At 41.8% G+C, this 144,179-nt stretch overlaps 1 protein-coding gene across 1 annotated transcript; it reads right to left on the reverse strand.

Annotated features, from left to right (window-relative positions):
- Positions 1 to 1,298: 1,298 nt before the first annotated feature.
- SPRED2 (sprouty related EVH1 domain containing 2) lies at positions 1,299 to 101,588 on the reverse strand. The gene is made up of 6 exons (XM_090050903.1): positions 101,233 to 101,588; positions 44,735 to 44,912; positions 43,598 to 43,766; positions 39,388 to 39,452; positions 5,807 to 5,956; positions 1,299 to 4,949 (listed from the first exon to the last, which is right to left on the reverse strand). Exons 1-6 carry the CDS (start codon positions 101,256 to 101,258, stop codon positions 4,299 to 4,301), a joined length of 1,239 nt encoding a protein of 412 aa, XP_089907029.1. The 5' UTR covers positions 101,259 to 101,588; the 3' UTR covers positions 1,299 to 4,298.
- Positions 101,589 to 144,179: the final 42,591 nt, after the last annotated feature.

The following is a 144,179-nucleotide window of genomic DNA, read 5'->3' on the forward strand; positions in this document are numbered from 1 at the left end:
AACTGGTACAACAAGACATTTGCCAATACTGCTTTGAAGGTGGTCAGGGACCATTAAATAGCATGATGGGCTAATATGAAGGCTCACTGGACAGAGGGGCTTAAATCATACCTTTCCTCCAGCTGTTTTGGTAGGTATATTTTGGCACATGCAACCTGGCCTAACAGGCAAAGCTGCTCCTTTACAGTGGTCAGAAAAACAGTTAGCAGGTGTGGAAAAAGTTCATCCCATTTAAACCACAATGACCAAAGGCCAAGAAGAAAAAAAAAAAAAGATGGCTAACATTTCTGAATGAGGTCACTCTGCTGCATCCTCGGGGAAGGAGGGGGGAGAAAAAGAAGAAACAAAAAGCAGGCAACTGAACTCAGCCATATTTGAGGCAGCTAGGTGAACTGAGGCTGAACTGACGTCACCGCAGGCTGACAGTAGGGGCCAGACTGCTCTGCCAGTTTATAGAGGAGGGAGAAATGAGAGGAGTGAGAAAAGGGCAGGAGAAACGGCAGGCTGGGCCATGCTGCGCACACCCACATCCAAGAACACAGCCCATACATGCAGGATCCTCAGGCTACCCTGTTGTCATGGTTACTACCATATATGGGTAAGCTGAGCCATTTGACTGTGAGCGCATTTGGGCTTCTTTTGGTTTAAAAAACTGTGGCTGCAGCCTGAGAGAGGAGGGGCCGAGGGAACGACTGCCTTGAGGTTCCAGATACCGGCCATTGCTAAGAACACTTGAAAGTCACTCCCTTTAACTATTCGGACAAAAATATCTAGCTACTGTTGCAGTATGGAAAGGAAGGGGGAGTTTCCATAACCCTCTGGATGATCTGTCTCCAAATGACATGCCAGGACACCATTCTTCACTCAGAACAGGAATAAGACACCCAAATTCTTGTTGTTTCTAAAACGCTTGGTCTTGCTGTTGCATTTCTACCACAAGCAGTGCAAGGCTTTCTTGCCAAGCTGCTCCTGTTGCATTCAGCCCTTCCAGCTAAGGGCCCTTTCACACCAGCTGCAGATTCTGTAACTCCAGTTCCCGGTCTGTATTTCTGCCTCTAACAGCTTTGGCTTTGCCTTTCCCACTTTCTCCTGCTGCTGCAGCGTGAGAGGCAGTGTGCTGTTTCATGGTTGGTAAATGGGCTGGAGCCCCATTCACTGGGTCTGCTACAAACAATCAACAAAAGCCCCACAAATGGAAAAAAGCTCCTTCCTTGGGACAGGGAGAGGAGAGGCCTGGAGGGATCACTTGTTACTCTGAGCAGAGGCAAAGCATGGGGGGTGTTAAGGGAGAGGAGGGTATCAGAGGATAGTCAATTCACTGGGCTTGCTGAGAGAGGAAAAGCACTTCTTTGCTTGAAAGAAGAGAATAACTCAGTTATACCTACCAAAGGAGGAGTGCCCAGTTACTGTACTAGGACCAGAATTAGACTGAATGGTACTCAAAATGCATACTAAATGCTGTTAAAAAATTTAAATTTAATTTCTGATCCCTCTTGTGTTCCCTCTACCTACCCACAATATTCTTACCAACTCTTTCTGGTCTTCAGATTTGCAAGCAACATAAGCAGCATCTTTCTGATATGATGTATTTATATTTACATGGTACATTTTAAAGCAATAGCTACACTGATCATACATATTAGAAACAATAAAAAAAGAAGTTAAGAACTAAAATGTACATCATACACTTGTATATATATTTTTTACACAGAGGTAAAAAGGCTTATAAAAAAATCAATACAACAGGGTTTTAACTTTTAGTATATAGATACATAATGATGGAGGCTTCAGGCACTTTAATTTGTTAATGTGAGCAATAGCTTGGAAAAAAAAAATCTTCTCACAACAGGAAGAAAAAAAATCCCCCAAAAAACTTTTGGTTAATGTTTTGTTACCACAGATATAAAAATAAAATCTGAATAATTTCTCTCAAATGATTGATGTCAGTATTGCAAAGCTGACTGGGAAAACACTACACACTGTTCAGCTGCAGTGTGGAGATAATTGAGAAATATTTACAAAAAAACCCCAACCATTTCTATCATTGTGCCCTTGCGCCACTGCCTTCACAAACCAAAGAACATGCGTGGAAGGTCTACAAGTATTACAAAAAAAACCCAAGAGGGGTGGGGAAGAAGAATTTTTAAAAGGAGGACATACATAAAGGCTTGGAGTACGTCTACTTTAGTTAAATAAATAGGGGCACTTAGAGACTTGACAAAAAACTGTAAGATCTCTTCGTAGTGTTGTGCTTTGTAGAGGCAAGACCTTACAGATGTTTGCTTACATGAAACAACTTGCAAAAAAAGGTTGTTCCATCACATCTTTTCGAGTCTGGCTTGATTAACTAGAAACCAGGGAAAGATTTGTCTTTTCCTATCAGGCACAAAGTATTTGTATTTCATTCAGTGAACCCAGACACATTACCAAGAACAAAACGCCATCTCTTTCTGTCATCATTCATGTTTTCCATCCTACAACCAGCAACTGCTACAAATTAAACTCTACTGAACTCTATAGTATATAAGCACATTGCATACTTAACTGATGGTTTACTAAAAGCTGTGATTAACTCAGAGGAACTGTAAGGCCATTCCAGCAAGAGTGGCAAGCATTTAATTCTATTTGGTAAAAGAAAAAAGAAAAAAAATCCTCTTTTAAGACTGATGTCAATGTGCAATAAGAGGGAGGGAAAGGGCATGCACTCACTGGCAATTTACTGCAGAAAGAAATTATGGCAGGAACAGCAGTGCCAGCTTTGACAAGCCAATCCCTAGCTGCCTCAAAATATTCAGATTGTACTATGCTAGTTATAGCTAACTGCTCTAAATCATTTTTTAATAAAAATTATTTGGCTATTCCTTGTAATATATTAGAAAAATACTCTTTCCAGCTAATTACAAGCCTTGTACAGAGGACATGATATTTAACCCCCCCCCCAAAATTAAAGAGTTCTTTTCCTGATGTACGCATTATATAACCACACACATTCACTTGATAAAGCTGGGTGGGATGAGATGGGCTGTGAATAGGAGACACTTTGACCCTGATCCCACAAAGACTTATTCATGTGCTTAATTTTACATGTGTGTAAGTGCTATTGAAGTCAATAGAACTACTCACGTGCATAAAGTTGGCATATGCATAAGTGACTGGAGGATCAGGGCCTTTGAAAATGTGAATGGCTGTTCCATTTAGAATTTTCATTTTTAAATACATTTTACTAAGAATTATTTTAACATGTGGATCCCTTTGTGAATATAAAGTTCTCATGCTCATGCATTATACAGAACAAATATTTACATTTTTTTTTCTGTATAATCCACAACGTGTTCAGTGTTTCCCCAAATCCCTATGGATTATACTACCACTATTGTAGCAGCAATGGCTATCTTGTCAATAGTTCCTTACATAACAACAATTAGCATAATCTTACTAAACTGGAATCTTAGTGTTTTATTCTCAAATAAAATAACCCCAACATTACATGATAATGAAGTGTTCCCTTCCACTGGATAGAATTCCAAAACTAAAGTTTTATTTTTAAAGTTATTTAGAGGGAAAAAAGCCTAATGTAAATTTAATTTCAAGTATTGGTCTGAAATGAATGCAGCTTGGAGAAGACTCAGATTCTTGATGACTAAGTATATATGGGAAATGAGCCTTCATTTCAGTTGCATTTAAATGGAACATCAGAAATAATTTAAGATGTTTGCCAAAAGAAGTGACGATGGACTCTAAAGAGAAACTGCAGCTTACATGGCTATTTTGGCTTTAAAAACAGTGACAGCAATACTGTATTGTGGTACAAGTTTGTTACTAGCACACCTTCTATACAACGATAGCCGACTTGCAGGTTAAAACATCTTCTGAATGGGATTTATTCCATTACACTAGTTCTGAAAGTGCCCAAACTTGCTAGGTATCGATGGTACTGCTCAAACAAGTAGAGGCAAGACAGATTCAACCTAGAGATGTTCTATAATCCACCACCATTTAACAGTTCAATATCTCAAAAGCCTTTTAACTGAAAAAATATAAACATGTACAAGACAGTCTGTTTGATTACAGATTAATATTACAAGAGTCTATGCTGTAGGTTAGTTTGTTAGAACACTGGAGCAATCAACGCACAGTGGCCCCTGAAGACCAAAGGTAAGCGATCCAACTGCTTTCTGGACTGTTCGGCACACTGGCTGCATCAAAAAAGCCCTCAAAAAACAAAAACAATTTGAATGCTCCAAACCAATGTGCTCCTTAACTACAGGAAAAACATAACATTTTCAACTTGTCTGTAGTCATCCAGCTGCTTTGTGTTTCCCACCACAGCAACTGCACATAACCCCACAGTGATAACAAGCCTGAAGAGGAAAGTAACAGCACATACATGGGGCAATGAAGGACAAGGCGATAAGGGCCATCCACCGGAGGCAAAACATTTCATCACTGGTGTCACATGAACAAGGGTCTGTATAGTCTCCTTCTGGATCAGACATACAGTGATAGAGCATACTGTCTGCACACCACATACAGCTGACTCGACGGATGCAGCTTCTGCCACGGTCAGGAGCATCCTGACATTGACCCCGTCTGTTTTCCTCATGATTGAACATGTCCCTGCAGTATATGCATCGTGACCTCTCCCCATCTTCCTTCCGTCGTGATTTGACTTTTACCGGTTGAGTCTTTATCACAGTACTCTTTATGTCTTCACCCAGGTCAAATTCTGAGTTGTCCACGTAAGGGTAAGTGTATTCATGTTTTGAGGCATCACTTTTGGCAAAACGTACGTACGAGTCCACATCATCTGTATCGAAGTTCTTCCCTCGTGTTGGAGCATGGCGATAGTCCTCATAACCAGTCATCCAAATCTTTTCTCGAGGATTAATGCGTACAATCTCCTCATCATCATCTGGAAAGCTGACATGTCGATAGGATCTTGATATTGACTGCTAGGAGAAACACAGCAAAACAGGTATTTTTCTATCAATAATTAGCAGCAATGTTCAACACTTTTCATCAAATGTTACCAGAACCTCTCTCACATTTTAAAAAAGGCTTAAAAAACAAACAAAAAAACAAACAACATCCCCCCCCCAAAAACAATCCAAAGTATCTCCAGCATTTTTTTCCCCCAATATCTTTTGGGGACATCACTCAGGCTGAAGATTAGGGTGAACTTTCTGACTATGGGGAGGTCAAGAATTGGAACAGGCTACCTAGAGAAACTGTGGCATCTCCATCCTTGTAATCTTTTAAAAGCAGGTCAGATACACACTTGGCTGGGATGGTTTACTTAGTCAGAGATGAACCTGTCTTGAGTAGAGGACTGAACTAGATGACCTTGGGAGGTCATTTTCAGTTTTACTTTCTTATAATCCTGTGCTGAAAATAATACATGTTTCTACTTCTTTGTGTTTCACTAAGTTTTGATGATGTAGCTTATGAAGCCAGTTTTACTTTGTAGTATACCCCCCCCTTCCTGGTAAGGGCTGACTACACCATGAAAGAAAATAGTTTCCAGACTCTATTCAATCTACCTGCAAGGAAAGACCAGGTACTCCCTACTTATCTTACCCATGTGTCCAAGAGCATGTGAGAGATTATGCACCTTACGCTGAAAGCATATTTACTAGCACAGTGCTGCAATATTCTGTTGCAGACTCTAGAGGTGAACCTTTAACTCTAAAGAGTTTAATGGAAAACTTAAAAAAAAAAAAAAAAATGCATGGGGGAACTGCCCCCCCTCTTTTTGACATCATATTATCTGACAGAATCCCTTTAGCCAGCAATTAAAGAACCTCACTTGTTCTAGGTGGTAGTGGTCAGAGCTATACGGGTCATGGATGTGACCACGAGTGCGAATTCTATGATGCTCGCATGATGTAGGGGAGGCTAATGTCCGTACAGGCTGTTCCCTCTTTTGAGAAGAATTAGAAGAGCTGTCTGTAGCATTCTAGTTTGAAGAGAGAAGGGGAAGGAGAGAAAAAAAAGACGGGAGTTAGCTCATACATCCATCTATTACTGCAAAACAAACCAGGTTATATTTAGCCACCCATTGCTTTTGCACACACCTGCACACAGCAATAGACAGCATTATAAAGTTTCCCATAAATCTTTGAACAAGGCAGGTGGATCAGTGCCCAACAAGAGTTGCTGGTGCACATGTGAAAAATATGCTATAGCCTACCAGTGCTGTATTAAATAGCCCAATTTCTACTCACTTGGTATATTGTTTGTTGAAATGTACATTACAGAAAGAGGAAGGTTCATGCTAAAACTACTTCTGAATGGCAAAATTAATAGACTGCATTGCTTTAAGGTATAATTTCCACTGATGCAGTCAGACAATGTCAGGTACAGTTCATGCAAGTGGAGCACTAGGCCAGGTTGCAGAAGATCTGGTAATGGGTCTCCTCCAGGTTAGCAAAATCAGGCAGGAATTTCACTGCATTTCTCTCTGAGATCAGGCCTATTTTAAACTGGTCACAGGCTACTTACTTGTATGGTCAACTTTTCTTTACATACAGGGTTTTTTCTCTCTATGTTGTCACCCAAATCAAAATCAAACTGGTAGCTTATTTTCTAGAGGTATGGCCAATGTCTTCCTAGCCCATATTTTGCTTCAAGTCCTGAACCTTTTTTAGGCTCAGTAACTTTGCACCATTATATATAGCACAAAGTATTCTTACAATAATGAAACACTATATAGTGATGTATTCTCAACACATGCAACTTCACAGTAAGATTATTTATCTTGCCAGCAAAATTCCTGAAGGGTACCAGTAGTTATCAACATCTAGACTACAGCTTTTTGTATAACCGTGATACAGCACATTCACAAGCCTTTCATAATTTGGTCAGCTTTTTCATTTATGCAGTAGATGTATAGATCAGAAAAGCTATGCTGTGCCTGAAGTTGTGTTGATGAAGGTACCATGAAGTATCAGAGAAAATAGATTGTCTCTGAAGGATATCAATCACAGCCAACAACAGGACAAGTGAGTCTGCTCTGCAACAGTGAAAAGTAACCTATTTGCCAAAGTAATCTGCCAGTCACCTGAGGTTATGCCTCTTCAACATGGATGCAAGGTTGCCCCGTCAATGGCACAGTTTGGATTTACTGGTTTTACCTGAAAAACCTCCTCTTTGTATCAAGTATATAGACTGTAAGAGGATTTTACGACCCTGAAAAGGAGCAGGGAGTCATAAAAGATCATTAGGATAGTGGAGAAGCACTGAAAATTTTCTAATTGTCTAAAGCAAAGGAAGTTTCCTCCACATTTTTGCCCTCCAAACTCAAATATTCTTTGTCAAACTCTCAAATGCATAAACAAGAAATAAAGGAACGAGTATAGTACACTTAAAATACTATGAAATGAAGTGTATTGCAATTTTTGTTTGTCTCAAATAAGGGACTGCTGACCTGAAATATCTGATAAGCTTAGGTCTTTAAGCAGTCAGAGACAGCTTGCATGTAGGAATGAGCCTGCTATAAGTTTCTGTAACTATCACAGTCTAGGTTACAGATGGGTTAATTAAGAGTAGTATGATTTTTCTTATTTCCCTCTTGACTCAGGAGGCAATGCTTCTTATCAAGTAGTCTTTCCTAAAAAAACATAATGGGCATTTCTCTCATTCACAGCATTATTTAATTCAAATTTTCATTAAGGCTGTTCTGTTTATTCTGAAAAAAGCTCATCCTATGCATTTCTTCAAAGATGCTGCTGAGAGAACATTCCTTAAAACATAAATGACTCACTATACACAGCTTTATACTTTATGCCACTAAGCTCCCAATTTGTTTTGTTGAAAGCAAACACATTTGTTTGCAATATAATACAAAGTTAGTCTATGTGTTATGACAAGTATGGCAGCAAGGATGAGTTTTACAAAATCCCCCCCCGAAACAAATAGCATCTCTTTGGATAGTGCTTACAAGTGGACTGTATTAAGGTATGTTAACAAGGCCAATGAAATATAGCTACTTTTGCATAATTTCATGAGATTTTTTTTTTTAAATATTACTAACCCAGACCCCATACATATAAATATTCTGAGTGCTTATTTTTAGATTCACAATGTAGTTATACATTTCCAGCGCTTTCTTAACAATTTTGTACAAGGATTTTTGTCTCCATGTTTAAATTGCATCTAATACATTTTTGGACAACATTAAAAAAATAAAAAAAAGCAAGCCACTTTAAATTCCATAGCTTAAAAATTAATGCAAACATTCATTCAGGATTATTTTTGAACAATTTTAACAAGCACAAGAATCAGGATTAGTTAGAACTAAAATCTTAAGCCACCCTTGTTTGTACATGTGTCATTTCACATTGCTGTGCATGGTGCTGACATATGTCTGTATTTATAATTTAGATTCCTACTATTTTAAAACAAGAAAAGCCGCAAACTCAGCCTCTGGGTATCCTTAATCTGCAGCATGCCCTGGAGCTTAACAATCTTAAATGCTTTATGGACCACTTGCCACCCCCTGCCAAAAAAAAAAAAAAAAAAAAAAAAGAGCTGGAGATCTAACAGTGCCCCCTCACCAGAAACATCTTTTCAGTACAAGTAGTATTCCAGCTGATTTCAGCTCTTGTGGATTTCATGGGGCGAAATGGTCTCTTTAACTAGGTAGTTCCCAAGACATATAGGGCTTTACAGGTCAAAAACCACGGTCTTGAGTTGAGGGGGAACCCCCCCCCCCCCAAGATGGAAGCCAAATCAGTTAGCAGAGACAACAAGCCCAGGTTTTAACATACTCACTAAAAGGAAAACCTTTGGATGAAAAAAGGCAACTTAACTGGAGCTACCACCTGTTCCTTTCATAGCAGCTGGGACCCTAACCAGCTCTCAAACACCTTGTCATTTGGAGGCTGGATTCATACAATCCCTCTGTAGGACAGGTATCATTCCAGCAACAGTGGACTGAAGGAAGCTATAAGAAAATGGGTCTGAACTAGACAAAGGCAGAATCATAACTGGGATTACAGAGATGTGGTGGGATAGTCCATTTGCCTGGTGTATGGTCATAGATAGATATAACTGTTTAGAAATGAGAGGCGGGGGGGAAGAAGTACTGCTGCTTTATTTTTAAAAGGGGATGAACACATGCTTTAAGGTGCGGTACAAACTAGAAGGTAGGCCTGTTGAATGCTTTTGGGTAAAGATCAGATAGAAAAGCAGGGATATCACAATAGGCGTCTGCTATAGATCAGCAAACCAGGAGCAAGAGGTAGACAAGGTCTTCTTTAAAATGACAAAAGCTTCCAAACCGTGGGACTGGGTCTTCATGGGGACTTTAGTTACCAGGACACCTGCTGGGAAGGAAACACAGCAGTGCACTAGCACTCCAGAAAATTCTTGGAGTGTGTTGGGATAACTTTTAGATATAGATGGCAGAGAGGCCAACTAGTAGGGGAGGTCCTCTTGGCTTGCTGCTTACAAATAGGGAGGAATTGGTTGAGAATGTGAAGGTGGAAGGTAACTTAGATCAGCGTCTCTCAACTGGTGGGATGGAAAGGCTGCCTAGACAGGATGTAGAGAAGAAGTGGACTTGCCACCAGCACTTCTGGGTTCACCGCTGACACTTCCGAGTTTGCTAGTTGACCAGCCACTGGGGGTCCCCCCACCCCACTTGTCGTTTATCATGGTGGGACCAGGGTTTTGGGGACCAATGGTTGGCAGGACATAAGGTGGAAAAGGTTGAGAATTGCTGACTTGGAGATGACAGTGACCATAATTTTATGAGTTCAAGATCCTAAGCGGAGAAAGGAAAGAACTGCAGAATAAGGATACCAGACTAGAGAAAAGCAGACTTCAGCCAAGTCAGGAAACTTTCAGGCAGGATCCCCTGGGAGGGAAAAAGGAGTCCAGGAGAGCCGACTGTACTTTAAGGAGGCAGGAGAAAGTTATCCTGATGCAATCACAAAAATGGGAAGTACAACAGGAGACCAGCCTGGCTGGACAGCAAGCTCTACAATTATTTGAAACTCAGAAAGGAATCTTATAAGAAGTGGCAGCTTGGTCATATTACTGTGGAAGAGTATCACACGGGTACATAGAAAAAAATAAGGAAGGCCAAGGCATGATCTGAAATGCAACTGGAAAGGGTATAAAATTAAGAGGAAGTCAAAAGTAAGAGGAAGGCCAAAGCAGCCATAAGTCCCTTACAGAATGTAGAAGGCAACCTAGTTATGTATAGTCATAGAATCATAGAGAAGTAGAACTGGAAGGGACCCCCAGAGGTCATCTTGTCCATCCCTCTGCCCAAGGTAGGATCATCCCTATCCAAACCATCCCATACAGTCCATAATCTAAACTCTACATAAGATTACTGTCAACCCTGATGCAACAGACCTAACACCCTAACCTACCAAAGGAGAAGCAGGGGAACCAGGGCAGCCAACATCCTGCTTCTATAAAACATTGTCAATGTAAGCTCAAGAGAGACTGCACCAAGCTGACCATGGGGTAAAATTCCTTCCTAACCCCAAATATGGCAATTGGTGTGACCCTGATAGGAGGGGCAAGACTTTTAGCAGGAGCACTGGTCTACCTCAGTCAGTCAAAGTTTCCACCCTTGGCTATAGTCCAGAGGTTTCCAACCCCCAGGCTGCAACCCAGTACTGGGCCATGAAGAATGGCTGCTAGTCCTCAGGAAGGTTGGCTGCTGTACCGGAAGTGACCAGTATACTGAGGACCGGCAGCCAACCTTTTTTTATACCAAGTACAAAAAAGGGTTGGCAACTGGCATGCTGTGGACTGGCAGCTTCTGAGCCGCAGTTTGCTGGTCCGTAGTCTAAAATAGTTGGGAACCACTGCTATAGTAAATACCCAATACCTGTGGGGGAAGCTTAAAAACACCCTGACACGTAAAGAGCGGGGAGGGGAAGGAAAAGAGGGGGGCTAATCTTTCTGTGGTGTACCACCTTGTGTTAGTCTGCATTGAACTTCATCCTGTTAGCTCCAGCCCAGCTTTCCAATCTGAGATCCTTGTGAATTGCGCTCACATACTCCGTGTTCACAGTCCTTCCTCATTTCGTGTCATTCTGAAACTTGCTCAAGAAGCTTTCTTTGCCAGCATCCAAATCATTAATAAACATATTGAACAGCACTGGGCCCAGGACAGACTCCTGTGGGACTCCATTCAAAATCTCCTGCCATTCTGACATGGACCTATTAATAACTACCCTTTGGTTGGGACTATTGAGCTAATTATCTATCCACCTTATACTAGTTTTTTCCAGCCCACATTTCTCTAATTTATTTGTAAGAAGGTCTTGTGAGATCTTATCATAAGCCTCGCTCAAGTCCAGATGCACTGTATCCACAGCATCAGGCACGGCTGGTGAACTCGGATGGGTGGAGTGGTAGAGTGTCCCAAGGGAGCAGGGTTTGCAGCCGGCAGGGAGCAGGGTGGGGTTTGCAGCCTCCTCACTACCAACCAGACTGCCCGGCTGGCTGCAAACCCCCACTTCCCCTCCTCTCCCCACTCCTCGTCCTCCATGGGACGCTCCACTGCTGCACCAGTCTGAGTTCACTAACTGTGCCTGCACAGCATTCCCTTCATTCACCCAAGTAAGTACTTTGTCAAAGGAGTTAGGTTTGTTTTTGACACTATTTGTTTTTCATAAATCATGCTGGCTGCTTGTGATCAGCCTTTCCTCCTCAGATGCTTGCAAATGGCCTTCCATAGGATATGTTCAAGTAACTTCCTGGTAAGGAGGTGAGACTAACTGGTCTGTAGTTCCCCGGATTCCCTTTTTGCCTTTTTTTTTTTTTCAAAAAAAAAAAAAAGGAGAGGTATAGTGGCCCTTTTCCAGTCGTCCGGTATGCTGGCCCTTTTCCAGTCCTGTGGCCCTTCTCAAGTTTTTTTTGACACAATTTGTTTTTCATAAATCCAGGCTGGCTACTTGTGATCAGCCTCTCCTCCAGATGTTTGCAAATGGTCCAGGTACTTCCCACGTTTTGGAGGGGAGGCTAACCAGTTTGTAGCTCCCTTGCCCAGCCCATTTTTTTTTTTTTTTTAAAAAGAGGGGCACTATAGTGGCCCTTTTCCAGTCCTCCAGTATCTGGCCTGTCTCTCCATCTTTGTGAAGTTCATTGCCAATGGCTCCGAGATCTCCTCTCCCAGTTCCTTCAGTACCATGGGATGAAGTTTATGTAGCCCTGCCGACTTGAATTCATTCAGTCCCATCAGAAGCTTTCTGACAGTTTCTCATCCCTCAGCTTATCCCTTTCCTCATCCAGATAATCCTCATTAGGTATCTGGCTGTATCATACCATATTTAGAATAATAGCAAATTAGGGTTGGAAGGGACCTCAGGAGGTCATCTAGTCCAGTCCCCTACTCAAAGCAGAATCATCCCCATTCCAGCCATGGCTTTGCTGAGTCAGGCCTTAAAAACTTCCCAAAGATGGAGATTCCACCACCTCTCTAGGCAAGCTGTTCGAGTGCTTCACTGTTGCTCCTTGGTTGGTCATCTGCCACGACTGAGAACAGTCTATTGCCATCTTCTCTGGAACTACGCTTCAGGTCGTTTAAGGCTACTATCAAATCCCTCTCCGTCTTCTCTTCTGCAGACTAAATAAACCCAGTTCCCTTAGAAGTCACGTGCCCCAGCTCTCTAACCATTTTCACTGACCTCCACTGGACTCTCTCCAACTTGTCCATGTTTTCTATGGGGGGGGGGCAGGGGCACAAAACTGGACAGTACTCCAGATGTGGCAGAACAGATGGGAATAATCACTTCCTTCGATCTGCTGGCAATGCTCCTACTAATGCAGCCTAGTGTGCTGTTAGCTTTCTTGGCAACAAGGGCACACTGTTGAATCATATTTAGCTTTTTGTCCACTGTAACCCCAGGATCTTTTCTGCAGAGCTACTGCTTAGCTAGTTAGTCCCAAGCCTGTAGTGACGCATGGGATTCTTCTGTCCTTGGTGTAGAACTTTGCATTTGTCCTTGTTGTTCCTCATGAGATTTCTATTTCAATCCTCCTATTTTTCTAGGTTGCTCTGAATCCTAGCCCTACTCTCCAGCATATCTACTACTCCCCCCAGCTTTGTGTCATTCACGAATTTGCTGAGGGTGTACTCCATCCCATCTTCCAGACTGTCAATGAAGATATTGAACAAAACTGGTCCCAGGACCGACTCCTGGGGCACTCCACTTGAAACCAGCTGCAAACTAGACCTTGAGCCATTGATCACTACTTGTTGAGCCTAACAATCCAGCCAGCTTTCTATCCTCCTTACAGTCTATTCATCCAACCCATACTTTCTTAGTTTGCTCAAAGTTTTACTTGACTAACAGACCCTGATTACAAGATGACTCCCAATTATTAGATTCTATATATAGAACATTTATAAAATTGACAATTTTTCAAGTATAGAATATAATTATTGGAGGCTTGTCTTGAATTTGTCAACCTTCTGTTACTACAGCAGGGAAAATAATCTGGGGGATTAGGTAGCTCCCTTTGTGTCCTCCAACTTCTTCCCCCTGCAGCCCCTTCCTCCCTCCTTACTATCAGACCCAGCTCTCCATGGCCACATGGACGTGAGAAAGAAATTTTGAAAAAAATTTACTTGAAATACACAGCTATAACAATTTGCATATAGTACCCACAGACTTTGTTCACCCAGAAATGAGACATTTTACCTTTTTTGAAACTGTTGCAAGCTTTAGCACAGGTACTCCATAAACAAAATTTTAAGTAGCATTTTAGCATCTACTTGGAGTACAAACTATGCATAATATTAGTCTGAAGCTAAAAGGCTCATGATTTTACCACACAGTTCACTGGGCTGGGCCCCATCACAGACAACAGCATTTCAAGCTTTAGGGCATTTATGCATTTGTCTGCTCCAACACGCTGGAAATCCAGCGCGTTGGAGAAGACTTGATTAATCTAGTCTGCTCTGCATGCAAGCTGACACACCTGGTGCTGCACTGCATAAATTTATATAAATGGCAAAATGCCTGTCAGCATTGAGAAAATGGTGTCAGTGTGTTGGGTTTTTTTGTTTTTTTTTTGTTTTTTTGTTTTTTTTTAAACTAAAACACCTTCAGTGTGTTCTAGTTCAAAAGCACACTGCCACCGTTTTCTCAGAGCTGATGCATATTTTGCCATTTATACAAATAGATGCGCTGCAGTGCCGGGAGCTTTTAAAAGTGCCTGGCACTGTGGCACAAGCATGTGTACAAATGCCCATGGTGACCCCACAGCTCAGTATGTGTGTGTACTCCAGATACCCTCCCCTAAAAAATGCACAAGCTAATCAGCTCCCCACTCATGACCAGAACCAGATGGTTTTCATCATGAGTCCTGGGATCCTCAAAAAATGTATATGTAGCTGAGGCATTCGGCAACTTATCTGGCTTTACCTCATGGAGGGCCTGGCCACGCTCATCATATCTGACAAGCTGAGAGAGGATGAGAAGTATTTTTGGGTAAACTGTTTGGGGCCTCATTTGGTAATGTGTGCCAGACATTTAAAAGTTGGTGAAGAAACAAGAATAATTGGAAATGTGAACGAAAGGCACAGCTCAGCTGTGGGAGTAAAGAAGTAAAAATTATGCAACATAGTGGTTCACCATGACTTTAAAAAGGATCAGTGCTGAGGTAGACTACATGCAGTGGGTACAGCCACTTCACTAATTCAGACTGGTTGCACAAACCTATCTTTATGGTAGGTTCCCATCAGCATGTTTGTCCCACATGTGCCATGTACTTTTTAGTCACGTTCAGTGTTGGCTGTGTATTTAATTAGCTTCATGGTAGTTTCCATTACTGAGCATATACTACGTTTAGCAGCAGTTCAAAGACAGACAATGTATTTTATGAGGTTTCCTTGCATGCGAATGTAAGGCAAGGGGCTTCCCTTCTGTGCCAATTGGATAGAAAAAACTCATCTTGTATTTGAGTAAATACAGTATTTTTAGGGGTGAAGACTGGGCAAAATAGCTGTTGAGTAGCTCTGCCTCCTTTGCATCTTCTGTTAGGAGTTCTCCCTGTTTTTTTGTTTTTTTTTTTAAACAATAGACCCACAGATTCCTTGGTTCCTCTTTTCTGGCCAACATACTTAGAGAACCTCTTCTTGTCTTTAACTTTTGTTACTAGCTGCAGCTCATTCTTTATCTTTGCCTTCCTGATTCTGTCCCTGTAGGTTGTTGCCATTTCCTGGTACACTTCCTTGCTGACCTGCCCATTTTTCCATTGCTTGAATGCTTTCTTTTTGTATTTAAGGCATTTTAGAAGCTCCTTGTGCAGCCATATTGGTCTCTCACCATTATTCTTGTGCTTCTATTCTGTTGGGACAGTTTCTAATCGGGCTTCCAATATTGTGCCCTTTAGAAGCTCCCAGCCCTCCTAGGTGCCATTATCCTTCAATCTATCCTCCCATGATACAATGAGTATCAACTCCTGGAGTCAGATGAAATCTGCCTTTTATGAAGTCTAGCATCCTAATTTTGCTGACCTCATGCTTTCTCCGTTTCAAGATATGGAATTCTATCATATTGTGATCACTTCCTCCCAAGTTACCCATCATCTTCCCATCCTCCGCCACTTCTTCCCCATTTGTTCAGACAAGATAGATGATCCCCTAGTTGTACCCTCTGTGTTCTACAACAGGAAGTTGTGGCCCACAGAGGTTGGGAATTGGCTTGATATTTTATGTCTGACTGCACTGTTCTTCCAGCAGATGTCTGGAAAATTAAAATCTCTCATCAGTTCCATCCCATAGCTTTTGGATAGATTTGTCACCTGCTTGAAGAGTGCCTCATTTACCTCCTTTCCTGATTTGGTGGTTTATATTAAATTCCCAGCATTATTTTGGGGCCACATCTTTCACCTCAACTCAAATGCATTCTGCTTTGCTGCCCTCTTCCTCTTGAACCAGAGAACAACTGTATGTGCTGTGACATCCATGGTGACATCTACCACCTTTTCTTCCAATGCTGTCTTTCTGAAACAGAGTGTAACCTTTAGTCTGGATATTCCAGTCATAAGAGCTGTTCTACAAGGTTTCTGTGAGGCTTATCGGATCATAATTATTTTTACAGGCTGCAGTTTTCAGCTTATCTTGTTTATTTCCCATACTTCTCACATTTGTATACATGCATCAGATGCATTTTGCATTTAGACCTACTCACTTCCTTTTTGTACCCCTTGTTGCAGTCCTGTAGCTCTGTGGCCCTCTCTTGGAGTTAAGTTGCTTCTTTGAATCCTTTATCCTCTGGACTGTGGGCTCTGTTTTTGGAGGGTTTTGGTCACCATCCTCTATGGAACCTAGTTTAAAGCCCTCCTTTAAAATAGATGATACAGAGAAGGCTGAAGTATTTAATGCCTTTTTTACTTCAGTCTTCACAAATAGGTGTGGCTACTGGATGACGAGTGCAGTTGGCAGCAAAAGACAGGAAAGAAGACAAACAGTCTAGAGTAACAGAAAAACATGTTAGAGAAGCTAGATGCTTTCAAGTCAGCAGGGCTGGATCGGATGCACCCTAGAGTACTACGGTTATCCACTCTGAGAAAACCTGTGGAGGTCAGATGAGCTCCCAGTTCTGAAGAAGGGAAATATAGCCCATCTTTAAGAAAAGGAAGAAGGAGGATCCTGGGAATTACAGACCAGTCAGCCTTACCTCAATACCTGGAAAGATCATGAAGCAGGTCCTCAAGGAATCTATTGTGAAGCACCTAGAGGAGAACAAGGTGATCAGGAACAGGCAGCATGAATTCACCATGCTTGACCAACCTGATTTCCTTCTATGAAAAGGTGATGGGGTCTGTAGATGCAGGGAGGGGAGTGGTGGGGAGGAGTGGGAAGAGTTGATGTGGTGTACCTTGACTTTAGCAAGGCTTTGGACACTATCTCCCAAGAGATTCTCATTAACAAGCTAAAGAAATACAGACTAGATGAATGTACAGTAATATGGCTATATAAACAGCTGGATCATCATGCTCAACAAATAGTCATCAAATGGCTCAACTTCTAGTTGGAAGGAGGCATCTAGTGGAGTTCACCAGGGTTCTGCTTTGGTCCAATATTTGTATCTTCATTAATTTTTTGGATGATGGGATTGAAAGCACAGTTAGCAAATCTGTAGATAACACCATGATGTTGTGAGACTAGAAAAGTGGTCTGCAAATCGACCAGATTAAATTCAACAAGGACAAAGGCAAAGTCCTGCACTTGGGATATAATAATTACATGCACAAATACAGACTGGCTAGGTTGCAGTACTGCAGAGAAGGACCTGAGGGTTACAGTGGACCATAAGCTGAATATGAGCCACTGTGTGATTTTGTTGGAAAAAAGCACAAAGCACCCTGGGTTGTATTAACAGAAGTGTTACTTGCAAACAAGGGATGTAATTCTTCCACTCTATTCAGCATTAGTAGGCCTCACCTTGAGCGGTGTGCCCAGTTTTGGGCCCCACACTTCAAGGAGGATGTAGACAGACTGGAAAGAGTCGAGAGGAGACTAACAAGGACAGGATGAAAGAAATACGGTTATTTAGTTCAGGGTGCTCAACCATGGGCCAGCAGATCAGATCTAGCCTGTGGGGTGCTCTAATGATCTGGAAATGTGGTGGCGTGGGAACAGTGGTAGGGTTAACTTCTGTTCCCCCACTGCCAAATTTCTGGACCCGTGAGGAGCCCTGTGCTAGATCACATTAGCGCATAGCTGGATCCAGGGACACCGAGTCAAGTCAGCCTGTTTCATCGCATCAATAGACAACCACATGTGTCATCACCCTCTGCCAGGATCCAGCCCAAGGACCAACCTTGCACAACTCATCCAGCCCACAGAGCCAGAAGGTTCAGTGCCACTGATTTAATCTGGGGAAAAGAAAAGTCTTCAAATACCTGAAGGGTGACTACAGAGAGAAAATAAACTCTTCTATGTTGGTAGGGGATAAGACTGGGATAAGCTGCATCAGAAAAAAAAATAGGTTGGAGATTAGGAGGAACTTTCTAACTATCAGGATGGTCAAACACTGGAACAGGTTACTCAAGGGAATCTGTGGAATCTCCATCCCTGGAAGAGTAAGGTAGACAGACTCTCAGTTGGGATACTTTTAACTAGCAGTGATTCTGCCTTGAGCAGGAGGCTGGACTAGATGACCCTGTGAGGTCCCTTCCAGCTCTACTTTGCTATGATCCTATGATTCTTATTCAGCAAGCTCCCTCCCATGTCTTGATCTCCCCCCACTCACAGTAAAGCAAACAGTTTCTCCTTTGGGTGCACTGCAACAGAGACAAAACTGCATACCAAAGACACTATTGCCTCTGTCTTTTCTCTTATGGTCTTCACTCTTCTGTTCACATGCAGAATACTCCCCCACTAGAGAAGGCAAATACCAACATAATCTTCTGAGACTGACCAACTAGGTAGGGAAAGAGGTACTGGACAATAGCTCCCCATTCTTTCTACTGTGGTTCAGAAACAACACTGAAGGCTGCTTGGAGATCTTTATAGATACTCGGTCAACTATCAATCAGCCCCCTTCTCCCAGTCATTCCTGTACTGTACTAAAAGTCAAGGGGATCTAGATCTATAGACAATACAAGATGGCTTAAGCATGCCATATACATGGCATGCCAGAGAGGCACTGTAGCTTTGCAGTGACAAATTTCACCCAACATCCTCCGGAGGCCTCATAACCTAGGAAGGACGTGTGCATCTCAAATGTGAGCTGATGGCTTAAGTGCCACCTTGCTATCTGTCCAGCATCTTGGAGAGTAAATGGCAGAAACTCTAGCAAAGATGTGAAATTTAATCCCTTAAAACATGCTCTGCTTTCATGGAATCACAATTTAGGGTTGAATTTGAACTAGTTTGCCAACAAAAGTGTAAACAATTCTCTCAAAGAGAAAGTACTATACTTAGAAATGAAGTACTAGCAATTTGGGTTAGTCAACTTGATGCCATAAACAAACTGTAACAAGATTTTACCAATGGCTAAAGTGCAGCGAAATAATTATTCCTTTATCCCACATGACCAAGGCCTGCAATTTTTAAACAGTATTTACACTGCAATAGAGTATATCTGAGTTGTAATTTCTGTTGCTAATGCACTAGCAGTCTTCCCACAGATTGTTGCAGGTTAACTGTAGGCTAACCTGGGGGTGGGAATGAATCTGGAATGCACATGTTCTGAGAGAGAGCAAGACAGCATGCATATGATGCACCACTTATGATTGTGGTAGAAAAAAAAACAAAGTTATCCAGTTTCTTGGTGCAAAATAATTTCTACTATATTACAATAGGTTTTATTTTTTTAAGTGAATGTTAACATACGTATTCTCAGAATTCAAAAAGTTTCTGCTAAAAATGACTCATTAAATTTTAAAAGCATAGTCATTAATGAGGAGTATTACGTTAATCATTTACTACAGTCTGCTTCCCACTGAAATGCATATGTTGCTCAAGAATGGCTAATCAGGTGTCTGAGTAATATCCTGAGATAAGTGTCCATCATCAAAACAGATGTAAAAAGAGACTGCTCCCCTACAGCTAATAAACTAGACTGCTAACATTGCCTCTGCTGGCTTTTGCTTTGTGTTATGCAATATATAGGATGACTATGAATACACTGCAACGATTCATCTTGAAAATATGAAGCAATGTAACACTGCAGTTTATCAGAAGATAGTTGCCCAAGGGAAATAATGGGAGGTCTATCACTTTAAAAATTAGACCGAGTAAAATATTAGGAAGTTAGCTGTCAAGAGAACTCTGTGCTGAGCCATACATTCAATTCCACCCCCGCTCTCCCAGTATTTAACAGTTACGTTTTTAAAAAAATCATCATTAGCTGTTAACCAGTAGACACAAAGACAATAGCCTAAATAGAAAATGACATCTTCATTATGTCAGCCTGCTTTTTCCTTGTTTTCTCTTCCTTTCCTTTTAAAGCACAAAATGTCTTTAGCTGACCAGTTCTCTCTTGCTTCACACTGCTTAGCTCATTTCCCTGTGCTATGCAATCCCATCCCCTGAATCACCTATATTTGACTGGGAGCACATGTACTGAGCACAGGGATGGAAGCCTTTATCTGGTGGGAGAGTTCTTCTCTCTGAAGGAAGACATCTGGAACAGTCAAACATCCAGCAGGTTACTATTTAAGCTGCTCTTCTCTTTCCACTTTGGAGTGTTGGTATGCTAAAAGGGAAGCCAACTTGCTGATCATAGTGCCAAAATACATCATACCCTAAACTTAAGTGTAATCCTTTGTAGGCATCAAAACCCAGTAAGGAAGATACTAGAAAGAGGTGGGGAGAGAAGGGCATGAGTATCATTCTTGATGCCAGAGCATCTGTGATGTTCATCAGCAGCACTTTTGCTAGGATAAGCTGTATTTCCACTGGTGCTCATAAAGAAATACTGACCAACCCTTTTAATACAAGCGTCAACAAGCCCCTATTCAGGCAAGTAAGCACTCTTTAGTACTGATTAAAGGCTTAGCTTTCAGAAATCTGCATATAAAGACTGACAGGCTAGAGGAACATATTGAGGGAAGTGCACTAGAAAATGCATGCATGTACATGAGACTGGTGAATAAAGATTTGTTCTACTATCTATCTCCATCTGTAGGCAGCAACATACACACTTTTAGGGTATTTCTGTACAGCCCAAGGCAGCACCATGTGGAGATATCCAAACTTTGTTCAGGCTAGCTCCAGAATCAGAGAACTTGCAGCTGTGTTAAAGGGAGTGCTGAGTTTGAGCTATTTTGCTATTCTGAGTTGCACGATTTATTATTAGCCTGGGCACGGTGCCTGCCAACGTGGCTATACTGTTTTTAATTCCACTGCTACCATGTTCGTATTTAGCTTTGTCTCCATAGATGATGCATAAAGGTTGACATGGTGGGCCCAACTCTATGTTGCTGCTCCTGATGCTTCTAGGTACCCTGCCCTTGGTGCAGAAATCTGGGGGGCATATGCCTCCTCCAATGCATTGCCTGTGTTTGTGCATCTGCACAGCGCTGCACCGTGCCACGTCATTGTATCTAGTTTCAAATGATCCTACAGACCAGGCTGTTAGGCAACAAATGCTTAACATGAACAGTACAGTAACACTGTTTCAAACAGCACAGAGATACAGGGAGGCACTCAGCCACATTTCTCTGTCAGTTAAAGTCAGCAAGAAGTAGCAAAACTAGTCAATAGTCTTGTTTTCACAACCAAGTTATTCCTCACCTCACTTGAGATACCCCTTCCAATACCCAGAGTGCTGGGGGAAAATACTCCAAGGCCTTTTCTTTCTGCTAGCAGCTGCATTTTGTAGAGGGGCTAGGCTCCAAGGCGCAATCCTATGCATACATTAAGGGAAGAAGGGAGGGACACACAACATATAGTCCACGGACCACATGCAGCAAGTCAATCCCAATGGCCCACCATAATACTTTATTAAACAAAAAAGGACCCGAAGAGCAAAATGCTGCATCCTGGGTACATCTACACGCATGCTTTACTGCAGAGTTGACTAACACTGCAGTGAAGTATCACTGTTCGCATGTGTGATGGTATTAGGGCGCAGTAAGTTAACTAACTCCGCTGTAAGATAGCACTATTAGAAACACTACTATGTTGTGGCGGAGTAATTTACTATGCTGAAACGCATGCATAGATGCTGACTGGGTGTAAATTGTGCCCGGTCAGCCCAGGCAGCCAGGGGCCTGCTCCACTCTTGCTAATAGTGCTGCTGTCCTCAGTTCATGTGTAGATGCTGTGCCTGGGACCAGCTTCCTCTGGCTTAAATCACACTGAAATGCATTGCACTGCAGTAACTGCACATGTAGATATACTCCCTGTGTCCTTACAGTGCTAACTCCTGTCCTGTGTTAGGAGCAATGTTAAGGACAGTGGGGGTGCTGCAGGATCACATGGGCGTCTCTCTCAAACAGGAGCAATGGTTTGCGATTTGTAATTCATTGTGCTTTGCTCTCCTAAAAAAGGTTGTTTAAACAGTAAGCCTGGCTAGGAGGGGTTACTGACCTAACAATTCAAGGGATACCCCCTAGATTCTCTTGACTGACAGCTGCTTCCAACCGTCTGGACATCTGTGAAGACCATCGACAAGGAATAAACCTGCTGAAGCCAGGTGCACTTCCTTGAAGGCAGTAGTAAAAACTCTTTTTTCCCCCCCTCACATGATCCTACTTATTCAAGTGGATCTTCTGAAATAGGAAAATTGACATGCCAACAGCATGGAAAAAATACTTCCTGGGTATGAAGTTGGTCTCACTCAGCATGTGTAAGAAATCCTGGAAACAATCTTTCTGGCTTAATGTTTTAATTGATGGGAAATGTAGGCACATCAGTGGCACAGCAAGGGTGCCATCACCTTTTCGTCATTGGATGACATGTCACTCTCCTAGAATTTCTTCATTGAAATCTTGTAAACCAAGGCCCCAAACAGGATTGCTATATTCCAGAAATGATAAAAATCTTATGCACCTTCATTTGGTAGCGCTGAGGAGAAAAAACTCCAAAACTAAAACAAATGCACACAAAAAATCCTCTTCCTTTTGTATCATAAAACCTTCATTTCCTTTTTGCCAAGATGAAAAGAAAAAAATCTACATCTTTTCCACTATTATATTTTCAACTCACTTCTAAAATTAACTTTTGACCATGTAAAAAAATAGGTTGAACATCTTTTGAAAATTTGGTCTTGAGGAGGAAGACAAGATTACACAAACCTATTTAAAATCTTAAGCATATTTATGTCTTGAACACAAACTAGTTTAAAGTGTCAATAATAAAAAGGCTAAGGAAAGGAGTTTTTTTTGGGTATTATTCTGTAACTTTGATAGCAAGGCTGCATAAGAAAGAAACTTTTGCACATTTTAAAATCACAGTTTGACTCTCATAGTTGAGTAACACAATGCAACTTGAGCAATGTACAGACACCTGAAGCAAATTTAAGATGATCTTTCAGCATAGTTCAAACAAGACTTGACTGTACATAGTTCCAGGAACCCTGGGTTAGGAATTTCTAAAGTAAAGATTGGGATTATAATTTCTTAAATGTTTTGGGCAGGTTTTTTACTCACAATTTAGACAAATACCAAAATAAAGAGTCTAATGCAAGTTAGTTTTATTGTTACCATTGTTTACATTTGTGGATCTAATATATAATGCCAGAAAGACTGCAGTGGTAGTGGTGTGTTAAGTAAACTTAAGTAACAGTAGGATTCTAGGTACAAGATCATGTATTTATTAAAACTGCTTCCAAGTCTGCATCTGGTATTATTAATCAATCAATTATGGATGCACTAAAGACAAGTCTCTTTTATATGGACCATAGCTTGATTAAGGCTCTCTCACTCTGATAAGAGTGGCCACCAAGGGACTTAAGTGAAAATCACATCCATGAAGTTCAGATTCACAGTGTTCCTTTTAATTAGAATAGCAAACAAAATAAAATGCACTGGATAAAAATCTCAGCAAGGTTTGCCTTTTCTAACAAACTTGGCTAGTTGTCAGAGATATGATATAAAGACAGCAGAGACCTCTCTGGAAAGTACAGAACAGATCAGGGAATGTTTTTACAGTAGAAAAGAATATATCAATGCTACCATCAAATAAGTTTTCTTTTTTAAAGAACAGCCACAACTTTTAATGTTACCTGTAATCTTATGCAGCACATTCACATACACTGGAAAAACTGAAAAAGATCTCAGTTTCTCATTTTAAAGAAAATGATATAAAGTGAGTATTGAAGAAATTTCAGGATGTTATTCAGAGGTACCCTGACAGCAATGACTGAAGCTCTCAGCCATTATTTTGAGGAGCAAGGTAAGACAACTAAGGTATAAAAGCACCTTCTTCCTACCTACAGACAAGTCCTGTTGTCTCACAAAGACTGGAGATTCTCTCACTATTGGGGCCTTCCTTATTTCCTTCTCCACTCCTTTACCAACCCCTTGCCCTGGTCTTAGATTCCACAAGGCCAGATTAACTGGATAGTTTCTTTGAGGGCATGGTCCTTACATATACCGAAAACTGCACCACCTCTTAAAACCAAACCAAAACTTTTGGTGATCACCTAACTTAACCCGTTATGCAAAGAAGAACAGCCTGTCATGAAGAAAGGAGAGAAACAGTAACGAGCCTCATAATGTCTTCATCAGGGTTAAAGACTTCATCAGTGGTATGTTAGTATAGGAACAAACACTTTTCTGGCCTTGAAAGTGCATTCTGGTGACAGCTTACAGCACTATCTGTAGAATCAACAACCCAGTGTGAATGATCACAAGAACAGCAAAGCTGTTTCTTTCACAGTTGATTGTTGGCAAAGCCTAGGCTGGGTTTAATTAAAAAAAGCTGTGTTGGCATAAGTATGTTGGGCTAGGAGTATGAAAAAAAAACCTGAAAAAAATTCATACCCCTAACCAAGATGGCTACACCAGCAAAAAATGAATATAGATGCAGTTATATCAGAAAAAAAAGAGTCCTTTTGCTAGTGCAGCTCATTCTGTTTGAGAAACTGGTATTCATTATGCCTGCTGGCACAAGCTGTGTCCCTACTAGGAGTGTTTGCTTCTACAATACAGCTATGCCAGCCAACTCCTAAGTGCAGACAATCCCCTATTCAGGTGAGCAAGCACTCTTAATGGTGATTAAAGGCTTACCTTTCAGAAATCTGTGTCAACACTACCAAGTCAGAAGAACAGATTAAGGAAGGTACACACAGAAAAAAGTGCTAACACAGAGAATGAGTGAACAAGTTTGTGCTGCCTCCGAATAATTATGGCAAGGTTAGATAATTCCATAGAACTGATCACTGGGTAGCAACCTGCAGTTAGCATAAAGTGTTCCAAGAAAAAGTATTAAAATTAAAAACACAACTGATTTAGCTGAAGTAAAAGAAACTGCATCTACTTTTACATTTGAGTCTGTATTTTTCAAAACGCATACATAGCCAACACCCTCTGCATTCAGAAGCACGTTCCTTATAGCATGCTTAATTACAAAAGAGAGGCAAAAATGCTTACATGTAGTTTTCCCATAGCAGCCTGAGTTGATATTTAAAGAAGTCAGTTAGGGGTCATTTATTCACAGTTATGACCATCCACATTATTTTAGTTGGAATCCATCACCAAAATAGAACTTAACAGCTGATGCAAACTTTTAAAATGCTCCCGGTGCATGCCTTGCAAATATGTCAAGCTTTGTTGAAAAATGCAGAACTGTTTATTTATTACCAGCTTTTCTTTTTGCAGATATAAGCAAGGGAGGATGAAGCAACTGCTTACTATAATCGCTTCCGATTTAATTTTCATAAAACATTTACAAGATGCAAGGAAATCAGGTCCTTGTCTAACCACACAAAACAGGTGGGTGAAGGGAAGAGGGCTATTAGAAGCAGTCACTTATAATGTATTTCCATGCTATGCAGAGTTAAATTTTCAACCCCCTACACTTAAATAACCAATGGAATGTTTTCATTTCGCTATGAGCAATGTGTCTATGGAAAGAAACTGATCATCAAGAAATACTGCAATAACTCTCTTCCACTGTCTTGGTCACTTGCATTAAAAAGCGGGTATTTTAAAAGACTTTTGTTGAAGGCCCACGAAAAGAACAAAACAAAAATCCCTACATTCACTGTGTCAGGTATCCAGGTTGCCGCCGTATTGGTCAAGCAGCAAAAGGAATCAAAACTTGTGATCTCTTTTATTCGACCAACTTGATATTTGCAAACATATATGCAAACAATGATGTAAATAAAATAAAATAAAATAAAATAAGAAGTTTGCAAATACCGAGTTGGTCGAATAAAAGAGATCACTTCTTCCCCGAGTTTTGATTTGTTTTACATTCACCATTTCATTTTACTGAAATGCTGCAGTCTCTCTCTCTTCCCTTTTAAGAACCTTCTGAAAAACATTTGAAAGGGTAAAACAAAATTATGGTTGGTTTGACAAAGCTCACATGTCCATTCCAAGCAAACTAAAATTTCTCCATGTTTTCTAGTAGTTACAAGAGACAACGGGATTCAAACCAGATTTGTCTATGTTTAAATAGCATGTGGAAATTATAGCCTCACTCCTGAAAAGTAGTGGTTAGATTGTCATTTGCCCTGTGGTTCTGATTCAACCCTCTTCCTGTCACCACTAAGACAGATGGTCCAAGTCAGCACCGGGAGGCAAATATTTTCCCCCTTTAAATTATAGAGGCCAGGACACCGTGGCCAAGCACAGCTTCATCCACTAATTCCAGATTCCACTTCCCTCCAGCATTCTCCTCAGGCCTCGCTAACATTGTTGTGTTAGACATTGAAAGGCAATTCCCTAATCCTTTTTACTGTGGTAACAGGAAGTTGTCAATCATCTCCTTGTCAGGCTGCCAAGGCTGCCTCTCTTTCAAACCATGTTTACATGCTGAGCTAGGCCTGCTCAGTGTGTCACCTTCAAGAGCAGAAGGCAGAACTGAATACAGAGCAAGGAAAAGCACTGCTTCCCCGCCCCGACTAGCTCTGTTCATTCTAAAATGTATACTCCACAGCAGAGGAAACCACTGACACGTTTTCCTTGTCGTGGTAGGTTGCAGTTTATAAAGATATCTGCTCACTAAAAACTACTTCCTTTTGTACAGAGGGAGGAGACTTTTTCAGCATTTCATGTTGAAAAATCCCGAAGAAAAAGTTGTTTGCACTTCAAATGCAGATACCATTTTGAAGGAGAGATTAAGAATCCCAACTAAAATGCTGGGTAAGATCAACCATAATATCTATGAGGTGTAACTATTAGTCCCCGGGACTGCTGCAGCAGGTAACTTATTCCGTTCTTTCCTGCCATACACCATCATTCACACTCCCTGAAATAAGCTCACTTTGAAATGCATGCCTATAACAGTCAAGGATTACTTCAGTAGGACTTAGTTTTTTTTGTTATTTTGCCTGTTCTTTAAAAGCTGACCAGTTGCTGAACCATGCATCATCTGTGAATATCTACACATTATTTTAGAAATAGGATTTTCCTGCCCCCATAGCCCACATAAGCAAAAAAAAAGTAACAAAGCAAAACTACAGGATATATGACTGTGTTTGCAAGCAGTGTGCGATTGTAGGAGCAATATACAAAATGGACCGTCTCAAATGGGAGAAAAAGGTGTATTTTAAAAATGTTGGCCAATTTTATTTTTTATGAACTAATTCATCCAACACAGTTTGTATTTAACATGTTGGTCAGTTCATACAAAACCAAATGTGTCTTGTCCTTCAGCTCCACCAGTTTATACGTTCAAATTTAAAAAAACCCTTTTTCTTATCTATAACTGCACCATGTCAAAATGTTAACAGACACATTTTAAAATAATACAACTTTTATCCTAGCCCAGACAAACGAAAAAGGATAAAACTAAACAAGTTCACTGCCATGTCAGATATAACGCAAGTCTCCAAGCTGAAAAACAATATCCATTTCTCTCTCACTTAACTACTATAAAAATAGGAAGCTTTCACACAACCTTCCCTTCACCACTATAAAAACCCTGTACTTAATCAGACAAGTAACTATTTAAACAAACCAACAAAGGCAAAGATATATGCACTTCCAATACCACATCCTTAAATACACCCCTTCAGCTTAGATAAAGCACAGGTCTCCCGAGTAATTTTAAGAGAGCAGATAGAATAGACCAACTTAAAGACGACAGAGATACAGGGCCAAATTTTCCAGTCTGCCAGATCTGCTTTGTGCTAAGTGGCTGGAGACAGCTAGTTGACTCCTGCGATTACTCTGCTGCCTAACCATGCTTCCTTCTGTGCCTGAATTCAATGGTCTCATGTAAGGGGAAGCATGGAGTGTGACAGTTGTCCATCTTCATGAAGTTTTAGCTACTGAAATTTTTAAAAGGACAAAGTCCCAATCTAAAGCAAGCATCCTTTAAGCTCAGGACTTTAAACTCGAGGAGGGAGCATGAATAAAGCCTATTTTCTGTTTTTACCCCGCTTCCAGAAAGGGTGTTTCCAGTTTGCAGGTATTTTGTTCTATTTTAGTGCAAGGAGCTGTTAACATCTGAGATGTTCATCAACAGATGAATGAAAAGGGCAAGTGCTTGCACAAACTTTCCTTCACAAGACTTAAATATGCTGATGCATAGAAACTGCTTTTTCAAAGTAGAGAAAGTTCCAAATAGCTGTTCTCTGAAAATCTGAAGCTCTGCTGCAATCCATTCAGAACAAGATTATTTTCACCCATACTAGGAGATTATGGCTTGAAAATGACTTTTCAATTCACTTTGCGCATGGCATTCACACAGCCCAAGCCAATTTGTAACTGAAAGGGAAGACTTATTTCAGTAACTTTATCAGTTCGGAAATCTTCTGTGTCAGAACAGTAGTAGCAAGTTGGTACTTTGAAGAATACTTGAATATGTCCAAAATCAAAATACTCAGCCTGTTAAATTAAGTTGCCATCATCATTTAACTTGACCTGTAAGGTTCAAAGGGCTGAGAAAGGTAGTCCTCAGAAAAAGTGCTCCCAAATTCCCCTCCTTGCTGCCAGCTAAATAATATAAAAAGAAAAGCAAAATATAAAATGATGACTAACTGGCACACAGTACCACAAGGCTTACAATTTCTGGCAAGGAACTAACTATAAGGAAGCTTACATAATTGCAAGAGATCCTCAATCTATTTCCTCTGGGACACATCAATATTATACATGCAGTCCTTTCTACAGTAGGTGTGGGATAGTAGAGAGCTAGGAAACACACCTTAAAACCGTTTTAAAGAAAGGAGTTACACGCAAGAGAATCTGCTTATCTTTAGTACAGTAAAAGTAGCTTGACACAACCTATTAGCATTCCAATTACGCATAAATTACCAGATACCAGAAGTCAAAAGTACATAAGCTACACATACCATCTACTGATTTTCTTATCAAGTTAGCAATAAAAACAGATGCTACCTGCCATTCTGCATGAGCACATCCAAAATGACACAAGCTTCAAGTAGGCAATTATGTGCAGGAAAGGGTCATTTCCCTTGTTTGGTACTATAGTGAGGAAGGTATATCATTAATTTAATTTTTTGTGAATTTTCCCAGAGCAAATACTTTTTAGTTCTCATAATAAAGTACATGTGAAGCCTCAATTACTCAAAAGACAGAAATCAGAAGAATGTGCATACATATCCAATTTCTACATAGTCATGCAAATACAACATGTAAATTAAGCGCGCACACGAGCTCATGCATTACCACATCACCACTGATCTAGCCTCATAACTGAAGTATCACCTCAGAAAACATCTCCAATGTTCACGGCGACAGCTTGAGCTGGCTCATGCTCATCCTGGCTATAGAGTCAACTCACACCTTAAAAAGAAAATCTACAGAACAATGTGGTAAAAGTTACAGGAGCAAAAGCTTAGTGTGATTTGGTGCAAAAGGAACTGTAGTTACTGTTTTAATGCCTTAAGATGAAATGACACTATAAAAGGAACACGTTGGAGCTGAGCATTACCAATCCTATACTCCTATGCTTTACAAACAAAAATGCAGCTTCATCCCACTGCCTGGTGGTTACAAATAAATTAAAGATTTTACATAATTAAAAAATAATAATAAATAAATAAAAGCAAAAAACCCCCAAACTTAAATCCCACTTAAAAGTTTATCTAACAAGTACCTTTCCTAAACTTGAAATTTTCCATAGGTATGTAAGTCAACTAGAAAAAAAATCAGTTAAAATTACAAGGAATCAAACAAGCTTACTCATTAAATATTTATGAAGATTTCAAATAAAATATTTATGATCTATTCTGTCTAACCTACAAGGTGCGATTCAATTAAGGTATTTTGTACCCTAAAATACATGAACGATTATCCCTGTACAATGATTAAAGGGTACTGCCACTCTAAATCATACCTGTCATTCATTTACCCAGTCTCTAGATGAGGACTCAGGACCATTCACAATGATGTCATCTGCTTTCAAGACAGGGCAAATGCAGAGTGAACATACAAATAACAGAACTATGCTGGAGCAAGTCACTTCACCCTAGTATAAAGTCACCTCTTCAAAAATCAGGTTTAAGTTATACCAGCAGACCAGGCAAGTGTATGAAGTGCTAATCACTTTTATCATGGATTAGTCCTTTACTCTATGTGAACAGAGTATTACTAGTTTTTTGTATCACCTACTAGTGATGTGCTATAACAGCACCTACTTTAAGCAGCTACTTTGAAGGCAGTGGACCAGTGCTAACCCTGCATGTCTATGCTCTCTGATAGTGGGCGGTATCAGATGCTTTAAAACAGCAATATTCCTGCAATCACAGAACCCTTATCATGTCACTTCTGCTGCAGAACCCCTACCCCTAGCTCCATGGACCATGTGAGCTGACATGAATCCAGGCAACCGGGCCTAGCAGCAGTGCTCTCAGCCTGTTCCACCATCACCAGTCTCTTTGCAGAACCTCAGGGTTATGTGCAATACAGTTGGAAAACAACTGCTTTAAAAGGAAAGTTTAAACTTATTTGTGCTGCCAGAAAGGTTCATTTCAACATAGTCCTTTTCAACTTTTTTTTTTTTTAAAAGAAGTTACTAGGAAGAAATTCAGAATCATCCAGCAACGTAATATACAGCCTACCTCATTGTTTTATATAAATAGCAAGGGGACTTTGTTCCTGAATGACATTATACATGTACTTTTTTTTTTCCTAACTGTTGGCCATTAGTAGTTGAATAGCAAGGACTAGCTAATCACGCTAAAATTTGCAGCGCTGGGAAGGGGGGAAGCAAGGACAAAAGTCAAGTCTGTCTTTAATATTCAACACTTATACAGCCACCCAGACACAAATGCGACTCCATGAAACTAGGTATACAAACCAGGAATTTTTCACGAGAAAAAACAAACATTCAGGTCAGAACAGTCCAATACGTTCACATCAGCAGAAGGAAAAAGAATCATTACTAAGCAGAGGATAATCCACATGTATTACATCAATCATAATGTAGGCAAGGCACTTAAGGGAGCCCACCCCTGCCCCAGGCTTGGTACAATCTGTGGGCAAGACAAGAGCCCCCCAAGGGGACACTTGCCTGCCTGTACACAAATGCCAGGAGCTTGAGGAATAAGCAGGAGGAACTCGTCTGTCTGCTTAACACAAATAATTACAACATCATAGGGATAACAGAGACCTGGTAGGACTCCACCCATGACTGGACCATGGGTATAGATGGCTATACCCTGTACAGGAGAGATCAAGTAGATAAAAGGGGCAGGGAAGTAGCTCTCTATGTTAAGGAAAGCTACGTATCCCTGCAAGCTGATAACTGGCAACCAGGGTGGACGACTGGAGACCCTCTGGATTAAAATCTGTGGGGAACACAGCACAGGGGACAATGGTGGGAGTCTACTACAGACCTCCCACCCAAAGTCAAGAGGTTAACCAGGAGTTTGCCCAGGAACTGGCTGAGGCTGCATGCTCCAGAACCTTGGTGAGGCCGCAGCTGGAGTACTGTATCCAGTTTTGGGCTCCACAATTCAAAAAGGATGTGGAGAAGCTTGAGGGAGTCCAGAGAAGAGCCACACGCATGATCAGAGGTCAGGAAAGCAGACCTTACAACGACAGGCTGAGAGCCATGGGGCTCTTTAGCCTGGAAAAGCGTAGGCTCAGGGGTGCTCTGATGGCCACCTATAAGTTTATCAGGGGTGTTCACCAGGATCTGGGGGAATGTTTGTTCACCAGAGCGCCCCAAGAGATGATGAGGTTGAAGAGTTATAAACTCCTGCAAGACCGTTTCAGGCTGGACATAAGGAAGAATTTCTTTATTGTCCGAGCCCCCAAGGTCTGGAACAGTCTGCCATCAGAGGTGGTTCAAGCACCTACATTGAACACCTTCAAGAGAAATTTGGATGCTTATCTTGCTGGGATCCTATGACTCCAGCTGACTTCCTGCCCTTCGGGCAGGGGGCTGGACTCAATCTTTCGAGATCCCTTCCAGCCCTAACATCTATGAAATCTATAAAAAACGTTAAAATTTAATATTCAGCTTATTGGAACAAATGAAGACAGAGCTGAATGTAAAAGTGACAAGGCAGGAGAGGTATCACAAAAAAAATATACACAGAAAGTTTGCTGAACTTGTTCTGAACTCTGGTGCATAGAAAACTTCATGTTTTGGGGTTAAGGTGAAACACACCAGTACAAAGCATCTTATCTCGTATTTCTTCTTTTGGCTGGTATTGCTCTACTTTGACAGTACTTTCAACCCACATGGAGCAGCGATGATTTGTAATCAAGCTCAAGAGAAGGCATCAGAGGAGGTGGGTGGGATCACCAAGCTCTTTGTCTTACATGAACAACAGTAACCCAATAGTATTGGCAGCTGAGCTGCAGGGAAGACAAAGGTAACGTATCAGTGATATCACCAAGTTCTGCTGCTGTGGTTGTTCCCTGGTCTCTGCTTAGCTCTAGAGCAGGGGTGGGCAATTATTTTGAGCAGAGGGTCGCTTACCCAGTTTTGGCAAGCTGTCAAGGGCTGCATGGGTAGCCCCACCCCTTGATAGGTGCCCCACTCCCTGGTCACCATCTTGGGGCCAATGTCCCAGTGTCTTTGGTCCTAAGACATTGGGACATTGGTTTTATGTCCCAGGGCCAGCACCAGGGGGGCCCAAAATGGGGCACAGGCTGGCAGGGGTCTGTGGAACTGAGCTGGGCTGCACCAGCAGGGATAGAGGGGAGTTGGCCCGGCTTCATAAAGCCCCTGCCGGCTGGGACCCTGTGCTCCTGCCACCCTGCTTTGGGCCCCGCTGGCACTGGCCCTGTGTTACCGCTGGCTCCCTGCCCACTCACTCCCAGTACCCCCCACCCCCGTGGTACAGGCGGGGGGCAGCACACAGCCCCAACCCCCTGCTTGCCAGCAGGGAAGAAGCCGGTGCTGAGCGCGGGGAAAAGCAGCCCCTCACCTGCCCCATGGCTGGCTCTCCCTGTTGCAGTCGCTCACAGCCCATGCAGGGTTGTCTGAGCAGGCACAGGCAGCCCCATGTGAGCTGCAAGTGGATACACCATAGGGCACCGGCCACAGGGCGAGTGAGGGGCCACTTTTCCCTGCCCTCAGCACCAGCTTGTAGCCTGCCCCCGCTGCCAGCCTGGGATCCATGCCGGCTCCAGGCTTGTCTGTTGGGGCTGTGCGCGGCGGCGCCAGCTGCACCCCCCCCGCATGCCGCAGTGTGTGCTGGGCAGCCCACAGGCAGCAGTGGCGAACACTGCCCGGCATGGCAAGCAGGGGGGGCCACAGCTGCTGTTGCCATGCGTAGCCCCGGCAGGCGAGCCTGGAGCCAGTGCGGGACCCAGGCTGGCAGTGGGGCCAGGTTACAAGGTGGTGCTGAGCATGGGGGGTGGGGAAGGGACCCCTCACCCACCCCATCGCTGATGCCCTGTGCTGGAGCTGCTCTCAGCCCACCTGGGGCTGCCTGTGCCTGTTCTGGACAGCCTTGAGTGGGCTACGAGCAGCTGCAGCAGGAAGCGCTGGCCACGGGGCGGGGAAGGGCTCCTTTCCTCCACACAGGGAAGGAGCCTAGGGTAAAGTTGAGTGGGGGGGGGGGGGGAAGGGAGCAACCCCTCCCCCACCCCATGGCCAGCACTTGCGGCTGCAGCTGCTCGCAGCCCACGCAGGGCTGTCCGGAGCAGGCACAGGGAGCCCTAGGCGGGCCGCAAGCAGCTGCAGCACGGGGTGCCGGGCACAGGGTGGGGGAGGGACCGCTTTCCCCTCCACCACCGCTCAGCTTTTCCCCGGGCTCCTCTCTTGCCCTTCTGCCCCCCCCCCTCCCCCCCACTTACCTGTGATTCTGGTGCAGGGCAGCAGCATGGTCCTCCTGCTGGGGCTTCTGGCTGGGGGGGGGCGGGGCCAGGCAAGCCCTGCTGTTGTGGAAGCCCACTGGGGCTTACCCTGGGTCCTACTGCCCTTAGTTCCTATCATTTTTTACAGGAGCCAAGGACAGAGAAATATTAATTTTCTAAATTTTTTAGGGGCCCTATGGGCCAGATAGAATAGCCTCTATCTAAAAATCTCATGATTAATAAGAACTTACTAAAGAATTTCTGTAGTTGTTTAAAAAACCAAAAAAAACCAAACTGTAGGGGTTCCTTACAGGAACCACCTGGGTGCAAGATGGCCAAAACTAGAAGAAACTCAGATTAACACTTTATCTAATATAGATAAATCTTGTGGATGTTAATAGTGGGGCTGTTATACACTTGAGACCGAAATGGGAGATGAAAGTAGGGAAAAGGTTTAATGGGAAGGCAGTGGGAAGAAATATGTTTATTTCTTAATGTAATGTGAAGGAGGAGAGATTGCATTGTTAACATCTGACCCACTATAAAAAAAAACAACACACCAACACAAAACAAACAAACAAAACCCTCCCACATCCACAAAATCCCCAAATCCTGCAGCCTGTGGATACTTGTAGATGTTCAGGATGAGGAACATGCTAGGGAGAAAAGGAATGTTCTGAACATACAGTTCATGAATATTGAAAGTTTCAATATACTAAACATGTTTTGCAGGTTATTTTGTGACAGGCTGGACCTACCATCTAGAAAAAGGATCCTATCTATGGAAATTGTATGCCTCTCCCCCTTCATAATCCTCAAAGCTCGCAACAACTAAGAAGTAAGAAAATACTGTCATTCCCATTTTACAGGTGGGGAACCGAGGCACACAGAAAATAAGTTACTTAGCTACAGGAAGTCTGTGAGGAACAATGAACGGAACCCTAGGAACAATCATCCTTCCTCTCTCAATTACAGATTCTGTGGCACTCCAGCATAGGAAACTGCACATACTGCAGCAGTTTCATTTTAATAAAAATTGTGGATTTTTGATTAACCAAAATGGACACTGTTGTGGGATGTGTTAAGAGTCTGTGAGCAAAATACCCATCATATATTGCCATGCTAAAAATGAAAAGGGTTAGGTGGGTTCACAATGATGCTTCACGTTACAACACAGAACTGTACTGCGGTAAGTTGTCAAGGGGGAACCTAGAGAGGTTTTTTTTGCCACTGGCAGCAAGACAGATGCAAAAGATGCTCTAGATTTTAGAGAAGAAACCCATTAGAGGTCAATCTTTCTGCTAAAACAGTCACAACGTCATTTTTCCCAGTGGGCTATACATGTTGCTCAGTTTTTGTTTCAGGCTCTGCATAGACTCAAGAAGAGTTCATCTGCTCAATTTAACTCTTATTTTTCACTTCCTGATCATATACAATATTAAAACAAAAAAATCCCACCACCAAGAAAAAAAAAAACTGTGAAAACTTGGATTTGATAGAATAATTCTACAGCAAGAGGTAAATTCTGCAGCAAATTCAAAGTCTGATGAGTCCAGAATATACTGAAACTTGATTAACTGGTATGTCTTAATTGATTGTTTAAGCAAGTAAATTAGTCTGGATACAGTTTATTAGTGGAGGCAAAAAGAATAATCTCAGATATTTGGAAAGACAGTGTGTTCCCCAACGGACAGAACGGATAGCCAGCCTTACTCAGATTGCATCTCTCTAGAGCACGATTTATAATATATAGGACAGGAAAAAATTGTTTGCAAACATATGGAAACATTTATGGATTCTAGCAAGCATCTGGAATAAAGTTATACCATTACATATTGTTAGGACTCCTAAATGAAGGCTTCTAGCTTTAAAACAAGCATTTTAGTTTGTTTTTTTCCCGTACAATCTTTGCCCTTTAATAATAGTTTCAAGCCAGTCACTTTTGTTGCTCATAGTTTTTTGTGGGTCATTTTTTTTGTCCTGTTAGGTATGCCTTTCAGGGAAGGAGAAGGAAAGGAAGACTTATCAAATTAACAACTACAGAGCTTATTTCCCAACGTTTACTACCCGGCCAAGTACTTACCAACTAACACTGGCCTACTGAAGTAAACAGGATTATGTAGAATATCAAAGTTCTATACCAGGTGGTAACCATTTGCAGGACCAGTATAGACAAGTACTAAAACCTGATGAGTTTCCAGTAGTTTAATTATACCAATTTGAAATGCCCCACTGTAGCAGTACAGACACTGCAAACCAAAGCAAGCCGCACCGGCACAATCCCTTTTTACACTACATTGGGTTTTTTACTAATAGAAACATCCTCAGAATATGCAAAAATAATGTGGTTTAAGGCTGTAAGTGGGTGGAGTGAAAGTGGAGGACACTTATGGTTTGGATTTCCAGAAATGCTCAAGTGCCTGGCTCCTAGGTCATTTAAGTATACCTAAGAATTCTGTATGCATTTATATATTGTAAAACAAATAATACAAAGAAAAAAAAATGAAAAAAAAAATCCGTCATCTTACAGCACAGCAGAACACAAACTCCAAGGGCAGCAACACTGCTGTTCTGAATACCATTGCAGTGACTGGGTGCGTGTGCGCATAAGAGACAGGACCATAACATGAGAATATGGATGGTGTCCTGCTGGTGGCCAAGAGCAATAAAAAAAGCACTATATACACACACAAGTCACTGTGACATGCAAAAAAAAAAAGCACAATTGGAAACAAAGATGATTTTTGCTCAACCTTTTCCAATTTGATTAAAGGGCAAAGACGGTAAGGAAAAACAAAAACCAAAAACAACACGAAGTGACCAAAAAGCAACCTTACCCCACCAAAACAATCCATCAAAAAAACAAAAACTTTACTTTAGCATGGCAGGGTTCCCAGTTAAGCCATAAATCAGCAGCCCAAAGCAGTTTAAAAATACTGAGAAACTGAGCTTGAGTCTTTTCACAAAGCTGGTTGACCAAAGAGGACACCCTGAACATCTTGTGTCCACCTCATCTGCTAATTTACTGAGGGAGCAACATAATGAATGCTGAAGTAAAGGCTTGAGCAGTGGAGGGGAGAAGACAAGTCATCATCTGATAGGGGTGTTTCCCTCCTTTGCAACTACCACATCTTATACTACATACAAATTATGGTTAACAGAGTGGCTCATGCATGCAAAGGACAAGTAAACGTGCGGCCACCTGCAGCTGGGGAAAAGTCTGACCAGGTCTTTAGCAACACAGACTTGGCAACCTTGCTTTTAGTACATAAATCAACACACTGCCTTGTTGAGAGTTCTGCCAGGCAGAAGAAAACAGAAGACCCTGTGGTGTGAACTTTCACTATTCATCCTAACTGGGTGCTAATTACAGCTAAGTTTGAACTATTTGCGTACTAACTTCATTAAGCAGCCTAACACCAAGGTGTCTCATCTCCTGGGGCATACCAGTATCCTATCGCTGTGTAAAAGGTATTTGTATAGATGCCTCCTAATATTTGTCACCTCAGTGGTGTCAAGTGGAAAAATATATTTTTCAGGTCTGGCTTTTAACTTGACTCACAGGAGCCTAAGTGCTATTAATGCAGCTGGTGCATGGTTTACCCAGCTTTCCTAATTCAAACAACAGCATTTACTACAGCCAACACTTTGTTCAGTTATAGAAATCAAAGCTCCCTAACTTTATATTCCATTAGAACCTAAACATGGCCTCAAACCCAAGTTTTATGGAGAGAGGAAAAGAAATAAGCCTAGAAAACAAAAAAACAAACAAAACCGACACATGGGCATTTTTAGACCTCAGTTATTTGATTGGGTGCATCTAGTCCCCTAAAACCCCCCCGAATCCCTGCTTTATAAGAAAACCATGTTTAAATGTTTTCTGTATTTCTCACTGAACTTATATTTCTTAAAAATTGTTTAAAATTAATGTAAATACTATAGTGTCTCTACTATAGCCAACAAGGAGGATGTATATACCACAAACACACACACCACAGGTTTTAATTAAATCTACTTTACAACAAAATCCTTTAAAGCAGCACCCAAACCTGGAAACGGGTATACATTTCAAATTCTACCAGAACATTGCTTGCACAGCTCATGTAACTTTTGGTTAAGCACTACTAAACAGCAAGCCATTCTGGCTCCAAGGAGGCTGCCTCTCTCCCATCTCGGATTCTATAAATCACTTCTGGCAGGTAGCTGGGAAGCAGCTGCTAATGATAGTTTTGCTCTGGAGCACAGGAAGTCACCTTTTAACCCTGCCTGCTGTTGTTTGTCTCTTAGAACTGTGACAAAAGAACAGATGCGAACAACATGCCAACTGTCAAGAGGATCTGGTCAAAACTCAACAGGAAACCTGTCCAGACCCACACCACACTGATCACCTAATGGGAATGCAACAAAATTCATCTCATACCACCTTTCCACTGAGGGTCTTTCCCCCACCCCCTTACATTCACAGGATTTGACTGAATGTTTCCTGCTCAAACCCTCAGTTATCCCAGATGTGCTGAGAAAAGTAATACATGTTTTTTTGTTTTTGAAATGAGGATTCAATTAAATATTTTCATGCCTATGAAATGCAGTGGCAAAGTACATCAGTGTCAAAGGAAATTTGCTACTTTTACCTTTAGATTTTGAATATATTCTCCTTTTAACTTCCCCATTACCCAACCCGCCAGTGTCTTATGACAAAGAGTGCATTTACACAAGATGCAATGAACGTGTGTGTGGGGGAGGGGAGAGTATGAGAGAGATTGGAGCCGAGCAAATAATTCACAATGAATACTTTCTTTGATTAATTTTGCTTCTCTGCTCACAGAATATCCATGATCAGATTGCAGTTTCATCTCATGCATTCACATTTTTTTGCTGTAGGAAAGGGCATGCGCCAATTTCTTCCTGTGTTTTTGGGAAAAACTCCAAACACATTTTAGATGCTGCCACAAACTAGATGTAAACAATACAAAACAGGGAATCTCGGGCAGTCTATTATTTAATTGTTAGTCAGGTAGGTCGTATATTCCTGTTCATTTCTTGATCCAAATAAACTTGTATGTACTCCTGATGCTCCTGTTTACACTAAAATTTGGCTTCTGTAGATAGTCATATAATTAATTTCATTTTTTTTCCTATGGAAAGTGTGCACTAGTAACAACTCAGATCCTCTAAAGCTTGTAGGAAGATAAAACAAAATTGCATGAACACCTCTTAAGCCAAGTCATTTGAAAACTTAATGTCTGCTGGCAGTTAGGGAAAGGGGGGGAATTATTTGCTTGCCTGTCTCTGAAAGACTAAACATTTGCTCTACAAATGTTCCAAGACTATACTGCTGGTAATGGGCAGCATTTAGAAAGCCAAATTTTCTTTGGGGTAGAGGGAGCAAGAAGTTAACAGAGACGTATCACTCACAGATGTTAAAAGAAAAAAAAAAAAGTCATTTGTTGACTGAAGTTGCAGGCTGGAAGCCATTTCATAATGTTAAAAGGATCCTTAATTATTGTCTAGGTGCACCACAGTGCTAAAACATAAGAACTTCAAATGAACTCTACTTACTGTAAAGACATCATCATCACCAACCTCAGCTTCATTGTGGATTGTTGAAGAGGAAGTAGTTGATCCTAAGAAAAAAAATTTTCAAATAAGACTTTTTTTTTTTTTTTTAATATTAAAACTACTGGCTATCTGGACTATGAGTTTTTAAATACACATCATGCATATTCTGAATTCCTATTTTTCAGGTGAACTAGACTGATACAACATGAAGTAACCACCAGGTGTTTCCAAATTAGTAAAGAACAAAAATTCTCTCTTTTGCTAGGTGTTAGGTGATATTCAGAAGGTTTCTTAAAATGATGCTGCAGTAACCAATCCTATTTCAGGATGGTAGAGCTATAAGTAGCACTCCTGATTATATAGCATTTTACTTTTCAAAGGGTGAGTCTCTACAAGACACTATGGCACCATGGCATCATGGTTTTTGCCAACGGACGCTGCCACTATGCTGTTGTAGCAACATGCTCCCTCATTATAGCGCATTGCTGTGGTGACGTAGCGGCCAAAAATAACTGCATGGCCAACAAGGCGCAGTATGCGCTGGTACTGCACCATCTTTTAGTACTTCAAAAAGGAATTACTAAGTGACGGCACAGTAACAAAAGAGCTGCACGGCCACGTATAGATGCGTCCAAATTACGATAAAGCAGGCCACTGAATAAACATTCAGGGCTAGACCTTTACTTAAAGTCATTCAGTAGAGCTTCAGTGAATCGCAACAACTGATCTGGTCCCAAATTCAGAAAAACTTAATGCTTTCACTTACAAAATAAAGCTCAGATTAGATAAAGAGTTCTCTTTGTGGTTTCACAAAGCAACTAACTACACTGAAGGGTTTTTTTGCTTTATATGCTATTTGTCTCAGATTTGTCCCTTTCCTTCCATTTCCCTCCCCCCATCTAAGCAAAACATTGAAGAGGGGATAGGTGTAAGAACAAAAGCAGAAAAAAATTTGAGGTGTAGCTCTTCTCATTAACCCTGCAGTAACCATTAGGAATCTATCCAATAATTAGTAAATTGCATCCAGGAAGCTTTCTTTAAGTTTATTTAACATTTTATTAATTTCAAACTGACACAACAATATTCAAGCTTTTAAATATACATGCTCATATAGCTACTACTGAACCTGATCATCATAGAATAACTTCTAGCAAGACTCTCTCAAAACAAACTTGTACTGTTACTATTTGAATTCTGATTCTTTAGTTACCTATTTAAGACTTGATAATGTACTGTGGTAAGCAATGAATTACCTTAATTCTGAAAACAGATTTTAAAACAGTGATTTTAACTTTGGTGTGTTAATATACCCTAAATTGATTATCAATTAAAGTTAGGAGGTGAAAACTGCATTTCCTCCTTGAGTATGCTAGGTAGAAACTCTTCCCCTCCATGCTTATAGAGCTGAAAATATTACTGTGATAGCAAAATGACAAAAGTCCTATGTAGTATTTCAGGAAATAAGCTAAGTGTTAAGTTTTATTTCTAAAAATGAGTTATTTAATATAATGAAGCTTCAGATACATCTTGATTGTGATAATATGACCAGATTTAACAGACAGCTCTGAGTGACAGTGAAACAAATTCAAACTTCACTATCGTCTACGTACACGTGCTTGCATGCACACATACATGTACAGAGAGAGACAGGGAGAGACGGAGAGACTAGTTATTAGTTACACTAGTAACTAGTTATTAGTTTTAATCTGGAAGTTAAATAAATATTTGGAAGTTAAATAAAAATGCACTCGACAGAATCAGTCTGTTCTGTTAATGTCATAAATACAGACAGCACTGATTTTGAACATTTCCTAAAACATAGCAATACTATGTAGTTTACATGTGACTCCTGAATTTGACTTGTTTCAGTACATCTCAAATTAGGGAGCAGCACATGTGACTGATACTATTTAACCACAATCTCCCTTAAAAAGAGGGTATGTATGTGCATTATAAACATATTGGGCCCCAGCATGAATGTGTTGCACTAATTACATAAGATACCACATGTAACACCTAAAGAGCTTATGGTTTAAGTTAGGCAAACATGAAAAAGGAACCATTCAAAAATATGGGAGTAGGATTAGCTCCGACTGTCACTGGCCACATGCAGGAATTATGTTTCTACTGAGAGAATCCTTGCTTTCCTAGTAGAAACTATGATCATGAAAGCATCCATTCAAATTTCTCCCTGGGGAAAACATACTCCCTTCCAGGGGAAAGATCTTCCAGGTGTCAGCCTCTAAAATATCCCTGGTGAGAGAAAGTCTCTTGCAAAAATGAATGCTTGTACACTCCCCTCTGGTTTGGCAACAAAGACAAACTTAGCAAGGAGCTGTAAAGGGCCTTAAAAACACATGGTCAGGAAGTTGAGAGCCATATATTAATAGTGAGGGCAGCTGAAAGCATTCACCAATTAAGAACCAAAAACATAACATACCAAGCTTTCAGAGCAAATATCCACAAAAACAAAACAAAACTCAACACCATAGTTTTTCACATACATGTCCTCAAATAAAATATGCACCATATTTTTGGAAGGCAGAATGTAGGAAAAAAACCAGATGGTTTCCTGAGTCACAGCCAACTGTGTGACTAAGTCCTCCTGGGAGCACTGTGTTGAAAAAGCATGGCACCAAGAGATTCAGGGTGTCAGCTGCTTCACCCTAACAGTCTCCTGGGATACCATAGTGCCTGGACATGGTCTCCAGGAGGACTTACTCTAAGGCACACAAGGCTAGGCCTCAGACCCTTGAAAGGGCAGTAAGCAAGACTATGACAGTACTACATTTTACTGTTCCTGATCAAACGCACGCGCGGATGCACGCACGCATGCACACACACACACACTGTACTGAGGGGGCTGATTTGGGGGAAAAAGATGCATGTTGTATGTGAGAAAAAAAGTGTGTGTGTGTGCACGCACACTTCAAAGATGAGCAGAAGGGAAATAAAAAAACCCCATGACAACTCTATGAGCAGGAAAACCTGTATAGACAATGCTGTGGTCATAAAACCAAAGTAAACAAAACAAATAACTAAAGACCAAAACACCACCCTGAAGGATTATTTTTCATTGAAACAAAATAAAGGGAAGGAATTACAAATGACAGATACACACACACACACTCTTTTTTGATTCAAGTTTGATTAAAGCAATGCAAAAAAGGAAAAGTTTCATAACCACTTCAAAGTCTGGGAAATTAACTTACAATCATGACTGAATTAAAAAAACAAACAAAAATAAAGTCCTTAAGCACTATAGTTCTCCAACTAAGTAGAAGCAAAAAACCAATTATCATAAAAAGAAAATGTTATTTATTCAAGTCTATAAGAAAACTCATAAAGCAAACAATTTTTGCAATATACAAACAAACAGCTTTTTTGTTGCAGGGAAGAAAAGTGACCCAAATGACAAATTATGAAACAGTTTATAGGACTTTTTTTTTGGGGGGGGGAGTTGCTAATTAGTTAGACCTATAAGTAGATACCCAAGGCATGGAGGCTGCCCCCTGATTTTGCAGGCCGAGCGCTGGCCCAGGCAGCCATTTTGTGGGTGGAGCACAGCAGGGCCCCATGGCAGAGGGGCTCTAGTGGTCCCGACCCTTGCCACCGATTGTCTGCAAGGGCTGTCTGTCATGCAGCTCTACCCCTCACCACCTGGTAGGGAGAGACAAGGCCATGGTTCAGGCATCCCTCACAGCCAATCATTGATAAGGGAAGGGGGCAGCAGCCATCTTGCCCACAGCCCTTCAAGTAGGTAGACTCTCTTCCCTGCCCTGCCAGGTTGATGCACAGTGCTGAGGACTGCTGGCTCCCTCTGAGAAGCTGGCATTTTCTTTTCCTTGGCTTTCCCACCCCCTTTTTTCTGGACATTGCCTGGATTTCGCAGGCAAAGATGGATTTTGTGGAATCCACGAAATCGTGAATTTTGTAGGCCCCTAGCTGTAAGAAATGCACCGTAATAGTTTAGGTCTTGGTGGACCAGGCTAGATAAGGTGGGGCACTGAAAAAGCATTTGCATTATTCCTTCCCCAAGGGACTACTAACCTAATTCTCTATTGAACAAGAACTAAACTTATTTTAAAGGCTAATTGGTTGACACTGCAGCAAGAAATGTGAGAAATGCATTCAAGTCAAGTTTGAAGTCTGGCTGTGTAACCCCTCCTCTTGAAAGAAAGAAACAGAATGCTGATATGTGCTCCAGTACCTTCAGTGAGGTCTTCAATTGCTTTCCTCACTCCTCTATCAAATGCTCGTGCATCAGCAGGGCTTTGAAAAGTGAGCCCAAACTTCCTGTTGTCAACCTTCCAGTGATGAAATATAGGGTTTGCTTTAGTGTAGATCAAGTCCTTTTTTACAAAGCATTCCAATACCACCTAAAAAGTTTAAGCACAAAGGGAAGGTTACATTTGTACATGAAGGGCAAGGTTTAGCACAGACCAGAATTTCCTCTTTTCTAAACACAGAACAAGCCACTTACGAATCTGTCACACTGAGTTACACTAAGCATATCTTCCAATAGAATTTTTTGGTCAAAAGCAGCTATAAGTGAAACTACAAGATTTAAAAAGTGTCAGTCTTATCATCAGTGAGGGAACTTTAAGGCCAAATGATAAAATCAAGTGATTATATTAATTAAGCTTGTACTCAAACACTAGCAGCATCAATCTACACCATACCAGTTTGCAAAGTTTTTTTTTAAGCTAGCTAACCACACTGTCAGATTTTAGGAGGAATAAGAAAATATGTAGATGCAACTGGAAATGACAATATTTTCTCACTTCTTTAGCTCCCATTTGAATGTAAAGCATTTGTTTTTTCTGCAGGATTGGAACAAAGCTGCTGATCTAAAAGACCTGAAGGAACTGAGTGTCATTTCTGAAAAGACAACTTGTCCTCGCATTCTTATTCTACTAGTGCAAACCTTGAATAGCATGCAGCATAAATAATTCATTGCAGTTTTTAAAGGCTTGCATTGCATTACTCGGTACAATGCCACTGGCTTCATGGATTCTTTACACTTCAGTTCACTTCTCACACACTCTTGTTAGATCTTCAAAAAAATAAATGTGTCAGTTTCAATTTTTTTTTTTTTTTTTTTTTTTTAGGAATTAAAAGGGGCCTTTCCAAATGGACACAGAACATTTAACTGCTATTTATAGGGGATAACAAAACAGCCAATTACAGTTTAGTATTCATCTGAGGATGGGGTTACTTTAAGCAATGCTGAATTGGACAAAAAGAAAAAAAGAAAAGAAAAACACCAATATGAAACACAGAAGTGTTTGATTTTGGGGGTAATTCTCTTAATTAAACAAACATAAACTGAATTAGGTTCCATTACCAGTTTGTCTCTTTGCCTTTCACCATGGATTAGAAATCTACTTCTTCCATTGCCCTCCGGGTACATGACCTTGCAGACGCCAACTCTACTGAGACCGCCTCCTTCTTGCGGTAACCAGCCCCCACTGGAGTCATCTCGGGTCATAACCACAGCTTTGACTCGTACAATATAGCTGTCACTGTAACAGTAACAAAAGAGAAAACTTTGTGAGATCATGCTACCTCTCAGTAGTTTTATTTAGGGACGCATCTAGCTTCCAGGTATTTGAAGAGTTTTGTCAAGAGAACGGGCGCATCACCCATAAGAGATGGAATTTACAGCCACAGCCACTCTACAAACAACAAAAATAGCCCACTCATTTCAGAACCTCAAAACACAAACCAAATAATTGGAAGTGCTTACAACTTCACCCCATCAGGAAGGGACCTTGAAAGGAAAGCAAGCCTTGCAGAAGTCTACAAATGTAGCCTCTGTTGGATAAAGAAGGGGCACAAGTTCTGTCAGCAATTCTTTTTGGTTTGAACTGCAAAAGGGATTCTGGTTTAAGAAATTACAGTGAGCAAAAAAATGCAAGGTTTTTTTTTCTGGGGGGGGGGGGGGGGGGGGGGGGTTGGAAGGAGAGGGGGAGTTAGAGGTGACCTCTCAGGTTGCCAGAATCTAAAAACATTAGGGCTTTTTACAATCAAATTCAACATTTTAAATTTCTATTTGGAAAGTCTTCTGTCAGACATACAACATGCTCCTCTCAAGGAACAACAAACAAACCTTACAGTATCTCACAGGAACATGGTCCTTTGAGATGAGGAACAAGCCACACAACAGGATTCCTTAGGAGAATGTAAGTGCTCTGTGGCACCATGATTCGGTACATAAAATCTTGCACAGTGTCCCATTATTGACCTCAATATCAAGACGACTGGAAACAGTGATCTAAGAATCAGTTTGGATGCTTGATTAGATGAACCTATATACTAAGCGCAGCTTATATATCATATGCAGACTTGAATGAATCCAGTCAAGGAAATCTGAGGACTCCTAACATTGCCAGACTGGTCTCACCACGTTACTGAAAGCAACAGAAGAACATCATTTAGTGTGTAAGTTCAATATTTACTCCTGTCTGGATTTCCTATGAAGGCAAATAAATGGTAGTCCTTGAAGGTAGAGTTGATACATTATTGTTATTACTGGTTGGGGGGTGCCAGTACCTTAGTAAATGCATCCCAAAAAAGGGACAACCCTTGCTTTAGGGAGCTTACAATTTAAGGACAAACCAGGTAGACAAGTAGACTGTCATTGTATGCTTCCACTTACTTCACAGTAAATGGTGTGGCAAACAGGAACTTTGGAACAAATCATTAGGTGGCTTGATGGCTCTCCTTGTTTGGTGGAGACCAATGAAATAGTGCTGGATTTACAATGGATTCAAGCTGCCATCTTCCTCATTTGATTAGTTCCTGGCCTCTCCAAGCCCTGCCTGCCACCCATCACAGCTCCAACTCTACAGAACTTAAACTGATCTGCACAGAAACCACCTAGAACTAGTCCCAAGCCAACATATGCACATTAAAAGCTGTTAAGACACCAGCTGTAATACCACAGAGGCTTCTAATCAGTTCAAAGGCAGCACCACCCATTGCAGTGACCTTTACACTTATGATGCAACTTGTGCACTTTTTGCAAGGGTGGAGGGGGGGCACTGGGTGGGGACTGGGAACACAGCAAGAAAGAAAAAAGTGAAACAAGCCTCCTCTACATGAATGTTAAAAAGAACGAAGAGGACAAATCAGATCACAGGCCCAAACTGTAACTGATCATTTATTCAGCCTCCAAAATCCATGCTCCTTAACATGGCAGCTAAACCCATGTGGCATTCCTAGAGGATCTTTTAAAAGAAATATCATTATTCAGGCATAAGACACGTTTTATCTTTTTTTTTTTTTTTTTTAAAAAGAAGCTGTCAGTATCTGAACAGTTTGACAGTGTTTCCAAGAGCTCAAGAACATAAGTAGTGCCATACTCAGTCTGCTAGGTCTGGACAGTGGCAGAAGCAGATGTTTTAGAGGGAGAACATTGAACAGATAGACCTAGAGTAGAGGTGGCTAACCACTGGTATGTATGCCACAAGTGAAACAGGCATCTTCTGTATGTGAGAGATTGGAGCGGGAACAGGAAGCACCAAGTCAGATAGGGCAGAGAGGAGAAAACAGAGAAGCACCTCAGGCAGGGGGAAGGGACTGGATTTGCAGAGGGCACAGGGATTATCTTGTGGCATTCCTGCCAAAAAGGGCAACTCCCCACTGATCTAGAGTGATGCAAGTAGATGAACCCATACACTAAGCACAGCTTATAAACCATACCCAGGCTTGAATAAATGCAGCATACCCTGTTCATTACCTCTCCCTAGCACCCATCATCACTGGTTTAGAGATGCCAGAGGATACATCTGACTGGGATGACAAGAACAGTCCTTTCCCACTTGATGTCCAGAGAAGCAGCAGCAGCATTCTCTACTCCGTGTTTGGTAAAGCTCTCTTATTTCTGAAGTGGTACCATGCATATTCTGTACTTCACTGTAAAGCATTGCTAGTGGATGTACAAGTTGCAGTTCTCTAAGGTACCCGTATTTTAATGTCCAGTAAATCAACCAGCCTGTTTGCTTTGCCTAGTTACACAGCTCACCAAATGTTTGTTAAAAATAACATCCTGTTTATTTCATGTTTTCCTTTCCCTGGAAGAGCTTATTTTCCCCCTTTAAATAACTTCCAAAAAGCATTTAAAAATAAATCTTGTAGGTAATCCCAAATTACTATCCTCTAGAAACCAAACACTCCTTCATGGTTCTTTGCACCCAGTGGAATTTTACAGACCCAACCAACAAGGTTTGTCTGGATATGGAGAAATAACAGAGGGAGATACAGGATATAAATAGGGTTTTAGATTTTAAAATCTTTTCACTCCCTGCTTCCTCCCAAATAAAAGTCTCTCCATTTCAGCAACCCAGCGGAAGAAACTGATGCAGTAAAGATTTCCTGTAAATACTACAAAAAGTGTGGCAATTTGTGCAACATAAAAATCATCAACTAAAAGGCAGCCTCTTGGCTCACTCAGCACCATTTTGGAAAAAGATAACAAATGATAGCGAGGGCCCCCCCTAAAGTCATGTTTGTTCTATGCTTCAACCAAAGGATTAGTAGGGAACAGGAAAACCTGGTAGAAAAACAGAGATTATTTTTCCCTTGCATCCCCTGGATCTGGGAAGGAGGAACCTCAAAAGCACTAAACATATCAGATATCTGTGAGACTACTAAAGGCAGATGGGAAAGTTTCATCTGGCAGAACCCAGAATATGGCTCATGTAGAAGCCCGAGCATTGAGGCTATAAAGGCCTGGACAGATGCTCTGTAGATTCCAGGTAAGAACTCTTTTTCCGCAGGGAGCTTTAAAATACCCACCCAGACTTGAGAGGTCCCCAAAAATGAAAGTTTTGTCAAGACTGACAAAGAGAATTCTAACACCCAAGACACTACTTCCAGCAGTAAGAGTTAGCAGTCACATTGTCTATTGTGTAGTGGCACTGTTCTGATGAAACTTCCCCAGACCAATTCCTGCTTGGATCCATTTTGAATTTACCGGTGCTCAGGTTCCTTTCCTGAAGATGCGTACAGAACAGCTTCAGAAGTACTATTTAACCTTTTAGCATGGATTGCATTTCCTTTAATGCATGTTTGCAGAAGCAGTGTTTGAACTCCCCTAAAATTTCACCATTGTTTTTCCACTGGTCCCATAAAAAGTCTTCCAACATATTTCAGTGTTGTTAGGAGCTGCTTTGCTTTATTTGCTTTCCACAAACAGAGCTACTTAGGGGGATGAGGAACACAAGTTACCATGAGGCAAAAAGGGTAGAGGATTACTACATCTCACCTGCCCTGCAGTAAATGCCCCAGACTAAGTGAAAGCTAATTCACAACAGCTTAGGTCTTCCATCAGATTCCTTCAAGATTTAAATTTTTTGTTCCATTCCAAATGTTCCATTTTCTCAGATAATTCTTTCTGCCCCATCATCATCGACAGGCTTCACATCTTTTTTCTTGGTTAAAGAGGATGTACCTCCAGGTTTGAGCCCTCCCTACCCATTGTATTTACTTTCCAGTCCTAAAGCAAGTCAAACAGATTTCATTATCATATCTAAGCTGATATTGTAACCTATGTCTCTTATAACCTTTACTACCAGGCCTCCAATTATAGCCAACTGTTTAACAGCTGTTTTACTGGGTGTTTCAATTCAACATCCACCCTGGGAAAAGAGGGACGCTTTGCTAACTAGAACTGAAAATTCTTGTTTTGAGCCATATTTTTGGAAGTGAGTAGGTTTGGACAGTTCCTGGCATCAACCACGAATGCTCTACAAGCCTGATCCAAGTCCAATTATAAGCCAACCAGAGCTCTGATAAGTTTTAATCAGGCCTGATACTTGGAGATGAAATGAAGCAAAAAAACATCACTACGAGAAAAATCACACAACTGGCACAGGAATAAGGATGCAAATTAAAACCACACAAAACTGTAGGATGAGGAAGACAGCCACAACAGAAAAATTTAATTCAAAGAATCTCTCTCTGCCTGCAAATCAGGTGAGCAGGTACATTTGCTTAACTTGTTGCAAGTGACTAGACCCTAGTTACAGAAGCTAATATGTTTGTTTGCAGACCTCTGAAGTCCAGATTGATAGAATCTGGCCTTAAAGAACCAAAACAAAATAAAAGATCAATTTCAAAAGTCAGTTCCCCCACACACCACTGCATTTGCCTCCATGCTATTTCGGAGAATTGTAAAGAGCTCTACACACAGAGAACCATAAGAGCCTAAACTTCAGAGGTTTATGGGTTTTTTTATTAAATTACATCTATTGCTGTCTGCCAAAGCTTCCTTTTTGCAAGGTGGGAAGCTTACTGAATTGATTCTCTAATACAGTGAGTTGCACTCCTGTTGACCGCACTCGTAGGAGGTCAGGTTTACACTGTACACTCCTTAGAGTAAACAGGATCTCCTCCCAGGTATAAGACACGGTATGCTCACTATTTCCAAACATATAGACTATTTTATGGGATCTGGGATGATCAATTATTCTTTGGCTTTGTGGCTATGTCACTAGGATGGGACTTAGATGACCAAGGTTCAGGTTCCCAATTCTGGTCATAAAATAAAATCTAGATTGGAGTTTGCTGAAAGTTTCTACCTCCAAGATTAAAATAAGCAATACTTTTATATCCCATGACACTGTCAATAAACAAATGGGGAATGCTAACATGCTACAGTGACATCCATTAAAAGAACCTCACCTCATTAGCCTGGAAAGTGATTATTTTCTTCTTAATATAATTTTGTATAAATGTATCACACGTTGACTAGCTGCAACCAGTTAAATATTCCATAGTTTAACAAACAAACAAAACACTAAGTTCAGAGCAACAAGAAATTTTAATTTATAGAAGAAAAATGGGATCTTGTATACAACAGCCTTTTACTATTACTGTGCTGCATTTGCTTTTAGAGAAATATAAATCAAGCATGTAAAATATTTGATTAGTTTCAGTTAATGGCATATTGATTACCATTAAGATTAGGTAAATGCATGTCTTTCATAGTAAAGTAAACCGCTAAGGAACCAGAAGTGGCTTTAATTCCTTCTATTTTATTGGCTTCTAAAACTTTAAGAATGACCTAATTGTTCGGTTTATGGCCTATATGCTATTCAGTCTGTGAAATATATTCATAAGGACAAGTCATTAGTTAATTGGAATATTTAGCTATTTTAACCATAATGATATGTCTTAAACAGTGTTCAAAGCTCTAGAAGAAAATCTCTCTTCAGATTATCCAGCTGTATGGCAGGATGCCAAGCCTTTCTATCACTGTTTCAAGGTTGTTAGCCCCACCCAGAACAAAAACCATAAGGACTAAAAGGTACTGTGGAAAACCACATGCTGTTTTTATTGGAAGGAAAATATAACTTGTTTAAAATGACAGCTCCTGGGTATACTTTTCTTTTGAAAACTAGTAAGATTTTTTTGAGATAAAAAGGAGATAAACGAACAACACTGTAACAAGGAAATTGCTACTACTACTAAATTACCAATATTGCAAACTTTTTCTTAAAAAAACAAACAGATTTATGAAAAGACAAGATGTACTGAGAGTACTTGCAATACAGAATACATTTTACTTTAAATTATCAAGGATACCGCAGAATTGCTTCTTGAAGTGTGAATGTGGTGGTTATTACACAACACCTATTTGCATTAGCTATATCAGTTAAAATAAATACACCATAATGAAAACCAAGCAAGTAAAAAAAACAAACAAACCCGTAAATCCTGCTAAGTGCCTACAATGGATCTTGTGGTAATTCACTATCCAAGATTAATAACGAGGGTTTAATGTTGCTTTTGTCAGGTGGGTGAAAGATCTTCCCCTTCAGATTTGGGACCGGGGAAATAAGAGGCTTGAGTATTTTTCTAACTACTAGTCCTTATTATGAGAAGCCAGTTTCCTCCCTCCCTTTCCCCCAAGCCATTCAGCTCTATGTCTGTAAGGTCTGCTTCCCTTCACAGTTTGATTAATCTGCTTTCTACCTCTCTTTCCCACACCCTACCCCATTTGACAGTGATTAGAATTTCATGACCCTGCTGAATTATTTTCCTCCTCAGCTGGTGACTTGGAAAAAAGCAAAAATAAAAAGGGAGAGATAAATCCGGGGTGAGATGGAAGGAATACAAGTTGTTTGCAATCACGAACTCAACCTCTGGCACATGACCTATTTAGAGATCTACAAAGGGCACACTTCAGATTTTTTTTCTCTTTAATATAAAGTCTCGTTTTGAAATATCATCCTTGAAACTTTGCTGAAATTTCTCCCTGCAGTTTTCTCTTTTCTACCATTTAGCAAACAGAATTTGCCCATTGTTCAATGTTGCTTCCACTGCTGGCTGTCATCAACCACTAAAAATTCTAATATCTATGATGTTACCACTGTCCTGGAAATGGGGTTTGTTATTTAAATGTGTAGCCTCTCTGAGATGGTTTTAGTTCAGAGGCAACTGAATACCAAGCAGGAGTCCTTAAAACAAGTTCTCTTGCGGCAAGGCATGGAAAGGACTCTTCCAATCTAATGGATTACCATTTTAAAGGTACAGCCACTTTTGGGCCAATGCTCTTTTAAAAAGAATGGTCATATTAAAAAACAAACAAACAACAACAACAACAAAACAACCAACCCAAAACAAGCACTGTTTCCTCCAATTCCTGTTCCTCTCCACCTCTTTTAAAAGACAGATCCTAGGATTACATTTGTAATTGCTAAGAAGTCTAGCTGAAGTTTAAAATGTACTTACTACTTTCCTTTAATCATTCATTAGACTTTTAATGTCTAAAATACTTCCTCTGGAAGAGTTATTTCAAGTGTACCCTTTACAAGCTGGCAATTTTTTCCTACAAGTTATATTTGTATAACTGCTGTTCCTCAACATGAATACCAGAGCTAGCCATGTTCTCTATTTCTCCTCTACCCATCTCCTTTTTACGTAAGATGTACAAGGCTTCCCAGAAATCAGCATCGTAGAAATCAAAGTACATTGCTCTACACTGAAGATTTGAGATACAACTTTTTTCTCTACTCACTTCCCTGTTTTGTAGATTCCTCACAGGTAGAAAAAGCAGATTACATGATCAAAATATTTTCTCCTTTGAGTGTTTGTCCATACACACATTATATTTGGCTGCACATGAGCTCAAGCTCAGAGAACGTTCTGCCCTAGCAGTACTCCTACAGTATACATAGGCTCTTTGACACTGTTGGCTCAGTTAGACTTTCAAGCAGGGGTGGGCAAAATGCGGCCTGTGGGCCAGATGTGGCCTGCCAGGCCATTCTATGTGGCCCACTCCGCCCAAAATAATTGCCTGCCCCTGCTTTAAAGTTATAAATGCTCAAAGTCCTTTATGGATATAATGCCTCTGGATTCTTGGGAAGACCTTACTGCAACCAGAGGGGCCACCTGCAGCCAAAATGACCCTGACAAGCCACTCTAAATGTAGCTAACACTTCATCTCTCAATGGTAACAGGGGTTGTTTTGAGATGGGCATCCTGGCTCCATGGTTTTCATTTCCTTAGGATGATTGCATAATGCAGTAGAGAACCTTCCCTTTAAGGAAGCAAAACTTTTCAGCTCTAACACAGACAAGAAACTGCACACCTTAAAGGACAAGGCCACACTCCACTTCTAAGGTGTTTGATACACTTGCCTCAAAGAGAAAGCACAGACACCAATCCTATCCCCACTCACAAAGCACACCATTACTACATCTTCTGCTCGCCTTTTATGTACTGCCCCCCCCCCCAAACCTTGTGAGGAAGCAACAAAGCTTTCACAAGAGAAAAAACCCACTTCCAGCAACATTCCCTTCAACTCACCATTCCCAAGCAATAGGCCAAGTGTTGGTTGGAATGGCTGACAGATAAACTCTATTCTTTGGGGTACCATCCCCCTCCCCCACAACCCACATGCACACACTTTCCCTTTGGCCTGTTTCTAGTATGCCTGGACCTACAGTCACAATAGACCAATGGGTCCTTGATACCATAGAGTTAATACCTTGCCCCCATTTATTCTTATAATCACCCCTTTTTAGGGACGAAACCAAGACCACAACCAAAACATGGTTTTTCTGTTTGGACTGAGTGTTGGACCAAATTTATGATAAGAATACATTTTATGGGGATGTTACTCCCTTTCAGCTTATATCTAACTTTTATTCACTTCAAAAATTGGTTGTCCCAGGTTTCTTTATGGTCAGCGTAGGTATAACCAACCTAAACCCTCTCCGCCTCCCCAAGATTTCTCATTCTTTGGGCAAAGACCCAATATTTTCCTTGGAAGGACAAAGAGCCCTTTAAATCAGACTTGGAGACTGAGCACTTTGGGACTGCTGATAATATTATTGATTAGGCAGTAACAAAAAAAGCACACCTACTACATTTTAGTATAAACATGACATGAAAATGGTCAAGATATGAAAACGTTAAAAAAAGAGTAGAAAAAGAAAAGGAGGTGTGGTAAATTTTAATATACAGTTATAGCTTGTCAAAGTGAGGCTGTCTATATGTATGAAAAGCAAGTATGTATGAAAGTTTGGAGTTCTATTTGTGCTCATGTCTGCATCAACACCTGAATGTATTTGAGATATTCTTTCTATAAATGTTATTCTAACAGCATCGTTTGTGATATTTCAGACTAACCAAATCTGAAGTCTGAAAACAATATGGTTTGCAAGTGCAACACAAAGGCAGAGAGGATGTGGTACTGGAATTGTAATTTTTCTTTTAGCCAAACCAAACACAGAAAAGAGTATTAACTGACCTTAAAAATGCCTCAATCAAGTAACAAGCAAAGTGATTTGGTCTACCGATACTGACAGAATGCTTTACTACAGAGGTTTCCTCACTGTGGTACATGTACCCTTGGGGGTATGCAAGGCATCTCAGGGGGGTACTCAAGAGAAACTGTGTAATGATGGATTTATTTTTTATAATAACTGGCACTTAAGGGGTTAAAATATAAAACATAGGGGGTAGGTGGACAACTGGTAAATCTGGAAGGGGGTATGCAATAAGGAAGAGTTTGGGAACCTCTGCTTTGGTACATGTCCAGCAACATTCTCCATAAAGATTTTCTTAAATAATGCCTTATACCTTCAGTAGCAAATAACCTTTTCCCCACCTATGGAGCTCTCCGATTCTTAGTACTTACTCTACCCAAAACTTTCCTTCAAGCTCTGACACCAATTTTCTCTCCAAACTCTTTCATTCAGCTCCATGACAATGTCCAGCTATTCGTCTGGGGGTTTTTTTTAACCTGAATTTTATTGCATTTACAGTACATTTATTTGTAAGACAACAGATAGATTCTCCGGCTTGCATGATACTTTCTTCCTGAGCTGCTTTACTCCAAACAAAGTCCAAACACTTGAGTTTAGCTCATAGTCTCATTCCTCAGGATAGGTTTTCACAACAAACAGAAGATGCAGAAAAGCTTGAACTAACGAAAGCTCTTGCTACTTCACTGGCTTTCCCCACAGAAGCCTCTGTAAACAACTCAGTAGAGACTGATTTTGGGTTTTCGCTGTGGGTCTCTCTCCTGCCTCACTGACCATATGCTTGTTCCCAAGTCATTTGTCTGGAGACTACATAAGCTGCATACTGACTTCTAAGCAGCCTGGCAGGGAGGCACTCCAACTACGGCGCTTTATACAAAGCACCATGAGCTACAGTGCCATTGAACCCAAAAAGCGCTTGCCTGTTGGGGGGTAGGGGAGACTCTAAGCCTGCCTGCACTGGCCTAGGCCAGCAGGTAGGGACGCTCGAGCAGCCCCCCCAAGATGCTACTGAACCAACGCTCTCCCCAGGTCTGCCTTAAAGCACCCCTGTCTGATACTACACCAGATGTGGGATACATTTTAATGTGATCAGACATTTTAAAAGTGCTCTGCAACTTTGTTGTTTTATGGCTACAGAGAACTTTGGGGGGGCCCTCATAGCACAAAAATGTAACGTCTGTACATACCCAAAGAAACTCAGACTCCAGGTAACTAGAGCCCTGGTATGCATGTGTGCCCTTCCATGCTTCATGTACTTTTAAATATCTACCCTAAAACAGAATTGCATAGGGTTTGCAAATAGTAAGGTTCCAAACATTAATGTTTCTCAGTACCTTTTCAGATGACTGAGCATAGCTGTAATTGTGATTAACAACTGGGGGCACTGAGGTGGTCTATGGCATTTGGACAGTCTTACTGAGAGGGACTGTCATAGACTAGAGAGAAGGGTCTTGCCACTGATCCTTTGAGACTTGGTCTGTCAAGAAGACCCATGGGGGAATAAATATCCTTGTCCACCCTTCTAAACATGAAGGATCGGAGGGATGGAAGAGGTCTGTGACTCCGTGAGGGAAAAACAGTTTCTAGGCTCATAAATTTAATGAGTCTCCCCAGCCAATTGGGGAAATGGCTTGAAAGACTGGTGATAGGAAAGGCTACATCTCCAAACAACGGCTGACAAGTACTCTGCAAAGGCGAGGCAGCAGACATAAATCTTGCCCTGAAAGGATTTCCTGGAAAGGACCTGTGACAGCACAAGGCAAAAGGGGTCTCTGTTTAAAATGACTGGTACAGGGGGCTGGGGACTTGTACATGGGTCTGAGCACTTACCCACTAAGCTGTGCTATGTGAGGGTGACCAGCAGTAATAAATGCTGAGCTTTTCTGCTGTTTGAAAGAATCAAGATAGCCCCTGGTGCAAACTGGATTGCTGCAAAAAGGTCTGCATTTTACCTTGTCCATCATGTTGCACTGTGGAGGTGAGCAAAAAGTTTCAAGTTGCTGGAAACAGGATGAGCAGCTGTCACCCAAGCAACACTGCTGCACTTTGCTCTAATGATTCTGGAACAGAGCTGGGAAAATTCTCTTTTTGGTTTTGATTTCATTTTTCTGCTTTGGAGCAGGGAGCACGCCTGGAACTGCCTGCTTGCATCTGTAAAAGACACAACAAAAACTTGCCAGGTCTTCAGAAGCTGGGCCAGACCCCTTCCAGCTAATGACAGATAGGTCTTGTTTTGCTTCCAAAGCTGTAAATAAGCTAGAGACTGGCTGACAAAAATCTTAGTAGGAGAAAAATGTTTTTGAAGGAAAAAACAAATAAACAAGGACCCTAGAAGCAATCATTCACCAGGGTGAGAAGATACTGAAAATGCGTATCTTAAAACAGGTATTTAAATAAGCCCTTAAATGAAAAGGGAAGGAATTAAACCTTTAAAACAAAGGGTTTCTTTTTCCTACTGTTTGTTAAATATTTAAGTTAAAAAACAAGTTTTAAATAGCTTAAGGGAAAAACAATGAATTTTAGTCAATTTCTCTTGAATAATATTTTCTAATCCTACAAGTTTACCAGAAACCTGGAGTTTTAAAGAAAAAGAGGGGAGAATTTTAAGCCTCAAAATATTTCATATAATATACACAAAAGCCAAGAGACAACAGCTTCTGCCTCAAGATTTTAACTACTTTGATGAGAAATGTAACTATTTTACATTTGTGCTGACAAAGACTAATCAAAATGGCTCCACTACCCCTCCCAATTCCATACACTGCACTAGTGAACTTCTGAAATGCCCCAGAATGCACTGCTTCTGAGAATTATGCCAGAAATGGTGGAATAAATGTTTAGAGTGTACTGTACCTGAAATAATTCAGGTTACTGAGGACAGAGGACAAATTGGCAAGGCTGCTCAGGAATGGTCTGTGCTGGGAGATGTTTCCATTGATGTAGTTACAATAGTATAAAGCTCTAATGAAGGCCTGATGCCCTCATGCAGTTTACCTTGATGATACATAGCTGATCCATTTGGGTTTAAGATGGTGAAGCAAAGTCAGTTCAACTGCAAACAGTTCAGTTCTCTAGAGCATGAGCTTCTCTGTTCTCTTCCTTGCTCCATCTCTCTTATCAAGAACACAAACTGTTATGAAACAGCTGTATCTGGGGAGTCAGGATTTCAGAAGGCAGTAGACTACCTTAACGACTGCAATTCACAGAGCTGGCATCCGGCTTTAAAGCAACCATCTAAATTGCACTCAGCAGAAGAATGTTATGGTATCAGAGGTTAAAGGTGGAGAGCATTTATTGAGAACAGACAAAGAGAGGGTTGGATCCAATGAAGAGGCAAATAAGTAAAGCTCCATTCAGGTCCTTTAGTAATTTCCTTTCATTCATCTTGCGCACTAAGATGATGTAATGTTACAGGAGAGAACCAGGCTGACTCCAGTATTTTAGTAAAAGCACATCTGCCTGGACGACCAGTATTACTATTTTTCCATTTGCTTGGAAAAGCAAAATTCACCACTAGAGATGAAATCTATTCTCAACTGCTCATAGGGAACAGTTTAATATAGCTTTTCCCATGATTTTTCCACCTGCCATGATCTTCCTATACAAGTCAAAACCCAGTGTTGGCTGCATACCAGTTAAATCTCTGTTTTGAAGAAGCTTTCATGTTCGTGAGGTACACCGTTTCTCCCACTGTGAATGTTTTAGCCTAAGGCTTGGCCTATGCTTAAATTCTGCTGGCGTGGCTATATCGGGTAGAGGTGTGGGGAAAAAAAAAGTAACACTCCCTTTGAGTATAACCACATCAGCCAGAAACCCTTACATAGAGGCAGTCCTACCGGCCAAGCAGTTGGTCCTTCTGACAGCAGAGCTTACTCCATTCAAAGTTAAACTACAGATACAAGGTAAAAAACTCTTGCTGGTCTGAGCAGTCTGTTCACTAGCAGAGAGTTTGCTGGCATAGCTCATGTAACTACCCTGGCAAATCCTCTTAATGTACAAGTCAAGAGCTGTGGCCTTCAAAAAAATTGCAAATTCACTTTCTGGAACAATCAGAAAAATCAGTTCAGAAATCCAGGTTCTAAGGATTTCAAGGACTTCCTGAGAAACTGATTTTGTTATACAAGGCTGGTATTTCATATACAAAGCGTCTAGACCTTCTGGTTCTGAAGATATCTTTCTAAATATAGCCAGTTTTGTTACATAAGTAGACAGATTGAAACAATACTACAGATATGAACTACTTAATTGCTTATCAAAAAAATCCCGGTAATGTCTTCACGGAATTTGGGCTGGCTATATAGCAATATTTGCTGTGGTACATATTAAAATGTTGAATTTGTACAGTGACAGTTGTTGAGAAATATTTAGGATCTTCTAGAAGACAGATTTAAGACTGAATACCTGCCATTTGCTCTTCGATGCTGCAGTACCAGGAAACAGAGAGAGAAAATGGACTAAACTGAAGAGCAAAGGAACTGATTTAGTGCTTGGACGTCTTTTTTTTTTTCAAACCAACCGTAATCTTTAAGTGAACTCAGAAGAGTAGAAGGGACAGCAGCTAGACAATGGGTGGGCAATTATTTTGGCTGGAAGACTACTTAAGGAGTTTTGCTGAGCGCTAGAGGGCCAGAGGATGAGAGGAGGTGGAGGGTGCTGACCCAGCCTCAACCCCCTGTGGCAATTTACATTGTCCAGGGAGGGGGCAGCCTGGGGAGATGCCAATTTATCCTCATCTGGCTTATCTGCCCCACACCTACAGCTGGATCAGTGGATGGAGTAGGTGAGTCCTGGTGCCCACTGGAGGGATAAGCAGGGAGCAGATCATGGCTCTGCCCCAGGCCTCCTGCTATAACCACCTATCTGTCCCACTGCCCTATCCCAAGATGAGCATACCCTGCCTATGGGGGTCCTAGGCTAGTTTCCATGGAGACCTTGCCCACCTACTCCATCTGGCACACCTGGTGGTGGCGTGGGGCAAACAGGGTCCGGTGGTGGCAGGGCATACACCTGCTCCCAGGTGGTGGTTGAGGGGGCTGCCAGGAAGCCAAGTGTGGCCACACCACCACCTCCATCCTGCTGCCCACCCCCTAGACTACAGCTCCTAGCATGCCAAAGAGCCATATGTGAGGATAGAGAGGGCTGCTCCAGGCAGAGCCTCCACACCTGGTAGAACTGGCCTTACTCACTATGGCCAGGTCTACCTCTATGCCTGAGCCAAGTGGGGCTAAGGGATCTGCCGCCAGCCAGATTAAATCACTTGGCGGACCAGATGCAGCCTGTGGGCCATATCTGCCCACCCCCGGGCTAGATGGCTAAATGAGAGGTGCATTACACATGGACAGAGAAATATTTTTAAACTTTGTAAGCAGCTCATTTTCAGTACAGTATTTTTACTCATACATATTGTCAGTTTAGACTCAGGTATCTGAACTTCTCAATCTTGCTAGGTCTTCTCCTAAATGGGTGATATGCATTGTTTGCTTCAGTGTTGATTTTAAGACATGCAAACATTTTAAGATTCATTACAGGTCATTTTACATATGGTAAAATTTTAATATCAATTTTAAGCAGAGGGGCACTGATAGAGATTTTGGGGGCCGATACCGATAGCCAATTTTTAAGGAGACATCAGTCAATACTGATCTGATTTTCAGTACAGCTGCATGCAGCTGGTAAGTCTGCTGTGGTGGAAGGGGAAGGGGAAGGGAAGGGCAGGGGGGCACAGATCAAGGTCCCTGCAGTGAGGGAGGGAGTGGGGCTGGGGCAGGCACTGCGCAGAGCTGCAGCTTGTCCAGGGTGTGTGTGTGTGGGGGGGCTACAGTGAAATTTGGGGTGGCTGCACCCTCCCTCTCAGCACCACTGCCTGCCCTGAGTGCAGCCCCCCATGTGCCAGGAAGATCTGCACCTCCATGCCCCTTCCCTCCCCATCCACCACAATAGACTTTCCAAGCTGCCTATGTGAACGTGCATTTATCAGCCAAATTACTGGCCACATCAGGCAGATTTCTGATACAATCAATTTTCTTTACATCAGTGCTGATCCGGTATCACACTGATGTATCAGTGCACCTCTAATTTTAAGCAGCAGTTCTGAAGCGAATTTTGGAGCCACTCTCACTGAAACTTCTTTCAGGGTAGGCAGTGATCATGGTGTGCTATTTATTTACCAACATCTTAAATCATTTAAACTGTCCAATTATTTAGTTAATCATTTCCAGTTTTATATAAAACTTTCTGGAAAACACACTCAAGCAGTGGCAAAGACTAGTTTTCTTATAAGTAAATAATTTTGAATGTTTTATCTTATTTGACATTAATAATGCAATGGTAATTGCAAACAGAACATCAGAATTGCCCTTTATTGGCTCAGACCATAGGTCCATCTTGCCCAGTATCTTGTGTCTCAGTGCCAGAGGGTGGATGCTTAAAGAGATAGCCAGGGTCTCCCCCGGACTCTTCCTCTCTCACTGACAGGCTCCAGCATTCAAGGTCTAGGAAGTTCTAAGTCAGAGGCTGTACCCCTAACTCCCATGCTCAACAGCTACCGATACCTCTTTCCTCCAATAACTTGTCCAGTCCCTTTCTGAATATCACTAAAAACTATCAGCTTCCACAGCATCTGGTGGCAATGACAGCCATGCTTTATTTACATACTGCGTGAGAAAGAACTTCCTTTTGTTAGTTTTGAATTTACTACCTACTTGTTTCATTTTGTGACCCTTAGGTTCTTGTATTGTGTGAGAATAAATAATAAATCCCCATTTACTTTCTTTTCATCTTTGAGTATTTTGTCTATCCTCATCATGCCCTCTCCCCCTGCCCCACAGTGTCTCTTTTCTAAATTGAATAGGCTGTCTCCTTACATGGAAGCCCCTCCATGCTGCTAATCACCCCTGTTGCCCTTCTCTGTACCTTCTCTAATTCTTCCATAACAACAACAAAAATGCCTATTGAAGCCTCCAATAATATCTAAGAACACTATGGATTTGGGTATAGAATCCTCACTGATTTCAACAACCTCCCTCCTACCACTTCCTATTGCTCATTATTATTATGGTTTGTTTTAATTAGCAAGTTACTGCATGACAGATGGCATGCATTTCAGATCATATACAAGATAAATGAACTGGGCTTGTTTGGTACATCCAGACCCGTAAACAGAAAATTTGTTCAAAAAAACTGCACCTTGGACCCCACTTTCCTTTTTTAAGCAAGCACAACTAAATTTCATTCTCATTTTTTGGAGTACCTATTGGTCATAAACATTCCAGAGTACTGCTCTGATTAAAGGATGCAACCAACACAGTTTGACCAAATACTTACTGGCAACATAACTAATGCTAGCTAGAACGTAATGATGATTTCAAAAAAAACAAAAAACAGAAAAAAACCCTTTAAGGGAAGTGCTGGGATAACCGTTATTCCCATTTAACAACTGGGAAAACAGAGACATAGACATGCAAAAGATCCTTACCCCTACAACCACGCTGCAGTAGAACAGACTGATGCAAAACCTCCCAGACCTGTGCCATACCCCTTCAATCCCAGTTTTACCAGTTATCATATATACTAGTCTTACCACAAGCAATGGGAACAAAAATTCATCAGCCCAGCCAGACATCAAATACCCCATTATTCCCTACAACATTTAGTTTCAGGGATATAAACTACAGGTCCCAAGCTAGGTATTATTAGTTAATCTGGAAAGGGAAATTTATGCAATCCATATGTTAAAATATTTAGATGACTGAAAAAGGAGTGGTATGCAGAGTTTTGAAATCCACAAAACAGCAATTCACACAATTTTAGAGCGCACAAGAAATCCACCCCCCTCCTCCATTCAGCTCCATTTTGGTGACTGGATCTATCATTTCAATGTGAAGCCCACTGCAATGTTACAAGCTGCTTTGTAAAAATATTTTGCAGATTCAAAAAGCCTATTTCAATAATATAGCACATGTTCAATATGGTTCACAAAAAGAAGGGTGTATACAAGGGTATAATCACCATTTCATTAAATTTTTTGGACAGGTAAATACATTTAAAGAAAATGCTCCTATGCATAAAAAAAAAAATTACATTCCTAAACCATACAAACATTCAGTTCTCCCTCGGACTCTCCCTAATTCCCCTAGCCCAAAAACTGCTGGCCATAAAGGGGAAGCATCCACCAGGACAAGTTGTTTCCTAGGCAGCATCTATTTTCTTCCCTCTCAGCACTTTATGAAAGGTCGCACATTAGAGGATTGATATTACTTCACCAAAACTGACATGTGAAACATGGGAAAACACACTCTCCACAGACTAAATCATACAGTATTTACTTACAAATTATATAAAGGCATTAAGAGGGGGTGGGAGAGATGCAGAAGGAAGCACGAAAACAAAATCGTATCATGAAGAAAATACACATACCTGCAGGGAGATGCCATTTCTTCTACATTTTATACCCAGAGTGCTCTGTTTTACCATTATTGCCACTATAAACCTCCTGATAAAATAGAGTCTTTTGCTGACCTGAGTACCAGCTGGTTGCCTGTAAAGTGGCTTCCCCTCCCCATGTATGATTCAGCCTCCTTGACAAATATACTGCATTGTATGAGATGAGTCATCAGAAGGTTATTCTGCATATTACGGGCCTGTTGTATCATTACTCATATTCAACATCCTCCTTCTCAGAATGGAAGTACACTGAACTGACCAAAGATCTCCACCCCCCCATGCTCACCCAAGTAAATATTGCCTTTACAATAATTATTTAACTACCATAAATTAGTAACTCAAAAATTGCTCACAAAAAACACTCCGCTAAAATGATAAGTTACACAATATCCTCAGAATTATGATCAGTGGACTACGTAAAGTTACAAGCAGGTTCAAAGTTGAAAGCTGATACAACCTCCTGAGCGATCCCTGGTTGCACTTTGTATAGCATTAAACTGCTAGTACAATGTTCAAAATTGTGCCATGTTAGTCCAGGCAACTTAATATTTCTGTAAGCAGCAACCCCTAGCTCTCTGTAAGGCTGTCTGCATTACAATCCATAATCATGATTTAGACACTTGTTAATTAACAGAACTACAAGCACAGGGTGTCTATACACATGCTTGGAGGGTGGAGGGGGGCACTTTAATTAAAGTGGCTCTGGGAGCTGTTTTAACTGAAGCATCTGCAGTGTAATGTGTATTCAGCATCTCACACTTCAAAATCACAGCGGAGGCACTTTAAAGCTCATTCAACAAGCTTTAGTTCAAGCACCCCGACACCATTCTGAAATGCAGGGACACTAAAAACATGTGACATGGAAGCTGCTGGAACATGCTAATTAGCACACACTGGAGCAGAGGTACATCACATGTATAGGTGCCAACACTGCATTTGTGGATATCTACTGTCCCTACATATTTACAGTGTATTTATAAATATCAGATTTAATTCAATGCAAAAAGAAACTGTAATTAGTGTAAACATCAACAATGAGATAAAGGCCGAAATCTGGGAATTCATAAAAGTTTCTGTTTTGAACAGGTAGCATGTGTATTGTGCTTATTTTGGTTTTTCTTTTTAAATATAAAACATAACATTGCATGTGCAATATATCTTATAGAAGAATAATCTCAGTAACTTGTAGAGTATAGATACACTAGAACACTTGAGTAGATGGTTAATTTCAATCAACGGGACTCAGGCTCTTGCTTAAAATTATATGAAATACTATGAATCTGAATGCCCCCATTTTATTTTTAAAAACGCAGCTTAAAAGCTGCTACATCAGTGTTTAGAATGCCTCTCTCTCAGATTTAAAAGTTATAAATGTTTTCAGTTTCACCTGCGTTAAAAGTAGCCATCTTTCTTTCTTGAAAGACAGTGGTCTTAAATTTCAACATAAAACTAAGCAATTCCCTTCCACCCCAATTGTGCACAACTTAAAAACAGCTGAAAAAGTATTGTACAAGCTTCTTTTAAAAAGCCTGGAAAAGCCATCCGAAAGGTGAGAAAGTTATAAGAAACTAAAATGGGAGCTAAAAATAACATTTATGTCTGAATTAGATTATTCCAAAATGCTAGAAGAAATGGCAGGTGGAATCATTGCAAGTAAGACAGTATTAAAGACAACTATATTCCAAAGACCTCCTAAGGACACAGATAGCATGAGAAACATTTTAAACTTTGCTATACTGCAGTAACCTAGCAGTACCCCATTTTTGGTGATCTATCTTTAAAGACTGAGGTGACAGCCTATTACAAAGTTAGAGGAGTTGATGCTTTTCAGGGACTCAAGCAGGGTGGCAATACAGTCACACTTACATGTTTAATAGATAGAAATGAATCTGAATTCAGCCAGGCTCTGTAACCCACAATACTATACTGTTCACCTGTAAGAAGAGCAAGATGCTGCAGAATTGGAGTAAGCTACCACACCTGTAGTGCAGTCTAGGAATATCCACAAAGAAGCTAGCATGGAAGAAGTGGTGCCGTCACACCATAGATTATTGTGTACTTATAAATTTATGGTTCGTCTCTGAGGGGGGGGGGGAAAAAAATCAACAAAAGAATGAAGCCAATGTAGCAGATGAATTTTGTTTAACAGAGTTTACAAAGTTTCTCTGGAAAAAGCTAACACATTATTAAGCAGTAATCCACAACATAAGTTGTCATTAGGGCTGTGCGAAACACCATTGTTTCACTTGGATGTCTGTTTTGCTGTTTCAACGTTTCACCCAAAGGCTACAAAGGGGAATCATGAAAATGCCCAAAACATTGTCATTTGTTCACTGATTTGGATGCAAATTGCAGGCATTGTAGCCTCTTCCAAGGGCATGAAACTTGCGAAGTTTCAAGGAGATAGGTGGAGAGGTTTCTCAGAAACTGCACCTCAAGGTCTTAAAAGCAAAATTTGCCAGCAGCAGCAGCAGCTTCCTGTCATCTGGCACACAGATTCGGGGGCTTGTACCCCTGAGAGTGCTGCGGGGCTGTGCTGGACTCCTCCTGGAGGTGCGGGCCTCCAGGTCTGTGCCAGATGACAGGAGGCTACCACTGCCACCTGGTACCAGTGCTGGGCACAGGCCACACCCAGTGCCAGGGAAATCGGATGCTGCCGCTAGCCACAGGCAGCAGTGGCAGTCTCCTGTCATCTGGGCACAGACCTGGAGGCCCACACCCCTGGAAGGCCTGTGTGGCTGTGCTGGACTCCTCCTGGGGGTGCAGGCCCCCAGATCTGTGCCCCAGATAAGAGGAGGCTTCTCTGGTCCCAGGTTATAGGGCAAAATTGCTGTTGCCACCTGTCCCTGGCAGCAGCAGCAGCTTCCCCTCATTTGGCGCACAGATCCAGGGCCTCGCACCCCCAGGAGAAGTCTGGCACAGCCCAGCAGCCCTCTCAGGTGTGCAAACCCCCAGATCTGCGTGCTGGACAAGAAGGCTCAGGCTGCAGCAGCAATCTTGCCCAGTTCCGGGTGCAGCCCATGACCAGTGCTCATCCCAGGTAGGAGAGGCAGCCCAAGCTTCCTCCCACCTGGGGCACAGATCTGGGGGTTCACACTCATGGGAGGGCTGCCAGGCTATGCCAGACTCCTCCTGGGGGTGCAAGCCCCTGGATTTGTGCACCTAATGAGGGGAAGCTGCTGCCTGGACCACGTGGCAGCAGCAATTTTCTCTGGTCTCAGGCGACAGGGCAGCCTCCTCTCATCTAGGGCGCAGATGAGAGGAGGCATCTCTTCTTGGGGGTGCACGTCCCTGGACCTGCAGCGGATGACAGGAGACTACTGCTGCTGCCTGAGATTTGCGCTGGGCACAGCCCGCACCCAGTGCTAGAGAAGACATCGTGTTGCTGGCTTGAGCTCTATGGGACTGGTGGAGCCGACTGGGGTGCAGCCCGGTGGCAGGAGGCAGGCAGAGCTGGTGCTGTGCTTGGATTGGCTCCTCTAGCCCCATGGAGCACAGCCTGGTGGCGGGAGGTGGGCAGAGCCGATTAGAGCACAGCCCGGTGGCAGGCAGAGCTGGCACTGCTGTCCAATCAGCTCCGCCAGCCCCATGGACAACTCCAGGCAGGACAGCCATGAAATCACTGTAGGAAGCAGCAGCAGACGTTTATGTGGAGGGGTGGGCAATTATCAACAAAAACACCTTTCAGAACAAGGCCTTGAAAAATACTGTATTAAAAATCAAGGGGACTCACTTGGCACTTCAACCCAATCCAACAGAATGGTACTGCACCAGGACATATAATGTTATTGGGGAAGCAATCTGTGGGCTAGCATATTTGCCGCTTGTAGGAGACTTATTTTCTTCGAAGAAATCAAATCAAAAGGCAACTTCTGAATTTCTTCTAAATTAGTTCCTCCCACCCCCAAGTTTAAAGTTTCTCTTCTTCAACCCTTAATTCAAAAAGACCTTGGCCAACACCACTTTTTCCTCTTGACGTAAGTAGAGGATTCACCAAAAGCTCTCCAGAAACCTGACAGGATTCTCCCTTTAAAAATGAAGCATTTAAGGTTCACCAGAGCGCTCCAAGGGATGACAAGGTTGAACAGTCACAAACTCCTCCATGACTGTTTCAGGCTGGGCATAAGGAAGAACTTCTTTACAGTACAACCCCCAAGACCTGGAACAGACTGCCCCTGGAGGTGGTTCAAGCCCATACATTGAACACCTTCAAGACACATTTGGATGCTTATCTTGCTGGGATTCTATGACCCCAGCTGACTTTCTGCCCCTGGGGCAGGGGGCTGGACTAGATCTTCTGAGGTCCCTTCCAGCCCAGATGTCTATGAAATCTATGAAAGATTCTTTCTTCTAATTTTGAGCAGACTCAATTCAAGTCTGAATCTTGACAAATCGTTCCATTTCTTTCGAAAATTACCTTTAGGGTCCCTGTTTATGTTATACATACTAGTATAATTCCTGCTAAATGGCAGGGAACTTCAGCAACACCACACAACTTCTTTTTCTAGCTCACCGGTAGATACTGGAGACTCAATGGAGAGAAAGGGACCACGTCGTGGCACAATGGATTTCAGGTCAACATTTCCCATCCACTTCTGGCTTGTATACTGTGGAAAGTTATGGGCATTCCTTCCACACGTGAATATTTAATATACTTAATCACCTAGTAATCTCTGCGCAGAAAACTTCTAATTTTGGATTATCTCATTTAGGACAATTTTGATGCTTTAAGTATTAGAGAATCAAAGGATAGCTCTATGTAAATTTTCCCAATGATTACCTTCATTGTTAAACAAAAGCAGGGGAGGGTGCTTATTTCTAGCTTGAATTTGTATTGCTTCAGCTTCTAGATCTTGTGCCCCATTCTGTAATATTAAAGAGCCATCTGCTATCAGAAGCTTGTTCCTCACTTAGATGGGTCAGGCTATGATCAAGATGCCTCTTACTCTCTTGTTGTTGGTTTTGTTTTTTGTTTGTTTTTATAAATAGAGGGGTTTTTTTAGTTTCACTATTAGCAATGTTTTCATATCCAAGACCTTATAACATTACTGTAGCTCTTCCTTGAAGCTTTTCCAATTTGTCAATATCCTTTTTAAAAATCAACACCAGAACTGGACATAATCTTCCAGGAAGGGTTTCACTAGTACTGAAGAAAGGTAAGGGAGCTTAAAAAAAATAAAAGTGAAAAAAAACAACAACAGGCCAACATAGGTGCCTTTAATCAGCTAATCTTCCCCAAAACAGCTGCTGGTTATACTGTAGGAATTTATGCCCATCTCCACTGTGAAATCATCACACTTGGGTAACTGTTTAACATAGAAAAGAACTATAACAGTGTGTCGTTTTTTTCTCTGAACAGAATGAAAACTCTGCACTCTAGAACAACAAGTTTGATGAAGCCTATTTTCCATAAAATCATGATTATCATCTTTTAATCCTATGTCTGCTGCATCCTTTATTTGCCTTCCCATTATGTTCTTAGGACCAGTGTCCAACTAAACTGGCTTATATAGCCATCCCACTATAGTTCTGGCACATTAGCTTTTTCCTCAGCTCTCTCAGACTCCCAAGTTTTTTTTTTTAAATATCAACATTGATGGCTTTAAAAACTCTTTCGCCTATTCTTTTACTATTGTTGCATACAGGTGTGTACTTTTCAAAATAAATTAAACAGCTGTTCAACAGCCCTCTAAATTACTAATGCAGAGAAGATATTTCTGTAACGATTTATGAAAAAGAATCATCCAGCTTCTTTAGTTTAGAAAATGCAATATTTATTATACACTTCTGCCTTTTTTGCTTCATGGATTGAAAAGTCTGACAGTTTTTTTTATTTTTAGATCTATTACTATTGCCAATTTTATTAGCTCATGATATATTTAAATAATTTCATCTTGTTGACCATAGATTTTTCAGGGTTTTCTTTAAATCTTCTTAGTGTCCTTGTGAATTGTATGCTTTTTTTTTTTAACTGCTGATTGTTTTCAAGGAGAACACATTTCCCTGTTTATATTTCTATCCCCACTTTGCCTCTTAACCAGAATTGCTTTTAACCTTCCAGATTGAGGAAGTATGGCGGGGTTTTTTTGTTTGTTTTTTTTTTGACAGTGGGCATTTGAAAAATGCATTCTCTAGAAAAATCCTAATAATTCGTATTTGTAAGTTTAAACATTTTCTCATTTTGTTTTGCTGACCATTGTTTGAAACACTGAAAAACAGCAGATCTTTTAAAAACACTAAGTAGTTGCATTTTTGGTTAGGATAATATTCTATATACACATGGCAAATGAAACTGGATCATGACCACTTACATCCATGCCAATCATTAATACTCCATTCACTGATTAATTAATTAATTAATTAAAACAGGGACTAATATAGAGTTACTTGGAGTTGGCTGCAATCCTTTAAGGCACATCTGGATTTTCACAAGTATCTTTTTTAAATTCTGAGGATGTTTGATCTGCAGTGTAACTACAGCATAAATTCCACAAACTGAAATCCCATATGAGATCTCCAACATGCAGCAAGAAAGTGTTTAAGAAACAGCTCATTCATTCTACTACCTTCATCTGATTTGGTGATGGATAGCAGACAATTACCAGTACCTTGTCCTGTGACTTTTAGTTTATATACAGAACCAAAACACAGAATATTGAAGTTGTATCCATTTATGAATATATTTATCTTTCTACAGGTTATCTGTACCATTACTGCATCTATTAATCAGCTGGAGCTAGAGGAAAGCCAAAAAGAAAGATCTTACATTAAAGATGTGTGGTTCCATTTTGAAATGGACACTTGTTTGTCACCAAGCATGTATAACACTTTTTGTATTAGCACAGAAGTTACCTCAAGGTGGGGAAGGGGAAAATAAATCAGTACTTCCACACGCGACAGATGAACATACCCCAAGAATCAGCTGTGTTTAAATTTAAAATGCACAAAATAGACATGGTCCTTTTTAAAAGCTGAAATAATGACAGCACCTTCTCCAAATGCCAAGGTGAGTTCATGGAAATGGATGGAATTCCTGTGACCAGAACTTGAACAGGATGCCTTGGCTCAAAACCAAGACTGCAGGGCATGCACAGACTTCCCAATTGATCATTCAGGGCACTGTGTCCACTTGAAATGGATTTTCAGAGAAAGGATACATCAGCATTGAGGATGTGGAAATATAGGCCATCTTTAAAGCATATTTAATTTAAATTGTTAAAACAGTTAATATTGTAAGTGGACATAATTCATTTGATGATACCATCAATATCCAGCATCAAATGAGAGTACACTGAATTAATACTGGAAATATTACTTGGTTAAAAAGAGAAGGCAGACTGAGCAAGCAATTCTCTCTGAGCCAAGTGTTTCAAACATACCCTGCTTCCAGGCTGGATGTGGACTGCAGGGCTCCTTGTGAGCTGAATTTGGCTGCAATGGCAAAGCAAGTGGTAGCACCAGGGAGAGAGTTAATACATCATCCTCAACCACTGACAGGAGTCCTCAGTGGAACACTATATCCTGGAATTTGGCAGTGGGCTCTTCCCCCACTTGCCCCATTCCATCCCACCTGGGAGCTCTGTGGGCTGAATTCAGCCCACACATTTGACACCCCTGTTTTAAGCTCAAAGATTTAAATTTTGGAAATGAGCAGAAGAAAACCACAAAGTTCTAGTATAGGTGCAAGAATTATATGCAAGAAAAACTCAGCTGTTTTCCTTTTTTCCAGAGCATGATACCCACTTATCAATGTTAGCTTCATTACAAGCTAACTTTTAAATCTGTATTTTCTCAAATACAGGTACAGCATAGGAGGACTAAAGAAGTGATTGTTGTTGAGATGCTGAGAATATTGGTATAATTCAGCATATGCCATGGAAACTTAACATATTGCCAAGAAAAGTGCAAGTTACTAGAGTCTTAATAGCTCGGCCCACCTTTATTAGATTTGGCAATTAAAAAAAAAAATGTCAGCGCCTAATGACAAGGCTTCTATTCAAAATAGAAAGTCTAGGCAAAAAGCCAACTACTTATTCCAAAATGGAATTTGCATAACCACAAGAACACTTCAGGAATCCGCCCCCATTTCTATGGGAGTTCTTAAGTTCAAGCATGCAAACATGCTTTTGCATGGGCTTTCAGCCCATCCCTTCATGTTGAGGCATAATCTCTCTGTACTCTCTTCCATATGCTATTAAAAATTGCTGTTTGCAGTCGCCACAGATTTTAGATTGGTTGGAAGGAAGGGGTGGGTTTGCTCTATATACTGCTGCAGTTTATGCCAATCCACAGGAAATCCATCAGGGAATTTTCTAGGACCATTGCTCCTTCACCTCAGAAAGAGGGAAAGTACCATCCTGATCTCTATCCTCTGGGGGACCAAAGATGATGTCACTGTTCTTCATCTAAAGTGGCCCATCACCCAGCCAGCTTCCTGAGTTTTAAGTTGTGGGAACCCAATACTGGCTTCTCCATGGGACACTGCATGACAATCTCACACTGCCCTCAAAAACACAGAAGAGTTAGGAACATCTACAGAACAGTTATCCAAAATAAAACTGAAACCCCACATTATGTCCTGCCCACACTGAAAGCAAACATGCCAATTGAACCAACTAGCTTTCCACCATGAGACATTCTGTAGCACAAACACGGTTCTTAAACAACATTATATTCCATTTGCCAGCATATTCTCATAATTTAAAACTTTAATTTGCCTCAACTTTGTAGGATCACAACACAGAGAACTGCGCACAAGTGAAACAAAGCTTTGCTCCTCTTCTCTCACCCCCACAATTTTCCTGGATCTTGAAAACTTTTATTTGAAGCCAATTCCTATCCTGCTTCCAAATAGGTAATATTTAATAATAATATATAATCGAATAAGTGTGTGTATATATATCACATACATAAATACCACATCGTAAATTTTAGACATATATATTTGGTATTAAACTAACATTAGGATTCATCTCCAAACTGTCAGTCAAGACAGAAGCAACTAGTCAACATCAACTCAGGGTAAGCAGACACTGTAGCCTGGTAGATGTTATACTTAAGATGCAATTAACCAGTTAACCCTGTCTTAACTAGGGACCTGGCCACATGGTCTTTCAGTTAATGGTGTGATAAAATGAGGAATAAACCACAAAGTTATTACACACAAGGTGTAATAGGAATGACACAATAGGTGTAATAATTTTGTGGCTGCGGCCTATCATGCTTTTAATTAAATGTATGGCCAGTTCCCAGCCTCCAGAGCACATGGGAGTCTTCCAAGTGCCTTCCAAGTAACTGGAGTTCCCAGCTGGGGAAGTGCAGAGAGCAAAGCTTGCTAGTTGCCTTTGCAAGGGGAGCTTGGGATTAGACCCCTCGCCTGCACCAGCAATATGGAGCAATGGGATCTGACATGGGATTCCACAATTGCACCTCCTGCCATACACGTGTGCCATTGGCAGGAAGCATGATTTTAGGGATCCTGCATCAGATTGCATCGTGCTTTTACTTCAACATCTGTCAGGGGGCTGCAAGACAAACTGTATCCATAATTTTCCACCACCAATACTTATTCTAATGGTTAAACTGAGGGTCTGTAGTGATGTGGGAGTTACCCCCATCCTCCATATACAAGCAAGTTAAGGCGGCAAAAAAGGCTTGTACTGAAAAAACCCCCAAAAAACCCACCTGACTTCAGTTTGAAGGTGTGGAAAGTAAATAAAGAGCATAGCTGTTAGAAGCCTCCACTGTGGGTAATAAGGCAACAAGGAGCCTGGGTTTATAAAAACTAGTACAAAGCTTTAATTCCAGATAATCATTTATAGTGTCTGCCAACCAATTAATGCACTTAAATTCTATGTCAGTCTTGAGGCAAATATTAGATTCATCAGTAACCCTTCCAAGATACAAGGCAGTGAACAGACTTTTATAGCTGTGCTTACTAACAAACGTTAAAATACAACAAAAGCTAGCCAAAACCAACATAAAGATGGTGACCTCTGGAATTTGGCAATACTTGCAGATGTTCTAAAGGATGCCCCTGAATTAGTCATACAAGAAGTAATTTAACCCTCAAAAATTATTTACCTATATATTTTTCTAAGAAAAAGTGTTATTACTATGAGTGAAGTTTCCTATCGTTTGCAGCAAGATTAATAATACTACTACTACTACTACTAATAATAGAGTAGATACTAATTTGTTAAAGACACAGATAAACACGTACAGGAAATACTTCCATGAAGGTCCTGATCCTCAGAAGATTAATAATCTCCAGAATTGGAGACAAAACTATGACACTAAGGAAATAAGCAAACTATAAAAACAGGAAGAAGTGGAAGTTTATTTTTTTAATGTTATTTTGAGAGAATATTTGTTTTTGTGAAGCTTAAGCTGCTGGCAAAAGCCTCCATCTGCAGGTCATACTAGTCTATACAAGAACAGCTGCAAAAATTGTCTTTTCAAAGTCCCACCAGAGGTCTCAGGCTCTTGCCCGGAAAGGTCAGTGTGCAGATCTACAAACTATTTGCTTCATTAACCAAAGTTATTCCTTTTCACCTACTTTAAAAACCTTGAGAAGTTGTTCAAAATATTGGTATTGTAGCCACAAAGCCGTGTGGGTTATACACAACAAAATTAAGACATTCAAAACAAAGGCAGGTAAGGAAAACTTTTCTTTCAAGTAAGTATTTTACTACATACACCCAACATCACAGAATAATCTTTGTATTACACCAGCTCTTAGAGAACAAACAACTTAGATTTTACCACTCATTACAAAACTAGTTGATCAATGTTAAAGGCCTCTGCTGAGAAAAATTATTTTGTACATGTAAATGTTTCAAGATGAACTCATGCTAGATGTAGAGCTATTTCATAGATTCTTTACATTCTTTCTTTGTCTAGTGTTGCCACACTAGATTACTAGTACTGGACACTCTTGGTCTGATTTCATTTATGTCAAAAGGAGGCAACACCCACTTGGTTTTAGATCAGTGGTGTTCATTCTTTTGGCCCCATGGACCAAATGAATAGCACAGGGCCTGTCAGGGGGTCAGAGTGGGTCATAGGGCCTGACACCACCCCTTCCCTCCCCCGAATACCTGGATTGGACCACGGGGCCCAGCACTGCCACTGTCTGGACATGCATGTTGGGATTAGGCACTAGATCCAGCAAGCAGGGCTCGAGGCTTCCCGAGGTATTAGAGGAGCAATGCCACCATTCCCCTGCCACCAAATTTCTAAACCCATGAGGAACCCCATGGGCCAGATGACATAGGTCTGTGGACCAGAGATTGAGCACCCCTGGTTTAGATTGCTCCATAACAGAGCAGGATGCAGGAGATGTATTTAAGATGATGTTAACTGATGGCAGTACTTCCCAACACACTCCAGGTGAATCCACCATTCTCGGAATGGCACCAAAGAGAGCACTGCTAAGGAACAGTTCTATAAATATTTGATTCAATGGAAGTCCGAGATGGTTATTATCCTTCACACCAAGCTAATTTGGTTATGCTTCCAGGCTCACTTTATTTCAAGCACTCACATTTTCTTCCCTCTCTGATGCATGGATTTATTAACTCACCCCAACATTACCATCTGGTAGTAAATCCAAGTTAAAAAATCCTGTAGATGTATCTTAAGCCATAGACAAAGAAAATTACTCCACCAATGTTTTGAAACAAGCTTGCCCTCATATAGTGAAGGTAACACTGATGTTGGCACATTAGCAAACATTCTTTAAAACAAACCCATTGCACACCCATCTGTTTTATTCCAGAAATGACTCTGAAGTAGCTCCAAGATATCTAGGTAGTTCAATTTGAGAACAAATCACTCACGTGCACAAGATGAAGTACAAAATTAACATGTAAATTGAGTACACCCACACATACGTGTAAAATAGACTAGTGACAGCAGTGAATTCAAAAATAAACTTGAACCTACCTTTCGAAGAAAACATTACTCTTTCTGAAACACTTTGACATCTTTTGGCTTGCTAGAGATATGGCCATTTGTGAACATCAGAACAATTCATTCTATGGTGAGAGCGAGTCAGAGTTCCACAGACTAGAGCTTTTGGGTATCCTGTGGCAGAACGATGAACTTCCACAATATCTTCAAGCAACCAGGATGTGACTGAAAATTTCAAAGGAGTGTGTGTGTGGGGAAGGGGGGGGGGGGGAGGGGAAGGAATTCCTTTAGAACTGTAAGTCCGTTGAAACTAATTTCTATACTAAAATCAATCATTCAACTTTGGAGCATAACTCCAGATTTTGTGTTAGTTTGCAGTTCTCTTTTACACAGTGTGTTTTTCCGATATTTAACTAGCATTTTCCTGCAATACACCGATCAAAGGAATGGAATACTGAAATAATAAATAAAATTAAGTAATTTATGTTCGCAAAAGTACTAAAATCTCAGTCTGGCACACAGGACTGACTACACAGCTACAATATTTGTGCTGTGTGCGCATCTAGTACAAATGAAGTTGTATTATTGCAATTTAAGTTATGTTATTAAAAGATAAAGTCAACCACAAAAGCATAGATCTAATAACTCTTAAAAAGGTATAAAGTAGTAAATCACTTCATGTTTCTCTCCACATAAAAATTCATGTCGTGGAATAGCTGGTTTAAATCAAAAGTATAAAATTCAAAGTGTCCCCCTTCAGAACGTAATTTTGTTTAAGAATGAATTTATGGTCAGGTGTATGCTAGTCTCCTATCAGATTGGTGATCTGGGTTAGATGCGAGAAGTGGTGTGAACCCTGGCAAAAATAGTTGTGCCAACAGGAATGGCCAATGCAGATGCCCACCAAATGGCAACTTTTTTTTTTCCAGGAGAGCTAGTTGTGCTTAGTAGGGCTGTGCAAAGCTTTGGTAGCCGATTCTGTTCAGAGGAGATTCAGTAGCTGAATCTCCGAATCGAACTGGGAGACCCATTAAAAGGTCCAAATCAATTGGGAAGCTTCTGAATTGATTTGGAGAAATTTGGCCATAGACTAAACAGGCAGCAGTCTTCACCACGCGCATTCTGCTCCACTGTGCATTCTGGGCTGCGGCTGGCTCCACCCGCCCCGCAGAGCACAGCCCTGGCTCAGCACACTCTGTGCAGATCTGGGGGCACACATCCACTCCCGTGCCCTCCCAGACTGGCGGCGAGAGCTACCGGAGGAGCCACCAGAAGAGCAGCTCCTGGACTAGCACCATGCAGTGGTGGGAGCCCTCTGCCCTGCCTGGGCAGCTTGTCCCAGCTCCAACCCCAATCCCTGCCTTGCTGTGGGGGTCTTGATCTGCCCTCCCCATGCACCTTCCCTCCCCACTCCACCCACCACAACAGACTTACCAGATGGAGGCAGCTGTGTTCAGCATGGTCAAGGACTACTGTCTGTTTAGTCTATGACTGAATCTCTGAATAGGCACTGAATCAGATTTGGACAGTGATTTGAATCCCTGTCCCTCCGAAATTAGCCAAATCCGAATCTGAAGCAAATATTTGCTACTTCGCACAAACCTAGTGCTTAGGAGGGTCATTTTACTATATCAGGGCAAGGCACAGCTTTGGTGATGTAACTGCATCCATGCCTGGATCTCTTTGCTGGAATAGTGCACTGAGAAAAGCCCTTCTAGAGTAGTTATAGAAAGTCTGCATTCCATGACCATGATGTATGAGGGATTCCATATTTATTCTCTGTCAAAAGTTTTCAAATTTGCATGTCAAATGAGTTTGTTAAATTCTTCACATGCAGAATACACCCTGTGACCTGGTCCATGTTTAAAGTGAAATTTTATTCCGCCTTTTCCTTCCACATTAGGGGTTTACAAATACATTGGTTAATTTCCATTAACCTTAATTTCTCAGCATGGAAAGATGCCAACTATCTTTTAAGTGACAGTGATAAGCTGAAAAAGAACTATGAAAATACTTATTTTACTTCACTGTTTCCCTCCAGCCAATTTTTTCCTTTAAGTTCATAAAAGCACTGAGACTCCAACATTTTTACCTGTGCAAATGCCACAGCGCCAGGTGCTTTGAAAAGTGCTGGGCACTGCGACACTTGCAATTGTATAGCAAGTGGTGAAATGCATGTCAGTGTGAAGAAAATGGTGGTGGTGTGCTTCTGAACTAAAACACCTCAGAGATGCTTTAGTTCAAAAGTGCACCGCTGATGTTTTCTCCGCACCAATGTGTATTTTGTCACCTATACAGCTGCAGGTGGCGCAGCGTGGTGGGCATTAGCTCCCTGTAGAGCAGACTATATTAATTGAGTCTGCTCTGAAGCAGTTCCGGCACATCCAAGAACTAAAAGGTACAGGTATAAGTGTCCAGAGAAGTGAGCTAAAATAAAAAATGAAAGATATAAGATCAGTCATATTGACTTGCTTTTTTAACAGTCAAGTTTAACACTATTAGCCCTTCCTAATCAATACCAAATTGCAAGCTGGGTTCTGTTCTGCCTCATACTCCTTTAATGTTATTTAGCTCAGTATAGTTGAAAAAATACTTGAAATCTGAGCTGAATGCTGCAAAATAATTTTAAAAAATCCACATCCACTCTCCCTCTTCTCCCTCCCCTGCCCCACTTACGAGCAGAGAAGAAGACCTCTTTAACACAGGCCTTCCTCTCTTCAGATGCCTGCCAAACTGAAGGCTTTCACTGCTCTTCTCTGTTCCTATAAAAATATCCCAAATCAAATGCAGGAGTTAAGAGTGCAAGTGATGCTAGGAGAATGAGTAACAGTCTTTCAGTAAAGCAGACCTGACCTGAACTCCTGTCCTTACTCTTGTTACCAGGTGTACAGGTAAAATTTTCAAAAGCATCACAAGTTATCATTGGTGTTCAAACTTCAATCCCTTTAGGCTGGACCACCTGCACCTCTCATTAACTTGAATTCAAGTTGTAGATGCAGCACCTCTGAAAGCTAGGCTGAGGCAGTGCCGAAGTCCTGAGTGAACAAACAGATCAGAGAAATCTGGATTCTCAACATTTACCAACATGCTGCAGCCGAGTTTGCTTTTGGAAGAAGAAATGGGGGGGGGGGGGGCGAAATCACTCCAAGTACTCTGAAATCTTATTCTTTTTTAGGACATCCGTCAACAGAAAAACTATATCTTTGAACTAAAATTAATTTGCCATTGTATTTCTACCTCCTTTTCGCTCATGAAGACAATCATTCAAAGAAGCGTCAGCAGAAGATTGGGTGGGGGAGGAAGGATGGCAGGAGGGGAGGTGGGAATCTTGCATGGACTGGTACCAGGCATCAAGCAGCTGACACTGAGCAGTTTGACAACCCAACTGACCAGATAGGACATGGCACGGTGCCCTTTTTCAGTTAATAAAACCACAGTATTGAGGGTAAATCACTAGCACTTATTTGCTCACTGATAGGAATCTCCAGTACTCTGCAGTATATAGATCACATTATTTTCTTCTCTTGCCCTCACCTCTGAGGAACAGGACAATTCTGCCTGCAATGAACTACTGAACAGATCTCCAATTTTTTTGCTTTCTCCTTCCCTCCCATCTCATATCATTTCTAATAGACAACATGATTAGGGAGGGCAGGTGTGAGAAAACATTTCCCGCTGTAAGCTAGTGGAAGTGTTCTTTCCTAGCAGCAGGAATAACAGACAAGTTAGACTTGGGGAAGTATTTCCTATCTATACATGAAATTAACGTAGATTTAGTAAAATAAATAAATAAAAATCAGGCAGTGAAAACTGACTTGGCTTTACTTCAATTGTTGTCCATGTTAGAAAGTTTCTTTTTACATCTACTTTGTAATAATTCTTGCTAATACTGTTACTACCTAGCAAAAGAGAAACTGGTCCTGACTACATACATAACCAAAGCTGAACACAGAAAAAAAGATAGTTTGCCAATCTGAAACATAACAGAGTTCAATTTAGCTTCAAGCTGATAAGGTCCTCTCAGAAGATTCCCTTCACCCTTTAATTATTATACAAGTTCAGGCCAAAAAACACACAAAGTTTCTGACCTCTACTATGTCTTGCTTTCAAAGTAATTGTTGCTAAAGTGACTTTCATAAACCATACAGAAACTTAATTATTTTTATTCATAAAAGGCTGCCCATAAATCAAAACATAAATTTTCCCCACCCCCACCACCAACACTGATGCTCTCTACACCACATTCAATACCTCTTTCTTCATTAGGTTTTCATTAATTCTACTTGGAGCATCTTCCAGTAGGATACAAGTCTTCAGGTACAGAAATAAAAGCCTGACTTCAGATCTTACAGAGGTACCAGCAGCACTATTGAACACCTAATGTAGTTAAACATTTGAAACCATTACTGATTCAGTATGCAACAGACTAAAAATTACGAGTTCTCATTTAACAAACATTAAGGTAAAACCAAATCAGTAACTCCCATCCCTTAAAAAGGTAGCATTTTATTTCAGGTTTAAATATTGCTACTATGTCAAAAACACGTTTCTAAAGTATTTAAATAGCCCAGACAAAAAAAAAAAAATCTTCTGCAGAATTCATATTACACAACAATATTCTATATTGGATTACATATAGATACCATAGACACTTCTCACAAACTTCTGAGAAAAGATTGTATATTGCCAACACACACATCATAAATTTTCTTTTGATGTTAAGAGACTGAAAAGGCATATGTATTATACCAATACACAGCATCTTCATTTGCTTCCACCAGTTCTACTGCTATCAACTCTACTCCTTCCAGAAGTATCTGAGAGCAAATGCAGTCACCAGGGAAAGGAACAAGTGAGTGGGCTTGAGGCTGGAGAGTTGCCAGTACTGCAGAGAGGTGGCTGCTCACAGATGGCTGCCAAAAGCACTACTGCGGCTCCATGGGTGGTTCTTCACAACAGCCACCCTGTTCTCAGCAGCTCAGTGGAGCATTCTGCTTCCATCTCACTGCATTCCCTCCTTTGTGGGACCATGAAGTCCCCTTGTAGCCAGTCATTGGATGGCAAAGGTCTCTTTTGTAGCCCCAACTTGAAGGACCTGATGGGTTTGGGAGAGGAGGACAAACATGGGAACATGCTGCTTCTCCTGGTAAAGAATCCCAGCTCCCTGACATCAAACTTTTACTTCCATTCCCCTCGAGAACAGGGACAATGCAGGAAGTACAGAGTCAGGCAAGCAATAAACCCAACCTTAGCCTAAACTATGAAAACTAACACTGCCTCATCAGTCTAATAAAACTATTCGGAATTCAAAACTTGAGATTTGCAGAACCCTTAGAACTCGATGGTTTACAGGTGTTCACTTTAGGCATTTTTCTATGCAATGTAGAAAACTTTTTAGCTAAAAGTCCACATTTTTGTTCTTGTCTTCATTTGTTAGGAAATGAGGAGGAAGAAATTCAGGCTTAAGACCATTCTAGTTCAAGGGAAAAAGACTTGCCCAGTCCAGGACTTCAACAAAACACGGGTTCCAGGTTTTGAGTTTGCCAAGTTCCAGCCTTGGGCCTTGTTTGCAACATGCATGCCAACTAATGTAAACTGTGCTAGGGGCCAGAGAACACATTCCTCTTTCTTCATCTTATGAATACTTATTTACATCAGATACTTTGGGCAGGAGTAAGAACACTGGCTCCTCAAATCCCTTCTAATGCATTTTTCAGACAGTGCAAACTGGGGGTGCCAAACATATGGTCCAGCAAGTTGCTCAATCATAAATCCTTGCCTAAAATGGTAACACCTTCTGAATAAATAGGGGTAAGAGCCGGTCTTTACACAGTAATACAATTCTGTTCTCTACTATGTTACCCCACCAACTCCTTTGCAGCTTTCAGTAGCTTCTAGATTTTGTACAGGGCTTATTATTACTTCATCTGTGTCAAGCTCTATCACTTTCAATCTATCTGTTGAAGAATTGGACATATCTTAGAAATCAATGTCAACCAACTGCCTTCAGAATAAACAGCTAAAAGTCACTACGCAGCATGTGCATCTAAAAGTAAGCAGCAAAGAAAAAAAATGATGATATTAAGTCGCTCAGTATTTGACTCCAGCATTTTCTTAGTGAAAGCAATCAGATCAGTTCTACGCAAGTTCAAAAAAACTAAGTGGACAAAATTGTATTGGACACCTAATAGCTGGAAAAATAGCTCTAATGAAAGCCACAGCTTTGTTAGCAAGGACCCCAAGAAGCCCATTTCCTGCTGGTGGACTGCTGCTTCTAAGGAAGACGACCTCCAAAAATGCTGCCCTGAATCTCCTTTAGATTTCCTATTCTTTACACATCTCTACCAAACAGGTACCTTTAGGAATTTCAACCTGCACACCCTCTATTGAAAGGAAGCATCAAGCAAGCTTCTGCCTTCTGGACTTCTGTAGCAAGAAGACAGAGTAGTGAGGGGCTTAACCCATACAGCTGCCAAGCTGCTTCAGAAATACCTGATCGCCATGGTTCTACCCTTCTTCTAGCCTCCAATTTTAGAGTCTCCTTTTCTATAAATAACTTGTGTCCATCTTTGAAACGGCTCTTAGTTTTTTCTAAACAGATCTGATTCTCATCAGATTCAGTGATTTCACCACATGGTTCAGAAGACTAGCACTTAAATCTACTTACTGATTTCAATCTGTAAATCTTATTGATTTCAGTCTGCCTGACAAATGGAACAGCAGAGACACTGAAGCTGGTAAGAAGCAAAGGAAAAATACTTGTGAAGATGCTGCCAAAGCTGAACAACATGAGCCATGTAAAATTAAATATTTATTTTTTGAAAAAAAGTTTCAGTTTTGGTTGTGTCCCATTGCTTAGTAGATCAAGCTTCCTATTTCCTGAGGCAAGTGCATTTTTCAAGCTTAAATCAGGATGTGTATCAGGCCGCAACACTTAGTTAATTGAAATATTGCACCAATGTAATGAATGTTCTGCATATCTCATGCCTGGGATGGTGTAGCTTCAAGAGTAGGAGTAATTTGGGGTGGGTAGAAGTGTTTAATTTTAGCCAAAAGGAAGAACAGGTTCAGCAGACTGCCTAGCTGAAACAGAAGTTATTCTGTCCAAAACTGTGATTAGCTAGGAACAACAGTATGTGGTACAGTTATGACACATGGCCCAATTCACATGTGTGTATTTTCTGTGGCACAGGTGAACAGACTACCTTATCAGACTACTGATGGAAAGACTTTCCCAAACTGCTGTGAGGTCAGAAAGGAAAATGTACTGGTAAATATTTTGTTTCCATTTGTGTGCACGCATGTGCGCCCTTTTTTTTTTTTCTCCCTCTCATTTGGTGGGGGAAAAAGGGTGAATGTTGGAGTTGGAGTGGAGTTGTTCTGATGGGGCTGACAGTGAGCCAGATGAGAAGAGAAAAAAAATATTTAAAAAAATACAGCTACAACCATCAACAGTCCAATGAAAAAATTGCTACATCCAGCCACGTCCTGGCTAAAGTTTGTGCAATTCTTGAAGCACTGACTCCCTAAATTAATAACTGCAAACATGCGACAAACCTATGTTATGCTAGTGTTCAAAAAGAAGCTAGTTTACTTCAAAAAGCAAAAACCATCAATGTTTTAAAATATTTGGTCAACACGGTGCAAAAATGAACGAAATAACGAGAAAACATTCCACAGAATACTTGCAGCTTTTGCTTAGAAAGCATTAGTTTAGAGTTTGGTTAATTGTTTATCAGCCAATACTAGTATAAAGTCTGCACAATGTTTGCACTATTCACCACTGACATGTCTAGGGAACTCGTGTGTTTACAAAATTTGAAGGAGTTATTTGACCTATCAAAATGGCTTAATGTACAGGGATGGGGCTGGTGAGGACTGGAGCCCATTTCTGTACAGGAAAATTTGGGAAACTGGCTTGCAGATCTAGTATTTTGGCAACTTTGTATATCGCTCAACTGTTAAGCTAAGCCCATAGAAAAAACAACGTGTCGGCTCCTTCCTGAACCTGACTAAGAGTATAAAACTGGAAAAGGCCACTTGGGCTATCAAGCCCAATCCCCAGTATTTAGAGCCATTTACAAAAGGAAACCTCAACATCGCCACTTTGAACTCTCACGACAAGGCACAATGCCAAAACACGCTATAATATGCCATAGTTAGAAGCAAGGAAGACAAAGTACTTTCCATGCCCTGCTACTACAAGCACCAATGTATATTATATGCTCAGGAACCCCTGGAAAAAAGGACCATACTACATGCTACAAGGGAGAGCAAAAAAACTCCTGGAGTTTGTTTTTTGGAAAAGGGAAAAAACTCACCTCAGCCACAAATTCGGTAACTGACATCCTCTGCATTGTGATTTTTCTGTTGGTTGTTGGCATTTGATTGGAGGGAAGAATGATTGCTCACTTTTGGACAGACAAGGGTCTTTGGGTAAATGTGATTTCTTTTATTAGACCAACTAAATAGTTGGAAAAATTGTTCTTTACAGCTTTCAGGCACAAACACCCCTCTTCAGGCATAGGGAGATTCTGCTGGTGTTTCTATGCTCTCTTGCTTTCATTCAAATTACTAACAAATGTAAAGCACACTTAACAAAAGGAAATTACCACATACAGCAACAAAATCTCTTCCTCAGTTTTTGCAGGTTGCAAAACAGAAGAAGGCTATTTGTAAAACAGTGATGACTAAAAATATGCTCTTGATCAATCTCCGATGTTGCAGGGTTTCACCCTTCTGGAGGGCAACATACCAATATTGTCAAACTGACTTTTGTCATTATCACAGAAGATAAAAACATCACAATTAATCTTTAGCAACACAATTTGAATCCAGTTCCCCAAACAGCAAGCATGCCACTCTTGCATCAAATCCTCAGAGTGTGAGGCTGCATTTAATATTAAAACAATCAGTGAAAAGGCATCTCCTTTAGCACAATGTCAAGCCAGATGCTTCATTCTAAATAATGACTTCAAAGGAGAAAGGCAAGATTTATGCAATTATTATTGGAACTCCTTGTACTGTGAAGGGACACTTAGCAAACTCATCATCAGCTGGAATGACACTTATAAATGGCAGGTGTCAGGGTGTGTTAGGCGTCATATATGTATGTGCATCTATATGATGTGAAATATATGGCAAAGTACAGTTTCATTTTGGGGGTTGTTTTTTTTCAATATTCCACTGCAAGTGTGTTTTGGAACATTTCTAATTATACCCTACCCAACTTCATTTTGCCATCCTAACTCACACTGTACTGCCACCTTCTGCTGGGAGCTTCCTGACTACTTGGGTGGCAGAGATGAGCCCCAGGACTTGACCTCAATGCTGAGGAAGTCGACATATTGTGGATCTGCATATTAAGATTACTAGATTAGAGAGACAGAAAGAAATAATATGAACCAAACCAAGAGCTGCAATTAATAAGAGTCAGGCAATGGATTTCCGAGGATCAAGCTTAAATCTTTTTGGCAGCTGTATGTGCACATCAAAAAAAAAAAAAAAAAAAAAAAATCTGTGCCTTAGAAATATTGCCTTTTTCACAGGGATAACATCAGTTGGCCCTCAGCCTCATGGCCTGAAGCAGCAGTCAACCAAATGCACTGCATACCCTCTCTCACTGTTCTCTGGAAATGACAAAGCACGTATGTTCTTTAGCTCCTGCTTTCACTTGCAACAGCTCTAGTGAAAGTCCAGTCAAAAGCTACAAGCATTTTTCTTGAGTATAGAGAGTTGTACTAACCTAATTCTTCATTAGGACTCTGTAACTCATCTGATCTCTACACATTTTTATAAGGAATTGTTCCATTTCGTTTGGTGGTCTCCATACTGCTTGCCTCAAAAAACCAATATATATCTTAATGGGAAGTCCAGCATTTTCAGACTCTAAGATCAGTTTTAACAACATTTAAAAAAAAATACTAAATTTCAAAATGTGGGTGTTACTGGACAGTGACCTATGTTGTCTCCATGCCATGCCTTGAACTGTTGCTGAAAAGCACGACTTACCTATTTGTCATCTCTCTCTCTCAGAACAACCTTAACTATACACCAAAAACCAAGTCTGAGACACTGGCCCTTTAGCTCCCTGTAGTTCTTAGCTAGATGGGCAGCAGGAAGACAACCCACTGTATTAAGGTTAGTCCTTACCTAATCGCCTTCTTCAAGAAGCTGCTTTTGATCATCTTGGGATCTCTTGAGCATGTATTAACAACCTTCACTAGAAGCAGGACGTTGACTGCTGTGGTCCTCCTGCTTTACCAGTGGCACGTTAGGGTATTACGTCTTGTGCCGTGTCAGGTTGACCATGTAGTTTTACAAACAGTTTGGATTATGGATTTAAATAGGATGGTTTGGAGATGCATGATCCTGCCTCAGGCAGGGGGTTGGACTAGATGACCTCTGGAGGTCCCTTCCAGTTCTACTTCTCCGATTCTATGCTCTCTCCAAGTGTCTGTATAAACACAGTATGAGCAGTTTTATGCATCTGCTCCACAAAACTGAGTTCCCATAACTAATGCAACAGAAACAACAATCCTGTACATCAACTGGCATAGAACAAGTAACAGACTTGGATGTATATGAACAAGGTCTACTCTTATTTACTGGAGAGCCTGAATTGGAGCAAATGCTGATAACAATTTTGGTTTTTGCACAACAGTCTCAACAACCTCTATTTGTGGTATTTCCTGTACCACACATGCATAAGAAATGGTGAAAAATCCTTCCCTCCTTGCTAACATTAAGATAGCTGAAGATATGGAAAAAAATCAGCACATCAACACTAAGCATCAGACGTAGCTTTTCTGAAGTCAGGAAAGTGCTGTCACTTCTAACTGGTGCATGGACGATGTCAAAATCATTTTCCACAAATTTAAAATTTTAGGGGTAACTGTTCTTCTTTCAGAAATACTCCAATCATGTTACACATGCCAAATATTTTCTATTAACTACTCTGAACTACCATGAAGATTTTATTCCATTATTATTCTCAGATCCCAAGAGTCTATCAACTGCAACTACTTAAATATCTCAGTCCGAATCAATAATACCTGTATTAACTATGCCTTAAAGGCTATGGGCAGAAATTACACTGGTACAAGTGACTGGAAACCAGTTCAAATCTGTAACACAACAGAAATTCAGTGCACATAATCTGCTTTCAGAATGGCCAAGACCAGCTGAAGACAAGCCTGGATGGATGTAGTATCAGATTCTGGCCTGAGCTGATCTAGGCATGTGTCTGAATTTCCAGCCTCAAAAGCAAATGTCTGTTCACTCGCTTACCAGTCAGATCAACACAGCTTAAAACTAACCTGTGAGGTTTGAACCGATTCAGCCTCAGGCTTTCTGACTGCCTGTACTTAGTCAAAGGTACTTCTGTAATCATGAAAATAAAGTAATCTAACAAGCATATCACCAAGATCATTAGAGAATTTGCACATTAGCACACCAAGGATTTTATTTTTCTAGCAGTAACATTGTAGCAGCACACTCAGGCACACTGCAATTTTTTTCCTTTTTTAAGTGTGTGCATTCAAGTTGAGCAAGCAATTAAAGTTCTCATTTTCAATTAATGCAGGCACATCAGGACAACTCTGTTCCAGCTCCAACATTCGCTCATCTTTTTTCAGCCCATAAAAAAAAAAAAAAGGTGCACATGCACACACAAATAGAAACAAAATATTTACCAGTACGTTTTCCTTTTTGACCTCACTATAGTTTGAGAAAGTCTTTCCATCTATCGTCTGATAAGGTAATCTGTACTTCCTCAGTGATAAGACCAAGGAGGGATGAGGGGGAGGGGAAGAGGAGAGAAGGAAGGAAGGAAGGAAGGAAGGAAGGAGACCGAATCACACTAGAAGCATTTCTGACTAATGCATATTCTCTGTCCTGTTCTGTATAGTAGACAAAACCATGAAAAAGCCATACCCTTTTATCCTGCTGATAGTTGATAAATTCAATTAACTTTGTTCTCAAACCTACAAATATTTACCAGTGGTTACATAACTACTAGAACTGTTATTAGTTCAGCATCCTGTACCTACATGTTTGCGCTGAAAGAAAAGCCCAAGTTCTTTTACATTTTTTTTTTTTTTTAATACTGTTGCAAGGCACTTTAAAATATCGAGCACTTAAGGTTCCTTATTTATCTAAACTAACTACAGACATAGACTTAGAACATATTCTGTATTTATTGCTTCATTTTTTTATTTTGGTGCACTGGAAGTTTGTTTCTAAATATTTATGTAAAGACAGAGACAAATCTAGAGGGGGTGCAGCAGTGTGCACACATCCCCTTTCAGTCAACAAAGCTGAAGGAGCAGGGACTCGCAGGGACTCGCAGGGACTTTTGTTTTGTTTTGCATCTTTTTTTTCCCTTTAGAAGTCTCCGAATTGGATAAGAACTCCCCTCTCCTCTTCCTCCCTCAGCCACCTGCTGCAGCCACTGGTTTTGGCTGCCCAGGGGCCAGGAGAGGTTCCAGAGCCACTCCTGCCTGCTCCAGCTGGGATTGTCAAGCCAGGCTCAGTTGGAGACAGCAGTAGCAGCAGGCAGGTTCCTCCTCTCTGCATGGTCATCTTCTCCCACTACAGCCCTCCCCCCAGCATTTCCTGTGCCTGCTTCTGGGTTGACAGGAAAAGGGAACGCATTTTTTCCCAAGCAGGGGTGGTGGGGAGGAATGGGAGTATAGGGACATGCTGCTTGAGCACAGATAGTTAGGGAAGTTTCTTACTTGATCGAGGGACTTGAAAACACTGGCTGCTGCTTCCACTGTGTGGTCAATGCATACATGGGGTGGGGGAGGCAAAGGAGGGGCAGCCAGTGCTCCACAAAATCCTGGAACCACCCATGTGCAACAGGTAAACTGTGACTACCTGGAAATTTTGGAAAATCCTATTCGTTAAGGTCATGGCATACAGCCTGAAATTTTCATGGGCATTTTGAGGGCTCTTGGGAAACCCCAGCTGCGCCGATTTAATTTACAGGTCATTTCAAGTTAAGTACCCTTAGTTATAGATCTCAGTGATACCAGAATCACTGACCAACTGTAATATTGGGAGTGAATATTACAACTTCACTCCCAATTAATTTTACTATTACATTCCAAGAATGATATTAAAAATGTCAAGGCTTAAAGTAGCCAAAGAAGCAACAGAATTAAAGTTGCCTGTACAACTTTCACTGAGTTCCCTAGTACCTTGTATATGCTATGATATAGTATCACATACAATATCTGTGGCAGAGCCAGAAAGGTAACCCAGCTTCTTGGCCTCAGTCTAGTATTTTAACTTGGAAAAAAAAACAAAAACCCAGCATCCATTTCCAACATGCACACATCTTTGACTGCATCTTGGCTGTTCCTAGGTATGGAAATAATCAAAAGTACTATGCTGTGCACATACAAATAGCTTCTTGTTGGTAAAACCATGCAAAAACATAACCACAACCACAGAGTTGTCAGCCTTCTATTTCATTCTCCTGTTGATCCATGCCATGTTGTTAATTACCTTTGTAATTTTAAATCCTTTTTAAAATGAAAAAGTAATCCATCAAGAAGAATGAGCGCACTGACCTTTGTAAGTCTTATGACTTATGGTTTAAAACTTAATAAGATGCAGATTATATAAATATGCATTTAAGAACTTTAAAAAAAATATGGAGAAACTTGACTAATGGCTCAAGTAACTGCTGAGATCCATGGTATAATTTGTGCTTAAGAAGGATTGTTTGAAGGCACACTACTCATGTGAGACTATTTTAGATTCACAGTAGTTCATAGAAGTATATAGGAAAAAAAGGCTCAATCCTAAAGAAGCCAGTCAGGTAAAAACATTACTATAAGATGCAGTATTTACAAGGTGGGTATCCTTATCACTGGTAGCATTTGCAGGACTGGATCCTCATTGTACACACACAACTCCTTTTAACATGCTGCTGCAGACGTGTAATTTTTTTATATTGCTGGCATCAATAATGGAATACAAGAATGCATTGCATTCAAAAGCTTGTCTAAGTCTATCCTAACCATGCACTTAAAAGATAAAGGTGGTTTTTTTTGGTTAGTGATACTACTATTCAACTGTTTTTTTGTATTTCACTCAGTTTGGACAACCAAAAAATAGGTCTGTTGTATTTACTTTTCTTAGATTAGCATTAAACTGATTTTGATTTCAGAATCTCACACAGTAACACAATACCGAAATATTTTGATATCTGCTTTAAAAAAACCAAAACAATAGGAAGTGTTTCCTTAAAAACAAAACCACACACACCTTGGGGTTTTATTTCATGAGGAACTTAATGTTCAAATCTCAAAAATGTTGCCTCCAACCTAAAAGAAAACCTGTATTTTGAACTACATTTAATAGGTTCTCTAATGCTTCAAAGTAAATAAAATAATGGATTTTATTTAGTCTGTTTACCAAGTTTATTTTTTTAAAGTTTAATGAAGTGACACAAAAAGTATCAAAACCACTACTTTCTAAAATGACACATATCAATATGTAATTTACTGTATCTGCTCTCTCTTCCCTCCAGTTATCAAAATATATATAATTTTTTTAAAATAATGTAAAGAAAAAGAACAGCAATGAGTCAAGTTTGTCAGGACTGACTAATTTTGGCAGTTTTATAAGAGATAAAGTTTTCACTGTAAATTCCTCAGCATAGAAACAACAGCACACACCATTAAAATATCAATGGCTTTTATATAATTTATGAATATATGCTTCTGCACATTGCTGACATTTCAAAAGGGAAGAATACAAACATATTTTTTAAAAGTGGTGGTATAGTCAAAAGAAATGCAAATGGACAAGAGAAAGGAGCACAGAATCAGGAGTCAAAACTCCTAAGGGCTTCATTTAACTATCACTGGCTTGCTGTGTTGCCTTGACCAAGTTACTTGATCTCTACACTTCAGCATCCCCATCTGTAAATAATGATGAGACAACTACTAGCCTGCAGGGGTGGTGAGGTTAATTAGCGAACAATTGTACCTACCTCTGAACATTTAAAGTGCAGTATAAGGGGAAAAAAATTAAAGTTTTATAGGATTTTGGTTCCCTGAAGATGAGATGCTTGCTTATTCTCACAGGCTTTTTAAAAATAAAACTAGCTGCAAATAACATCTATGAAACATGCAATACTAGATGCAGAATCATGCATGATTTTTTTTAATTCACTCTCATTAACCCCAGGGATGCCCGCTGGCCTCCTTCCATTGCACTCATTAAGCTAACAGATCTAGATTGGCCAACATGGTGATGCCCGAATCACCTGTGCATGCAGATTGGAAGATCAAAAAAACAAACAAAATCAAAGGAACCATGATTGAATGGGGCTACTCTAATGATATGAATATACATGAGTGCAGTTAACTGAGGACTATGGAGCACATGCTCATTTGCCAACTCCTTGGTGAGACCTGTACAGAGGAGGACCTCACTGCAGCAACAGAAAGATGGCTTGTGCACGATTCTGGAAAAACCACCTAGTTTATGACAAGGACACAAGCGGCAGAAGCAGCTAACAATATGGAAAAAATAGTAACTTTGCTGTATTTGTAGCTATCATTTAAAAAAAAGAAGAAAAGAAAAGAATCTGGAGAGAACCTGAGTTACCAGCTTTATTCCAGTATCACAGACTGAAGTTTTCCTCTCCAACTTCATTACATGACAGGCATTACATGTAGGCCAAAGGAGAAGGGGATGCAAAGAAGGAAATGCACAGCAGACCTGCCTGGACTGGAACCTAATACTGAAGCCATAAGCAACGTATTCACAACCTTTATTCATTTTGTCTCAACTTGAGGCGAAACACACACTTCTTTATATGTTGTAACTTGAAGTATTAGTAACCTTATATCAGCTTTGGGGCATACCTTTCTGCTCACAAACCACGTAAACAAGTAGGTTACTTTCCAAGTGTTAAAAAATGCAGGAGTGTTTGGACATGTTAAATGGAAGAAATACTGAGCATAAATGAATTAACTTCTTAGTTTGCCCTAAACATAGCACATAATGTAGTCGGCTGTTGCTATACCATGATAAGCTTCAAAACACAGTAGATACCCAGTATTGGGTAATATTTACCACCAGAGTTCCCCATGCAGATGCTCTCTGGCAATACTAGCCCTTTAGAGCAGTGGTTCTCAACCTTTTTTGTACCAGGACCCATTTGTAAGCACAAAGGCTACTCCCAGCCCACTGCCCCTCACTCCTGATCCACTGATCCCACCCCCAGACCCTAGACCCCTGGGGTGTGGGGCAGCAGGGTATGTGTGGGGCTCCAAGCAGCTCCTTGCAGGCTGGGACTTTGCTAGCTTGCAGGAAAAGCCATGGTTTCCCACATTTTTCTCCTTTAAGGAAGAATCCATTTTTAAGTTTGTTGATCCATTTTTTTAAATTGAAAGTTTGCGACCATTTCATACATTTCTGTGACCCACTTTTGGGTCTTAGCTACAGGTTGAGAAACAGTACTTTAGAGACTCTCCAAGTACAAGAGACTAAATATTACTTATTAACTATAAAGTCATATTTACTACAAACTTATTAACTTAAAGACTTCAATCAACTTTTTCAGAATGGACTTCAGAAAAGTATGCATGGCAATCCAAAACCATAGGGTAAATGGGCACACCTTCTTGTACCTTTCATAACCTTCTGAGAAGCACTTTATTTATCCTGTGAAGAGTAAAGCCCTTTATTTATCCTAGTTTATGGTATGGAGACTCAATTTAAAAAGAAATGCCTTTGGTCACAAATGAAGTGACATTCCTGTCCAGATGACAAACCCATACAGTTTAAAGAATTTATAAATACTGAAGGCAAAGGAAGGTTCAACAGCGCTTGCCCAAAATGCAAGGGCTGAGAATAAGAATGACTGGAGCCTTCCTGCTGCAATTTGAAACTCTACCCACTGCCATCAACCTTACTTTCATAACCATATTAAGCACAACTTTTAAAACAAGCTAATTTTAATATAAGCAATATACCTCATCATGAAGCAACTCTCACATATTTGCTTAAAAATGGTAAACTGATAGGTAACATTACTGAGGAGGAAATGAAATCTTGCTCCATTGCTAATCATAGCTTGTCAAGGTGTGCTAAGTATTTCAGCTTATGAGGAAAAGGTGTCTTTGGCCTAAGTGTTATGGGAGGGTGAGCCACAGGGCAGGCTAATTTGAAATTAATCAGTACAGTTCTTCTGAACTGCACAGCAAAATCCAACTGGTTCCAAACTTTTACAAGCATCAAATCCTCATCAAACCTCCCTCCGATAAACAAGTTTCAATACAGTAGTACAGGGCCACACAGCTGCAAAATCTTCCTGCCCAAAACAGCTTTAAGAAGTCCCAGTGATTCCTAGGTAAAACTCCCAGGGGCTCCTGGGTGGAAAGGTCAATGGCAGGGATCTGACATCCCCTACTCTACCTTCCTTTCAGATGGCCACTTGAGACAAACATTGTGCACAGAAACTGACATAGGGAAAGGTAATTCTAACAATAGGTCTTAACGTTCAGGCAACATACGTATAGTTTTGTAACAAAAATCTGTTGCTTTTATCACATTTAACAAGAAAAGTGAGCTCGACTGCCTCAATTTGTAGCCAACAGCTAATAGGTCACAGATATTTCACAGCTTCAGAATGGTGGAGACTGCTTCTTTCTGAGCTAGCTTTCCCATCTGATGTACTTTTTCGGTCGTATGCGATACCTATAGTTAGGCAATACAACTGCCATACATGTGGCTTAACTCACAGGAATGAAGAGTAAAACCACACATATTATTGCTATCAAGGCAGTGTACTCCAAGCTTGTAACCTTAAGAAAGGTTCTTTCCTGGTTCTCATATAAATTAGCCAGAGAAAGTTACATCACTTGGCCACTACATTTTTTTCCTGATTGTCAACTCTTTTACAAAATTGTTCCAAAAGGGAAAAGGGAGTTATTGCACCAAGTTTTGAAAGTTATACTTAAAAAAAACAAAGACGCACTCAAAAAAAATCTTTATATTGTGATTACATTAAGTACACAAAGACACTCCCCTGCCCCTCCCCACATCATCATTTGGGAATCTGAATATTGCTTAGACCTCTTCATAACAGGAGATAAAATCTGGTCAGCACTGACATGCATGCTTATAGCTTTGAAGATGCACTCCTATCTCTATTAAGTGCACTTTACTTTTAAGGTGAAACACCTGGTTTTATTGCTTTAAATATCTGGCGTTCTAACAAGTATTTAGCTGGCATATATAATGGATGCTTCAAGAGGGTTCCCCTTCCATCCCCACTAAAAAAACAAAAAACAAGAAACCAAAAACAAAAGAAACCCCCCCCCCACAAAAAAACCACACTACAACCATGTAATTTGGGATAACATCCATTGAAAGAGACAGCATTTTGGTGACAGAATTGTGTGTGTGTTAAGAAAACTGAACTACAGCAATGGCAAGATCCTCCTGGGAGGAGGAGTGAGAGTACAGTAAGTGGTGAAATACTACTCTAAATAAAGGGTAAATGCGAGAGAATGGTGCAAGGGGAAGGAACTGAAAAAGAAAAACAAGAATGTAAAAAGCAAGAAGTGAAACAGAGAGAAAATAAGCAGACTGAATTTCGGCGGAAGAAATAAGCAAAAACCTCATTATTTCTTGGCAGGGAACCAGTGAATGGTTCAAACTGCTGCCTAATTCCATATTTAGTCCAACTATATATGGAAGCGGGGGGATTAATTTTTTCCCTGACAAGCAAGATCCATCCCTACATTTAAAAAGTTAGATATTTGCATGGATAAGTAGATAAAGGGGTAAAAGAAGTATTTTATTTAATGTGCTATGATTCTTTCAAAAGGGGGTGGATAACAACCTTTGTAACCAAGAGAGGTGACTCTGTACATTACACCAAAATGGTTGTTTAAAGAAAACCTATAGAAGAAAAAGCACAGTTATGTTGTTTGCAAAACAGTATAAACCTGGTTATACAACACAGTCCACTGTCACATTAAAAAATGTCTATACCATATTGGTAAGCAGAGATCTCCAAAAAATTAACTTTTTTTTTTTTTTAAAACTTCAGTGAGCTACTTATGATCAATATGGTCTCAAGCCAGCAAAGCTTTGGGGGAATCAATATTCTGCTAAAGCTGTATCAGTTGATTTCCCTGTGTGGGCTACTATTCTTTTTTTAAAAAAAGAATAAGGGCATGGATAAGATTAAACAAATGTAGAGACATGATGGTGATAAGCTGACGGAGAACAGGTTTAGGTTAGAGATCAGAAGGCAATTTTTTACAGTTAGGGTGGCCAAAATCTGGAACCAGCTTCGCAGGGAAGTGGTCCTTGCCCCTACCTTAGGCAAATTCAAGGGGAGGTTGGATGATCACCTTTCTGGGGTCTTGTGAACCCAGCATTCATTCCTGCCTGTGGCAGGGGGTCAGGCTAAATGATCTGTTCAGGTCCCTCCTGACCCCAGCTACTATGAAACTATGAGGAGACAGAAGAACAAGGAGTAAGTCGCATGGGAGGCTGAAAAACAGATGCCAAAATAGGAGACGGGGCAAAGCAATCAGCAGAAGGAAGTGCTCCAAGAACAAACTGTAAGAAAAAAAAGACATCACTGGAGTTCAAGGGCTTCTAAGGAAGATGGGGAGGACCATCGCTCCTGGTGTGCCTTTACTGTTAGCAGCTCGTCCTTCTATATTCCATCTGAATGGATTAAATTAGGGCCCTGGAAGAGGCACTCGCCTCTCAAATTCTGAATATGTAATATTCATATTAGCTGATGATTAATCAAGGAGCAATTTGGGGGTGATTGACATCTTTAAACAAAAAAGTGTAAAGAATTCTTCTTTTTTACTACACTTCAACCCTAAATAATTTAATAGCAGTCTGGTAACATAAGACCTGCAGAGAAAACCAAGTATACTAGCCATCACTCATCTCAGCCAAATGGATAACTAGACTGAGTAAATATAGTCTGACTGGCTCTCAGTCCACAGCAGCCAATGCCTGATAGGCTAGATAGTCTACTTCTTTTCAGACATTACTGAATGAAACAATCAAATAAACCTTTAAATAAGACTCTGATATATAGCACCATTTCTTACTGCCCACACTCCCAGGTTAAATATGTGAAGTGACTAACCTGTTCAACTAATAGAGATGTCAAAGACTCAGTCCACACCTTGGATGTATCCTTTCAAGAGGATCTATTTTCACTGATCAGTTGCACCCAAAGTGTAAGTTTGTATTCATGTAAACTTCAGTTTCTTGTAAGGTCTAGGTTTTACCTTTGCACACTTTCAAAGTCAACAGAAACTATCAATATGTTCTTGAACACAATTTAGTTATTAGAGATATGGGCAGCCTTGAAAGGTGTCAAACACTCTCAAAATCTCAACTTGAGCAGAGATCAACAGCTTTTAGCATATGGGAGGACTGAGTCTCGATTTTATGCCATTTGCTTTGTCCTGACCATCTGTTTCCTCTGGAGATATAAAGGTATTCAACTTCCTGAAGACTTTGTTCCAACATTTTATCCAAATGGAGGATTCACTTTTGTTTGACACAGTAAGAAACGGTAAGTAGAGTACTTTTATTAAGATTTTCAGTGTGCGCTGAAGAACAAATGCATTGGATGGCTCCAGGGAACGATACTCCTAAAAAGCTTACTTATGTCTTCGTATCACCAATTCTGCCATTGTCCAGGCAAAAAGATATCAATCTGCCACCATGGGAGAGCAACGTGGCAGTCTAAATGAAACATGTATGAAGTTTAAAATCCAGTCCCCAGGAGATAGGGCTAGGTTAAAAAGAAACCTTCCCATAGGGGATATTTTAGTGGCCAGATTTAATGAGCCTGCAGTTGCAATGAATTTTTCACCCACAGAGTGTGGGTGATGCTCAAGAATCTTTTCCTGCCATTGTCTGTGCTGCATCTGTGTTATAGGTAGACAGGCAACTTCAAACAGCAAGACCAATTTGTTACCTTCCAGAAACACCAAGCTTGCAGGAAAAAAAAAAAGTTTTAAAAAATTTTACAGACAGACCACTTATTTTCTTAATAGATGTTAAAATTATTTGACTCTACTTTATTACTTCAGCTTCCTATTAACTAAACTCACTTTTTTTGGGAACAGTGCTTGTCACTAACTAGAAGTGACATGTGCACAGAATTTCTTGCTCAAACCAACATCTACTAGTATTGACCCTCCCTATCGCATTTTGCTTTTTCTTCCCCTTGTAAAGTTCTGCCCTCTTAAATCAGCCAAGATTTAGTAAATTAAAAAAAAAAGTCAACAAGTCCCCATCAAAAACTCTGTCCAGACCAAGGAAGTAGATGATGTTAGATTTCATGAACTGATCCAGTTACATTTTTCCCTTGTAAATAGTCAGTTATCAAAGTAACCAAATATAGCAGCTAGTTACATGTGCTGATATTTAAAAATATATATATTTTTAGGCCAAAAAAATAAATGGTTATATTTTGGCACGCCTGCATTTCCTGTCCTATTTGCAAGCAATGATGTCATGACACACAGTATCCCCAGTGTGTTCCTGCCCAGCTTAGATGCATGACAAAAGAGCAATCACTTGTTTATTACATTTAGAAGAAAGCAATCAGTAATGTGCAGACAAAGAGAGATAAAAAGATGGGACATGTCTAATTTTAAGAGGCTGCCTTAAAGCATATATATGTTTAGTAGCCACAGCAAGCACAGTAGTGATCTACTGCTCTTATTTACAGTGGTAAGAGACAGCTGAGTTTAGGAATCAGTAGAAGGAGCAACTTAGGTTTAAACTTCTGCAGTTAGAACAGGAAAAATTATCCAGAAGGAACCATGTAAACAACTAGAACATGTTTTGCTATTCATGTATATTTAACACAGTAGAACCAGCTGCACCATTTAAAAAAAAGTAAAAACACTTTAAACTGTTATCTGAAACATGTGAAGGGGCTTGTTAATCGTATTTTCAAAATTCAGGATGTGCCTATACAATTCTTAGTGATAGGCATTTGCCAGGTCAGTGCCCAACACCTTAATCTGAGTAAGACTTCCATTAAGCAACTCTGACAACTTAGATCAGACCTCTAAGCCTTTTACTTCAAAACCAACTCAATACCTTAGAATAAGCATGTACTACCATTAAGAGACTAACTTCATTATTTTGACCCAGAACAACAAAATGTTACATACAAACACTTCCTCATTCTCTGACCTTTTCCATTTAATTACTTCCTGTAACTTCTTCTGGCACTGTGCATGCATCATGCTGAATGAAAGCAGCATTCAGTATAACTGAATCATATTATTCACGCAAATTCCATCAAATACAATATTCTTTCTCCTTATATCCACAAACAATACCAATACCAACAACATTCATTTAGGATTTGTGTTGCATGTTACCTGCCCACTTCCTGAAACCAAGATTTACAGCTGTATTGAACATAGAACTAGCTAATATATCTGCCTGTACAAACTACAGTGCAAAGGCATTGATTAATATATTAAAGTCTCTAGCTTGAATTCAATCAAGTTTATGGCTCAATTATATTTAAGGCTTTATAAAAATTTCCTTGCGCTCCTCTTGTATCTGTTGGGGTTGACAAGTCAGGTGCTAGTTTGGTGAAGAGAGGAACTGATGGAGAAAAAAACCTTAGAAGCAGAAAGAGTCATTTTCTGTGCAATGACAAACTGACCTCCAAATATTGATTTTGCATGGTGCAAACAGTCATTAAGGAACCAATGGGTCTTTGGCACTGTTCTAAACTACATTTTTCTTCTGGGCTTTACAAATCATTACAGAATTGTTCAAAAGTTCACTTGGTCCCACGTACTAAAAGAAAAGAATCTTAGCTTAGTTGAAGACTTTTATTTTAAAATGCATCTTGACAGTGGCCTTTTTTGTAATCTGGCTGTTACATTTGTTCACTATGCACTCAGTAAAACCAGAATAACTATGCAAATTAAAGCCAGATATCTAGGGCAAATAGCACAGTTTATTACTGCTCTTCTGACAGCTTGCAAAAAACTTATCAGAAAAGTTGATCCTTATTTCACCACATATATTGAAGTGCACTTCACCCACCGTTGAGGTGATAAATGTACAAGTTGCTAGTCAGCAGCACTATCCATCACATCAGGATAGGAGGTGAAAAATAACTCAAAGAAAACTGTGGTTTGCCTAAATATTCCCTGTTAATTTAACAGCCTAAGATGTATTGCAGCAAGTTGTTTCACTAGAACAAACACTATTACTGTTGCAAACAGTTGCTCAGGATGTTGAAGGGACCACAAGTGGTCAAGACCTTTGTTTCACATTTGACCTGACGGGCAGCACTTCCAGGAGCTATGATAACCATTAGCACTACGTTGAGAAATTGGTTCTATAGTTATTTAAAAAAATGGCTGCCCACTTAGTCACCAGAATCATTTCCTATCAGCCAAAGGATTTCCTTCCAAGTCACTCATTTAAATGATGACCTGGACCAACTTGCACTACCACAGGGCACGTCAGTGTGATGCAAGCCCCTATCCCTCTGCTTCCAGAAAGTTTTTAAAAAAAATATGAAAGAGCCTGCAAAATAAAGCAGCCATGGGTGACTAACTTTTATTTTCCAAGCATGACAAAAATGCTAATATAAGAAGCAGACAGCTGAGGGAATTTTTTTTTCCAAACAAATTAAGGTTTACCACTAAAAAACAAAGTATCAGATATCCCACACTTTTCTGTGTTATTTTAAACCCATCATTCACCCTTGAACCAAACCCAAAGTTTTCCAATATCAGGAAGGTACCATATTGTTTAGATTACACTTAACTGAATAAATACACAGCCATTATTAAACATAATTATTGTAAACCAAAATATTAATGTCTCTATGACAGACTCTGTTTGCTTCAGAACTGAGCTGTGGCCTATTATACTGGAAAAATGTGGCAAACTCTTTTGCAGTAATAATCCTAAAGTGTTTTGTTTAAATCTAGCTTTAGAAGTGAAGAAAGAATTCAAAGGATACACTGGACTCTCATTTGGAGTCTACTTCGTTAGACTTCAAAATAAGTTATTAGTGTCGCCAATTAAAACCTAATTTAAGTCTACATGTATATACATTTATTTTTATGGCTTCTTCTTTGACAAGGCCAAAAATATTATTTCTTTTAGCACCTGGGCTGAATTCAAAAGACATTTCTTTTGCCACCAGCTTTTCTGAAGCAAGCAAATTTAGAACTGTCTTGATTTTTAGTTATACCTGTAGCACAGCACACTCCATTGAATCATCATCTTTATGCAATTTTAACAATGCTTTACAGGCCCTGAGAGGAGTCATTTTGAAGTTATGTTTAATGCCAAACACTGGAGCACGTACCAGTTTTATGTGGTGACTCATACCTCTTGACTGTCAAAACCAGAAAAAAAGATAGCCAGAAACAATGTTTTGGTGAGCACTGAGTAGCTGTCCCTGAAATACCGTGGCACTGCATTAGTTTATTTTCTTTTGGGGGAAACAGAGTTCTCAGTGGTTTTCAGATCAGTTCCCTCAGGGCACCTCCAGCATTTCCCCACTAAAAAGCCTCATTAAGCCGTTCTGAATCTGGAAGTAGAGTTAACACTACCGAGTTCAACAGAACATGTTTACAAACAAACCAACCAGCTAACAATCCTGCCTAATTCTGCCTTTTCTTGGCTACTGGTATTACAGCCATTAAAAAATATAGCTCCAGACCAGACCGTTAGTAGGAAGCTTGCACATAGATTCACAGATTGTAAGGGGCTGGAAGGGACTTTGCAAGATCATCCGGTCCAGCCCCTCCTAGGCAGGAAACATCTTGTGCCTGAGAAGACTACTATATTTCAGGCGGGGAAAGTTACATGAAGAAGGCCCTCATCCTGCACATGCTTCCACGTGCCATTAAGATGACATGTGTGTTCAGTTAAACAGGCTGAGAGGCTATAGAAGCAGATGCCTCACAGACTGGGACGTCCAAAGACAGGCCAAGGAGGGACTAGAGAAGCAGGCACTTCGTGAAGGGGGGTGCCCAACTAAACAGGCCGAGGGACTGGAGAAGCAGGCACCTCACTGTCTCCTCTTCTCCCACTGGATCAGTGGCAGGAAGGAAGCCTAGCAGGCTGGAATCAGTGACACCACCCTTCCTTTTTCATTCCCCCGCTTTCAACAGGTCTAATCAAGATGTGACCACACAGGTCTGAGGGGGAACGGCACTCCATTTCCCTCCCCAAGGACAGCAGGTGGAAGTGGGCTTTCACAAGGGCATCTCCCAGCAGGGTAGAGGGTGCTAGACTGTGGGACAGGCACAGGCCTGATCCCCAGCCGTGGGGGAAAGGGGGGGCTGTGGCTCACTCCTCCCTCCCTCCCCCCAAAGCCCTTGGTGCAGAACTGAGTCACTTCCCCTCCGCCTCCCGCCGCGGGGGGGGGGGGGGGCAGCTTCAGCCTGGCCCCGCAAGCGCTGGGGGCAGTCCCTTGCCGCCGCGCAGCCCGAGCCAGTGAATGGAGGAGGCTGAAGGTGACGGGATTTATGAATGTCAGCATCATGTGACGGCGGCGGGGACCGTCTTATTCACAAAACCCGGGCGGCCCCCGCCCGCCCGGGCAGCAGCGCCAGCACCGCCTCCGCCACACGAACACCCCGTGCCCGGCGACGCTGGGCGGGGCAGGGCGGCGCGGGGCGGGGGACGGGGGACTGGACGAGCCGAGCCGGGCCGGGCCGGGCCCAGCCGCGCGCGCAGTGCCGCCAGGCCCAGGCGGGCTTGCTCTTGCTCTTCACCCGCCGCCCGCAGCCCTTGGGAAGCAGTCTGCAAAGCCCGGCCCGGCCCGGCCCGCCGCGGGGCTGCCGCCCTGCCCGCCTGTTTTTTATGAATGAAAGATGTGGTATGCAAATGAGAACAGCCAGCAACACGGGGAGGGGGGGCGGATGTGCGGGCTGCAACACACACATGTACACACGGGGTGAGGGGGGAAGGGAGGACTGGACTGCACTGCAACACACATACACATACATACACGGGGGTAGGACTCGACTGCAACTCATATACGTATATACACACAGGCGGGTAAGGACTGGACTGCACATACATACACGGGGGGCGGGTAAGGACTGGACTGCACATACATACACGGGGGGCGGGTAAGGACTGGACTGCAACACATCTGCACATGTATATATATACACACATACACGGGGGGGGGTAACGACTGGACTGCAACAAACGTATGTACACACATACCTACAGGGGTAATGACTGGCCTACAACACGCACACACATGTACATATATACACGCGGGGGATAAGAACTGGGCTGCAACACACATGTACATATATACACACGCGGGAATAAGCGTTGGACTGCAACATACACACACGGGGGGGTAAGGACTGAACTGCAACCCCCCCCCGGGAGAGGAGGCCTGGGGCTCCGGGCGGCAGGAAGCCCCCGCGGAAGCAGGAGGCCGGGGGGGAGGGCGACGCGGCCCCCAGGAGGCCCGTCGCGGTGCTCGCGGCCGCAGCCGAGGGGCGGCATCGCTCCCGCCGCCCAGCACCCTTGCCCCAGCCCGGACGGCAACAAAAGGCTGCGGCGCTCGGCGGGGAGGGTACTCGGAGCCCCGGCCGGACACGCACACGCGCTGCACTCCCCGCTCCCCATGCAGACGTTGGCCCCCGGCCCTTAGGCCACTCACTCGCCCGGGCGGGTCTCCTCGGTCATCTTGCCCCGCTCTAGGCTCGCGCCCCGCCGCGGGCAGCCGGGCTGCGCCTCCTCATTTTCCTGCGCTTCACATGGCAGGAGAGGCCGCGGGGCGCGGGGCCGGCTCAGGGCGCGGGCTGGCGGCGGCGGCGGTGCGGCCGGCGGCGGCGCCCTGCGAGCCCCATCGCCGCCTTTACTCCATGTTGGATGGCCCGGCCCGGCCCCGCCGCCGCGGGGGGAGGGGGGGGGGAGGAGGAGGAGGAGGAGGAAGCTGGGCGGAAGCGATGACGTGATCCGAGCAGCCCAGCTGCGGTCGCCGCCGGGACCCAGGCAGGGAGGAGAAAGGGGGGAGCAGTAGCAGCGACGGCGGAGGAGGGGGAGGAGACGCGTCTGCAAAGCAGCCCCTCCTCCCGGCCCTGCTGAGCCCCCCCCCAGGGGAGCAGCCACTGTGTGTCCGCCCCCTCGGCCGCAGCAGCAGGGCCCGGGCCCTCTCAGCTGGGCTCCCGCCCCGTCCCGGCCAGGTGCTCCCCCGGCTCGCAAGTGGCAGGGATGAATGGGCCGCCCAAAGCCGAAGGCCGTCAGCTGGAGCAGCAGCCGCCCTGTCCTCAGCTCACCCCCTTGCGTTCAGGGACTGCCGCATGTGCTGGAGGCTAAGCTGCACCCAGCCTGGCAGTGGGATTCTCGGCCCTCTGCCCCTAGCTCAGCCCCCTCGCCTCTCACTGTAGGTAGGGGACAAGCAGTTAGGTGCTGGAGGCCCTTTCTTTTAGTAGACCAACTAGATAGTGGCAAAAAAAAAAAGAGATTTGTTTGTATTTATATGAAAGCTTTCGGGCATGGGAGAATGCAAAGATTGTAACATTTCTCCCAGGTTAGTAGTCTCTGCCTTTGGTTTGCCATTCAGCTATGGTTGGTCTTGCTTGCTCCTTGCTTCTACCCAGAGCTGCCAGACCCAGGCATGGGTGAGCCAGGCGGGTGCCTGGGTCCAAATAGAAAAGGGACCCCCAATTGTTTTTCCTGTTGTCCAATTATTTTTATCATTATCTCTGGCAAAGGGGAGGGCCCGACAGGGAAAATTCACCCAGGGCCACCAGGTACGGTGCTGTTTCTAGCATGTTCTTGTCACACTGAGCTTGCTGCCTTTAGGGATATAGGAATTAGGTGACTTGGAAGAATTCAGCATGCTCTTTCCCACCCCCCAGAAACATTATGCTTTTTTATTAGCTGAAATGCCGGGCACTTGTCTTTGCCCAGTTTTTTAAGCGGTGTCAAATGCTGGTAGCATTGCTTTGCCTTTATTCCCTATACACTTGTCCCGTACAAGATATTCCCCCTAAGAAATCCCTGCCCCTCACACTGGGATTATACAAATAGCAAACCTCGGTATGCTAGCTAGTGCCTTGCTCCAAGGATCTCGGTGCATTTTCCAAAATGATGTCTCAGGTCCAGGTTGTCCATCACAACAAGCACTGACCAGAAAAGCATGAAGAAGCAAAACACAAATACAAGGCACCATAATAGCTTGGACTGGAGCATGGCAGTGCATTTTTTGTGTATGTGTAAATGAGATAAAAATGAATTAATTCAAGCTATCTCCACCAGTAAAGCAGTAGAGACATCTCAGTTTGCTTAGAGTGTTTTTATTGCTTGTTTTCATAACTCACTTTATTGCATAATTATAACTGTAACACACCTCCCCCAAAGGCATGCTATAAAACAATCTTGCAAAGGGAAGCCAGTCATGATCCCTATGTACTTTTAAGCATACAGAATGAGTGCTTAGCATGATGTAGTAGGGTTGAAGTGTTGTAGCAATGATAGTACAGGAAATGTATGAAAGGTTTTTTGTCATTTTTTTTAAAGATATGATGCACTGCTTAAGGCTGATCCAGCAGGCACTTGCTGACAGACAGTGTGTGTACTGGCAGGGCAGGTTTGTACCTTTATAAACTAACTGAATCTGAGATGTATAGCATAAGCTTCTGTAAGCAGAGGGCTTACTTCATTCACCTGATTAAGCCAGCCGCCTGCTTATGAGAGCTTATACCCGACATCATTGATGTAGTTATTTTATGAAGTTGAAAATCTACCCTGCCTTCTGCCTGACTTCAGACTAAAAATGACTGACTGCTTCTCATAGTGCTTACTACCATGCATATTCATATTCAGTGGAAGTACTCGTTATAATATGCTATGCATTAAGTACATGTCTATAGGAGCCAGCCTCTAGTAAAAGATTTATTAGTCTCCAGACTAATCTGTCTCTATCTATGTGCACCAAGTAGTTTTGGTAACATTTATATCACATAATGGCTCCATTATTAGTGTGTATTTGCTAGCCTTGTATACCTCTGCACAGGGATTCTCCTAGACTCCTTTAATTCCATTTTCCCCTGCACTGGCCATCAGGGTTACAGAATGCCTTCCTGTTGATGGGTGAGGTCTTTGCTCTCCCAACCCCTCACACATGAACCAGTGTGGTTGTGACCCGTATGAAGAGACTACTGTTCTGTGACTTTACAGGGTTCTTTTCTGTGATATTAACAGGGTTGATGGCAGATTATCCAGAACAATGCAGGAACCAGATCCTCCCAATTCACAATTTGGTCCCTCCATGGCTCTGAGAGCAGGGCATGTACATGCCGCCCTTTACTTGAGGCTAGAGGTAACTCTACAAGCCCTGAATTATTGATAATAGCTTGAACAAACGCTCCAATCAGGATTTTCTTAAAGAAACAATCCATTCTTATTCTTCAAAGAATCCACCTTCTGGTTATATGCCAATACCTGATATCTAAGCAAAAAAGGGGCTGGTGGTGTCTGGCATGGGCCTCAACACACTGGGAGCCTGATGTGCAGAATGCTAGCCTACAGTGAGTAAAGTATACAGTCTTCATGATGCTAGCTGCTGTGTGATGGCAGAGTTTCCTTGCTGCCAAGAGGCGTAGCTGAATGGCTAAGGGGCCTGCAAGGACATGAGGAGGCAAAGCTGAACACCCACAGCACTGCTTCAGAGCCAGACTGGTGGAGGGGAGAGATGAGAAGGATGGTAGCTATAACATCTTGGTAGATGCTGCTTCCTTCCTCTCCTGGTAATTAGTAGTTAGGCTTGGATCACCAATTCCTCTCACCTGGTAACAGCACTGATACTTTTTGTCTTCTCCTTGTAGAAAAGACATTGAGAGCTGCATGTGTGAGGTACATGCATCCATAAAATTCTCAAACTGTGGGCAAGGAAACAACTTGCCTATCAGGGAAGAAAAGAGCCATTTCTGTGAGGAAATTGAGATCTGTCATTGCTGCAATTTAGAGTAGACATTGATGATGTGCATGGTGTTTTTCCAATGTTGTTCTATTTATTTAAAAATGTACACAAAGTCCTTTTTTGGAGATAGTTGCAGAAAACAGAAAGTAGCATCCTTGTTCAGAAATCTAAGCCTGTCTTCCAGCCAGGCCTGTCCCAAGAAGCAATTTCCTTCTTTCTCCCTAGGGTCACACTACCAAGCTTCCTGTGCCTTAGGCCCACTTTCTCTTGGCTTTATTTCACAACTAGGCACAATTTTCATTGCGACTGATTGAAACATCTTGAAACCTTCTGATTGGTCCTTCATCAGGTGTAGTTCCTGGGGGGTAGCCTCTGTTGTTTCAACTAATTGCTTCTTATTTATACCCTGAATGAAGGGTAGCTACTAGTATGCCCAACTGCTTCCATAGTCCTGTAGGTCAGTGGTTTTCAACCTGTGGTCCCTAGGGGTCCACAGACTATCTAAGGGGTCCACAAAAATAACCATGATCAATAAGAAGTATGTGAATACCCACACTTACAATTCAGAGGGGGTCTGTGCTTCCGTTCAAAATTCCAAAGGCTTCCACACCTCCATTCAAAATTTTTTAGGGGTCTGCAAATGAAAAAAAGGTTGAAAACCACAGCTGTGGGTCAAAGACATGCCTGCTAGCACAGGGGTGGGCAAAATGCAGCCTGGGGGCTGGATGCAACCCACCAGGCCATTCTATCTGGCCTATGGGACCCCTAAAAAATTTAGAAAGTTAATATTTATCTGCCCCTGGCTGCCTATCATGCAGCCCTAGCTGACTTGCCAAAACTCAGTAAGTGGCTCTCCACCTGAAATAATTGCCCACCCCTGTGCTAGCACCTTCCAGTGTGTAGCCACCTATTTGTTCTGTTAACTCATTCTTGGTGGGAGTGGGCTCAGCCATAAATGGCAAATTTTTCACCTGCAGCTGTGTGTCTGCAAGTAAATTGTGAAAACTTTTCCTGCCTTTAACTAGTCATTTCCAGTTTGCCTGGTACAACTGGCCACTATAAGCAAAGGGGAAAAATGCATTGGCAGTAATAGAAACTGACTTTTAGAAGGTGGAAAAAAAAAGGTTTCATTCATGTTGTTGAATGTTCATTACCAATAATTTTCATGATAACCAAATTCCACTATGACTGATCAGTCAAAAGAAAAGAAGATCTGGGCTTATCTGAGCTTCAGTTCCCGAAGGTCATCATTGGCTGTAGGCCTTTGGAAGCTCCTTAGATGCAGAATTGGTTTCTTCTTGGAAGTGGGAAATACTTCTAGCTGATGTGCTGGGCCAGATTTTTAAAGTCATTTGGATATTGACCACTGGGGAGGCCTGAGGAAGTATCTTTATAATCTGTCCCATTGCACTTCATTTAACGTATGATATCAACTCACTTGTCAGGTTGGCTAATGGTGAGGGAAAATTATGAATGCACATGTCTAACTGTTTGGTTCTTCCAAATTCAAGTGACATAATTTATGCCAACAAGTATTTGCAGGCTCAGTTTGGAAGTCATATTTAAATACTTGGCCTGCTAGTGACCCTGGGATCTCTTTGCCACAGGCAGAAGCTGATTAAGGTTACAAACTCTATTTAATTCTTGCTTACAGTAGTTTTATGCCAGTGTAAATCCATTGATTTCAGCTGATATACAGAGGTGTAAGCACACTAAGAATCAGGCTAAAACCAGAAGGGCAGCAGAACAATTTTTCTGAGATGAAGTAGGAATCGGCTCTGTTTCAGCAGTTTATCTGTTTGCAGAAGTTAAAGTATATTGCTATATTTTTTTTCCAGTGTTGACCTTTTTTCTCTCCCTTATTTATAATATCCTCTTAGGTCCTGGAAAATATGCTTACTTCTCTCAGTGATTTGTTTCCTCCCTTCCCTCCCCATTCTCAAGCGAAGCTGCATTTAGAAAGGGCATTAACTTCTATAACACTTTTTCATTCCGGAATGTCTTTTTACAGCAACATTGCATTACTTTAATGTAGGTTTGTTGCATAAAAGGATGGACATCAACTCTTAGACTTGGGGATTAATATTCGTACTCTTATCTTTTTGTAATTCCACCTAGATTTTCAAGATCACTGATTTGAGCTCATTGTTATGGTATCATTCAAAGATATGATATGGTATCATTCAAAGAATGATACCTTCCACTTCACACTTCTAACTATTCAGTATTCCTTCATAATATTTATGGATATGAAGGAAGAGGTTTCTAATAGTTGAAGCTCACATACTGGTCCCCATGGATAATGGTTTACAGATTACTGGCTTTTTTGAATGAAATAACAGAAAGATACAAGGATGGCTCTAAGCAGTGGAAAATAATTTGTTATTTTGAATGGCTTCCAAGGTTACACGTCCTAGTTGTAGTTCCCATTTCATTTGTATATGGTCTTCGTACTCATGCGTAGAATAGAAAATTTTCTCTGTGATGTGTTCATTTAACCACTAGTGAAATTAACCACTAGTGCACAGAAATTAACCACTAGTGGCAGCACTTCCAGGCAACAGTTTCAGGTTAGTAACAATTTGCATGATATTTATGTTCTACATTACATTTTTAAGGAAAGGTTCAGATGAAAAGTGATATTGTTAACTACTTTAAAGAATCTAGTATATTGCATACTCTTTTTGGATTTGAAATTGGAATGCCCCCAAATGCATTTACAGCTTTACCTAACCCCTACAGTTGTTTTGGGTTAAACTGACAGCTTTTTGCAAGAGAAACAGTTGATAAATTTGTCTGCAAAATTTCCTAAGAGTCTCCAACTTTCATACATTCCCATCTTGAAAAATTATACTTTGGAGTTTAAACTTTCCATTCTACTCATTTAGGAGCCAACTGTGAGGGTAGATGCCTACCTTTAGACATCCAAGTTGAACATTCTGGTTTTAAATGACATTTGCACTGACTGACCTTGGATGAATGACCAATGAAAACTAATACTTCTGGATCCCAGTTCTCTTCTCTTTCCGCTTGACAGTTCTCTCTTCCAGGATAGCCCTTTGTTAAGATAATTGAATTTTTAAAAGCTGTCACAAATAGCAGCATTTTTTTTTCTACTCAGAATTTACAGCTAAGAAAATAATCCAAAAATGTTTCCTGTTGGCTCACACACAAAGAGTCCAGCATAGATGCATTCCTGAGGTCATAACAATTTGAAATGCAGATTGAAAATTCTTCTCCTGGGATGGGGTTTTCCACTGGATGCTTTTCAGTGGAGGGTTTGAGTGGCAAGACTTTATCTTGAAGATTTGTTGTCACTTACCAATAGGGGAGGAAACAGGAATCCTCAGCCATGTCATGTGTTTTCACCATGTCCTTTTGAGATTAAATAGAAGCCAGTGCTTTAGCAAGAGGAGGATATGGCAGATTTGTGACAGCATGCAGGTGAGCAAGATAGCTGCTGGAAGCTACTACTGCCCATGAGGTCTGGCAATCTTGAAGTTCTTGGTGGGGGGGGGTGTTACTGTCTTCTGTTTTGTTTATGGATAGAAAATGCTAACTTCAATTTGGAAGCTCTTGTTCTTGTTGTTTTTGCTTAAAAATGACTTTAAAAAAAAGTTCTCTTTTATTCATATCACTTGTTCCTGTTAGGAACCCTGATGCTCCCTTACTACTTAACATTTAGAAATGTGTAGCTCTGCTAGCATGATAGGTTTATGCTTCCTTTCTGTGCATAACTTCCTATAGATAAAACAGAGGATAATAAACCCAAATCCTAATCTCAGATGCACATGACATTCCTTGTGGTGCAGATGGGGTAAAAATGCTCTGCTTTTGAATGTAGTCACTGTTTCCAACAAGTAGAATGTATCCTGCCTGATGATGGGAGGAGATACCAGAGTGCTGGCAACATCAGTTCACTTAGAAGCTTCAATGAGAAAACAATCTAAATAAGGGGCTGCTTCAGATGCTGGATTGAGCAAGCCTTGTATGCACTTGAGAGAGGGAGAGAAAGAGAATGTGCTTTTTTTTTTTTACATTTTTTTTTCTTTTTACAATTTGATTGTTTATATGCCTGGTTACGGTGAAGATGGTTGATTTAAAAAAACCACATCCTACATTTCCAAGTTAACCCTTACTTGTGCACATTCAACAAACTGCAAAATCAAAACATTCTCCCATGTCGCTAAGGTTAGATGCTTCCCTACTATTTAAATGCATATCAGAGATTAAGCCTGCAGCTTCCCTGCCTTAACCTCTGTTACTTCTTAAAAGAAATAGATCCCAATCCAAACTACCTTTGGCCCCTAGGGCAAGTGCTGACTCCTTCCTTTAAGATACACCAGTATCTTAAGCATGCCCTTTCCAAGAGTTCCAACCCTCTGGGTACACAGAGTATACAATACACCTCTTCAGGGACGTGTGATAACCGAAGCAAACAAACTTACAGACTGTATGTTCCAAGAATCAAGCATGCTTTACTTTTATTTGTGCAAGAACTGGCCAGATTTACACAAAATAATAAGCCCCTACTCATACATCTCTGATTTGTTTTCCACCCTATGTTTAAGCAGGCTTTGAGCCTGGGTAAGAGATCTCTAGGGAAGCCTAGCATCCCCCCTCCTCTTCTACAGACAGTTTTCTCTCTCTAAAATGGCCCGTAGACACACCTTCTATTACCACTTTCGGTCTTCATTGTGACCTCTATGTCAGGTGAAGAGAGTCCTCTACCAAGTAATCTATTGCCTGGTTTTACTTGGTAGAAGCACCTTTCTTGGACTGGTCATTTTTTTTAATGCATCCCCACAAACCTATTCAATGCCAATGGAATTTAACAGTAAGCTTCTTGCAATCTGGGCATGGCGTTCTGGTTCATTGATGATCTATTCCTAGTTCCCACTAAGTGTCTTTAAAAAGAAGTTATGCCTGTCAGGTCGTGTAACAAGCAGCACAAGATCAAACAGGTAAACAGAGTCACAAGTAATGTTTCATATAAATAATGCAGAAGTCTCCCATGTTCACCACACAAATGCTTCCCCTCACAACAATTTCCATGTACCAGATCAAATTGTAAAGATGTACAGTATGCAATCCTCCAGCCTTGAAAAAGAAAGAACTAAACGGTATGCACTCCTGAATGATCCTGGAATTGATGAGTCACAGACTAAAACAAAATTGGAAGGGGAATTCAAGGGTACCACAGAAAATGACACTTAAATAGATATCCTCCAAAATGTGGACACCACCACTCTCTATTTTTCATTGTGGAAGGAAATTACAATTAAAAATAGGCACCAAAACATTAGCTGGAGTACTCCCCAAACTTTCTACTCAGGACCTACCACAATGGTTCATCGCACCTAAATATTTTGGGACCGTAGGTATACCCAAATATTCTGCTTGTTCTGTATATATAAAAGGCTTAGTCTGTCTGTCTGTAATGCTTTAATCGCACTCTGATCGGCTGACTGAAACAACCAATCAGAGTGCTCCAAGAACGTTCCAGACAGGAGCTGGCATGGTGAAGCACCACCATGATGGCGGGGACATGGGAAGGAGCAGGGGCTGGGGCGAGGGAGGCAAGGCTAGCACCGCTGGCTTTGCCTCCCCTGCCTTGCTCCCTGCGAGTGGCAATGACAGGTGGCAAGGAATGGCGTTGGGGCTGCCATGGTGGGGGATAAATGGGGTCAGGGCTGCCGTGGGGAGGGGGGTGCGGGACGACAAGGTTGGGGCCACTGTGGCAGGGCTGCAGCAGCAGTGGGGGAGGTGGGGGGAGAGTGGACCCAAACCTGAACCACTGCAGGGGAATAGGGTGGGGCCTGAAGCGACAGGAGAGGGGGGTGAACAGGGTTAGGCCTGAAGTGGTTGGGGGTGGGGACAGACTAGGACAGGGTGAGCAGGGGTGCAGGGCTGCACTCTGGGCTCTGTCCCTGCCAGCCCCCCCATCCTTCTTGATGGGCAATTTGCTAGTACATATATATTCATTGTTTACAATGGGATACAGATGTAGAGATCTGTATATTTGGGTGTTAGCATGGGTTCATTTGCACTAGCGGAATGCATGTATTTCATGTGTTTACCATCAGTTCAGGAAGGCAGTGGGACATCAGCTAGACTCTGTGATGGGTAACATTTCTGCCACAATATAGTGAATGCATGAGATGCAATTTGGTATCACAGAACCTCAAATGGTGCAGTTCTCTGTGCAATGGAGCACCTTCTATTTGTTTAAGCCCCATATAAACCCATCTTAGGGGTCTTAAGTGGTGTGTAGCACCTAAGGGAAGTGACATGTAATACTTTGTGCCAGCCCACTGCACTGTGGTGAATTCTGCTCTGAAATGTTGGGCCCCAAGCCTCTCCAGCTAGAGTTTGTGAGAAAGATTTCTTTAGCTTTGAAAGAGCAGAATCAGACCCCTATTTCTCAGCCTTCCCAGAGTGAGAAGAGGATAAACCAAGTTGGTGGTTTAATTACCAGCTCAACTTATCACTGTTTGAAAGTTAGACTAACATTTATATTGTATTTCCCAACTCCCCTTCTTCCAGTGTACATAAGTGCTTTGTTTGATGACATTTGAAGCTAAATATGTTGTCACATGACAATATATATTCCACTTTTTCCCCTTTTAGGATGAAAAGTTTGCCATGTGCTACATATATATGTTGATGGTAGCTGTCTGATTGCTGGTTTGTCAATTGCCTCTAGAGGTTGATTTGTATTGGAAGAATTATATAGCATTGACAGTAATCACCCCCAGTCCACTCCCTTTGAAGTCATTGGGACTTGAATCAGACCATAAGAGCAGAGGATCTGTTTCAGCAGTCAAAAAGAAAGGTTCAGCAGATACGCAAAATCCTAGGCTCTGATTTGCCAAGTCTGACATAAGTGTTTGGTTTTATATTCATGTGCCTAAAATTAAACATACATAAATCTTTACAGGATTACAGGGCACAGCTTGTAAAATTTTTCATGTCAGTTGTCCTAAGATACCAGTATAACAAGGGCCCTGATTCACAAAGGTATTTTGGTGCCTAACTTCCATTAAAATTACCTGGGGGTTAGGCTTCTAAATAGCTTTATGGGCCTCAATTTCTGCTCTTAAGCAACTGATAGGCTCAAAACCCAAAAGCAGCAGCAGCACTAGATAAGTGTGGAAAGTGGTATCTATATTTTAACTACTTTACTAGGTTGTTCTGATTTCTTTCTTCCTTTCTTTTCTTTCTTTCTGCGCTTGGGGCCGCCAGGTTCCCCACCAGCCCACCCGGCATGGCGCACATTTTATAAGCCGCCGATCATCAAGAAGACTGGCGACCTGCAGTGGCGGTTGCTGCACGGCATCCTAGCCACTGGCATGTTTGTGTCCCACTTGGACCCAGCCGCCTCGACAGCCTGTCCCTTCTGCCTGGGGGGTGTTGAGGAGACCCTCTTTCACGCTTTCCTGGACTGCCCCCGCCTGCAGCCACTCTTTGTCACCCTTGGGCCGCTGCTGCAGGCTCTGGGCAGGAGCTTTTTGGAGACCACCTACGTGTGCTCCTACCCATACTGGGCAGCTGAGAAGGGCCCCGTCTTTCTGGCCAACTTTGTACTGGGTCAGGCCAAGTTGGCCATCCTCAAGAGCTGCCGGAACCGGCTTGCTGGGACCGGCTCAGATGATGCCCTGCGGCTTTTCTGCCTCCTGGTGCAGGCACGCCTCTTGCTGGAGTTTGAGCATGCTATGCTCCGGCGGGTGGTGCCTGCCTTTGAGACATGCTGGGCCCTTGAGGGAGTGCTGTGCCAGGTGGAGGACGGCCGTCTCAAATACGCGCTCTGATGTCATGACCGGTCTGGGTGACCGGGCTGGCTCGGTGTTGAACTATGACTTCCGGCTTGTGCCGCGTCCTGGGCCCTCACCAGGCTGCTTTTTCGCTCTCTTTTGTGTGGAAGTTGAAGATTTTGTTATGTGTATGATGGGATGGAGCAGGGTCTGAATTGTTTATGACTGTGTGGCCGGCACGCCGACCGCGTAATTAGCATGTAAGACACGACGTGAAATGCAGTGAAGGTGTCTGTCACGGTGTGATGTATTGCTTGGTTTGGTTTGGTTTGGTAGTAAGTTGTTTGTGTTTTCGCTTTGTAAGCGGCCACCATTGTTGTATACCTGAACCCCTGAATAAAGTAATTAAAAGTCAAAGTCTTTCTTTCTTTCTTTCTACTGAGTACTTGTGAAAAATGAAATATTTTTCATTCACCAATCATTTATAAAAAGGCACCTGTTTTACCTTTTTATATTGGACCTATGCATAACTTCCCTTTCTGCTCTTTTCCATTTGTACCTTGCTGCTGGTGTTGCAGGAGACCAAACTCAAAAGTTAGCCAGAGATGACAGAATCAATCTAACTGCAAGTATGAGTATTGCTGTATAGTACACAATGTCTGCTCCTTTAGTCTACACAAGTGTTATACTGCCAGTCCTTAAATGGAGTGGCACATGCAGCACTTTCAGATATGTTGAAATCTAAAAGCAACTTATCAACGAATTCCTACTCATTCCTAAAAAAACCTGGTCTATCTCTGACATCCTGATTCAACTGAAGAAATACATCAGGCAAGCTCTGAGAAGGCCTTATAATAGGGCTTGAGAAAGCTATAAACACTAGTGGTCATAGAATCATAGAAGTGGGGTCCGACCCCCTGCCTGTGCAGGAGAAAAACTGGGCTCAAATGACTCCAGTCAGGTAGGCATCAAGCCTCTTCTTAAACACCCCGAGGGTAGGAGCCAGCACCACTTCCCTTGGAAGTTGGTTCCAGATCCTAGCTGCCCTAACTGTGAAGTAGTTCTTATGGATGTCTAATCTAAACCTACTCTTCAACAACTTATGGCTGTTATTCCTTGTTATGCCAGGGTGTGCTAGGGGAAACAAGGTCTCTCCCAAACCCTTCTGATCCCCCCTAGTGAGTTTATAGACAGTCACCAGGTCCCCCCTCAGCCTTCACTTGCGAAGGCTGAACAGGTTTAGGTCCCACAGTCTCTCATCGTAGGGTCTGCCCTGTTGTCTCCCCAGATCATGTGGGTGGCCCTCCTCTGGACCCTCTTAATGTTGTCCACATCTCTCCTGAAGTGGGGCACACAGAACTGGACACAGTACTCCAGCTGTGGCCTGACCACTGTTGCGTAGAGAAGGAGTATCACCTCCTTGGCCCTACTTGAGATGCATCAGTGGATACATAACAAAGTCCGGTTAGCCCTGCCATCCATGAGCTCGCGTTGTCTGCCCATGTTCATCTTGGAGTCAGTAATGACTCCGAGATCCCTTTCTGCCTCCATGCTCTCAAGGAGGGAGTTTCCCATCTTATAAGTGTGCTGCTGGTTACTACTGTCCACGTGTGGCACCCTGCGCTTGTCAATATTGAAACACATCCTGTTTTTGCTAGCCCACCCCTGTAACCTACCCAAGTCTTGCTACAGTCTTTCCCTTACCCCAAATTTTGGTATCATTAGCGAATTTAAACAGGTTCCTTTTCACCCTGTCATCCAAATCATTGATAAAGAGATTGAAGAGTGCAGGCCCACTGCCCACTTCCCCCCAGGTCAAATATAACCTGTCCACCACCACCCTCTGAGTACAACCCTTCAGCCAATCTGCAATCCATCTGACTGTGTAGGCATCAATGCCACAGTCGCCTAGTTTTTTAATGAGGATGGGGTAGGAGACGGTGTCAAAGGCCTTGCTGAAGTCCAGAAAGACTACATCCACAGCGACACCTGCATCCAATGCTTTTGTGACCTGATCATAAAAGGCAATCAGGTTGGTCTGACATGACCTGCCCCTAATGAAACCATGCTGGTTGCCCTTGAGCATCATCCCTGAAGCCAGCTCATCGTAGATGTGCTCCTTGATGATCTTCTCAAAGAGTTTCCCTAGGATTGAGATAAGACTGATGGACCTATAGTTGCCCGGGTCCTCCCTCTTCCCTTTTTTAAAGATGGGGACCATGTTGGCTATCTTCTAATCATCCAGCACCTGGCCCAAGCACCACGAGTGCTCATAAAGCTATGCCAAAGGCCCTGCAATTACCCCTGCTAGCTCCCTCAACACCCTGGGGTGGAGAGCATCTGGACCCACTGATTTGAACACGTCCAGCCCCTCCAGAAACTCTCTAACCCAGTCCTCCCCAGCCTGAGGTCTGGAGGCGTTCCCCTCGAGTCCATCTTGCATCACGGTGGGGAAGTCCTGGTCCCTGCGCAAGAAAACAGAGGTGAAGAATTGGTTAAAGAGGTCTGCTTTCTCCTCTGGCACAACCACCACATTGCCCAGAGAATCTTACAGGGGCCCCACATTTACCGGTGCTTTCTTTATCCTCCCTATATATTTGAAAAAGGACTTTTTATTATCTTTGATTTTGGATGCTAGTCCTAGCTCTATGTCCACCTTAGCTTTCCTGACAGCCCCCACACAGGCCTGAGCAGAGGAGGTATACTCCTCTTTAGAGATAGCACCCCCCTTCCACTGGTTGTACACCGCCTTTTTGGCAGTCAGGCATTCCTGGACACCCTTGGTGATCCAGGGACTGAGACAGGGGAACTGAGCTTTGATACTCCTTTCACCTGTGGTCATAGACAGGTCACTTAAGCTTTGCCTTCTGTGGAATAAAATGGTGAGAGCTACTTCAATATGAAATCCTGGTGAAATCAAGGTAGTTTTACTTTGATGTAGCAAATCAAGGTAAACTCCAGGGTACTCAAGGAGCTGGTGAGCATCATAGCCCAGCCTCTGGCACGGATCTTTGAAAACTCCTGGTGCTCTGGTGAAATGCCCGAAGACTGGAAGAAGGCCAATGTGGTGCCAATCTTCAAGAAGGGGAGGAAGGTGGATCCGGCTAACTATAGGCCCATCAGCCTGACTTCTGTCCTGGGGAAGATCTTAGAAAAGATTATTAAAGAGGCTATCCTTAATTGCCTGGCCAACGCCAACATCCTAAGGGATAGTCAGCACGGGTTTGTTGTGGGTAGGTCTTGCTTGGCCGATCTCATTTCCTTCTATGACCAGGTGACCTATCACCTGGACAAGGGAGAAGAGATTGATGTCATATATCTTGACTTCAAAAAAGCTTTCGATTTGGTATCCCATGATCACCTCTTGGCAAAACTGGTCAATTGCGGCCTTGGAAAATTGGCTCCGTGGTTGGACCCAGAGGATAGTAATTGATGGAAGTCACTCATCATGGTGTCCTGTGACCAGTGGGGTCCCCCAAGGCTCTGTCCTTGGACCCATATTATTCAACATCTTCATTAATGATGTGGACATTGGAGTCAGAAGCGGACTAGCCAAGTTCGCTGATGACAAACTTTGGGGCAAAGCATCCACACCTGAAGACAGAAGGGCGATCCAGGCTGACCTGGACATGCTCAACAAATGGGTGGACGAGAACCTGATGGTGTTTAACACCGAAAAATGCAAGGTTTTCCACCTTGGGAAGAAAAACCTACAGCATCCTGATAGGCTTAGCAGTGCTACACTGGCTAGCACTACAGAAGAAAGAGACTTGGGGGTCATCACTGACCACAAGATGAACATGAGCTTGTAATACAGTGCTGCAGCTAGTAAAGTGACCAAAATGCTGGCTTGCATCCATAGATGCTTCTCAAGAAAATTCCAGGACATCATTCTCCCCTTGTACTCGGCCTTGGTGAGGCCTCAGCTGGAGTACTGCATCCAGTTTTGGGCTCCACAATTCAAAAAGGATGTGGAGAAGCTTGAGAGAGTCCAGAGAAGAGCCACATGCATGATCAGAGGTCAGGAAAACAGACCTTACGATGACAGGCTGAGAGCCATGGGGCTCTTTAGCCTGGAATAGTGCAGGCTCAGGAGTGATTTGATGGCCACCTATAAGTTTATCAGGGGTGACCAGCAGTATCTGGGGGAACGTTTGTTCACCAGAGTGCCCCAAGGGATGACGAGGTTGAACGGTCATAAACTCCTGCAAGACCGTTTCAGGCTGGACATAAGGAAGAATTTCTTTACTGTCCGAGCCCCCAAGGTCTGGAACAGTCTGCCATTGGAGGTGGTTCAAGCACCTACATTGAACACCTTCAAGAGCAAATTGGATGGTTATCTTGCTGGGATCCTATGACCCCAGCTGACTTCCTGCCCTTTGGGCAGGGGGCTGGACTTGATGATCTTCCAAGGTCCCTTCCAGCCCTTATGTCTATGAAATCTATGAAATCCATTGCTTGAGGTAGAAACTAGTGTGTCTTCTCTCCTAGGTTTTTATAAGATATTTATCTCATAAATATTTTATAGATATTGCCCTAGGCCCAGATTTTCAAAACTGTACAAAGTATATAGATATCCAGCTCAAGTCTGTATTTTAGAGATGCTGAATACCTTGCAGTTTCAAAAGGCTTTAACCTAAGTAGCCAAATACAGTGCCTACATCTAAAAACGTTGAACTTAACTTCCTTGTTTCAGTTTTCTTACTTTGTCTATCTTGCGGAGGTGGTATGAAAATTACCTAGTTAGGGCTAGATTATGATAACTTTAATCATGTTCCAGAATACCTCTTGTCATGAGAGTTCCAACAAACTTAGTGGGAGTAAGTGCCCAAATGAGTATCAGGATCTAGTTCTTGTTTGTAAAATATATTAAAGATTAAAACTCCTATGTGCTATTATTATCAACTCCAGTTCGAAAAAACCGCAGTCAATTTCTTTTTTACTCTGATGATTTATATAGCAGAAAATGTTAAAAGTTTTGCTGCAGTTTTACATTCATCACAAATCTATGATGGTATTCAACTGCTGTATTTAATAACAAGAATTGCCTGACATTTACATTTTAAACGTCATATGCTGAAGAGAGACACCCACAGATGTACCAGATAGTATCATGCTACCGTTGATCTAGTTGGAATATAAAAATACACACCACCTTTCATCAGCGGATCTCAAAGCATATTACAAAGGATCATTATTCCCATTTACAGATGAGCAATACCATGACTTGCCCAAGGTTACCCAGGATATTAGTGGCAGAGTAGAGCTAGACTCAAAACCCAGGTCTCTCTGATGCCAAATTCAGTGCTCTGCCCTCTAGGCCACCCGTTCACCTTAGCTTCAGTTCCAGTGCATGTTTGTGTGTTGCATTTACTAGCTTGTGAACACCATTGAATAAAATATGGAAAGGGAGAGTTTTTCAAAGTTTTATCTGGAAGGCTAGATATTTTTTAATAATTTTGGAGGCATGCCTGCTGACCAAAATCTATAGAGTAAAATCTAATACTCCCAAGCTTAAGTACCACATTGTCTGTTCTTATCTAATTGTTTATATTAACAATGATTAAATCAAGAAATATGTAATACGTGGGCCTGATCAAATTGGTCAGGGCTATGTCCTTTCCTGACTTGGCCCAAATGTTGAACTTCCACAGCACATTTCCATCCCATTGCAGCAAAAATGTTCTACCTCCTAATTTCCTAGTTTGAAAATAACTCCCCACAGATTAAGTGCATTTTTTCTCCGTCCAAAAAAAAGTTTTCACTTATGAATTCTTTTTGCTGCCTAAACATGAACCCCTGCCTTTGCACTTGTGCCAACATGTCACTTGGATAAAGCATAGAACCTAGACTTCTGGTTGTACTGCTTTCCTTTTTTAAAGACTTAAAGCTCACTGTAAGAAGTATGCTGTCTGTCTTTTGAATTGTAATCTTCATAAAGGAGGACTATTTGAAAAATGTACTCTGCCAAGAAAATCTTTTATAGTATTACTTTTGTGCCACTACAGTTATCATTCGTTTGCCTTTTCCATTATAAACCAACTTTTCAAGCTCATTCATTGTATGTCACTTTAGGCTAAAACACATAAACTTTATCATGCTGCAATTTACAGATGTAACCAGGAAACTTAAAGGGATATGGCACAGTAGTATAAAAGTTTTTCTAATCACAAAATATAATTTCAAAGAAAAGTAGTGCTGGAATTGTCAAGAGGCCCAAGGGAGGTAAGCACTAGGGCTGTGTGAAGCTTCGGTCCCTGATTCGATTTGGCCCGATTCGGTGGCTGGATCTCCAAATCCAAATTGAATCGGAGGACCCTTTAATCTCTCTGAATTGAACTGAAACCCTCCAAATGAATTTGGAGAGATTCAGAAAGATATGGCGATTTGGACATAGACACAACTTTAAATGGTTTTTCTGCATACCTCAAAGTAGCAGGCGGTTTGTGAATGCTGTGATGCTGAGGCACATGGAGTGTCCTACAGGAGCGTGGGGGGCTCCTCAGAGCGTTTGGCTGCAGACCCGGAAGTGGACCAGAAGCACTTCCAGTCCACTTCCGGGTTTGCTGGGAAGTGGGCTGGGGGCCCTCGGCTAAGCAACTGGCACATCCTGGGTCTGGGGAGGTCACCTGGGATCCCCGCGCAGCCAATCACCAAGCCAGGGGAGTTGTTGGTGGGGGAAGAGGGGGCCCCGGCAGACCCAGAAGTAGACTGGAAGTGTTTCTGGTCCACTTCCAGGTTCACTGCCGAGCACGTGGAGGGCCCCACCCTGCAATCCTGTGGGACATTCCATCTGCCCCAACATTGCAGCATTCACAAGCCACGCTGGTACCTCGAGGTATGTAGAAAAAACTTTTAAAGCTTTGTCTATGTCTAAATCACTGATTGTCCAAATCAGCATCGAATCTTCAGATTTGGATTTAGCTGAATTGAATCACTGTCCCTGATTCGGGGCTGAATCTGAATTGAACAGGGCCTGCTTTGCACATGCCTAGTAAGCACCCAAATTCCATTCAGATTCAAGCTTCTTTTAAAACCCAACGTAAATCACCAAAAGCCAGATCATGCACTCCTAATTCCTGTTGTGTCAGTAACTGCACCCTTGAAAATAAAGCAAGAGATTGGTAATTGGGACCTACATGAAAGTTTGTTTCACTTCAAGTCTCTGAACTATTAATCCCCCTTCTTCTGTAGGTTAAGTTAGAGAATTTGGGCAAGATTTGGCTCTTGTATACATAAATCACAAAACCTTTTGACTATTTTTTTCTTTAAATTTGGATTTATACCTATGACAGAAAGATGAGAATCTGTCCTTTAATATAAACATAGTACATTTTCCTTGTCTGGATTTAGCCATAAGTAGCATATCCCTACAGAGCTGGAGTCCCCGGGCTCTGAGTTGGTCTTGAACTAACAACAAATACTATTGTATATCTTCAGAGTGCAGTAAGCTTTTTAGGCTGCTGGTATGCAAATAGCTCTGCAAAACTTCATTTTGAGTTAACTTTCTCATTTTGGATTAATTTTAAGGCAGTCCTTTAAAATAATTTGCTCTTGTAAAGAAAGTGTTTGCAATACATTTCACTCTTCAGGCTTTAGTAATCATCACTAATTTAGATAGTCACAGCTTGAGAGTCCCCATTGCTAATTTAGCAGATACAATGCTCTCCTATGTCTGTAATCCACAGCAACCATAGATCAGCCATCTGCAGTGTTAACAGGCTCAACAGGAAGGTTGTATTAGCCAAACCCAAAGGGAAAGGAAATACAGGAGTAGCCACACTGTTGAGATATAATACTTACCTGGGCTACTTTAACCCCTCCTTTCCTCTGCCCATTTATTTTCATTTGTAAAACAGCAATTTATAGAGATCTTTGAACTGAAATATTTTATCAACCTCTCCTTCTCCTTTCCTTGTGCGGGATTTTTATTTCCCTTGTAGCATCAGCTGGAATTAATTATTGTTATGTGCTACAGATTCCTTTGTATGATCTCTTATAATTGCCCTAAACAATCATTACTGAGGGAAGAAATTGTCTGTGATAGTAGGAAGCCAGAGAAAAGGGAACTTTTCTGAAGAGATTAATTTTTTGTTTTTGTTTCTGGGTCCTGAAACAAAGAGAGAAACCTCATCCTCTGCTTGACTTGGAAACCTGAACAGTGACATCCAGAAGTTCCAGGTTTCTGTGGTTCTGATTTACAGCTACATAAAATCTTTAAACCTCGTTCAAAAAGGGTTGGTTGAGATACAGTAAATGTGAGTTATATAAAAAATAAACATCTTATATGTTCTTGATTATTTTGGTGATAAATTCTAAAATGTTCTTGTTTTTAAGTGAAAGCACTGAGAAACATTTTTTGGTTTCCTAACATCAGGAAACTGGAAGGAAAAACATTGCCTGAATGCCTTCTGTGTGTCAGTGTGAAAAAAAAAAAGAGGAAAATTAGGACCTCACTTTTTAGTTAGCATATGTCTAGTGTATTACGGAGGGAACAGTTTAGTAAATAGAGGTCATGTTGCACATTATGCTTGGTATGTGTTAAATGCGCTTAAAATGAGTGTCCATCAAGCAAGAAAATACATGCTACGTGTGCTAGGATCATAGCAAAGATGACTTTTTGGGCAAGGAGTATCTTCACGGAGATCATAAAAGCAATTTGCAGTCCTCCAGCAGTCCAGGATGCACTACTCCTGCTCCATGGAGTGCTCTGTCCACCTGCCTGAACTTTAATGCCCACTCCAAGGTGGCACCTCCCCACAGGGGCATGACCCAACCCACATGGCACCACCCTGAATACCCATTGACATCCTCAATATTTGCCAAGGCTTGCCATTTCTGCTTAAGCATTGCAGTGTCAACAGCCATCACCTTCCCTGGTGAACCAAACTGCCAGATGGTCAGTGGGAGTACATGGAGGGTTGTCTGGTACACTGTATGCATGCCTCCTTGTGTTCTAGCTGCCCTGGCTGGCCAGAGCCTTGCACCCCCAGCATGGCTAGAAACCTAGCAGGGAGTGGAGGTCTGAGCAGCAGGTTCAGTGAACACTACGGTGGGGATGGCCCTTCTTTTCCCAACTGCATCTGCTCCAACATGCTATAATTACAATGCATTGGAGCAGATGTCCTGCATGTCTCCAGGCACCCAGCTCTGCCACAGACTTCCTTCATGACCCAAGGGATATCATTTAACTTCTCTGAGCCTTAATTCCTATATGAGTGTCTTAGAATCTTTAATGTGTTCATCTTCCCAACACTTCTGTATTCCTACTTCTGTGGGGTGCTGTGAGGACACTTAAATTAAAGACTATGAGGTGTAACAGACTCTGGCACTGGGCCAAACAGGTGGCTGCATAGCAGTGGGTTCGGTGTGTGCATACCCTGAACATGCAATGCTTTGTAATGTGCAAAAAATCCCTTTTTATCAGCCTAGATGCTAGATACATATCAGCGCTGTGAAAATGAAAGTAAGCTTTGCCATGGGGCAGTCACAGTGTTACAGCCAAGCCTTACTCATGATAGTGTTTGTTTTGAAGATTTTGGTGGGAGACTTCTCTGAGTTTAGAAAATATAAGGATTTGTGTTTCAGTGGGATGTTTAAAACGTCGCTATCATCTCCAACTTTCACACTGGCTTAGCCGGAGTGCAGCTCTAAAGTCAGTGTCATAAGATTTCCTTGAACTTGTGCTTATCTCTGAGTCAAATCTCCCAGTGAGGAAAAGTAAGACAGACAGGGATAGTGAGCACAGCTGTCTGTTGTGCGGCTGCAGTAGAACTGCCGGAAACCCACTGAAGAGGATGTAAGAAATGTGAAAGGAGAGAAAAAAAGGTTGTTTTTAAAATGCATGGCTTCAGACTGCATTTCTGAGCAGAGCCACCAGCTAAAGTAGGGGCATATTTGAGGTAGATTTAGACTATTATAATGCTTCTTCATCTTACTGGTAGATATTGAAATCATCAACATGGCAGATGATTGCAGAACAGTAGTATACAGAAAGATAGTCTTAGTGATCATTGAGTTCAGTAAATACAGGCATACATGAATGAGAAGAATTAAACAACAAACATAGGCACTGGAAAGTGGGGACTAATGGTGCTTAGCCCCTCCAAACACGGGGCCATAAGGCAGCTTGGCCGAGGGCTTCTGGCAGCTGCAGCAGGGGTGGGGAGGGAGTGGGGCAGGATGGGCTACTGCTACGGAGTGGGGCTAGGACTGCACCAGACTTTTCCCAGTGGGGGGCCATGCTATACTTGGGGTGGGCGGTGGCAGCGCTGGGAGGGAGCTACGTGTGTGGGGGGGCACATGCCCCACCCCACCCCTGGCCTCATGCAATACATGCAGCGATGGGAGCTGCCACCCCCTCCCTACATCCCCTGGACAAGCCATAGCTCCATCCCATGCCTTGCCTTGCCCTGCCTCAGCTGTGCAGAGCCTGGTGGACCAGGCATGGGGTTCCCAGGGGCTCCATCCCCTCTGGCCCAGCAGTGCAACTGAGGCTGAACCTGCTCCAGGCCCCCCGCTCCAGGCCCGCTTGGGCAGTGCGGGGACAGAGTCAGCACAGGGAGACAGCCGGGGCCGGAGCCAGAGCCAGGGCCAGACTGGGGGACAGTGGGTTCATTGGCGCAGGAGGTGCTGGTGCCGGGCAACAACCCTGGGCCTAGGTGAAAGGGTGGCCTCATGGGCCCAGTGGGCCTCACCCCCAATCCTGGACCCGGCTCAGCTCCACTATGTCCCAACCCCTGCCTGGTCTCTGGTCCAGCCCCAGCCCTATTTCCTTCCCTCCTCTCCTTCCCCCCTGACAAACTTTCCTTAGGCCCCCCGCGCAAAAACATTTTTTTTCTCCCTCCACCTATGATGACAAACTTGTAGAGCAGTAGGGAACCTCTGTAGACCCTTTGTCTCTCCTTAGCTAACTACTTAACTGAGGGATCATTTCTGATGTGCCAACTTCCTCAGAGTCATAGTTTCATAGTTAGTAGAGTCAGAAGGGACCTGAGCAGATCATCAAGTTCAACGCCCTGCTATGGCAGGAAAAAGTACTGGGGTCAAATGACCCCAGCAAGGTGATTGTCAAGTCCTTAGACAGCATCTCTAAATTATAACTCCTATCACTATAATAGCATTTCTTTTCAGCATACTATGCAGATTCATAGTTCCTCACAGCAGTCTGCCCATTTGATGAAGCTTATTCTCATTTTATAGCAGGGGAAACTGAGACATGAATGTTCAGTTATATGCCTAAACTGCATAAATCACTGACAGAGCTGGGATTAGAAATTTGAGCCCTCCTCACTCTCCATGCCATGCCTGTTTGTGCACCTTGCCTAACGTGAAAACTGGATCTGTAGTGAGGCTTCAGACCTGTGGTTCCCACGCAATGAACAACACTGAATAAAACTGGGCTTCTAAGGAACTACTGTAGGTTTACTTTAAAGAGACAGAGATGGGGCTTCCTGTATGTATGCCCTGCAGCACTTAGTCTATGTAATGTAGGTAGCAGAAGGAAGAAACACAAAACATGGACTACATGCTTCTGTGGAGGGCTGGGTTAATAATAGGTTTTTCAGTTTGGTGGCTGAATCAAAAATCAGAAAATTGGTTCAGAAAAAATGTGGTTTCTTTTTTCTTCCCTTTTTTTTTATTTGGCAAGCCAGTGCCTGATTTTTTCCCCCCTTGGGAATTGTGGGAGAACTCATCTGTTCAGGACATATGGGAGGAATCATGGAGAGGCTTTGAGCATTAGCAGAGCTGGAGGGATTTAGCCTGCATTCTTAATGCAACCAGTCCAAGTGAAAGGAGAATCCATGCTTTTAGTCATATATCTCCAGCTGTGCCAGTTAACCTTGGTGTACAGCACTGCTTAACTCAGGTTTTTTTGTGTGGACAGGCTGGGGCTGGGATAACACCTGAGTAAGAGCCCATGTTAACTGTCCTGTAAAGAGCTTTTCCTGGAGACAAGAGCCTTGCCAAAAGGGATAACATTTTGATTTGGGAGAGGGTTACTGAAAAAGTTGCTTGGGGATAGCGCCACCTACATCTTGGGTTTGCTGTTATTCTCTATCTCTATCCCTGTCAGATTCATTTTGAATGTGCTATAGATGGGGGATGTTACTGCTATTTATGACTGGTCTTCAAACAGTGGATACAGTGTTTGTAGTCTTTGCTGAGTGTATTAATCATCATCACTGTCTGATACCATTAACTTTGTGGTTTTGTTAATTTGCTTGTAGAATCTTGCAGAAATGATGGAGCCACTACGCACAGCTATTCTTTGTCTTTAAAAGTTTTGAAAAGTTATTCTTGCTCTTTACATTTCTTTCATGTGGCCTTTGGAGTTTCTTACTCAATGTGTTAGTGAAGCTACAAGAGAAGATGATGAGATAGCATGGCTGGCAGGACCAGCAGTATGCAGATGTCACTGAGATCTACATCACCTCTGCACTGAACCCGGATTCTGTGGTTTTCTTGCTTTCCTCCTGTCAGACAGATGTAAGGATATACGTGCCTTGTGCTCATCTCAGATAAGACAGAGGTGATGCTGATAGGCAGAGAGAAACATCCCAAGTAACTGACTGAGGCTGAAATGTGGTTTCTATGAAGACCATTTGCCTGACTTGCTGATACTTTTGGCAGTCTGAGGATATTATGCTCTTGGGTTCCCAGAGAATTGTAATAGCATAAAATACATTTTCCATTTATGGATTGCCCAGAGGCTGCAAGATCTTATACAAGCCTCATCACAGTAATTCACACCTTGGTAGCCCAAGGCTAGAGTACTGCAATATTTGGCACTGTGGTTGAAAATCACCTGGAAGCACTGGCAAGCACAGAAAGCAAAAGCCAATGTCTGCATGCTGGAGATGAAGACTACAGGACTGATGGCAGGGCATTTTCAGTAGCTGAGCATCTGAAAATCCTGCCCGAAGCTTTATTTTTCACAAGCCTAAGGCTATAGTGTATCTGGCCAGGTTTTTAATTGACCTCTGAATCGTCTCAATGGTAGGAACTGAAATAATATTTTAGAACTAATTTTTAGTTCTATTGTTTTGTGAATGGTGTAGTTTGTCTATACACAATGTCCAGATGTTCAGGTGATAGGCTTCATTTATAAATCAACAAATATGTTGTGTGCTCCACAGAGCAGGTGGTGGAGGGGAATTTCACACTTTTAAGCACACCTGTTTTTCCTTACAGTCCAAGTCCTCATGCCTTGAGCTGGCCAGCTACTTCCATTGGGTGCCCTTGGCGTGCAGTATTTTATAATAAAGCTATGGGGTTCCTTGCATGCATTATCCTATCATGAAAAATGGAACAGGCACTAGGTATATATCCCAGAGGGCATAACATAATAAAAACAAGAAAAGTCACCCAGCAGCATCTCAGCTGGAAGTGGTTTTTTTTAACACTTCTTTAGTTTTTTAAGTCCTTGTCACAAAGGTTTCATCAAAACAGCTTTGTCATCTAACTTACTTACTTTTGCAGAGGGCCACTTAATAGTTAAATGGAAAGCAGAAGTACCCAGTGGTATATCTATGCAGCATGAAAGGACCACATTTACCCCTGGTGGCATGTAATTGATTTTGGTGGGATTACGCCAGGGATGAATTTAGCACATTGCTCAAGTTGTTCAATATTCAAGTTGTCCTTGAGTTTTTGGCAACCAATATTAACATTGAGAAATTCCTCCCAAACTTTATTCACTTTGGATAACTTACTGTTTAACAGACCATGTAGCTGTGTAAATTTGGGAAAGATAAATAAAGGAATACCAACCCAAACTGCCTTCTGTCTGGCAGTGAGTGGAGATACTCACATTTCTTGGCAGCATAGGGCTGTTCCCCACTGAGATTCAATCATCTTTCTCTGGCAGAACCCAAGCTGTGGACCTAAGGGCAGAAACTTCCACCTGGAGGGGAAGAGAAAACCTGCCTCCCTGGCTCTGATGAGGGTATAAAGGTGGTAGTTATGACCTATTGGATAGGTTATGTCACTATGAGAGGGAATGAAACTAAAGCAACTGGAGATTCCAGTAAGTGCTTTCAGGCTTACATAGATTCCCCTCTAGAGTTTAATTTTACCCTTCTGCTGGGAATGAATTGCCCCTTGAGCCATGCTGTTCCAGCAAATGGAGGGGGAAAAATATACTGGAAAAATTATTCCTCAGCACCCACGGAGGTGAATCAAATTGACTGACTAAAGAACAGCTCATATGTTAAGGCCATTTTCCTTGCAATCAGATTTTCTTTTCTTTTGAAACCACTACAGAGAACAGTCCGTTTCCAGGAGTCTGGCTCCAACAAGCAAACTTCCCTGTGGCTTCCTGATGGCTTGTGGAATATACATGGCTAAAGGAGCTCTGTTTGCTCTGTGCCAGCTGGAAAACTGCTTTCCTAAAGCCACGTGTCAGGATGGTTTTTTGATATCCTGCACAAAGGTTCCTGCTCAGTCCCATTTTTTACATGATGAAACACTATGATTCTATGACGTTTAGTCTACTTCATTGTTAAGATCAATGGCTGGAGGATACTTTGTAAGTCCAAAGTATTATTTGTCTATTTTTTATTTGTTTTATTAATAGCCAGTGCCCTTGGTCCTGCAAAGATTTAAATATATGCGTAACACTGTATCCTGTATTTAATCCCATGAAAGCCAGTGGCACCACTCAGAGGGCATGTCTACAAGAGATGCTAAATGCACATTGGAATAATTCTACTGTGCATTAGTGCATCATTCAAAAAACATGCTAATGTGCAGTAGATTTAGTCTACTACTATGCAGCACATTAATATTACTAAAAAGCATTCATCTGTGCTAATGTGCAGGAGCACTGATTACAGTGCATTTAGTGCCTACCATTACAGATACTAAACTTAATGCACTGTAATTGCAGCACATTAATGAACATGTACATGCGCCCAGAGGGTAGCCAAAGTCAAGCATGCCCCAAATTCCTTGTTGGACTAAGGACTGTTTGCCGTAGTACCGCAGCATACACTTACTGCTGTCATATGGTAACATCTTCATTTGTCTAGAGTTTCTCATGAAGACCTATTAAGCATTAGAACCTTTCTACTCTGTGGCATAGTGCTTGGCATTATTCTTGGTAGGCATAACATGAAGTGTGGAAAATGTAGTGAAACCTTCATATGTTGTAGCATGAAATAATCTTACAAGTGGATGTTAATGTTAAATTGTTAAGGGAATAGAATTGACTACATGTTACTCTTGTTTATTTTAATTTGCTAGACTTGCTCGTAATTGTCTTTATAAACCATTGGCCGCCGAGGGAAAATTTGTCAATAAAACAATTGCCATGTTTCTTAAAGGCTTTATTCCTCCTCCTCTTTTTTTTTCTTTTGAATATTTGTAAGACAAGAGGTGGACAAAAGCTCTATGCCTACATCTGTGTTGAACAGGATGAGAGCAACTTTGAAGATAGTGCAGCAATATGCATATCTTGTGGAAAGTGCCCTATCTTTAAATGAAATTAGTGTATTACGAATTATTTCCCAACAGTGTGTCAACTCACTACAATGCAAGTAACTTGTGGCATGTGATACGAGACAACTGTAGCTTTTGTTTCCAATCTGATAGGAAGGCAACTGTATTAAAGCAGCCAAGAGAGATTTAAAAAAATCATTAGAAGAAAGGAAAAAAATAAACGGACAACTACAGAACAGTTTTTCTGGTTTATACAATTGTATTGGTTTACTGTATTGTTTATGCAGTATCTTCTTTAACAAAAATTCTCATAGAGTTTATTGCAGAAATGACTTGGGGCTCATTTTCTGGCTGGTGTAAAATGGAATGATTTTATAGTGGCATGTTGGCATTGATTGTGCATTGAGTAAGTGTGCAATTGTGGTGTTCCTTGCGTGCCTCTTCCAGCCCCTTTTTTCCCCAAGGATATTACAGTGTTGGATATTAGAGGAAATGTGATGGTTTTGGCTCTGATGTAGTTTGAACCTAAATCTCAAAACAATACTCATCTTGAAGCTGTTAGATTGTGCCTGGTTTCAGGACAAACCCCTGTGAAACTACTGAATTGAGTATGGTTTCCACTCAAAACCATAAGTCAGCCTAGATTTGCTTGAAACTTGGCCCGTGGTTTGCAAACTTGGCTTGAACTTTAGATTTGTAACAAAACCTAAAACAAATATAGCTGGTTTCAGGTTTAGTTGTGAAAGTTTAACACAGAACCCGTTTTCCACAGAGGGGAGATGTTGGCCAGGGGATCAAAACTACAGTTATCCTTTGTTGTTCTGGAAAAGATTACAATATTTTTAACTTCCATCTAGACAGCCACTAGTGAGTGAGTCAACATCTGAGTCCTTGGCTTGTTCAAATCTCCAGCTTGTTGATAGCAATGGCAAGACTGCTGGCACAGAGGGATGCCAATGTTTTTAACTTCAGAGTATGTGCATATGACATGGTAGCTAGAATGGCAGTTATTACCAACCACCTGTCTATGCCAGGGCTCCCAACATAACTTGCAGTGCTGGTGAAGCAGTGAGAGAATTTTAACAAGAATGGTACTGTACTGCAGTATCCACATGTACCATACTAACATGCTGCTGCTATTGAACATGCATGAGTGAAGGTATTCTTGTGGCAGTCTTACAAATCTTACAGCTTTTGATGCAGAGAAAGAATGCTAACACCTGAACCATATGGGTCTTTACTGGGTTATATGGGTGTAATTGCAGGAAACCCATTCATTATGCATGCCCCAGTGATATGGAAGTCTCAGCAATAATCTTGAGAAGGAGAATCGCTAGCCCATTGTTTTCTTTGACATTTATTGCTAGGGCAATTAATTTGTTGCAGGACATTTGGAAAGGAGGAATTTCAGCAAAGATGAGTAATCAGAGATTTCAGTCAAATGTTGTGACTCAGCCCTGCTTTTTCTTTCTTTTCTTGCTTTCTGCACTTCTCCCCTCACACCAGGACCATTCTCAGGTCACCCATTGTGAAACAGTTCTCTTCAGGAAACATAGTGGCTGTGCTTTCTTTCCATCTGGACAACTGGACTGGGGACTGAAAGGAGTATGCCTGAAGCTGTACTGAACTCATTGTCCTTATTCAGGGAACTGAGTGGAGACTTAAAGGAATATGTCTGAGGCTGTAATTCCATTATTCTCAGACATTAACAGCAAAAGGCTTTCTGCAGATCAGAAAGCACTAAAAGGACCATGTTGGCAGTGAGATGGGCAAATCCACTCTCTTAATCTTTCAGATCCTGGGTACTTCATAATTCCCTTAAGGTGAACTAAAGTAGCAGTTCTTTGACCAGGAACTTCAAAGGTGTTGCAGAACAGACTTGAACATTTCCCCCATCAAAATTTAGGGGGAAAATTTAGGGCTTGAGATTCTAACTTCCATAGCCTCTGTGAAATCTTTTTACCTTAATTACCTAAGGTAGTCCTAGTCTTCTGAGGCAATACTAAATTATGATTTTACATTATAAGGCCAGAAGTGACCTCTGTTATTTAGTATGACATAAAACAGTTTATAGCAGGGGTGTTCAACCTCTGGTCTGTGGGCCAAATGTGGCCATGAAGTCATGACATCTGGCCCATGGGGCTCCCTATGGGGTGGGGAATTTGGTGGCAGGGGAGTAGCGGCCATTAGTACGGCCACCCTCCCTATGCTGAATTCCCAAACACCAAGCCCTGCATTGTCAGCTGCAGCTGGGCCATGCCCTTTTCCCCCTGCAGGGCTGAGCTGTGACCTCTTCCCTCACCCCCACCCTCCCCGCAGGGCCAAGCCATGCCCTCTTCTGCTATGGGACTGGGTTGTGCCTGGGCTGCACCCCCTGCCTCCTCCACATGGCCAGATGGTGCCCACCTTACCTGTCCTGGTGATGGATTGGGACCACTGGTTGGATCCAGCCCATGGACAGATGAGACACTGCCCATCCAGCCCGCTGGTGAAAAAAGTTGAGCACCACTGGTCTATAGGAGTTCTCTGTAATTAATTCCTGTTCGAACTGGAGCAGATTTCTTAGGAAAAAAATCCAATCTTGATTGAAAAATTCCTGGTCCAAATGGCTAAATCTCAAATTCCATAGTCTGGCATGGTTACTCAGCACAGTTGGTTCTCTGCTATTGCAATTGCTTTTATGTGGTGTTATGGTGCTAACTCTTAATGATTTCAGTGGCAATTAGGTACTTAAATAAGCATTAGGCAAGGTTCTTTGGGTAGTTGTGATATCTTTTATTACATCAACTGAGTAGTTGGAAAAAAGTTCTTAGCAAGCTTTTGGTCTATGTCCTTAGACCAACATGGTTACAACCAAAAACCCAACAATATGGAATATAAAAAAGTGTTAGGTTGGGGTGGGCAAAATGCAGCCCGTGGGCTGGATGCAGCCTGCCAGGTCATTCTATCTGGCCTGCGGGGCCCCTAAAAAATTTAGAAAATTAATATTTATCTGCCCTGGTGACCTGTCATGTGGCTCTCGGTGGCTTGCCAAAACTCAGTAACCGGACCCTCCACCCGAAATAATTGCCCACCCCTGTGTTAGGTAGCTTTGTAGATGTCAGTGACAATAAGATAGAAGATAGCTATCATACTTAATAAAAAAAGCTTTCTTACAATCCTGCTTACTTCCTGACTAGCATATGCTCTTGAAACTGCTGGGAAAGGATTTGGCTGGTGGGTTTTGTTTGTTTGTTTTAATCCTTTACATATATGCTTACTTCAAAATACTTCCGAAAACAAAGGTCATTAGTAAAATGTTATTTGCCTAATCAATTTAAACATCCTTTGTCATAGGTGCAGTAGCTGTAGCATGAAGTGAAGGCACCTCTTGAGCCTAAACTAGATCTTCTGAGGTCATGATTTAAATTTCAGTCACATAAAATAGCAGGAAACATGAGCTGTGTAACAGCTAGGTAAGATTTAGGGTACAGACACACTAGGGCTTGGAACCTTTTCTAAAGGGGAACATTTCAAAAGAGCAGCAGCTGGTAGTTCTAATAGTTATGTATGAAGGAGCTGAAAATGATTGAAATGTAGCAAACTGCTCCAACTTTAACTGTGGATGAAAGAGCCTTAAAGTTTGAGCTGGTTTGCTACATTTTAATCATTTTCAACTGGTTCATACATGACAGTTAGGAGCTACCAGCTGCTACCTTTTTGAAACTTCCCCTCTTGAAATGCCTCCAAACCTTCATGCTTTCACATCGTAGTTGCTGGAGTCAGGAGCTGAATCTGGAAGGTGCTGACTGCTGTTCATTTCAGTAAGAGCAGGGTGCTCCACAGGTTTCAGAAATAGTTCCTAAAGCATTTTTGGAGTGCAGAATAGGATGGTGACAAGCCCTTTTTCTTTAGAGAGACTAAGCTCTTTGGAATTTTAAAGGACAACTCTGTTTTATAAGCCAATACAAAAAGAAGATGGCCTTTTGAAAGTGATATCTACATAAACAGTGTGTGTTGTTTTACCTCTACTGGGTAGTAAGGACGCATTGTTATACAGTACCCTTGTTTTGGTACAAGTGTGTCATTGCTAGGATTGTATCCATATGACCAGCTGGAGAGGATCATAAAATCATAGAAAATTATGGTTGGAAGGGACCTCAGGAGGTCACTTAGTCCAAACCTCTGCTCAAAGCAGGGCCATTCCAAACTATATTATCCCAGCTAAGGCTTAGTCTTGCCAGATCTTAAAAACCTTCAAGGTTGGAGATTCCACCACTTCACTGGGTAACCTGTTCCAGTGTTTTACTACCCTCCTAGTGATAACATTTTTCCTAATATCTTACCTAAACTTACCTTCCTGCAACTTGAGACACTCTGTGGGGTGTGGGGCATTGCCCCACCTGGCATATCGTGAGTGTATATTGACAACATTTCATAGAAGCAGGAAGTTGGCTGCTGTGATTCCCTTGCTTAACCTGCGACAGGGTAGGGTGTCAGGCCTGTGTTTTGTTAGGGTTGGCAGTAATTTTACGTAAAATTTAGAATATGGATTATTGTAACAGGGAGCCCAAACCCCCTGCACACAAGAGAGAGAGGAGAGAGGAACAGACCCCTTATGGCAGCCACTCTGTGTGTCCTCACAGGAGAAAGGGGATGCAGTAAGCAACTTGCAAGAAACTCAAGTCTGCGGGCCAGGGACTACTAAGAAGCTGAGGAGAGCAGAGGGGCAGGAAAAAGCAAACAGTTTGTTAGGCAGAGCAGGAACACCTGGGCCCATTTTTAAGGGCAGCAGTTAGGTGACTCGAAGAGGGTGACTGGGCTATATATAAGCCCAGTTGCTGAGCTGGGGTTGGTAGTTCAGGCCCATGGATGGCAGGGAAAGGAATGGAGGACAGAGCCGACTGACAGTCAAAAGGAGGTACCCTGGGGCTGGGGGGAGTTTAGGCAGTTTCTTATGAGGGTGACAGCTGTTATGACTCTGACAGGCTTGTAGCTGAGCCTGGACTTATTGCAATTGTGTAGGATATTTTGGATAGGGATGATCTTGCCTCAGACAAGGGGTTTGGATTAGATGACCTCTGTAGGTCCCTTCCAGCCTGACTTCTCGATGATTCTATGAATCCTGGACTTCCATAGAAGACCCTGACTCAAATCCCCCAAAATTCTCACAATTAAGACATGGAATGGTGGAGTAATATTTCTGGTTTGCATGAATCTGCATTTCTTTGTGCTGTTTCAGATTTAAAGTAATCATTTTAGATATCTGTGGAAAAGCCCACATCTGTGTTTTTTTTTTTTCCCAACTCTTGCACATCTACAAAGAGGTAAAATATAAAGTTCCCAGCTCCCTGTTTGGAATCGTGGCACTTACGAGTATGTTTTCAGGCCCACAGAAATTAAATAACCACATGTGGACTTCAACTGAAAGTGGGGTTACAAGTCAGCTGGAAGCTTGGTTGCAAGAGTGGAATTGGGGGTTGTGGCAAAGAAAAGAACCTCTTTTGAATTAATTATTATGATGGAAACAGCAACTGGTTTTCAATTGTCCAATCACCTGTTTGCCTTACAGAGCAGGAAGTACAATTAATTCTATAGATTGACATTTTAGTTTGTCATCTGGATAATGACATCAAGAAGGTGGTAACATCCAAATGGCAACAATATATTGCCAGTGTTATGGATTCATCGCAGTTGGGTTTTAAAAGTGACTGGTGACTTTTTCCTTGTGCTGGACAATAGCTTTTGATGGTGATAGTCTTGGAATTTTTACCATCTGGAATGGAGTTAGCCCTACTGTGTGGACTTGGTACAATATCTTAAAGGAATCAGTACATGCTCCTAAACCAGGAAGAGTTCAGCAAATTTTAATAGAAATTAGCTCAAGTTCAGACTAGGGAAGAGAAAAAATATACCCCAAGGCAATATGCTAACACACTGTGGTGGCCAGGACTAGGCACAATTGCCAAACCCTCTGAGACCCCCACCAAGAGCTGAGGAAAGCAGATGGGGACCAGTGAGGTACCTGGAAAACTTGCAGGAGAGGAAGAGCATGGACCAGCACAATGTGCAGTGCAGTAGTGCCACTTTATGAGCACACTGTCTGTCTGGGCGGTTTGTAGCCCTGCATGCCACTGTGCAGGTTTTAAAAAGCACTGGGAAAGTGCCAGGAGAGGAACACCAGGCTGGTGGAGTCTGGCAGGGCTGAGAAGTGCCAGAGTGGCGCAGCCCCACACAGCAGGTTCCCCACCATTACAGAAATAGGAAACCAGGACCCCTCCATGCAATTCCTCCCCACAACTTCTTAGCCATTAGGGGAGAGCATGGAGGAGAGGCAGCTATTTTCTTTTTTTTTTCACATTTTTTCTTTTCCTTCCTTTTTTTTCACTGTTATTGACCCTCCAGGTCTTGGAGGGAGGGCCTTTACCCCAGCAAAGGGGAGGCCTGAAGAAACAAGCCCAGAGAAAGGGCCCACAGGCCAGTGGCAGAGAAAACCTTGGGCCTACCTGTGCTGTGACATTGGGTGGCTGAACACAGAGCCAGACTGCATATCCTCATCCATCTCTGAGCAAGCCTTGTCAGTGACTTGGAGCAGTGAAGAAGGCCGGAGAACTTTCAACACCTATGGTTGGTGAGTGGATGGGGTGTAGGGGAGGCAGAGCACCAAGTCAATCACTGTGGTAACATGAATATCCCTGTGGGGCCCATTAAGTACAGCACTGAACCCTCCCATCTGTAATATGATCAAAATGCGGCAGGCTAGTAGGGGAGGGCCCCAGCCTGGGTGCTTGCAGTCTGTTCATCATTGAAACCGCAGGTATGATGCACACAAATGCCATCAACAGTTGAGAGCATCATGATGCTATTCATAATGTTCACTGAATGGTAGTACTATAAAAGTGGTGAGCATGGCATTGTGATTGTGGAGCTGAATGTGCCAGAATCCCTTAGCTGCATATAGGACCATCATAGAAAAAATAGGACTAAAAGGAATCTGAAGAAGTCATCCAGTCTATCCCTTTGCCTAAGGCAGTACTAGTTTATCGCTTGTACTTTGCCTAAGGCAGGATCATCCTTGTCCAAATCATCCTACCCAAGTACTCTAAAAAACTACCAGGATAGAGATTTTCATAACTTTTCTAGGTAATCTGTTACAATAGTTAACCACCTTTATAGTGAGAAAGTTCTTCTGAATAACCAACCTAAATTTCCTGTGTTGCAATTTAAGACTGTTACTTCTTGATCTTTCCCCTTTGACCACAGAAGGTAATTTACCATTATCCTTCTTATAACTACCCTTCAGGTATTTAAATAATGTAATCCAATCCCCACTTCAGTCTTCTGTTTTCCAGGCTAAATAATCCCACTTCTTCCAACCTTTTCTCATAAGACATCTAAACTTGGGGGTGATATCTTTTGTTGTTTATTAAGCCTTAGCATTGTCTATCCAGGAAAGTTATATCAGTATAAAGAAGGGCAAAACGTCAAACTGCTGTACGTAAGCTGTTGTAACCCTGTTTTCTGACATTTTCCTTTCAGAGTAGGAAAATCCTCTTTTTGTTTTCCTTTATAAGCATGCCTCTTATGCCAGGATAGGAATGTCCTTATGGGACATTACATTGGTGGTCTAACTGCATTGGTACAATTACAGCAGTATATCTGGAAAAATGTCCTATGTAGATAAGCACCTAAATACACATTCTTTATTTTTCCCCTAAAAAGCATCAAGTATCACTTTTCCTCTAATAAGGGCTCCTTCAGCCCCAGGTTATAACTCATATCTGTAAAAGTCTCTCTACAGAACAAAACTCATTCTGCCAGAGACGGTTTTAAATGGATTGTATATGCAACACTATTCCAGATCTTGAGAACAATAGCAAGACCTGTCTGTGCATAGACATTCCAGGAACTGGATGTCACTCACCCTTACTCACTCCCTGATTCCTTTGCTTTGAGGGACGCATTTCCAACATTCCCACATGTTTACAATAGATAGGAAGAACTCATCTGTAGTGCTTATCTGCTTGGTACCTGTCCCATATCGTCCCATGGACTCCAGTATTCTTAACAGGCATTTTTTTTTTTGTATAGTACTTCTCTTTTCTACAATGGAACTGCTATTTCTTACAATATGCTTCCATTATTTTCTTGCTGGGTGACTTGCATTTTTATTAACTTAGACCAGTAGTTCTCAATCTTCATAGACTTAAGACGCATCACAGAATATGTGAGCTCTTTGTTTGTGTTTGATTTTTTGATTACAGAAAAAGAATAGAGCAATTCTTCTGTGGCAAAGAACTCAGGAAGCCCACAACAGGTCAATGCTTTGGACACTGGATTCCTATTTGAAATCTTTGTGTTTATCTTGTGAATCATATTTGCACACGTAACACTGTAAACATCATCTGACATCCTTACAGCACCCCTAAAAGGATCTCATGGCACCCCAAAATGCAATGCACCCTGGTTGAGAATCACTGACTCACACTAGCTCTAGATTTGACTTAAACATTAAGTAATATTTTTTGTAAAAGGTTTGTTGTTAAAAATCCCAACTGACACATGTTTTTGTATCCTTCCTTACTGAAACTAAAGTCACAATGCTCTGTTTGTTCATCAAGAACCCTTATAAAGGTTTCATACTTTATGGGCCTCTGAATATGTGACAGTAGCATCTCCTTTCATTACTCTTTGCAGAAGAAAGCCTGTCAAACTTTTAAGAGTGTTTCCCTAGTCGCATCTCTTTTTTTAGTAAATTATTAATAAATATTTTTGTTTTCAATAGTACAGGTTAATGAGCCAACCTCTACTCTACTGGTCTCCCTAGAAAGATTTATTGTCAATCAGTGTCTGGTAAAACACCTCTTCTATTTATGCCACTCTACGGATTTATCAAACGGAATATCTTGCAAACACTCCTTTCTAGAGTATTGAAAAATTGGCATTTTTCCCCCTCTGCCTCCATGTTTACTGGCTAAACTAGGTTGATTTCTGACCCCTTCTTAAATGCGGAAGGAGACTAAGCGCCTGAGATACTGCTAGCAGAGGTACTGAAAGTATCTGCCAGAAACTTCTTGCAAGGAAGGCTTTTAGTAGGGGTCTGCATTGCAGTCAAGGTGAGGTTGCAGCTCTTGTAGGCATACTTCAGCTAGGTTTATATTGGCTACTTCCAGTACTGATAACAATGTAGCCCATGGCAGTACAGAAACTTGGATGAATACTGGGGAATCTGGCCTGAGTTGAGGCCCTTGATGCCATGGCTGTATTGCCATCAGGATTTGAGTTGGCTCCTTTAAGACTATCTTGGATATATTTGCACAAGCTGCTGTTGCACTTTTGGATGGCAGCATAGATTCTGTATACCTCCATGTCCCTCGCCAAGAGCAGAAAGGGGTTGATAGCACTGCCCTGCTTCTGAAAGGTGTGGTGATACATTAAAGACTGTGAGGAGCTCAGGTAGGCTGGTAATAGGGCTATATAAGTACCAAAGAAAAAATTAATAAAGTTAAAGCAACTGAGTTGCTGCTGGAATGAGGACCAAGTCTCTAACTTTTATTAATGGTTGAGTTTCTGTCTAGAATCTACCCTGGTTCCAACTACAGATTTAGAAGCAGTGCACATATCTAGGGACTACTCAACTGACTTCAGCACTCTTTTATGAATTCATCAGAAGAGAACAAAACCAACCCTCCCGGCTTTTACATTCAAATGCAGCTGCTGAAAGATTGCCAGTTATTTGCTTCCAGTGCATCACAGAATTTAAGTCCAACTTGCTCTGAATATAAATAAAAAGGACTATTTTCTATATGACTAAAATTATTTAGAGAAAAAAGTTAATTTTACAAAGTAAACATTAATTGTGGTTAGAAAAAGCCTACAGAACATTATTTTGCCTTCAAGCCTGGCTTATGGCTAACTTCCTCCAAAATCCAGGGTTAAAATAAAGATCTGTATGGTATGATATTTCTGGATCACTTGAAAATCTATACACTGGGCAAAGTGGTACTTTGGGGAAATTTTCTTTTTCACTCATTAAGGCATGTTTTTTTTAATGAAGATGTACTGTACATAAGTAAAACATGTAAGAAGTCATGCATCATTTTGCTTTCAAAGCAATGTATCATTCACCTCTTTTTAGAATACACATTTCTTTCCGTATGATTTTGGCTTTGCTGTACATATTTTCTATTCTCTTTAGGGGTGGTTTGCTTTGTTGTCATAGCAATGCCTTCTAATTCCTGCACTCTCTAGTTTCCTTTCAGGTTTCTGCAGGCTGCAACCAGTCCCTCATTGTCATTATCAAATCTCCTAGCAGCTTTAATTCCTTTGTTTTATCTCAGAACTCTGCACATTACATACCTCCAAAGAATTCTGGCCCAAACAGGTTTTTAGCTCTAAATAGCTCTAAGTAATGGCAATAATGATATTGTTTGTATCTGCTTGAAGTTTGCATTGTTCTTATGATGATCCTGTATTTCAACATTATTATTCATTCATCATCTAAGCTTTTTTTAGACATCAACCCTAACCGCCTGGGTATGCAGATCATGAAAATCAGGAACTAGATGCTCTGAGTTGAGTGTGTTACTTGTAGTATTTGACCGTAGGCCATTACCAGAACGGCACCATTAGACAGGGACAGGGCCAATTCAAACAACTATGTTCTAATTCCCTATGCAAAAAAATGTCTGTTGCCTACTTTTCAGCAAAGTCCAGGCTTGAGCATCTGAGCATCTGCCCCCTGGCCCAGCCTGCCTCAGGTAGCTCTGCCAGGCCAGAAGAGGAAGCCTGTACCAGGGGGAAAAATACTTTCCTACCTTTTAGGAGTGCTGCAGGGAAGAATCCATTAGTATTTGTGTCAAATAAGTGCTTAGGTAGATCATGGCAAACACTCCATTGTCATCTCAGCCTGTCCCTGGTGGCCTAGGGCCTGGAAAACTCTATGGCTGTGGTTTTGGCAGATTGGTCTGAACTAGCTGTGAGGTTGGGAAGCAACATTGCTGAGCGGGGGGAATCTCCAGAATGAAGAGTAAAGCTGGTACAATGAGGTGGGGCTGAGGGAGGTGGTAGGAAACTGAAGAGAAAACTTTGTTTTTGCACTGGATCGCATGGTATTTACATATATGTTGGAGGTAGTTCTTACAGGATGGGGAACATTTCATCACCTGGTGCAGCACAGCTCTTCATTCAGCTGATGTAAGCTAGGGGGCTGTTTATTTTTCAGGCAATAAAGTATCACCTTATCTCCGGGATGCATTGTTACTGACTTGGATTCTGACCCTTGGCACTTAGATCTGGTGCCCACATTTAGTCACTGGGCTGATCTGTTCTTTGCATAAAATGTGACTGTATCTCATTCAAAAACAAGTTCACGCATTTCATTGTAGAATACATGAAGGCAACTCATCTTTGCAACATGGAGGGCCACATTGAATGTGTTTGCATATATATATATATATATATGCATTTCCATGACTCGCAAACTGAAAAATAAGCATGCACAGCCCTAGTATTTGCATTTTGCTTGTCATTTCCTTCAAAGTTGAATAGAAATTACTCACTACTTAGCTTTAACAAGGACATAGTCCTGCAACCGTAAAGCAAGGTCAGCCAGAATGTCAGTGCATCAGTTTAATTTGTAGACTTGTGGTGGACTATCTACCTGGAGTGGGGACAGGGCTGAGTAAGCTGCCTGTATCCCTTGCTGTGAGGATGCTAATGAATGGACAGGATAGAGACAGATTAGCTGAGGTATATATTGGTTCTCTACAGCTGTCACCTGCCTTGGGTTTGTCCTGCTCTCTCTCCTCTGCTGCTCTGTTACCTTTGAGACTTCCCCTTTTCTGCCTGCTACCTTTCTGCACACAGGGAAGCATCTGGGAACATCTCCTAGCTAAAAAGGAGGCATACACCCAATGGAAGGGAGGGGCCATCACCAGGGAGGACTATACCTAGGTTGCTCGGGGCTGCAGGGGGGTGGTCAGGAAGGCCAAGGTAGAGGTGGAACTGGGACTAGATACCCGGATCAAGGACAACAAGAAGGCCTTTTTTTAAATACATAAGGGGTAAAAAGAAGGTACCAGGTAATGCAGGGCCTCTGCAGGACATGCTAGGAAATCTGGTCGTCACACCAGACAGCAAAGCTAACCTATTTAACATTTATTTGCCTCCATTTTTCTGAGCAGGGACTGGGTCCATGTTCCCCTAAGCACTACCAGGAGTGACTAGGAATAACGGTCACAAGCTGGCAGAGGGTAGATTTAGGCTAGCCATCAGGAGGCGCTACTTCACGGTCAGGGCAGCTAGGATCTGGAACCAACTTCCAAGATAAGTGGTGCTGGCTGCTACCCTGGGGGTCTTTAAGAGGAGGCTAGACGAATACCTTGCTGTGGTCGTTTGACCCCAGTACTTTTTCCTTCCATGGCAGGTGTCGGACTTGATGATCTGCTCAGGTCCTTTCCAACCCTACCAACTATGAAACTATAGGGAGGTCACATTCACACATGGCCCATTATGTGAAGCAACTCTTGAGTGTATACTGGCACGGGCAACTGGTTCGTCGGGGGGGGCACCAGATCACTGACAGAGGGGGATCCCCCAGTGGCCGATTGCTGAGCCAGCAGTGAAACTGGAAGAGCACTTCCAGTTTTGCAATTGTTGCTTCCGGGGGTGCATGGCCAATCTTGGGGGGGTGGGTGCACCCCCTATGCATTGCCAATGTAAACTGGCTAGAGACTCCTCAGGGTTTAGATTGGAAATTTTAAAACATAAAACTTTTGCAAACATATATATATGTCTCAAAGGTAACACAGTTTTATATGTGTGTGTGTGTGTGTGTGTGTGTGTGAATATATAAAAAAAAATGGTGTGGCCTTGACTATTGGTGCTGTTCCTGCATCCAGGGCCCACATTTGCTTTCTTTTACAGAAAAGCATGCTTTATCTTGAAGACTGTATGTAACCCAAGCCAACTCTGGTTCCTTCATGGGACTGCCAGTTAGCGGGATGAAAATGGTGACAGGCTAGAGGAGCCCATGTACACTTCAAAAGCTACCCAAGCCACCTGGACACTATGGAGATAAGTGCAGTATAAATACCTATATAGATCATTCCAGTCTTTCATGCCATAACTCTTAGGAGCCTTCTTGTTTGTTTCTTAAAACGTTCCTTTCCCATGCTTGACACATGAGAAGAAGGAAGAAGAGCAGGGGCGAGATTGTTAGACCGTGAAAATGGTGCTCAACTTCATGGCCGTGAGAGATGTGGGAGTGGTCCATGGGCCTGATCTAGCACATGGGCTGTGTGCAGTGTCAGTCTGCAGGTGCAATCCAGAATGCTAGCACAACTCTGCATGATGGCCAGGCTTCACAGGCCAGATTTGGCTGCACACTGGGCCCACCCTATGTGCCAGATTTGGCCACATTCACTGGATCTAGATCCACACTGGCTTGATCCTGTGTACCAGATCTGGCTACAAAGTAGCTCTGTGTGCTGGCCCTGCTGGATACTGGCATGATGTACCACACAGGGCTGCATTATCCAGTCCACAGGGCTTCCTGCAGGTCTGTCACTAGGAGACCAGCAATTAACATTACCACTGTTTTCCCACTGCTAAATTTCCAGACTGGTGGGAAGATGGCCATGTGGGACAGATCTGGCCTGCAGGGCAGAGTTGAGCACCACTGTTCTACATCATTAACTGCCAAAGCACTGTTATGAACTGACCTCATCAAAACAGTGTACTGCATACATCCCCAACTTCTGGGAGCCTCAGCCATAGAACATAAGCCCATCATGGTGGGTCCTGCATAAACATAGAACAAAGAGATGGTTCTTGCTCGACAGAGTTTCAATACATTGTCTTCTGGCTGGAGGTTAAGCTGGCTGCTTAACATTTCCTTGGTGTTAGAATCAGTTTACTTATACATTGATATTTCTTAAACACAGTAAATGCATATATTGTGCAACTGAGACAGTGATGAATTAAATCGTACCTTGTTGCCCCAGAATGAAAACCCTCCCCAATCTGCTTTTCAGCCCAAAATGAGCATCAGACCAAGTCTTTGGTTAGGAGCTGTCTTCATAAATGTTGTATTTAGTTTTTAGGAAAGAGGTTTGATTTTCTGGGGAGGGATATTTATCTTCAATTCCTCCAAGTGCTTTGGAATGCAGCCTCCACACAGACTTTAATAGAGAAACCCACTTATTCTGACTCAGTGACCATTTGATGAAATGTCTAGAGAAGCAAAGAACAACAACAACAACAAGATTTGCACAGATGCTCCTCTCTGACTAACAGAACGTCCACCCAAAGCTGATAGAGTGTGAGCATGTTTGTCATATGTGGGTGTATTTTCCCATATATTCATTTTTAAAGTTATGTTCTACCACACTAAAAATTATAGTTTACAAATAGGCATTTTACTGTAGTCACTGGCCTGAGAAGCTGACTCACTACTTGACCTCTGTGTATGTCATTTGATCTTCTTGTTCCTTAGTCAACTCAGCTGGGAAACTGGATGAGAAGAAAGAAAGACACCCCTGAAAGTCATACATGTCTGAGCTGAAAACACTTGAAAATACAACATCAGCAACAGAATGATACAGCTAATAGCTCTGTTCTTGTCCCAGTGGGAAGTATGGGTGTTCAGCACCTCTGCATTAGTCTACATATATAAATATGGGTTCAAGTGCCTTAACCTAGGCCATGTTTACACTAGTAAATTTTACTCATTTAACTTGCTGGTACATAGTTTTCGATAGTGTAGTATAAGGACAGCATGTACACATTTGGCTACCTTTGCTTGTGACACATTTCATCACTGCAGGAGTTTGCAGCCTACAGTATTCAAGGATTGCAACATCTCCTGCAGCGTTGTCCAGCACATTACCTTGTTTGAAAATGTTTGTCTTATACTTCTAGCATGTCTCTAAAAATCTATGTCCCCCGTAACTGCTGTATTTAGTCTTGCATCCTTCCACTTTGTGATGTCAGAATAATTTTGATGGGTAAAGGAAGCATATTGGTATCCAGTAGAATATCCTGTTATGGAGGGGGTCTCATTATCCTTGCAAACAACTGTATTGTCATAATGTTGTTTCCTGATGTGGAACCACTAATTGTTAATTCAACACATACAGTGTTAATAGCCCCAAATATCCAAAAATCACGAATCAGACTTAAAAAAACTCAGGACTTTCATATTTTGTTAAAAATCTCATCATATTTTAGCTAAACGTATATTAATTTTTCATTGTTTTCTGATTTTTGAGCCTGAAGAACACATCTGAGTCATATTTTCAAGGGTTTTCTTACAATTGTGAAAGTTAGCAGCCCACATAAAAAATAAAAAAAGTAGATTCTCATCTAATTGATTGAACCCAGGAGCTGAGGCTTTAAACCTGTGAAGGTTGGCAACACTCTATATAATAGTGTTTCTCTGTCTTTTTTTTACATGTTTCTGGTTTCTCTTCTTATTACTGGCCTTAAGAGAACATTGGATTCCACCACATGCAGTTTTCTCTACTTCCAGCTAAAGTTGTTTGATCCACTGTAAGGTGAAGTGGCCAGCAGGTATTTTACATGAATTTTATTAAATTTATTTTTACCTCTTTGGCCGATTTGTTATTGAAACAATTGAGCTAGCCCAATGCTTCTGAGCTAATTGACATCAAGTACAACATACAAAACATAATCTTAAATTCCCCGGGGGATCTATATAACAAATACCATGTATTTTAGGTAATGACACTCCAACCATTCTAGGTAATGTATCTTCAAGACTCTATGAGTCAAGGTCTCCTTGAGAGTTAGCTTGGAGTTTCTATATACAAGTTCTCCTGTTGGTAGGGTTCTCCTATTGTCCCATCATATTATTAGGTGACACAGTCCTGGAAGGAGCTTTGGGCTTATTGCTGACTCACAGCAGCATAGAATGGTAGGATCTGGGACATACTGGTCCTAAAGGAAAAGAACTCCAGATGTTGATGAGTCCAGGAGGAGCAATCCCCCCCTTACTTACTGGTTGCAAGTCTAGTTGTTGGAGATGGATGGGAATTCCACCAACTTAGGGAGTACATTATGAGACATGGACAGTCTGGAAAGAGCCCAGTGCAAAGCAACAAAAATTATGAAGGGCCTGGAAGACAAGACTTATGAGGATAGGGTTAAAGAACTAGTGTTATTTCACCTGGAGAAGAGAAGACTAAAAGGGGATTTAATAACAGTTTTCAAATACCTGAAGGGTAATTATAGAGAAGATGGAGATGGGCTTTTCTCTGTGGCCACAGGGGACAGGACTAGAAGCAATAGCTTCAAGCTGCAGCAGGAGAAATTTAGGTTGGAGATTGCAGGGAACTTTCTGACTATGAGGGTGGTTAAGCATTGGAACAGGCTACCTTGAGAAGTTGTAGACTCTCCATCCTTGGACACTTTTAAATGCAGGTTGGATAGACACTTGGCTGGGATGGTTTATTTAGGGATGGTCCTGCCTTGAGCAGGGGGCTG

This window comes from Crocodylus siamensis, chromosome 1 (genome assembly GCF_052110815.1).
Source record: "Crocodylus siamensis isolate JL-2025a chromosome 1, ASM5211081v1, whole genome shotgun sequence".
NCBI classification, from domain to species: Eukaryota; Metazoa; Chordata; order Crocodylia; family Crocodylidae; genus Crocodylus; species Crocodylus siamensis.

Bases quoted from the DNA above. Each gene is read 5' to 3' on its own strand.
- SPRED2 (XM_090050903.1), bottom strand. From the start codon at position 101,258: ATGACCGAGGAGACCCGCCCGGGCGA. The intron at 44,913-101,232 runs GTGAGTGGCCTA...TTACTGTTACAG, and splicing joins GAGGAGACCCGCCCGGGCGA to TGACAGCTATATTGTACGAG. The intron at 39,453-43,597 runs GTACTGGAGCAC...TTTTTTTCTTAG, and splicing joins AATTGAAGACCTCACTGAAG to GATCAACTACTTCCTCTTCA.